This window comes from Haliotis asinina, chromosome 5, assembly GCF_037392515.1.
Source record: "Haliotis asinina isolate JCU_RB_2024 chromosome 5, JCU_Hal_asi_v2, whole genome shotgun sequence".
NCBI lineage: Eukaryota > Metazoa > Mollusca > Gastropoda > Lepetellida > Haliotidae > Haliotis > Haliotis asinina.
The window spans coordinates 23,535,774-23,679,952 of NC_090284.1; the positions used below are offsets into that span (position 1 = coordinate 23,535,774).

General features: G+C 40.6%; 3 protein-coding genes across 3 annotated transcripts; 2 read left to right on the top strand and 1 right to left on the bottom strand.

The window, feature by feature from the left end:
* The first annotated feature begins 16,303 nt into the window (after positions 1–16,303).
* Positions 16,304–19,508, top strand: LOC137283605 (small ribosomal subunit protein mS34-like). Its single transcript, XM_067815197.1, has 2 exons — positions 16,304–16,588; positions 18,333–19,508. Exons 1-2 carry the CDS (start codon positions 16,355–16,357, stop codon positions 18,642–18,644), a joined length of 546 nt encoding a protein of 181 aa, XP_067671298.1. The 5' UTR covers positions 16,304–16,354; the 3' UTR covers positions 18,645–19,508.
* A 22,565-nt stretch (positions 19,509–42,073) lies between these two features.
* Positions 42,074–74,685, top strand: LOC137284684 (uncharacterized). Its single transcript, XM_067816596.1, has 12 exons — positions 42,074–42,289; positions 51,546–51,701; positions 53,849–53,977; positions 57,286–57,424; positions 58,490–58,713; positions 64,246–64,378; positions 66,428–66,445; positions 69,103–69,319; positions 69,684–69,817; positions 70,646–70,804; positions 71,079–71,251; positions 71,998–74,685. The coding sequence occupies exons 1-12, from the start codon at positions 42,173–42,175 to the stop codon at positions 72,172–72,174; spliced, it is 1,776 nt and encodes a 591-aa protein (XP_067672697.1). The 5' UTR covers positions 42,074–42,172; the 3' UTR covers positions 72,175–74,685.
* Positions 74,686–90,320: 15,635 nt separating this feature from the next.
* On the bottom strand, positions 90,321–108,902 carry LOC137283520 (phospholipase B-like 1). Its single transcript, XM_067815068.1, has 10 exons — positions 108,695–108,902; positions 107,271–107,481; positions 105,939–106,164; positions 104,085–104,246; positions 103,006–103,150; positions 101,487–101,687; positions 96,579–96,719; positions 95,285–95,470; positions 94,631–94,737; positions 90,321–93,107 (listed from the first exon to the last, which is right to left on the bottom strand). The coding sequence occupies exons 1-10, from the start codon at positions 108,804–108,806 to the stop codon at positions 92,931–92,933; spliced, it is 1,668 nt and encodes a 555-aa protein (XP_067671169.1). The 5' UTR covers positions 108,807–108,902; the 3' UTR covers positions 90,321–92,930.
* Between the last annotated feature and the right edge of the window lie 35,277 nt (positions 108,903–144,179).

Genomic DNA, 144,179 nt, shown 5'->3' on the forward strand with positions numbered 1-144,179 from the left:
GGCACAAAGTATTGTCCTTGTGAGCGATCTCATGTGAACATTTTCTACAGACTGTGTGTGTTGAACATTTCCCGTTAACTCTTACTTGTAAAACATTTCAATCAAAGACATGGCTCTGTCTTTCTACTTCCAATAAACAGTTTTCTCCAGTTCTATGTGATTTCAATCAAACTGGCGTATATAATGCAGACAGAATATGGTAAACATATGAACCCGTATCCCAATTGTGTGGATCGATGCTAATGGTGTTGATCACTGGATCGTCCGGTCAAAGAAAACATAAACATATTTCATCGCTAATAATGTGATTGTCTCTGTCGTGAATACCGTTTTCACATTTCCTGAACTCATTAACGGGGATTTGTGGAATATGGAGTGACCATTATGAATTTTCAGCGCACCGTGTGTTCAGTTGGCTCCATGTTTACCAGACGAAGATTTCCTTTTGTTCCTGATAAATATTACAGACACCGATAACACTTATCCTTAACCTCGTCTGTCGGTTGTGATTATTGTGAGTGAGAGAGTGACTGAGTTTAGTTTTAGACCACACTCAGCAATAAATATGACGAGCGAACGCTTGGACCACTTGGCTACCCTACCGACCAGTCTGTGAAGAGCGCCATGAAGGCAGGTACTCACATCCCGTATGCTGTAAAAAGTCATTTCCCTTAGAGGATGTGGTGATGTTATTTTCAAACCATTAAACTTTAACATTTAATTCCAATTGAATAATGACATATTGCCAACAAACGTCTGACACACTAAATGATCAACTATCTGTATTTCCGCTCTCTAGCTGATAATGAAGGACAGGCGGGTGATACACTGTCTCAACTACTCCGACCTGTATCTCAATGTCAATTTCAGTCTCCTCAACCTTCCTGTCGCCCTTCCCCCTCCCTATGGATGAGTTGGTTGTGTCCAGCAACATGATCAGCGGTCTTTCAACACATTACCCCTATACGTATCATAAATAAATAAATTTCGTTTCCTGGATCGTTGATTGGACACTCATGAATAATAATTACAATGGCATTTATTATAGGTTATTTACTGCTGCTCATAGTGAAGACAATTTGATTATTGCCCAGGATAACCCAAGCTGTCTCTGTGAGGCGCTAGAAGGTCAAGGGTCACATGATTTTTCCCACCGGGTACCCATTTTCTCCTGGGTCAACGAGGACAATTTAGAACAAAGTTACTTGCCGGAGGTGAGAACACGTGTATCACACGTACTTCTGGGGCAGGAGTCAAACTACAGATGGTGTATTGCAGAGTATAATGCTAAACAACAGACCAAACCAAACCAAACATTAATGTAACCCTATGCGAAGATTCTGGCACAACCCAAGGGACACAACTCTGCACAGCTAATTGCCGTGGCTGAGAGACTGGGTCATCTGTAAGTAAGAGGTCGATATTCTGGACTGACCCAATTACATCTCGTATAAGAATGAGTGGCCATACTGACCGGCGGCACTAAACATTACATCCAGACTGTCAACATCCCCAACGATCTGATTCGGAATGGAATGGAACCCCATACCCAGGTTCACAGACTAACGCTTAGTCTCTGAAGATATATAATTTTGATAGTAACAAACAAGCCCATTTAAATTGAAAAGGGGCCCCAGGGAGATCTCAGATTCGGAGCCTTGCGAAATCTAGACTTGTTTCGTTTATAGTGCCTTAGCACTGCAGATAGAGCTTGGCAGTAAGGCAGATAATGTGATTCAGGAATTGCGAGGCAGACTGCGATAATGACTACACGCTTCTGACCACAGTTATTCATGCTCAGGGTTCAATAGCTTTGCTCCAAGGATGTACTGACTGCCAAGCCCATGGACGAATAGTAATTCTATCCTTCGATGAGGCAAGTCTAGATAAACGGGCAGTACAGTCTGAGGATGACACTTTGTTATTTGTTAATATTTTTAGAAATTATCATTTAAGCTATCATTTTTTACCTTAGAGACTTGCGCAAGTCTCGGGTTCGATGACAGTTGCAGTAGGTAAAATACTTCATTTACGCAGTGTCATGTGTTTAAAACCAATCTCAAAATCCCCCAAGCATGAACCAATTCCTCACGGGCGCCGCCATGAACATCAAAGACCTTTCCAGACGTTACCCAAGTGTAGAGCCCACGATACATAATGAGGAACAATGTCTACTCTTGTCTAAGTATGAGAAGCCACCTTTAGCGCCCTTTTGCCCCAGTCAGACAGGAGGTGAAAGTCCGACTAATGGATATATGTGTCGAGGTCCATGCATTGTTGCTCTGGACGGACGGAACATCAAAGAGATATGTAATATGGTTTTAAGTCGCGAAGACGTGCGTGGAGCGGGCGTAGAAATAGCCTGGGCAGGCCCACACAGAAGCTTTCACTAATCACCCGTGAGAGGAACTGTGTACGTCGGCATCTAATATACATGTCGACTGTACTGCTTTCTGGACTTTGAATTACGCCTGAGAGGTCTGCTAATGATTACCTCTATCAGGTGATTCTGAAAGTGTTGTGGTGCGATGTAAAAAGGCTATCGATCTCCGTGAAGGTTTCTTCCCCTTGGCGTTTGCACTGGATACTGGTTCCCTTTCTGACTTCTTTCTGTGGTTGTAAGATACCACACACCGCATCCTGTCGACTGTCTGATTATATGTTTCTTGGATTTTTCTAACTACATTGTTTCAGCAGCTGGATGAAGACTCCCGGTGGCTTCATCTCGTGCTTATTGATTGTATGCAGTGACGGTATTTATTAAAGGTGTAGGGGTCAAATTCCAAGGTCGAGATAGGCAATGCATTTGTATCTCGAATTCAAGAAAAGCCAAGACAATTTTGTTTTTGTACCGGAGTACAGGTTCGAGATATAGGTACAGTCGAGATAGTACGTGAATGAGTGAGTTTAGTTTTACAGCGCACACCGCAACACATATGTTCTATGGCGGCGGTTTATAAAAACAGTCGAGTCTAGACCAGACAATCCAGTGATCAACATTATCAGCGTTGATCTGCTGGGATACGATGTCTTGAGTCAACCATGTCAGCGAGCCTGAACTGACCTAGACTGACAACTAGTCTCTGAAATGAACATAATTTACTGGAAAAAAGTTCATAGTAAAAAAACAAACAAATAATACAATGAAATGGAGCCCTGAGACTTTCTTCATTTTCAGGAGCTAAGGAAATCTAGTCTTGCCACATTTTCTATACTTGTGTGGGCTTTCTTGGATATATTTGGTTCAGGGTCTGCACGACAGACTAAGCCTGACCATACGATCCCGTTAGCCGCCTCTTGCGAAAAGCATTTGTTACTGAAGATTGATTCTAACCCGGATCCCCGTGCCCCGTGATAGCGGGGTTTGATTGTATACATTTACATAAAAGCCATCCATCCTTTTAGTCGCCTCCTTCGACAAGCATGGGGTGCTGAAGGCCCAGTCTCACCCGACTATTCCTGGTGTTTACTTGTTCTTGAATTCAAATGTAAACCATAACAACATCAGATTTTCCCATTGTATTAACGCAGGTTACATTTACATTTAATATCAATAGTAATAACAGTGAATCATCATAACATATAAGTGTATCGATAATACATGGAAGGCGGGACATATATGTGAATGAACAGATGACAACGGCTCTAGACTCTTTCAGCTCAGACTGGACATGGTTCTGTCACCGAGTTTACCGGTATATTGTGTGCACCAGTTGTTAACCTGTATATTGTGTGCACCAGTAGTTACCCTGTATATTGTATACACCAGCTGTTGAACGATGGACGCGAAACCAAAGCTCAGTGAAGCACCGGATTGTTCTGGACGCCGCAATCTGCAATATTCCAGGTTTGGTGACGGTTTGTAAATCATTAAATCAATCCAGACAATCCAGTGAACATCAGAATACGCCTCGATCTACATAGCTGGGATACGATGGCATGTGTCAATCAAGTCAGTGATCCTGACCACCCAGTCCCGTTAGTTGCCACCCACGACAACCATAGGTGTCTGAAGACCGATCCCAGTCTGGACCATCACGAATACTGAAGTACTAAGATGATATTTATGATATTTTCCCTATTCACCTGTTTGCCTTAACCGTCAATATCAATCACCCCCATATACTACACTACTCCACCTCACACTCCCCACCCCCACTCCCCCTCCAATTCTCCCACAGGCACGTGACATCTGTTGTGGCCTTGGTTAGCATCCAACATTCAAATGCCGTGTGAACTCACGCTGCACATTTGTTGAAAATAAAATTTGGCGTTCTTCTGTTAGACTCAGCTCGAAATACCGATATGATGTGGCAAGTAATATGGAAAAGTGGTCTTAAGTTAACCAAACAAATTGTATTCGTTTTTTCCTTCATTTAATGTCTCTTCGATTGTTTTCGCCACGCACTTTTTCAAATATGCATAGAAACGTCGGTTATGTAATTCAATTGAGGGAGGATTGTTCATCACACACGATCTTTTCTCCTTTACATGGCGTGTTGGAAAACAATTGAATTATCCTGATAGAAAAACTAAAGGAAAATCGAACGAAAACATTTTCCTATTCTAAACAAACAACGTGAACGAAGAGAGGAATAACTATTGTCTTTATTTCACATTTGTATGCAAAAAACATGATTTCAAAGTAAAAAATATCCTACTCGACTAAAACGCCCGTTGGTCGAAAATCGATGATCGCAAGTTTCTCCATGGAATCAGTGGTATATTAGCGTCCTCTTGTAGGACAAACGAACCGCTCTGTACAGGGAAAGCAAGGGGTACACAGTAGGCGAGTGTTGGGACGATTGAGCGAATGCCCGCCGTTGCATTGACAGCTTCCAATTCATCAGACAAGCGGGGAGGGATTCGTTTCGCGTTGTTTTGTCCAAATCAACCTCGTGGGTCTTCCAGAATAGAACAGGGGCGCGTGCCTCTTACATCATCGCCAGTTCCTTATAGTGTTTGATAATGGTTGGAACGTACATGGCTGTTTGTCTTGCTATATATTGAATACCTCTCAATGCCGAAACGTCTCGCCGGTGTATTCATGTGTTGGCAGCTGCCGTGTACGAGTCAGAGAGGTATTTTTCTAACGTTTGGGGCAATTTTGTAGCAATAACACTTGATTATGAATGGGCTCTATGGAATATCTAGGTCAAACCAAAAACACGTATTTCAGTCTGTAGGATTCGATTTTTGTATCTACCACATCAAAGTAGGTCAGTATAGGAATTACAGGGAGAGTGATTGGTATTCAGTTTATGGCGGCGGTCTAATTTTACGTAGACAAGACTAATTGTTGAAGCATTCACGTCACGTCTCGTCACGCTGAAGACCCGGGTTCGATTCCCCACATGGGTACAATGTGTGAAGCCCATTTCCGATGTCCCCAGCCTTGATATTGCTGGACTATTGCTAAAAGTGGCGTAAAACCCAACTCACTCACTCACTGCTTCAGTGCATCAACGACGCCTTCTTGAGGACTATGTGGGCGATCAAATGAGTCGGGTTTAATACCGATTCTACCAGTATTCCAGGTACATCGCGGGCTGAGGTAATTCACAATTGTCCTTGGGTCTAAAGTCAGTCGTCCCACCTGCTCAGAAAACGCGGTGACTGAGTGGGTCCGACGGCTGACTGTGAATTCTACCGAGAGAACGTAATCCCACATATATAATGTGTTAAATTGGACAATGTTCTAATTATTGGCATTGTTTATTCATAAATGTATTTCATAATATTTCATAGGTATTTACTTTTTGTCCACAGTAACGAACCACGTCAGTGTGAGGTTGTAGTCAATGGATAAAGTCCGGTCATTGCGCTGAAGCGCGAGGTTCGATTCCCCACGTTGCTTCAGAATGTGAAGCCCATCTCTGGTGTCCGACGATGTAATACTGCTGAAATATTGCTAAAAACGACGTAAGACTCGCAACAAAATATGTATACTCATCAACATGAAAAAGAGATCTAGAGAAACAGTGCACATTATGCCTCCAGTATGCAAGGAGCACAGTTCGACTTGTTTAGCACATTGGTACACTAATGCTTAATCTCTGAATACAGTGGAAGCTGTCCAAACCGACATCTGTCCAATCCGATACATTGTCTAAACCGGATTATTTGTTTAGTTTCAATAGGTGCCGGTTTAGACAGCTTCCACTGTATCTATGATTTTGATGGCAGCAAACTGTTCATTCTAAACTGAAAAAGAACCCGAGTGAGATAGGAGATTCAGAACCTGAGGAAATCTTGGCTTGCTTCATTTTGGCCCATAGCTTGACTGAAAGGGCTGGACAGAAGGGATTGTTAGACGGTTAGTCTCTGAATGTATATTATTTTGGATGTAACAAATACACCCGTTTGAACCGAAAATGAGCCCCATGGAGATTCAGCAATGTCCGGTCTCCTTGGGGATGCTTTTCAGTTTTTATGGGTTGGTTTGTTACTAGCAAAAGTAAATATATATTCGGAACCTGAGGAAATATAGACTTGCTTCGTGTATGGATTTAACATAGCAGACAAGATTTTGCAGGGGGCAAATGATGTGGTTCAAGGACTGTGAGACAGACTAGTCTAGACAAACTAAGTCCCATATGTTACCAAGTGATCATGATTGAATATCCACCTATAAAAGCGTGATCGTGACTGCCCATCTGTAACAACGTGATCGTGACTGCCCATCTGTAACAACGTGATCGTGACTGCCCATCTGCCTCCACGTGATCGTGACTGAATGCCCATCTGTAACAACGTGATCGTCATTAACTGCCATCTGTAACCACATGATCGTGACTGAATGCCATCTGTAAACAAGTGATCGAGACTGAATGCCCATCTGTAACAACGTGATCGAGATTGACTGCCCATCTGTAACCACATGTACGGGTTATACATACACTTCCAGGCAGACTCATCATTATGACCACATGTCGAGGTGGCGTAACGTTGCTGAAACAAGCAGAGTGGAAATATCCCCCATAAAACCATCACGATCCATGTTTCACAAATAAACACTCCTCCCAGCAAGACGCTCTTCAGGTTTCCAGTGCGATCAGATGTGTTCACCCATGTGTCGAAATCCAGTGTGATTGCCGCGTTGTAATTACTAGCATATGTTGAAAATGTAAACTCCTCATAATTTAATTGCTTAGATATCCGTTCGGCGTAATATCTTGCATGAAATAGTTAATGGGATTTATATAACCTGTGTTTATTGGCTACACTTGCCTACTGCACTTGATGTATGTCTGTATACATGTGGGTAGGTTATTCATTAAAGCATATACATATAGCGTTGTTTTTAACTTGATGGATGACCAGTGAAACCATTTAATATATACACCAGTGGTTAAGGCTTCGTTCGTGACGCCAAAGACCCGGGTTCGATTCTCCACATGGATACCATGTGTGAAGCCCATTGCTGATGTCCCCCGATGTCATATTGCTTTATTTCCAAACCTAACTCACTCACTCACTTCATTATATACAGTAAGACGTGGATTGTTTTATTTTATCGAAGTGTAGTGAGTAAGTGAGTTTAGTTTTATTAAAGGAATATAACGGTGAGGGCCGGACACCAGACATTCTATCCGTGAGGGGAAAAGGGCGACGAGGGAATGCTTTTATCACAAATCTATCTGGCGGCCCCTACCATCTTGGATGATGGGAGAATCTGTCTTACGAGCAAAGCATGTTGTTTGGCCCTCGGCCGAATGGGTCGGCCTGATTTAGACTCCGAATTGTTTTGAAGACGGAGGACAAGATTGATGAGGTTCCCATGAGGCATGGAAGCGTATTGTCCCTCATCTGTATTACAGCACTTGAACAAGAATATACCAAAATCCTTAGTCAAGTGCACAAAGCACTTATATCACATAGGCTAGGCAAAACTCGACGCCTTCAGTTCCAGGACCCATTTGCACAAAACGATCTTAGCGTATATATGCGTAACAACTATCTTAAGCCTATGTTGAAGAATGGGAGTTACAATCATTGTAGCGCTAAGATCGCTTTGTGCAAGTGGGCCCAGGACGTGTTGAAATCTGCCTTGAGACAAACAAACTTACAAACATGCTAAGACGCCATTTTTGAATATGATAAAAATTATCTCCATGGCAACTACAGTTTATCTCCATTGCTACTATAAGTGAATGAATGAGTGTGTTAAGCAATGTTCTTCATAATTTTTGGTGATCAGACACTAGAGAAGTTCACTCATCGTAACCAGGTGGGGAGTCGAACATGGACCATAACCACAAAGCTACCTGATCGCTACGTTCTTGAGAACTGGAGATAATTCCGATCAGCGACCATACCGTTATGTACCAGCGAATGGTCTTTTTGAGGAGTGAGTGAGTTTCATTTTACGCCGCACTCTGCAATAATCCATCTATATGGCTGCGATCTGTAAATAATCGAGTCTGGACCGGACAATCCAGTCATCAGCACCAGGATCATCGATCTGCGCAAATGAGAACCGATGCCATGTCAGCCAAGTCAGTGAGCCTGACCCACCCGATCCCTTTAGTCGCCTCTTTTGGCAAGCATGGGTTGCTGACGGTCTATTCTACCCCGGACCCTTCACTAGTAGTCTCTTTGAGGAAAGGTTATTGAATGCTGTAATTTGGCGTCAAGTGTCTGTGTAGTTAATACGTGGGGTATGTCATAAAAGCTGTAAAATACTACATGTGTTTTCACTGCTAGTGAAACAATCCAACACGTTATCTACAATCGTTATAGTTCCTAAACAAACAACTTTACGGCTTCTAAAACTACCCAATAAGGAAGGGCACTAATGGATCGTGATGCATGTCAGCAATATTTGATAATGCCTCGTCATACGACATCTCTTTCCCCATGATCAAAAGGCATACTTCTATTTGCGCCATTTTCTTGGCACTTGTTAATGGTCCCTTGCAGAAATCCGCCCCCGTGTCGCCTCAGCTTCAAAAGAGACTGCTTTTGACGCCTTCATCCACACAAACCGACGCCATATCACTCCCTTGACTGGGCCCCTGTCCCTCTAAACGAATTAATCCAACATGCGATAATCTTGCTGCGTGAATCAGCAGTACAGCCAGTTTATTACCCTCGACAGCGGTCATCTTACGCCAACCACCTCGTGGCACTGCACGCTGATCGAAAGGCGTCTATTACATCAGGTTAATAGGTTAGTTGGTCAAGATTGGCTGTAGCCTCAGCAATAGGACGACTTTGGGTTGAGCGTCCACAGCGGCCGTCTCGTCACCAATACCGATACGGCAACGCCGACAACGAATGCTGTAATTCAATAGCCTGTCGATGTCAATGGAATATGCTGGATTTAGACTAAAGGGTTTGATTGTATCCAATTGGCTTGTCAGTGGGAGAGGAATTGTTTCCACGAACGACTGTTGAGACGACTGGGAAATGTTTGGCTGTCGACACACTGGAGGATGTGAGACCGTGTCTAGTCTGTCTCACTTTCCCTGGACTACATTAGTTTCCCCTCTGAAAAGCCCCCTCTGCAATGTGAAAAATATATATGAAGCAAGTCTATATTTCCGCGGATTCACTGGTCTCACTGGAGCTCCTTTTCAGTCTAAAATGATTCTGTTTATAGCTATGCAAATCTTATATATTCAGAGACTAGTCTTGGTATTGTCCTGTAGGAAACAATGTGTCCTGTTGGCGGTACGGACAGCGGTCAGTGCGCGAAATAGTCTCTGGCCAGCAAGCCAGTGACTAGTAAATCTCCACAGTCACTTGCCCGACTGGCGAATGAATTTGCAGGGGATCATAGCAGTAGATATGTTACTTTCTCCATCTTATTAAGTTGTAGTACACTTCGAAATCATGCAAGATTATATAGCCTTATAAAAGCGTTCATCATAATAGCAGCTTAACCAGAAAAACCCGTGTCATGCCGAAAATACTTTACTCTCGTCTAATTTTGTAATATTTTGCTTAGCGTCTACATGCAAATTTCGGGCTAGTGAATTATTCTGAATTATTCTGAATTATTCTGAATTATTCTGACCTTTCATGCATAGCTGGCCCGACTGGCTAGCAAGTTTTGGAAGGGTGCTTGGGTGGCCCAACCCTGCAAGGCGCCATAATTCCCTGAACAGAGTTGTGGGTTCGAATCCATGCTTCGTTTCTGGGTTTGTCAGCACTGTGTCCATTCTCGCTCAATGTTCTCCATAGTTAAATCCATTTCTGGGGAGGTAGCGTAGCCTAGACATGAAAACGTTCGTTCGTCACGCCGAAGACCCGGGTTCAATTCCACATTTATTGTTACAATGCGTGAGCCCATTTCTGGAGTCCCCCGCCGAGATATTGTTGGAAAATTGCTAAAAGCGGCTTAAAACCAAACTCGCTCACTTACACTGAAGTGTTTCTGCACAACTATAGCTAAGTTATTACGAAGAGGCAAGTTCAGACCAATAATTATGAAGATAAATATTAAGCATACACGTTTGGGGCATTTCAACACCATACTCCAATCTGCTTCCTGATAACAGACGGCTCACAACGATCTCACATTGCGACGGATTCTCTCTTACTAAAACATGAAATCACACGTCTGTGCTAAGAATTCCTTTATCAGGTCGTGAATTGTCAGCACGTGCAGTCACGTGACGGTATAATTCCAGAGCGCGAGACGCGCCGCCCACCCCCCTCTTTTCACCCCCAGCCCCACCGTCTGAGTTCAGTCTGACTCACCCTTAAATACAGACAAATCTGTGCAATTAGGCCTAACAGCCGTATGGGACTAGTCGAGAATTTAAATTTCATTTCCGTAATTGTATCAAAGTGATTATGACTGTCCACAGTGTCAGTTAGTACATAGGTCCAGAGACAAGCGCAGAGCGATTGGTTAGACATACCAGTGTCTATCAGTGTTAGCCGTTTGTTGGTTTCTTGGTATGGTATTTATCGGTGATCGATTGTGTGTATTTCAGTTTCGTATCTTGCCTGTCATATCTATTCATATAACTGATGGCACGCATTGTGAAATTAGAGATATTGTTCTGATATAAGATACAAGCTTTCAGATTGTTGCATATACATCTGGATATCTACCACGTAAAATGACTTTAATACTTATATTTTACAAACGCTTCATAATTATATTTCTTGTGATTCTTATCAATGTGACATCGCGTTGCTTATTCAAAGCGTCAAAGCGTTTGGCGATTCATTTAGCCATTTATTAATTCAACTGTCATGTAATTATTTATTTACGTATTTATTTACCTCTGTTACGTCTAGGGCTGGGGGCGGGGGGGGGGGGGAGAGGGTGGGGGCTAGGGGCGCAATGACGGCATCATTTTCACGGCAATTTTTCAGCATTTTGTGGCGCAAAAACCAAACTCGAAGAGTCTGGAATAGTCTGCCGCTGAAGCTGGAGAGTTCGACCCTATCCTCTTCATCCTAATTCAGTTTCACAATTGTGTTTAGTAGTTTTACTGAATCATTGGCATAATTCTTGAAACAAACCAACATTTCCTTTATTTAATAACGCATTCTTGCTTCAGACATTCATATCAATGTCACAAAACATAACCGAAAGACATGTTATCTCAGGACCCAAGTCTGCGAGGACTAGTTATGACAATAATAGCGCCGAGACGCTTAACGCTGTCGCTAATTTGAAACTGTGCACATCTTTTCAAGGAGTTGCATTTTAATGTCTGCAAACAACTCTGACATCAAGTCTCGACGGGATTATCGATCTGAGTGGACAAAAGACATTAGCAGGAGCCAGACAATGAACAGCCAGATTGGAACCGTGTCCCTTGGCTCTACAATTATGTTCTGAGATCTCTGATGGAATTTACAGCATCAAAACCCCTCCTCCCCGACCCCTATGGCCTGCCCCCTCCTGAGATCAAAAACAATGGGCAAGGTCGTTGTGGTAGGGCAACCTAACATTGAGTCATCATTTCGTTCAATTTAAGTGATCACTGGACACAGAGATCAAATTCAGTCCATTGTTCTTTCGGTATTCCCTGTCCGCGAATGGAATGTGCGTTAGGCCTTCCTTCAGAGCTCGTCTATTTTTAATTAAATTTTGCAGCTCTGAATAATTCGAATTTTAGCTTTCAGCATTTCAGCTTGGAAAGAGGGGAGAAGAGATTTAATGGATATTGTCGAAGAACAATGGCCGGGCGTGTCATGATTATGATTATGTGTGTATAACTACAGCGATTTTGATGTTTACTACTAAGCGCATCGCGATAATTAAAGATTAAAGAACTCCACATCACTGAATACCCAGACATGCGATAGGTTATTAAAGAGAGAGAGAGAGAGAGAGAGAGAGAGAGAGAGAGAGAGCGAGAGAGAGAGAGAGAGAGAGAGAGAGAGAGAGAGACTCGGAAAAGGCTTCACATTTTTGTCCTGTACTACATCTAATATTTGTATGGCGACAGTACCCAAGTCAGCTGCTGAAAGGTGGTTTGTTTTTCCTTCAATCATTTGACGTGAGTCTCAAACAATACACCGTACATAGATCTCAACTACCAGGCGTCGCACAACTCTTCCCGCCACTAGGCGCGCCGATTTGACGTGGCTTTTCTCATCCCTGTGAGGTATCCATTCACAGATGGGTGTACTGGGACACGTAGTCACAGTACCTTGTTCAAGTTGCTGCGCGATACTGTACCTGCATCTAGGTGTTTGCATGTATTAGGTGGAAATTATTTGGTTATCTACCTACGGATTCGTGGATTCTTTTCAGTGCACAGGGTTGTCTACTGCACCTTGGGTGTTACGACAACATTGAAAGAATCTGCACACAAAGATGACTCCAAGCTTGTTACACCCGGTCACAGGTGGGTTCGATCCCGGCACCTTAGGCTCGCTGTATCACTAGCCTGGCGCCTTAGCCAGCTCGCCCACCAAGACGTTTAACAAGAACAGTGTTAATAACCCTGTGTCTTCTTCATAATGCCTTCAGTAACGGTGATGAGTGCAAACTTCATAGAATGCTCTGGTTATGTTTCCAGGTGTGTCCGAACCACGCCCATGTAGCTGGCACGTGTCACGGTATCCCAGTTATGTAGATTGATGCCCATGTTGTCCACCAGTGGATTATCAACTGCAGTAATTACAGACTGTCGCCAGATAGCGGGAATATTACTTGTTAAACAACAAACAAAAATCTCCAGTTTGTTTCATTTTTAGCTCGAAGCAAACATTGGTGTACCTTCTTTTGCCCGATAGTATCACTGATGGAATCCTATATCACTGTTCACACGTTTTCCAGGATGCGATTGTGCGACATATGAGCTTCGAATGTCACTTTGTTGCCCTTGGGGAAATACAAACATATTTCTCAACACACGAAAACAGGTCAAAATGTCGGGATGCGCAATTTGGTTAATTTTGTCACTTTCTGAGTAAGTGAGTGGAGTGAATGAATGAATTTAGTTTTACGCCGCACTCATCAATATGGCGGCGGTCTGTAAACATGTCAAAACATTGATTACAGAACAGTCTCGTTTCCTGTTTACTTGGTTCTGTCCTATTGTGCAGCTTAATGCGATAACCAGTCCAGTATTCTTTTACTATGTCATTTAACTGGATGCATAAATATTAATCAGTGTGACTTGATAAGTCTACGCAGTTGTATATTGCAACACTAAGCTCCTTCTAATCCTAGTAAATACGTCGTACGGCGTGCTATGTTGTACAGCGAGCTCTGATAAACAGAAACCTGGAAATCGTGGAAATGTCAAAACGAGGCTCTGCCGCTAGAAAAGTTTAGCGGTCTCTGACGGAACTGATATTACATCAACCTCATTGTTCGTTACAGAACTACGCTCAGTAAGCACAAAACAACACATAACAGGTTTAACCAGTGAGCCAGATGCATTGTAAATCGTTTTACGACCTCATCAGACAGTGACAGTCTGCGATTCCATAGTTAAGGTATGCTGCTTCAACCTCGACATATAGTAGAGAATGACGGTGCAATTAAAGTTTAAAATTGAAATTCATTTGTAAATACCATGTTCTTATGAAACAAAGAACTGGAATTCATTTTAACCAGAGTTGTTTGTGGTGTCAATGTACACTTTCACAAGAGAAAATTCGGATCATCTGAAAAGTAGGTCATTTTCTGAATAGGTTAATGAGACTTATGTTTCGGTATGAATCGAGTTTGGACCAGACAATCGACAGCATTGCTATCGATCTGCACAAATGGGAACCGATGACATGTGTCAACCAAGTCAGCGAGCCTGACCACCCGATCCCGTTAGTCGCCTCGTATGACAACATAGTCGCCTTCTGTGGCAAGCATGGGTTGCTGAAGACCTAATCTACCCCGGACGTCCACGGGTTGTGACTTTCGGGGGGTGGCGGGACAATATTTTGATTTGACTTCCTCACTTTTCTGTCCCATGAAGTGACCACGCAATGCACATTTAAGTGACGATTGAAACGGGACAAAACTAATTACAAAGACATCTTGACAGCTCCAAACCATTTACAGCTGGCAGTTTAGGAGACATTGCGCATGTGCAACAAACATTCTTTCGATCGAATACCTGCCTGGTTCCATGGGTATGCTGCGCAGGCGCTTCACTTAAAGTACACACAATAAACCAAGTTTCACACGTTTTATTTGCTGAACGTCCATCGGCCAAATATTACACGACCATTTGATTGACATTTCGACATAACCCTCAATATGGCATGTTAAACTTGCTATGGTCAGTTTTACATGTTGGAATTATGGACTGTTTATTAACCGTTAGGATTCCTGCATTTGTTTGCGTCTTTCTGTCTTCTTGTGTACTGCTGTCAACAAACAATTCGACAGATTATAATTAGGAACAGGTCATAATGTATGGCCATGGACGGGGAGGTATGGGTTATACATTACTCGTGGGGTGGGGGTAGGGGTCCAGGGGATGGGTATTGTGCATTCGCATTATTCGTGCTACTCCATACAACAAACATAAATTACATGTAATCATCGTCACGAACCAGGGTACCCTTACCCCCTATCCCCACTCCCACCCCCAACCCCTATTGCCCTACCATGTCCTGTCCCCCCGTTAATTCCTGACATCAAATGTGCCAGAATTGGCATGATTCTATTCTTCAGTTCAGAGGTTAAAGTTTTACAATAATTTAACCATGTACTTTATTCATAACAGGTTACTGTAACTTGTGTCTAAAACTTTAAGGACAATATAACTTTTGACTTGTTTGAGTGGCGTATTTTAGAAGTTGGAAGTAATAGAATAAGTGTATATGGATGACAACTTCTTTAATACTAGAACACGACGTTTCGATACAGGTTCTTGTATCGTTTTCAAGTGTAAAAAATGTAACTTTTTAATCATGGAAGAATAACATGACATTCTTTGATCTATTAGTTGCATGATCACAACGGGTCCGGGTATTGAGACGGGTCCAACTCATTACCCTCCCGTTGTGGGCATCCCAACCCTAATATACTGTGTGTGGAATACCTTTTTTCATTTGTCTCAACCAGTCATTGCGCCAACAGGAGCAGAACTATCACAGTTCTTTTCTCTAAGTATATCTGAACATTGCTGAAATTTGGGCCGTTAAGATTTAAGCTGATGGCAGCAATTCCGATGAACTGAGATTCCCAGGAGGTAGATAGCGCTTTATCTTGTTGACGTACCCTAGCTTGCACTTTCCTCCAGGGAGCAGTGTTACTTGTAGTCTCACTTAAAACTGTCATGGCCAGGGCTTGCACGTACACAGCCATCTTTACCCAAGTACAACAAATGATCAAAGGTCAAAGACATTGTACCAAAGTATGTAAAACAAAAGCTTAGAAAAGACAAAACACGACGTTTTACTTTCGATCGAAGCTGAATGTAATTTTGTTGGGTTAGTGAACTAAATATAAACAAATACGAACACTATTTTTGTATTTATTTCCTTCCATTTTCAGGTTTTTGTAAAGAGGCTCCATTATTTTAGCACTTTTGTCTTACTTATTTTCATTTTACCTGTTCATAATTCCATTTGCAGACTCACCAGATAAAGTAAACCCTGAAACGTCACTGAAAGAAAAGAAACTAATGTACATATATTTCTGGTGATGCTCTAGTGCTCATCCATTGTATTTTAATGTTATACGTTTGCAATAATGATTTTAGGTAGGAATTGAATGTGTTATGGTCGTCAACGTCTGTCATTTGGGTCTACAAACAGTCGCACAGGCCAAACTGACCTTTCACACAATAGACCGAACAGTGTGAAATACAGCTGTATTTCATGACCACCACTGATATCAGGTGGGTTGTGGTCAAGGGGAGACAACTCTAAGAAAAGTCAATTCCAACATGGCGACGCTGATAAACATGTGCTAAAATGCATGAGAAATACGAAGTTTAATTTTTCTTCCAGAAGACCTACCCGTAGTCTCAAAATGCCTATCAGATATGTTGGCCGGGAAAGCTATTTCCGTGGAAAGACTCTCTTCGAGATTGCATCAAACCTGAAAAATTGTGGCGAGGGCCGAGTTGTGACAAGATTCAAATTCGCGGAACGCTACGAAGAAAAAAGCTATTATCGACTAACCAAAGTTATACCTGACCTCTCTGACAAGGTAACAGCGTTGACAGTTAATTGTCCGTTGTGTCTAATGCTTGATGTTTGTTAGTTGACGAGCACCACTGGAATCTAGCACTCATCAATGGATTGTAATTATTCCTCGGTGTATGCCTTGGCAGGAACACGCCGTTTAGCTTGCTGAACTATACTGAAATGTATTTACGACCTTCAGTTTTGGAAGGAAATGTTCTCTACGACATGTATATGAATAGACAGATATGGGGAATATTATGACTGTGGTCAATACACCTTACATAAGCACGAGGCATATAGCCACCGTGAAGACCCAGGTTTGAATTGGTCTCCAGTAACCGTGGGGGTTGTTAAGATGATTAACTTAATCGGTTTGTCAGACTCTCTGATTTGATTTGACACATGTCATTGTATTTCAGTGGAGATGATCATGCTGTAGATCACTGGATTGTCTGATCCAAACACAGTTATTTACAGACTACGCCATATATCGAGAATAGTGGGGCATTAAACAACAGAGTCAGGGATTGGGAAAGGCAGGGCCATGGGCCATTTTGCACATAAGAATAAAGAATGGCCCATTAAAATGTGGACGTTTACTATTGATACAAGGGTAGTGACCCATTCAAAATTCAGGAAATGGTTAATAATCCTGAAAATGGCCCATTGTCAAGGTTCTCTTTCCCAGTCCCTGAGAGAAACAAACAAATCATTAAAAACATATGAAGAGTAATGAAGTTCTATTTTCGTGGTATAAACATTCCATCCTTAATGATATGAGTGTGGTTGTGCTGACAGCAATGTAATGCTCTCACTCAAGTCACACTACTGCAGTGTACCCAAATGAACTGAAACAGTGATCTTCCACATATTTGCTTCAGTTCATCTGCAGACTGACCTGACTCATTATAGAACTGGGAGAAGGCATTCATCTATGTTACCTTCTCTAAGAATGTATGTGTGAAGCTCATTTCTGGTGTCCCCTGTCTTGATATTCCTGCAACACTGCTCAAAGAGGTGTAAAACCATGCTCACTCACGCACTCAGGATGTGGGGTACACATGACGCAGTTACCTTAGTGACTAAAGTATATATTCCAGGATATATTGATCAGGAATCAAATGTCAGGGTTTGTAAATGCAAATTAGTTTGTAATTGTTTAACACTGCACTCGCCAATATTCAACAGACAGAATTCTAATAAATATATAATCAAGTGTTGACCAGACCAATGTTATTATTAGCAACATGTCCCCAGTACTGACCGTAGGATCCTCTTAAAATTGATAAACTCTGTCATTGCATGCTTAGACTATCAGAGCTGGAATATTGCTGAGTGCATCATTAAACAGCAAATCAAAATGCAGTAGTACAAACTCTAGGGGATTTTCTAACATAGAATCTTCATGGAATAGACTGTAGAAGGGTCTGAACAGTTTATGTGTTTCCTTGTTCAACCTGTAATCGTTAATGATATGGAACATGCCAAGAATGACAGATGAACAGGACCTTCAGTATTTAATCAGCCATCGTTTGGTACCCACTTGGACGTGACATTGTGATTACAACACTGATGTCGTAAACATGATGGTGCATAGAAAATACCACATTCATGTGTGGATCCAGAAGGGTGTTCAGGGGGTTTGAAAGTCACTTGTGACAACATAGAAGATAGTTTGAACCCTCTGAATCCCCACTTTAAAAATTCCTGGGTCTTCCCATGACATTCAACACTAGTGATAATGTTTATTGAATTGCTGTTTGCAGAGTACTCGCAGTGGGAAGGCGTGGGGGATGAAGGTGTTCAGGGGAGAGAACCTAGGTGTACGAGAAATAAATGCTGGTATGAAGGCAGACTGGAGACTTATCCCTAAGGAAGAAGAGAGTGCATATTGCCAGGAACTATCCGAGCCTCGGCCCAGAAATGTAGTGCCCAAATATGCTGATGTTCCTCCATTGCTGGGTCTCCTGGCAAAGCAGGAGATGGCGGCAAGAGGAGACGACACATCACAACCTCTGAAGATGAAGTTGAATATCAAAAAGGATTTCATGAACAGGGCGATACAGGAAGATATATGAGCCTGCTATAGTTGCGTGATGTGTATGTTTACAGGTGTGTGTCAGGTCTAGCTGCAGCAGATTCATGGATGAAAGTATCAGAACTTAACTTACTGTTCACCCAATCAGATCATTTGGAGATGCTTTGTGAGGACAAATTGTTTACAATCAGTTATAACAATGATTTAGTGAATTCAGTGACCACAGGCCAGAAACATATTCACAAAATAGTAGAAGAGAAGTTACAATTGCATTTCATTACCATGTATTTGCAGCAGTATGTTAGAATGATGAAATATGTTGAACAGCAGGAGAAAAACAATTTAAAAAATCTGAAAACTCATTAAAGTAAGCGTTAATGTCAGTCCTGTATTTAAAAAACCTGACAAAAAACCAAAGTTGCATTTCTTTTGCTGTTCAGTATAGTATTATGGTATTGTTCTGAAAGGATTTTGATACGTAAAGGTTGCATACCTGTAATATATAAATTCATGAGTGTATACATATCAAAACAGATTTGTTATTCACTTTACAGGTGAGGACATACAGATATTGTGTTCAAATAACAATGGAATGGAATGCTTTTAGTATTGTCCTTTGGTCCAAGTTGTGTAGGTCATGGCACCAGATCTCAGTCACTGGGTTGTCGAACATTTACTTTCAAAACAAAAGCTTTGAATTTTGTTTAGTATGAAAAAAAACCCCACAGCAGACGTAAAAATGGAATGCATCCTATGTTCTCGAGTGTGATGTACTGAGTTGCCACCCTTAGAGGATTATGTAAACGTCTGATTTCATGGGTACCTGTTTAATCCATGGTTTCATGCTGCTATTCACGGTTTTCACCAAAGAAATAATATAGTATCGATATGCATTACCCATCAACTGGACACATGTTGTTATATTTATAGCCGAAATAGCTCAAAGTAGCTATCATAACATCGTTCACGTCTGAGCTGAGACTTGAATATGAGCAGCAAGTCAAATAACCCTCCAGAGTTCATGGTCAATAGGGATTTGTACATTTACACTTATAATACAATACCTCTGTTAACCTAACACTGAAGGAGTAGCATTGCTGATGACAATAACATGCATATTTGGGATACTCTGTGTATGGCTGCCATTCCTTGTTACATTGTGCTCATTCAATGTTCTATCCTAAAGTATATACTTTTGATAGAAACAAAACAACTGCTTATAATTGAAAAAAGAGCCCCAGTGACGTGGGTAACTCAGAACAGAACCAATACGGTTTTGCTGGGCCAGCACAGCATTCCAATAAAACCCATACTCACAGAACTTGAATAATTTGCGGCTGTTGCATTACAGTCTGTTCTACAGTGCATATCAGTGGATACATTCCCTCAAAATATCAGACTATGCAGATACAGGTTAGAATTGGACACATGAAGGTTCAGGGTAGAATAGGCCTTCAGCAACCCATGCTTGCCATAAAAGTCGACTATGCTTGTCTTAAGAGACAACTAATGGGATCAGGTGGTCAGACTCACCGACTTGGTTGACTCATGTCATTGGTTGCCAATTGCGCAGATTGCTGCTCATGCTGTTGACTACTGGTCTGTTCCAGACTTGATTACTTACAGACCGCCACCATATAGCCGGAATATTGCTGAGTGCGGCATAAAACTAAACTCACTCACAGGTTAAAATTGGTCTTCAGCAACACATGCTTGTCATAAAAGAGGACTAACGGGATCAGGTGGTCAGGGTTGCTGACTTATCTGACACAGGTGATCGTATTCCAGTTGCATAGCTCAATGCTCATGTTGTTGACCACTGGATTGACTGAAGAGACCACTGCTACACAGCAGGAATACAACCGAGTCTGACGTTTTACCAACTAAGAAGCGTTCATAAAATATTGCGTAAGACGCTGAACACAGCCATGAGGAATCCGTGGTGAACAGAAACCAGTCGCACATCAGATATAATACTATGGGCAGGATTTCATGGCAAACCGGGTAGTTATAATAACCTTATAATATTAAACAAATGCCTATGGAAACAATGTGATGCAAAATGGCGACACTGTACCCCGCTGGATTTAACCATAAGTTATTGTTTGAAGCTACCCACAACAATATTCCACGAACATTAGCGGTAAACAATTCAATCTAGTAAGACGTCCCAGTGACTGACACCATGAGCGTCGATCTTGATAATTTTGGATACGATGACTGACTACACAGAGAATTCCGCGAATCTGACCACCTGATCCCGTTAGTCACCCTTTACAAGCATGGATTTGCTGAAGATAAATTCAGAACCGGATCATCATGGGGACTTCAACAAAGAGTTATTTAACCTGCATCACTTCAGGCTTTCCTGGCACGTCTAGTTGTTATCCAAAGTCTGTGCAAAAACGGCATTCTGCCCCACTTGACTAGCTCAGTCACATACATCTAATGCCCCGCCGATTCACTGATAAACCTACAGAACCGTAGTCAATACCTTCAATTACAATGCATCAGATTTTGCTGAATGTCTGTCGACTTACAGTATTTTAGGGATGGAGATCGTGATGTCGCGATCAGTAGTCTTCATCAAACGTTGTCTGGTATTTGTTTGACGTCCCACTCCGCAATATTCCAGCTAGAAGGAGGCGGTGTGTAAATAATCGTGTATGGACCAGACAACCCAGTGATCAACAGCATGATCATCGAGTTGAAAGAAATTTATAGATGATCAACTTCTTTATTTTAACAATTGCGACGTTTCGGTATAAGTTCTTATATCGCTTTCAAGTATATGGGCTAGTTTTCAAAATGAGAGTGAATGAGTGAGTTAATATTTAGCATCACATCGGCAATATTGCAGTCATATCGTGACGAGAACAATTTAATTTATATCACTATTAAAATCAATAAATTTATACAAGAATAGATAACGCGATAACGTGGGAAAACAAGGCATCAAAGAAAGTTGCAATGACATCATAATGATCATAAAATAACAAACTGAGATAAGTGTGATTACCATGACTGTTGACGAGAGGCAGTATGATCATCGATTTACGCAGCTGGGATACGAATGTCGGTCAACCATGTCAACGAGTCTGAGGACCCGATCCCATTAGCATGGGTTGTTGGGTAGCCTAGTGATTGGCGCGGGTTCGATTCCGCACATAACTACAATGTGAAGCCCATTTCTGCTCTCCCCCGCCGTGATGTTGCTGGAATATTGCTAAAAGCGGCATAACAATGAAGTAAATTATTGTAGAAATAACTGTGTGAAAGAGATAAGAAATTGTGCAAGGAGTGTAAGACAGACTGGTATCCCTGTCGGGTGTAGATATTGTTTACCGTGCTCGATGTGGAGGCGTTGTTTAGCGACGTAAACCAGTCAACCTATTCAACACCCCTTTCACTGGACAAAGTGACAATGACGCAGTTGAATCATTTGTGGCTACAGTGTTAAGTGTACGTGAAGTGACAGCTTTGAATGCATTGCGCCCGTTCCAGTACGCCCAAGGGACGAAAGCAGTACCACATTTTTAATCTGTGAAAATGGCACCGACCCAAATGCAATGCTTTTAAGACGCAATTTATAGTATTTAATGTTCTGCCGCCCATGTTATATGTGTAAACCTAAAGTGAGAAGTGAAAGGTTGCACCAGCCACTAAAGACTACGCTGTAGGTGTATCGGCAGTTTAATCATTGTGGAGGTATTGCATGATGATATCGGCATTTTGGCAACAAAACAGCTCTCGATAATGGCGTTCGGTGAAGTCAACAGAATGTACACTGTGGTTGGTAATTTGATTCTCCCTTGGTTGTTTGAAAAGGTATCCATGGTCCTGTTTCACAAAGTGAGCTTTGGTCTTGCTAGCGTAGGTCTGTGTTAGAGCAAGTTTTTTACGACTACAGGAGGGCTGTGTTAGAGGAATGGATTTACGACTACCATAGGTCTGTGTAGGAGCAAGTGATTTACCACCGTTCAAGGTCTGTGTTAGAGCAAAAGGTTTACTACTATCGCAGGTGTGTGTTAGAGCAGGGTTGTAGATCCCTGGCTAGAGCAAGTGATTCACGACTATCGTAGGTCTGTGCTTGAGCAAGTGATTCACGACTATCGTAGGTCTGTGCTAGAGCAAGTGATTTACGACTATCGTAGGTCTGTGCTAGAGCAAGTGATTTACGACTATCGTAGGTCTGTGCTTGAGCAAGTGATTCACGACTATCGTAGGTCTGTGCTAGAGCAAGTGATTTACGACTATCGTAGGTCTGTGCTTGAGCAAGTGATTCACGACTATCGTAGGTCTGTGCTAGAGCAAGTGATTTACGACTATCGTAGGTCTGTGCTAGAGCAAGTGATTTACCACCGTTCAAGGTCTGTGTTAGAGCAAAAGGTTTACTACTATCGCAGGTGTGTGTTAGAGCAGGGTTGTAGATCCCTGGCTAGAGCAAGTGATTTACGACTATCGTAGATCTGTGCTAGAACCCGTGATTTACGACTATCGTAGGTCTGTGCTAGAGCAAGTGATTCACGACTATCGTAGGTCTGTGCTAGAGCAAGTGATTTACGACTATCGTAGATCTGTGCTAGAACCCGTGATATACGACTATCGTAGGTCTGTGCTAGAGCAAGTGATTCACGACTATCGTAGGTCTGTGCTAGAGCAAGTGATTTACGACTATCGTAGGTCTGTGCTTGAGCAAGTGATTCACGACTATCGTAGGTCTGTGCTTGAGCAAGTGATTCACGACTATCGTAGGTCTGTGCTAGAGTAAGTGATTTACGACTATCGTAGGTCTGTGCTAGAGTAAGTGATTTACGACTATCGTAGGTCTGTGCTAGAGCAAGTGATTCACGACTATCGTAGGTCTGTGCTAGAGTAAGTGATTTACGACTATCGTAGGTCTGTGCTAGAGCAAGTGATTCACGACTGTCGTAGGTCTGTGCTAGAGCAAGTGATTTACGACTATCGCAAGTCTGTGTGAAAGCAAGTGATGTACGATTATCACAGGTTTGTTTCAACAAGGTATTTATGACCATCGTAGGTCTGTGTTAGAGGAATAGATTTACAACTATCGTAGTTCTGTGCTAGAGGAAGGGGTTTACGAAAATTTCACGCCTGTGTTCAGAGTATCACACGTCTGTGTTAGGTCAAGGGATTTACCAATATTGCAAGTCTGTGTTAGCGGTTAGTTAGTATAGAACTTTCGACAGCGTTACGATTGCTTTGCAATGATATAGAACTTACGATAGCGTAACGATTTCATTGTGATAACGTAGTGAAGTATCGATCTCTTTAATGATAACGTTTAAAATTTACGATTGCGTTATAGTAACGTATAGGAGTTACGATCGCTTTGGGAACACTTATAGAACTTACGATAGCGTTACGGTTGCATTGTGATATATAACGTATACGAATTACGATCGCTGTCAGTTAACGCATAGAACTTACGACTCGAATGAGGTTTCCTATCGGAAATATTTTTATTTGAACTATACTCTGCATAACTCTCTCTCCGGGACTATTTGTTATTCTACCGAAACCTTTAACAAGTTTTATCTGACTGAGGTCGTTTATCAATGCAGTGCTTAGTTGTGTGTCGACTTCGCAAGTAGGACGGATGTACCGCGGTGTATTCAAGTAGAATACATTTCAGTGTCCACACTGAACAGAAACAAAAATATAGACTGTCAATGAAAAGAATGATTGCATCAGGTGTCTGGTTGAATGGTTAAAACGTCGCAGATCTATACGATAAACCCACATGAAACGTCCCTGCGGGAATCACTGCAAACACATCTCAAGCGACGTGATGATAATGTAAAAATCATCTTGACACTTCAAAATGGCTTTGGTTTATCGCGTTTGTTATATCAGTAAATTATACCTTATGTCAAGATGCTGAAAGGAGTTGAACTCATATCAGTATCAAGTTTGTTTTCGACATTTTCTCTTCAGTTGTTGGTTTCGTACTCGCCAATGTTCCAGCTTTATGGCTGCGCTCTGTTAATAATCGAGATTGAACCAGACAACCCAGTGGTCAATAGCATGAGCATCTGTATGCCCAATTGGGATACGATGGCGTGTCAACCAAGCCGGCGGACCTGACCACCCGATCCCGTTAATCGCCTCTTACTATTCTCTTCAGGACACCCAGTGATTTATATTTCTTGATCTGACACTTTAATCAAGAAATGTTAATCTCTGGCTTCCGAAATGTGTCTGGTGATTGATCTAACGCTTTAATCAAGAAATATTAATCTCTGGCTTCCGTCACTAATCCTCTATTAATTGGTCCCCTCAACGCTCTAATCACCCCCACCCCCCCCCCCCACCCCCACCCCCACCCCCACCCCTGTCTTCACAATAATTACTGGTTATATTAACAACTCAAGTTATATCCTTTGATGTTTTTGTTATCTCATCCCCTCAATTATGTTGTTGTTATCGTTAATCTCCTCCTCAATATCTCATGTACCTGTATATAAACTATTACACCTTGTCCTCCCATATGCTTGAAAACGGTAACAAAATACTACAATAATCCATACCGAAACATCACCATTATGAAAATAAAAAAGTTGATCATCCATAAAAAATTGTTCCTTCACCTTTTCTTTGTTGTATGTATGGGGATGGTATAACAACAACCTTTTTCAGTCTCTGAACTATGAGGACTTAACCTAAACCGTGTTAGATAAGGTGTACATTTGGAAACAGTACCGTGAGTTAGTGTTTCCCAAGGATCGTTAATTCAAAATAACAATGATATAAGTAAATATTTTGGGGCTCTCAGACAACACTATGCCAAACTTGCAGAAAAAACGCATATTAACAAAAACGCTTTAATGTTGTCATGTTTCCTTCAAATCCTGTATCCCATACGGTCAAGCTAACAACTGAAATGTGTCTGGTGATTGTTAACCTAATTATTTCCCCTTATTAACGCAATGTTGGACCAGACGCACTAAAAGCGTCCCGACACTTGTGAATGTGCAGCCATGATCCCCAAGGAAAGGTCAGCGTTAACATCTCTTTCAGCTTTTAAATGTGATTATACTCGATTATTAAGACACGGAACTAGGAGCTTTGGAATACTATAGCACCGCTTTAAGTACATGGTCAATACATATTTAATAAAAGTAAGATCTAGTTACAGAAAGATCTATTATTCCGTTTGTCTTCCAGACGTTCTGAGTTAGATGGAATATTTGTTGATTTTCAATGGAGACAATTCTGGCTGGCGTATGTATATTGAGTATAGGCATTTAACAAGTGCATAATGAAAAACTGCTATGTTTCCTCTGTGCGATGGAGTGAATTCAAAATATTCGGGTTGCTATTTAAATTGCCGCGTGGTGGTTAGAAATCAATCGTTAGAGACCATGGCGATAAGTGGCTCGGGTGACTCATAGTGTGTCAAAGTTGCCCAGTGTACGTGGATAGTTGCTCCTGTTAAGAATAAGAATGAATTAAAGCACAAGGCGATTATTCGTACTGGTTCAGGGACATTGCAACAGATGACATGCATACATCGTACTGGTTCAGTGACATTGCCATAGATGACATGCACATACATTGTACTGGTTCAGGGACATTACGACAGATGACAAGCACATATCCTACAGGTGCAGGGACATTACAACAGATGACATGCACACTATGTACTGGTTCAGGGACATTACAGCAGATGACACGCACGCATCCTACAGGTGCTGGGACATGACAACAGATGACACGCACGCATCCTACAGGTGCAGGGACATGACAACGTGCGACCAGTATACATTGTATTAAAAGTACAAGGACGTTGCAACGACTGATTCAGTAATACCGTGTTAATGCAGAACAGCGTTGAAGACACCTCGCTCATGTCACTTATACTGAAGTAAGGTAATGCATTGTTTATGTAGAACAGCGTTGAAGAGAACCATCACAAGTCACCACATCGACGCGAATGTCAGCATAGTTGCTAAGACGTTTCATCCATAAAGGACACTTTTAGTCCTAACACAAATGGAGAGAATCGCTGTACGATACCCTGTCTCCATGGCATCAAAAGTCGTTAAAAGACTGCCTGCATTCTGGCAAGAAACACACATGACGGTTTGACATATCCCTCACAGTATTGTGCCGTGCTGCTTGAATTTTGATGTTTAACGTAAAAAGCAAATACTGGCCGTCTCAAAATCTTAATAAAATGTGTGTCTGGGGGATATCCATTTTAAACTTCATCACAGTGGATAATGTTACCCAACCGGACAAGTTCGGACCCGTACACGGAGTCACATACTCACGTGTATGCACGTTGTTATCAAGGTTTACCATTCCAAACTGTTCCACAGGAGATATTACTTTTGTAAGATTACACCATTATAGAATGGTAATGAGGTCAATACCTGTCTTATGGGCCCACGAAAAGCAATATATACCAAGGACGAAGTCGACTGTCACGCGACTGCCTCTAGACCAATCAGGTAGCTGGAAGAATATACTTACATAATAAGAAACGATATCTCTCAGGAGATATCTTTGACAGTAGATTTTGTACAATGCCCGGCCAATGCTATGGCATCGTGAATCTGATGACATCTCTGCACTGCAGGTCTGAAGGGCAGTACTGTGTTTAGAGATGTACATGTTTCATTGAAAAGTGATTTTCCATGATACATATAACCACACTTGCGTGTCTTCTGAAAGCAAACATATCAATACTCGTTGATAAAAGAAAAAAATATTCTCGGCAAGCTCGGCTATTGTAACTGTATCAACTAATGATGATATATTTTATATCAACAGGCAATTCGGGCGAGATTCTCTGTATATACATACTCACAGTATTAAAGGAAATATTGTTCTACTTTAACTACGACTATTTCAAGCGTGTTCGAGTTCTACAATGCCTCAGCTTAGGGTATTAGGAACAACCCGATACATCGTCACGTGGGCGTTGTTGAAGTACAATAATAGCATCAGATGAACTTTGCTATTTATTACAAAATCCAAGAGCAGTTATACTCTTTCCTGCAGCTAAAAGATCCCAAAGGAATCCATTATTTTCACCGCATTTCCACTTGACCCATTTGTCTGTACATTTGCAAAAGGTTACATTGAGTATAGCCGTTGAACTCTAAGCATAAAAAATATTTTTCATTGAACCTCATTTCATAGCGTAATATGTTACTTTATATTTCTTTTTTGCTTTTGTTGAACAAAACATGCACATAAATTTTCAAGATTGCCTCGTTATACGGTTGATGGTATTTCACTGACATTATGTCTTCTCGAATCGTCGCCCACGATGTTGGAACTCCCCACTGGACATCTGATCCACGTTAACTCGACGTCAATGTTATGATCCCAGGGAGACGTTGTGGGATCAGCGTTAAACGTTCAGGGGGATCCCCGAATTGACTGAGTATTAATCCTGTGTAAATAATTCATACTTCTAAATGGTGGCATTTACTGTTATAGTGGGGGAGCTGGGAAAGGGAATTCGCAAGAGTATCCAAAACCGCAAGGATGACAAACCTTGCTCATTCCACTATCCAGAGATTTGTTCCGACCGTTGACTTTCAACCCCGACTTGTCAAAATGGGCCATTTTGTTAACAGTGAGTACATTTAAAGGGGAAAATATAAACCTGGGAAAGTTGTTGATTGACATTATCAACACATGGGGTTTTATCGAGAAATAGCAAATAGCCTCCACTGGCACTGAGGCGTCTTAATGGCCGCTGTCGTCTCCGCCAGCTGATCTGACGGAGTCGGATAAACGTCATCTCACAAATGGGACAGCGTTATCATACAGCCTTCTGTCTCCCTTGGGCCAACTACTTTATGGCTTTGCGTGGAACGAGAGTCGAAATCCAAGTTAAAGTTTCCAGGGTTCATGACAGACATGGCAGAAAAAAATGCTACATGATCTCACAAAATCACTGCTATATCAAACTTGGATCCTTGGGGATGGAATTGGGGAACTGACAAACTTTGGTATTTTTAAAGTTTATGTTATTATTGTCGGACGAACTAGGCCAGTTTATGCAAATGCAGGACCGGGCTTGAACGCCACTTCATACAGTATTTAATTATATCATGACGAGTTGTTTCGTGTGGGTGTGCATCCCGAAGTAATTTACATATAGGTCCTTCATCTTTACCTTTTTGTGAAAACAATACGAGCGACGAAACATTCTCCACACCTATAAGAAAGTTCTTATAAAAGTAGAGTCAATTGTTAAATCACTTTATTTTCTAGTGGGGACTCGGGTAGTTACAGACTAGTTGGGGATTGATTTGGACAACATTTATGTCATTGACGCACCGGATTTTGAAAAGCAATACCCATTGCTACCATCTTTTTTTTCAAATTTACCGAAACCTGTAATGTTATAACCTTCATCGAACAACATCTGAACAAGAATCACATGACGTTCTTAGAAATAAAATTAATTATTGGAAAGTCAAAATAATTCATTATGTCGTACAGCTGTGTGGAGAGTATTTGTCACATGCAGGAGGCGGGGATGACAAACCCAGGGTCACAGTCTGGCCCAAAATTGGATTCAAACTTGCGACTTTTGGATCCTTCCATTCGGGGGAGGTAATTCTACACATAGAAATTACGAACTTGAGACCACCTGATCATCCTTCAGTGGGGCAGCCTAGTGGTTAACGCGTTCGCTCGTCACGCAGAAGACTCGGGTTTGATTACCTTGGGTATACAGTGTGTGAAGTGAATTTCTGGCATTGATGGAATATTGCTAAAAGCGCCGTATAGCAAAACCTCACTCACTCCCTTCTGACCAATATATTAAGAAATGCCTGTCGATATCAGCCAAAACTGAAAACTAGGCTTGTATAAGATTCACGTTTCCGGTATCTGTTTAATGCGTTGTTAAAGACTCACACAGTTGCCCGTGCACAATGTATCAGATGACAGTTGACCAGACGGGGCGTCCTCATACAATGAACCGCTATCTTATATTAATTAAAACAACAGCAGACGGTTCGCTATCTTTACAAGCCAGCGATAACGGCTAATTAACAGAGACGTTCAGGTGTATTTGAAAACACGTTAAATGACCTTGACCTAGAGGAGATAAAGACCTTGACCTCGAAGGGGCCATTAACCTGGGTGGTAAAACGGTCCCATAGTAGTCAAGCATCACGCCATTTCTAGTTTATACATGTGGCGAGCATTAATCTCGCCACAGGTTGACTCTAAACGGCCAGAGATATTACGTATGAAAGTCGCAAAGTGTCTGTAGCTGAAAAGTAATATCCAACATGAAAGACCAGGTTGACTGTTACTGGCCAGTAATATCCCATATCAAAGACCCAGGTTGACTGTAACTGGCCAGTAATGTCCCACATCAAAGATCCAGGTTGACTGTAACTGGCCAGAAATATCCCACATGAAAGACCAGGTTGACTGTAACTGGCCAGTAATATCCCTATGAAAGACCAGGTTGACTGTAACTGGCCAGTAATATCCCTATGAAAGACCAGGTTGACTGTAACTGGGCAGTAATATCCCACATGAAAGACCAGGTTGACTGTAACTGGCCAGTAATATCCCACATGAAAGACCCAGGTTGACTGTAACTGGCCAGTAATGTCCCACATCAAAGATCCAGGTTGACTGTAACTGGCCAGAAATATCCCATATGAAAGACCCAGGTTGACTGTAACTGGCCAGTAATATTCCACATGAAAGACCAGGTTGACTGTAACTGGGCAGTTATATCCCACATGAAAGACCAGGTTGACTGTACCTGGCCAGTAATATCCCACATGAAAGACCCAGGTTGACTGTAACTGGCCAGTAATGTCCCACATCAAAGACCCAGGTTGACTGTAACTGGCCAGTAATGTCCCACATCAAAGACCCAGGTTGACTGTAACTGGGCAGTAATATTCCACATGAAAGACCAGGTTGACTGTAACTGGCCAGTAATATCCCACATGAAAGACCCAGGTTGACTGTAACTGGCCAGAAATATCCCACATCAAAGACCCAGGTTGACTGTAACTGGCCAGTAATATCCCACATCAAAGACCCAGGTTGACTGTAACTGGCCAGTAATATCCCAATGAAGGATCCAGGTTGACTGTAACTGGCCAGTAATATCTCACATGACCTAGGTTAAAAGTATTATACATAGTTTGGAATCTGACAAAACAGACTTGTCATTAAAATGTCAAATAGACGCATGTGTGTTTCTCACTTCAGGACACGCCAAGAGAGTGTAGTTTTTGTTTTTACTGGCTTTTTAAAACATGTTACAAGTGTAGCAAGAGTCAAGCCGGAAACAGACGCCAGTGGCATGAATTAATGACAACACCTGTAATGGTGCGAAATAATACTTCAAATCATTTAATTTGACCAAAAATAATCCTCACATGCGCCGTGATTATTTTTCATATACTTTCGACAACCTATTGTTGCTTGCGATCTCTGATCCACTGACCACGTTTAGGATCTGACGAAGACAGTCAACTGACTGATGAACTTATGAGTTGCTCCCACTGAGACTTTTTTATGAGTGAGTGAGTGAGTTTGGTTTTACGCCGCTTTTAGCAGTATTCCATCATTATCAGCGGGGGACACAAGAAATGGGCCTCACACATTGTGTCAATGAGGGGAATCAAACTCTGGTCTTCGTCCTGACGAGCGAACGTTTTACCACTAAGGTACCTCACCGCCCTTTTTTTATGAGAAATAACACGACGATGATCATATTCTGTATCTTACCGATATTACATGACTCAGGAAAGAATATAATAAGTGGCAAGATGACTGATATTAAAATTCAATTTGGTACAGCTGAAAATTCTGTGAGCGAGTGAGTTTAGGCAATAGTTTATCTACTTGGCGGAGGTCTGTAAACAATCTGGACAAGACAAGCCAGTGATCAACAGCATGAGCATCGATGCCAACCAAAGTCAGCGAGCCAGAACACCCGATTCCTTAAAGCCGCCTCTTACTACAAGCATGGGATAGTGAAGATCAGTTGTAACCTGGATCTTCACAGGACAATGTCAAGGAAGATGTCGCAGTAATTGGTTACTACCGTCACCAAAATCACCCAAGACTGTCAAACGAGACAAAATACATCTTCATTTCAAAAACTTATAGAATCGCAGAAATGTTGGAAGATATTTAACACGCCTGTCGCCTTAACCACGTAACCTCAAATCGCATGATTGATGGCGGATCGCGTTTTTCCACAAACTCATTTACTTGAGCGTCAAAACAAAACAAAATAGTCCCGTCAATTCCAAATGTGCATTTACTGAAAACAGGGTTCAAGATAATGTAGGTATGAATAATTGATAACCATCTGTCCATTCCTGAAAATGAAGCATCATTTAAACAACAGATTTACGTCACACGTTTGTTTCAGACTGAGAGAGTGAGTTTAGTTTTACGCTGTACTCAGCAATATTCCAGCTATATGCAAGGGGGCGGTCGGTAAATAATCAAGTCTGAACCAGACAACCCAGTGATCAACAGCATGAGTACCAATTTACGAATTTGGAATACGATGACATGAGTCCACCAAGTCAGCGAGCCTGACAACCCAATCCCTTTACACGCCTCGTACGACAAGCATTGATTACTGAAGATCACCTCTACCGCGGATGTTCACGGGGCTGTTTCAGACTGACTTTAAGTGCTGGCAAATTAACGACTGGCGTGAAAATGATTTTCCAACGGCTCGTGATATCCGGGGTACATTGTCAGTATCTAGTTGCGTTCCAAGTCCAATGGCAACTTCTCATTGGACATGGACTGTGTCATGCGGACGTACAACATCCCACATCGCAATGAAGCACCTACACCCTTGAAAGTGTTTTTCGTTTACTGCTCCATCTCGTAATATGTCACTCAGAGAACAAGCAGATCAAGAATGTGACGTTAAAAGCAGCAACTGCTTCTATTCTGTTAATAACAACTGTCGTATGTTTGTGAAATGGATCACCTTAAACGACCACACAGCTACGAGTAACGTGCATTCCCTGACACAGACATCTAGCATCTAGGTATACACTTGACTCCGTCGAAACACGAAACAATCCGATGTATATTGATCTTTTGGAAAATGAGAATTAGTTTCATTCCTTGCGAAGAAAAACACGGTTCGACGAAATCCAATTAAACGTTGTCAAAATCAGTTTCGCAACACTTCACAGTGTAATAGAACAGAAGCAGCAAATTCCATGGAGACAGCTGATGTGTTAATGGTAGTTATACCGACAGCTTTCATTGTTAATACACAGTTTACTTGACGTTTTTGTATGCTGTTTGACGCCGCACTCCAGTATTGAAGCTATATGTCTGCGGTTTGTATATACACGACTATTCAACCAACTGATCGATATCATGAGCAACATTTACCTCACAGGGGACAACTGCACGCAGTTCACCAAGTCACCAAGCCTCGCCATAGAATATCCTTGTAAGACAAACATAGGTGTCTGGGGTCAGATCTGACCATGCAACACATGGGTAGAGGCCTGTCTTCACGGGTACCGCGTTATCTGAGTGTCGAATCACTCATAAAGTAGCACTTCATAATTGACCGAGCGAAGCAGCGAGAGCAGAGCGCTGGCTACCTCTGTCAAGAAAACGAACGTCAAAAGTGAGTGAGTGAGTGAGTTTAGTTTTACGCCGCATTCAGCAATATTCCAGCTATCTGGCTGCGGTCTGTAAATAATCGAGTCTGGACCAGACAATCCAGTGATCAACGACATGAGCATCGACCTGCGCAAATGGAAACCGATGACATGCATCAACCAAGTCAGCGAGTCTGACCACCCGATCCCGTTAGTCGCCTCTTACGACAAGCATAGTCGCCCTTTATGGCAAGCATAGGTTGCTGAAGGCTTATTGTACCCCGAGACCTTCACGGGTCGAACGTCAAAAGACTACAGAAAAGAAAAGTGAACACTTAATACCGTTGCTATTGAGAAAACGTTGACAAAATACAGTAAATGTATACTGATGCCCAGTAATCTAAGTGAAGGCGATTGCCTAAAAATCATATGTATCTTGCATATCCGCTGGGTATTTACTAAACGGGTTTCATGAGAAGAGTTTGTATGATCTCCATACAGGAAGAGTTAGAGTCGGTTCCATCTCTCTGACCTCCACGTGGGCACTCGCTTTGTTGAACGGAGACCTGAAATTTTCAGAATATAGACTTATCAAACAGAGTATATTAACAAAGTGAGCTGTATCTTATTGTTAATATTTGTCATTTGATTATGCTCATGACGCCTGCTAAACTGCTGTGTTTATGCACACAATATGCACCTTGTTTTTCTACTGCGATTATGAAATGTGTCCGGACTTCCAAGTTTTGGTTTTTCACAGGTCCATGACTGCTGCTCAAGGGTCAAACGGTCGGTTTTACAAAGGTGTGTAATGTTTGTCGTTTTATCATCACATGAAACTATGCGTGTCTGGGTGTTTAAAGAAATCTATCGGCAGTACATTTCTGCGATTCCAGGTCTGAATATGTCACCAATACATAGTGATTGTTAGAAGAGCAGATTGAAGTGGGGATCGAATGCCTGAGCATATCTTGCACCCTGGACAAAGACAAACTAAGTTTCTGAACAGGTTCCGTCATATTGGATTAGCTGGAGTGACTGAGTATGGTTTTAGGAATATTCCTGCAAATATCACGCCGAGGGAGAAGAGAAATGTGAGGAATCGAACCCTGGTCTTTGGCTTAACGAGCGAACGCATGAACCACTGGGCTACCCTACCGCCCCCTTAGCTGGAGAATTGCTGAGTGGGATGTTTAAATTGACTGTTCTGATGGTGAAGAGTTGCACTTATACTTATATTTACTTGCTTGTTTTGTGTTGTTTGTTGTTTAATGCAACTATCAGCAATATTCCATTATTATAGCTGCAAGTAAATAATCGAGTCTTGACCACACTATCCAATGATCAACAGCATGAGCATCGATCTACGCAACTGGGATACGATGACGTGTGTCAACCAAGTCAGAGAGCCTGACCACCCGATCCCAGTAGTCGCCTATTACGATAAGCATGGGCTACTGAAAATCAGTTCTGACCCGCATCTTCACGAGAAATGACCATGAGCACTGACCACTGAACCTGCACGCCACATCACTGTTTTTGTCAAATAGAATTTATTAACTGATGTTCTGGTTCATTACTTCCCTTTTACTGTCATTATTGCTGATGCTGCAGAAACAGTGTCAATCTCCATCCGTCACATTTGAGTGGGAGAGTATGGTTAACATCGCTTTGAGCAATATTCAGTAACCTTACGCCGGGGAACACCTGAAATGGACTTCGTACATTGTTCCCTTAAGAGGAATCGAACCCGGGTCTTCGGCGTGATGAGCGAACACTTTAACGACTAGGCTACCCTACCATCCCGGCCATTTTTTACGAAAGGGATGATGCATAGAGAAACTTTAAACTACTTCGAGGTATCGTATTAAATTATAAAATATATAGAAAACAGAGGTTTAAAATACAGTACAAATTCCGGGAAAATGCTAAATATAATTTTATTCTAAACTTTTAACCCCTACCCCTATATTAACCCGCCGTTATAACGTTACTAAGATTTATAATCGCCTTTAACGTTCAGACTCACAGGCGACAATGCGATTAAGCCCTTCTAGAATACATCTGACATTTAGACACCGAGTTTTCCTCCAAGAAGGGGATGTTGTGTCTATGTTGTACACAGGCATTCATCAAAGTTGCCAATTGTGTTGCTGCCTGTTTTAATAGTGGTATCTTGAATGGCGCTAACTATGGTATTTCCTCTTCATCTTCGTCCAGCTAGTCACCAGAAAAGGTATCAAGCTAGCCCTGGGGTGGAGATCAAAACTGAAAGATGCTATTCTTTATGCCAGTGACTGACGTGAAGCCTATCGGGAACAACTCCAGCGTTTTTTGTGCATCGCTGCAAAGCCCGTTTCAAGTTAACCTGTCGTTAGCATGTCAACTGACACTGTTAAAAAAGCTGATAGAACAACGTTGCCGCTCCTTGTCGTATTGTGAAATATAGAAAACGACCCGAACTGTTTCTAAAAACGCCAAATGGAGCAATGACACGACCGCAGTGTTGACAAGCTGTCTAATAAAACCGATAGGTGAATAGTGGAAATCTAAATTGTATAGATAGCAAGTTTTCCATTTTTCAGTTGAGCATCTTTAGTGGTGACAGTTTTCGCTGCATCTCCCCAAACCGGAAAGTTTTGAAACAATTACAAGTCACGTTGCTTTCAGTGTCCATATAATTTCACTTGTACTGAACATAAAACACGAATGACAAATGCCCTTTGTTTTGTGTAAACGTTTTCTTTTCTACTTAAAGCTAAGCGAGAAACAATAATCGAGTAAAGTTTACAAAATTTTCCGTATTAGACTAAAACGGCAGGTGCCCTTTCAAATAACATGTTCGGCTGGTGATCAAGCACTGTCAACGATATCAAACCTGTCAAAATCACGGTTAAAATTTATCTTCATTAACCCGAAAAAGGCGACTACCGCGATGTCATACTTGGCTGACATCGTATCAAAATTTCGTAGATCGATGCTCATGTTGTTGGTCACTGGATTGTCTGGTCCAGATTGATTATTTACAGACCGTCACCATATAGTTGGAGTAGTAATGAGTGCGGCGTTAGACAACAGCCAGACAAACCAAACCATCGTTTCTTTTTTTTCTGATGCTTCCACAAGAGGGGATGGAAGAGTCTGAGTCACGTGATAAAATTATGTAGGGTGAGAGTGTTGGAACGACCCCACCGTCCCTCCTTCTCTCCTCCCATCCCCTCTCATTAACGTGACGACTACTTCTTGTTTTTCTAGTTGCCATTACGCGGAATGCCGCCCGATGGTAGGCAGAATATGTGTTGGCTATGTGAAGTGCCTACGGATTGCGTTGTTCTGATAGCGGATACGCATCTCCTTCGCACAGTAGTTTGTTTGGTTTTCAGTTTAACGCCTCACCAACTAACATTGCAACTATATATCGCCGGTCCGTAATCACTCGAGTCTGACCAGACAATCCCGTGATCAAATTCCTGAACATCGATCTACGCAACTGGGATACGATGACGTGTGAACCAAGTCAGCGAGTCTGACCACCAGATCCCGTTAGTCGCCCTTTACGACAAGCATAGGTTACTGAAGACCAATTCTCATACGGATCAATCCTCGAACAATACAGCTAAACACTTCTTTTACACTCATTTCGCAAATCATAATACCCCATCGGTGCACCTCTATTTGTTTATGCATCCAGTGGTTTGAATCTATACATCGTGTAAAACTGAAAGGACAGATCATTTAAGTCCTCGTATCTCAAATAGTCTTCAGCAGTGAGACAGTTGTGGTGATAAACACTGACTACACGAAAACCACATGTGTAACTATACCATACTAAACTCAGCAAAAATAGAAACTTGACAATCATAATTTTTCAAATAATGTTTTGAAACTTTTCTTGAAAGAGTTCTTGTCATGTGATTATGGTTAAATGCATTGTCAAGGGCATTACGTCACACATTCATTCTACTGGTCGGGCCTACTTAGCAAGGGGGAGAGCACTGCTCGCTAAAATCACGTCTTCACGTGCGACAAGTCACGTGACCTATTGATACACGTGCAGTTGATCTCACGGTAGCAGAGTAGAGTGTCATCTCAGAAAAAATACGGTTTTATGGTTAATTATTCGTTAATGTGCAATGCCACGACTGTCCCACATTCAGCATGAACATGCCATGGGCATGCTGAATACGTGAACGTCCGTCACTGATGCTGCGAGGGTTTTGGGATGCAGTCGGCAGACCATCCATAATCTCCAGACACGTGTCCATCAAACTGGCACCACAGCTGACCGCCCTCGTCCTGGTCGACCGAATATGACGTCACACGCAGAAGAATAAAAGATTGTCTTACGTCATTTGGGTAATCGGTTTGTCACTGCCACATCCACTGAGAATGTATTGTTTGGAGATCGAGTGGCTGCCCAAACCATTCAAAATCGCCTGCGCTCTGCTCGTCTTCATGCATGGTGACCATATCGTGGACCAATTCTAACCCGTTTCCATCGACATCAACGTCTTCTCTGGGCACGACGGCACCCGAGATGGACCCGGCGAGATTGAAATAGGGTTGTCATTGTCATCCAGGGAAACCTTAATGCGACAGCATACAGGGATCAGGTGCTCGTTCCAGAGCTTTTACCATTCATGGCAGCTCATGGCCCAGGTCTGACTTTCCAACAGGATAACGACAGACCCCATACGGCCAATTTAAGTACGAATTTCCGCAGGAACGCTGGCATCAATATCATTGAGTGGCCGTCAAGATCTCTCGACCTCAACCCCATAGAGGATGTGTGGACCATTTCAACCCGAGAGGACAGTGACTATCATTTTGCACGTGGGTACCAGTCAGAACCTGTTTTCGGCAGTATAGATACTGCAGAATACTGCTGTAGTTACGTAAATACGCCTTCATTCAAAAGTTAGTTTCTGTCCGAGCTAAAATATTCTAAACTAGTTCGTCTACAAGTGGACCATGATTTGTTCAGAGAAATCGTCAGCTGGGGTGTAACTAGTCCACAGTAAACGTTCAACGGTCCCAAATTAGTCTGCAATAAATGTTAAATGTTTCACATTTAGTCTGTAATAGACACCAAATGGATCGCATTTTGTCTGTAATGTGAAATGGTTCACGTTTTCTCTGCAATAACATTAAATGATTCACGTTTAGTCTGTAATGAACATTAAATGGTTCACATTTAGTCTCTAATAAGCGCCAAACGGTTCACATTTAGTCCACAGCAAACGGCAAATAATTCCTAATGAGTCTATAGTAAACGTTAAATGGTTCGTAACTACATGAGAGCAAACCTCAATTTTTTCAAACCTAGTGCACCATGATGAATCGTTCACTGAAACGTCATCCTTTCTGGCAAGCAGACTGAAATCGAACATGAAGTTACGGTTGCAACAAATAACATGTACACATCCTAACAAGCCAATGAATTAGTAAAAACGCAATGAAAATCAATACGATGATCAAATGTTCAAATAGCTATGTCATATCAGGAGATTTGTTTAGGTTTAGAAAACATTTAACGATTTATTTCATGAAATCCAATCTGTTCTTGCTGTGAACCGAAACTCACATGTGATGAACAAGAACGGCGCCCTGTCAAATATGTCAGAATGACACATCACATGACCACAACGTGAATTACATTTGTATTTTGATGTTAAGTGGAACTTCTCATATAAAAGAGGAACTGTGTGAATGTACGCGGTCATATAACTCCTTGGTTTGTCTCATATTTTGTCACTCTCAATGGAACGTAATTGGTTCTCAAACACGCACGAACGTATCACTGTTTACAAGATATCATTCGTCACCTCGTGTTTATTCTGCGATTTAGATAGTCAATCGACCGGAAAAAAGCATCAGTATGATTAAATAGAAAAAACAAATCAAAACACCATCGGTGCCGGCAGCCTCTGTAACCTAGCCGTTTGTCCATTATCAATCTACGTCAGCCACCACTTAAACTTCATAGCGTATCAATCCTGGAAAAGGGATTATTGTGCCATAAATGACACATATTCATAAAAAAGTGTCACTGTAACTGGATCTATACAAGTATGGGGGATGATTTCTGCCATTTTTCATTTTTGCGTCCTGTTGCGAAGACAGTGCAAAGTCGCGATGATGTGACGCGGTTTCGCATCGCGACGCAACGCGAAGATTCGTGCAGTGTCGCGAAGACGTGATGTGAACATCGCAACACATCACAGCGCATCGCAACATGTCCCAACGCGAAGAAACGTGTGATGCGCGAAGATGGTGAAGTGAACTTAGAAACTTCGCACCGCACCGCACCGCACCGCACCGCACCGCAACGCAACGCAACGCAACGCAACGCAACGCACCGCAACCCAACGCAACGCAACGTAACGTAAAAATGCTTGCGATGTAGCGACGATGTGAAGTGATCATCGCATCGCATCGCATCGCATCGCATCGCATCGCATCGCATCGCATCGCATCGCATCTCATCTCATCGCATCGCATCGCATCGCATCGCATCGCATCGCATCGCATCGCATCGCATCGCATCGCATCGCATCGCATCGCATCGCATCGCAACAGATAGCGTTGCGTTGATGTGAAATGACTGAAACAGTTATCACAACAATGAGTCCATACAATCTCCCTCAAGGTAACGTTTATGATCATGTTTCATGTCCATGTCTGTAATGGCGTGATTATTTTACTGTAACTCATATCAACAAACAAACAAACTTCGTTCTTAACATTGTTGCACACTATTATCTTAATAAACTGAATAATGTACATGTCAGCACACACAGTGTGCAAACCTAAATGGCAATTTACACTCAGCAACATATAGTTGGTGTTCAAACATTTCAAAAGTATTTGTTACTACAAAAATGTGAGGTTTGTTGGTTATCACCGCATTCAGCAATTCATCCGATTCGTGACTGCGGTAAATGGATATATGTTCGAGTCTGGACCAGGCATACCAGAGATTGATATTGTAAATAAACAAGCAACAGTGCGTGACCTACTCTGATACGTAGGCCGACGGGGTTCCCTAATACGGGGAGAAAGAGCTGCGATTAGCAGTATACCTGTATCACTACCATGAATCGCACTAGGAAAAGTCAAAATATTTGGTCGAATGTGACATTAAAACCCCGCATTAGGGTGTTCCTGAGTCAGGGGGTCACAAGTCAAGACGACTAGACTGTCAGTGTCCCTCAGATGTCACCATTATACCAAATACTTTGACAAGTGTGGCTTTTTATAAGTGAGTTGAAATGTGTTGATTTGCCTTACTTTATACTTTGAATTTCCAGAAGGCAAAACTGGCAGGCAGATAGATTTAGAGGTCCCACCGTCTGCGAACACCTTGAGGTACTGAACCCTGGTCCATATATTGTAGTACAACTTGCCAATAACACAATTCTCGGATAAATTGCTTGCGTCTCTCTCTCTCTCTCTCTCTCTCTCTCTCTCTCTCTCTCTCTCTCTCTCTCTCTCTCTCTCTCTCTCTCTCTCTCTCTCTCTCTCTCTCTCTCTCTCTCTCTCTCTCTCTCTCTCTCTCTCTCTCTCTCTCTCTCTCTCTCTCTCTCTCTCTTATTTCAGTTAATCCGAACACCAATAGTTTTGACAAAGCTGAACCATTACTGGTTTAGGCGATGTCATGATTCAGCCATCATGTCATGATGTCACTCCAAAGATGTACACTGCCACTTATCAGGGGCAGCTGAAGGCGTAACCTCCCACGAAACCAATATGGCATTTATCAACATGTTCATCATGTCAAGCATACTTGTTGTTCTGTTCTCAGTCGCAACATTATTGGAATAAATCAAGCTTGTCAGCAGTTTTTCAAATTAAATTTCGAACAAAAATTCACACCATTTAAACTATTTGATCATTAAATCACCAGAGAGCGGCATCCTGCCGACTAACGCTCTCCTGTTTGAATCGACAAACATGTGTATAAATTTCATGCACACTAAATATATTTATGGGACATTTTTATATAAATTGTAATAATTGCATGTCTACGGAAGAGCAAGGATGTAATAGATGGACAGGGTTATTGAAAAAAGCAGTATTAATATAATAAATCATAAGAACCATAACTCTAAAATGCCTTGCAAACGAATGTACATCCGATGATCGTCATTATGACAACATTGGTCTTGTTTAAAGACATTCAGTTTCCACTTATATACTTCACCTTGACTGTCTACTACATCGTAGTAAACGATCTCCATGATCTCGAGTGTGACCGACAACAATGGAGTAATATCGTAAGTTCATTATGCAACCTGTAGATGTCTTTTAATAGTTTGGTATTAATTAAATAAAAACATAGCAACACACATAAAGCTCGGGCAAATGAATTCACGTATTTTGATACACATTATTGTTTACGTGCATTTTTGTTCAAATGCTGAGCTGGGACATCTATTATGCATAATGTTATGGATCGAATTGGTATTTAGGCAATGAGTCTAATGTTACCAAAGTTTATTCAACGTCTATCGAGTATGTCAGGGGAAAACAGGATTCAGTTCTCTTTCTCCAAGAACAACAAGTCAGACTGTCTTAACTAACAACCTGCAGAGAACAAATCAGACTGTCTTCCCCAACAACATGTAGAGAACAAGTCAGACACTCTTCCCCAACAACCTGAACAGAATAGGTCGGACTCTAAACACAGCGTCACTCAGGCTGTTATGAAGCCACTCATTACATCAAGGATGGTTTGTAAGAATCGCTTGAACATGCCAGAAGAGCCCGAGATTGGCTGGTTGTGTGAAGCTCTGACCTGACCTGGTTCCCGGAGTAGAGTATTACCCGCTTTCCTCCCTCCGCCTTCATCGTCACGAGGTGAACATCGCACACACAGACGCGAAGGCTCTACTTAAACAGCGTATCGCGCTACAGGGAACTACAGTTTCTCTTCTCGTGCGGGTCTATGAATATGCGGGTAACGGCTACACGATACGGGACGATGGATAGAAGGGTACTCATACTAGTCGCTGCCCTTATTGCTTTGACACACCCGGTCACGCCCATACCCGTGGGGGAAAGGGTAAGCATTGTTCTCCTTCATCTTTACAACGAAGTTATTTGTTGCAATAGTGGATATTTCGTTAATTGTATATTAATGTTCCCTATTACTAATAACATAAGATAGCTACAGCTGCACCTATGAGTACAATAGTATATTGATTAAGACACGTGGCTTTGTTAGAATGTGTGGATGCAGATAAGTTTATGTAGTAAGGTGTTGTTTGTGAAATACCGTATTCATATATTCATCGCTATCTCTACGAATAGCTTTTCCGTATCGAGTAACGTATAGACACATGACTGTTATTCATTACAAGTCTTGTACATGTGTTAAACCAGCAGTGGTGTTGACATGTTCCTCATTCAAGTAATGGCAATTTGATGATGCGTGTCAATACTACAAGATTGGGCTTTCATGAAACAGACACGCAGTACAGGCTCGGAAATAATTACATTTACAGCTGATGACTTTAACAGGACAGGGACTAGTATTTGCGTTATTACGACAGAAAGAGAAACCTTTGCTGAAAAATGTTACCTCACGCAAACTAATCATGGAAAGGACGTCACATAATTTCACAGTTTCTGATTAAAGATCATTTTTCGCATGTGAATGATTGGACATCTGTTATTTCCAAACGAAATCCGCTCCACGTGTTTCTTGATTGGCATCTCCGTACTGTTTAAGGATTAACGTTCTTACGTCAGTCGCTGAATCTGAATCTGCACTGAATCATCAACACACATGCACGCATGTTGTATAGGATTAAAGCTTAATCTCCGAAGCTGCTTCGTTCTTTCTAGCATCATGGCTTCTTGCCACGATGAAGGTCAAGTAATCAAATATTGCTGAACATCCATTTTCCTCGCTCCTTGTGCTAATTACCCGGGAAGGAGCGAGCCTGGTTGTGTTTTACTGCGTCCAAGCTCTGTATACATGTGTGGTGTACACAGACCACTGCAAACCGTCCTCTAAAAAGTTTACACCTTTTTAGTCAGATACTGGTTTACTGGACTGACTGACTCACAATAGTCCAGGTTTAAAATACTTCTTTACATTATTAACTAGTGAGGGAACAGGTCCACTTTGATGGTGGTGTTAATTGTATTTGTGGTACAGTGTTTACACACGTTCAGGTAACAATTCTGTTACCGTAGTTACCGTAATCTTGACCAGTCACGATGGGGTGCGACTGTTTTTGTTTGCCGTGAATACGTACTAATGAATGTAGGTATTAGCTTTGAGATTCTGTAACCTGTGTAGATGTATGTTGAAATGAAATTGATCAATTTATGTAAGGTTACATGCATTTCTAGAGTATCTTGCCGTCCCTATACTATTTTAAGTTGGTTTTTGCACAGTACAAAATGAAGCAAGTTAAACTTTACTCAGATCCAGAAATCTGTCATCTCTCTTTAAAGTTTAAATTGTTTTGGTCTCATTAATCTCAAAGACTAGGTGTTAATCTAGATTTCTCATGAATGATGCCTGTGGTCGGCTAGCTAGCTATTACACACACACACACACACACTCTCTCTCTCTCTCTCTCTCTCTCTCTCTCTCTCTCTCTCTCCATCTATCTATCTATCTATCTATCTATCTATCTCTTTCTCTCTCTCTCACATAAAGCTATATAAAGATATAGTTTCCTCGTATACCTCCAAAATTCGTTAGAGTGCAGCGTTAGACAACGACCAAATCCACCAAGTTCTCGGATGCCAATCAAACAACATATCCTTAGGCAAATCGAATAATCATCAGTATTGTTCGCGGAAACATTGTCACTGTCTACATATCGAGTTATCCTAAGTTCGAGACACCAGAGTGTCGTTACTGAACTGATTTCATTGTCTTTACTATATATCAGTGAAGTGCATTCATCTCGCTTACAGGCTCTTCGTTGATAAACGACATTTTCGCATTCCTTTGTTTAGGATTGAACACATCCCTACGAAGCCTTGTTTTAAATATTACATTTTTTCACTGTCAACTGAAACATACCTCCACATGCCCCACTTTATGCATGGCCTATACGCAAGAGCAGGTGTACCGTTATGTCGTTTAGAGTCTCACACACAATGCATGGAAGGTGAAGAGGTGTGCTTTCTTTGCCCAAGCAAGTGACATTTAACACAGAACGATCCAATACATCGTAGATTTGAAATAACATGCTTAAAGATCGCGTTTGTACGTGCGTTAAAACGTACAGGATGTGTACTGATTGACCGCTGTGACATTGATGACACGCGTTGCATAAGATCAGAGCATCGGATCAGAGCATAACACTACAGAATCCGGTGCTTTTAGCGACCGATTTCAGTCATTAGACACCAGTTTGGGACATAAGTGTTTTTATGATACAATCTGTATGTTACAGTAACATTTTTATGGGATTGACGGGACTATGTTGAAACAATACTAAACCTTTTTAAGAAGGTTTAAGGAACTCGGTTCTCAACTACTGTGGAGGCTGTATAAACCGGCATCTGTCCAATCCGGCAAGTTGTCAACAGCAGGGTAAAATTTCAGTCCTATCCCTGGCTTGTACATTTATCATCACTTCTACTATTCGGCATGCTGTGTAAACCGGATTAATTCTTCAGTTCCTGTGAGTTCTGGTTTAAAAAGTTTCCACTGTAGTAATAACTACCACGTGAGATGTGATACCTCTGAACTTGTGTGTGTGTGTGTGTATGTGTGTGTGTGTCAACAATGGACGTGTGCGTGCGTGCGCGTTCGGAATTGCATTCACTCACCCATGGATTATAAGGTAAAATAAGCTCGTTTTGAATAGATCTCAAAACTAATGGTATTGTATGGTCAAAGTTTCACCCCGACGGAGATGGTTATTGCTCATACTATCGACCACTTGTATAAGTGACGCAACCTAGGTTATTACAGTCGGCCGTTATATAGTTGGAATATTGATGTTTGCAACAACACTTCCTCAAATAGTTCCCACAAACACATTAAGTGCATTTGACGAGGGCATTGTAGCTCAGTGATTTGCTTGGTACTATCTGCAGAATCAACTAGACCTAATTGCCGAAGCATGTGCTTTCCACAGGACGTAATTACCCAAGCCTCGTATTGCCATGAGCGACGCCGTGACACTGATGACGTTGTCGTTCACAGCAGTCGACGTCGTTGCAGTCACCGGAGTAGTGTAGGTGGTTGTTACCATCGGCGTTTCCGTCCAGAGACAGATGTGAAAAGGCGAGGCATTTTGCATCACGTTTGTGACGTCCCGGGACAATGAACCTCCGACAAAGGAGTATTCACTCACTTGTAGGACGTTTAAACATGATGAGTCGTTGTTGATGGCGTCTGAGTCCAGTTAGTCCAGTTACTATTCTGAGTGTGCGATTGTATGCGGCTATCTGTGTGTCTGTCTATGTGTTGATTTACTGTGAATTCTTCGATACAGAGACACAATTTCTCTGTAAAATGGAATCAAACAATTTCTTTTTTCTCTACAAAATCACAATTATTGATATAAAATTATTGAAATATAAAATCATAAAATATGATAAAAAAGGATGGGGGTTGGGGCGCGGTGGTGTAGCCTAGTAGTTAAAGTATTCGCTCGTGACGCCGAAGACCCGGCCTCGATTCTCCACATGGGTACAATGAATGAACATTGATATTACTGGAATATTGCTAAAACGGCGTAAAACTAACCAACTCACTCACATATAGACACATTCAGCATGTCTAAAAGCCCATGGGCTTCTGTTCCTTGGCCGAGAATCAAAATCTGAATAGGTCGGAATGGAACCTGATCGGCAGATCCTGGCAGAAATGTTTGTAAAGTAACACACGCTGTCTTAACCGGCGCTCACTGGGACCGAAGAAATAATCCGGATTAGACAAAGTATTGGATTGTAAAGCTGATAATAAATGCACAAGCCAATTATGGGACTGAGAAGTTATGCCGGTGTTAACAACTTTCCGGATTGGAGAGATGCTGGTTTTGACAGCTTCCACTGTACTGCCGTTTCTTCCACAGCTACTTTGACTATAAGAATAGCAAACAATGTAGAATATGTTAAACAAAAATATCGATTTAATCATTGCAGTCAATGTAATAAATCCCACCGGAAATAACTTCAATCTTTTATCGGTTAACACAAATCCTGCATTAAATACTTTAACTGCTCAATACAAAAGGACATGGTTGTGCACCATTCATTCCGTTGAAAATAGAACTAGAAAATAACAGTTAATTCGAGAGTACACACTGTGGAAATGTGATTTAGTGATTTTTCAATTGCTCGTACATCACATTTATAGCGAAGGAAAAACACACTATATATCATTCGCCGGATACAAACTTTGCCCAATCAATACCATGTTGAAATTAAACCTCTCCTGATTTATCCCAACGATGAACAATATGGCCGAGGGTTATTTCCTCCGAAATTGAATAAAAGCATTTTTTCTTTGATGGTGTCCTGAAAGTTTGATGCCTCAATAGCAGAAGCGACAGGAGTGACAGTTGCGTCCGAGAATCGCTTTCATCAACTTAGTCTTTGTCAAACAGTAATTTGTACGTAATATGATGCAAAGAACTTCAAACGTAGTCATGTCACTGTCCCACAGCGAGTAGTTCCGTGCCGTTTCCACTATGTGGCGAGATGTTGTACTGTGCAGGAAGCAAGAGGCACAATGGTCTAATGCCATGAAATTTGTTTGGCGGGGTTGCGTCGCTTAGGGATGCGAGAAACTTTAGATCGTCGGTTCGAATCCCATCTCACTGTGATTATAATTCTGGATTTGTCAGAACCATGACTGTTAGCTAAGATAATAGCCACCTTCCTCAAACTGAATTAACAGTGAACCAGTGTAGATCCCGGCAAGAACTGGGCTTCAGAAGCCCATACTTGTAAGAGGCGACTGACTGAATCAGGTGGCCAGACTCACTGACATGGCTGGCAAACGTCATCGTATCCCAAGTGCATAGATCGATGCTAATGATGTCGATCACTGGATTGTTTGGTCCAGACTCGATTAATTACATACCCCAGTCATACAGCTGTAATATGACGGTGTTAAACAACCAGCCAACCAAAAATCAAACCAGCGTGAAACCAACCTCACTAATTTCTGCTCTCGGGAACCATTGCCAGCTTTTTCGTTGTCTGGTTATTCACAGATGTTTTGCTTTTGGTCGTTCTTGAAAATGGGTTAAACGTTTTAACTCCTAAAAAGACGACTGATGGACTGGTGGGAATTCATGGTATCTTTTCATTTGAATTATTGGACAGCATTGGACGTCCCCGACAAAAGTTGTTTGATTTTTCATGATTTCTTCACAACGGTAGCTGGACATGGAACGTCATTGTAGGATCTAAAGGTGATTATATATGTACTGACTTAGACCACTCGCCAGCGGTCGTGCAGTTCTTTGTTAATCTGTGGTATTTCAACGCGGTTGTACAGAGGAAGATGCTCCCTCGAGCTGCGATAAACGATTCGCAGAAACACAAGATACCGTTTCTTCACAGTATCACGATCTTTTTGGTTTGCTCGTTGTTTAACTCCACACTCAGCAATATCCCAGCTATATGACGGCGGACTTTACATAATCAAGTCTGGACACCAGGCATTCCAATGATCAACAGCATGAGCATCGATCTACTTAAATGGAATACGATGGCATGTGTCAACCAAGTCAGCAAGCCTGAGCACCCGATCCCGCAAGTCACCTCTTACGACAAGCATGGGTCACTGAAGACCAATTCTAACGGATCTTCCTGGGTGAGTCACGGTGGCCGAACAGTTTAACAATAGCCATGTATATTATACCATTGTCTAGAGTTTGTATGCACGCATAAGGGGTTGTATATTGTATACGTGGGTGTTATCTTCTAATTAATTCCTTGTCCTACTTATCCAGCATGACCTCCGTGTACTTTAGAAATTGGATACCAAGGTCACAATACAGCCTATTCAAAGAGTAGGTCGGGGATAGTAACGTCTCACCACATGTTGGTCGAGTGGGAAAAATACGGAACCACTTACTGTAGGACGATGACACGAATGTGCTTGAGGATCGTAGCCTCCTATCACGTACAAATATTATTTGACCAAGACCAGGTTGATAACAGACTCAAATGTCGCTCACGGTGGGGTAGCCTAGTGGTTAAAGCGTTCGCTCGTCACGCCGAAGACACGGTTCGATTCCCTACATGGACACGATGTGTGAAGCCCATTCCTAATTTCCCCTGATGTGATAGTGCTGGAATTTTGCTAGAGGCGGCGTAAAAGTAAACTTACTCACTAGCGTTTACAGTATCGCGTCTAAGATCACGGTTCGAGTCTCCAATTGAGAATAATATGTGGAGCCCATTCCTGATGTTTCCCGATATGAGAGGGCTGGTTTATTGGTAAAAACCTGGTAGAAATCTCGGACATCCAGTATCTGTAAATCTCGAACGACAAAGCCAGAGAATAGTAAGTCCGTTTTCTAATACCACTGGCAGCATTATATTGCTAACAGCGGCGTAAAACTAAACTCACTCACATGTCACTCCTGTTGTTTCTGCTATTGACGTTGCTAACTTTCAGGTCACTCCGAACTGAGAATATTTTTTTTCAATTTCCTTGGAAACACTTGGCCACGTTGTACATTGCTAGGATAAAAAAAAACAAGAAAGCATTTTAATCTGGTATCGAATGGATAATGTTTGTTTCCCGAGGGCAAGATACAGCATTTTTTCAGTAACTGTAAATGTAGAGGATCATTTGATTGTAGCTGTATTATTTTAGGACGGAATTCCTGCAGGTAGTAAAATCTCTTCACCGAGGGCAAACTCTCTGCCGGAATCTCAACGGAGAGACATGTATATGTATTTGTTACAGGACAACTAAACGTGTCAGACAAGGGACCTGCCATTCTGTCCCTCAGTTCTCAAAGGGACACACGCTGATCACCTATTCTGTGGGAATCCACCGAAGGGAATAGAGATCTATTTTTATTTTTTTTTTTAATCCCTATAGAATACAAACCTGGGAGGTTGTTCCCCACTTGAGCTTCGCCATAACTCAATACCGCGATGACAGAACATATCCAGTGAGTGAGTGAGTTTGGTTTTACGCCGCCTTTAGCAATATCCCAGCAAAATCACGGCGGATCACTCCAGAAATGTGCTTCACACGTTGTACAATGTGGAGAATCGACCCGATTCTTCAACGTGACGAGAGAACGCTTTAACCACTAGGCTACGTCACCACCCCTAAAATTCCGAGGTATGTGCAGAGAATAATTTAATACCAACGATATATAGTGTATTAAAGTATAACGAATTGAGCATCTGTTGGTGTTCCGACCTCCATGAGTGTTAAATGTCACCTAAGCAACATATCAGCCATCTAGTGATAAGTCTTCATAGGCGGCGACAAGAAGATAATAGATATTGAAACATACAACCATAAAACATTAATCATCAAGAGATAATGTTATTTTTGTATTTCTGTTATCACAGAAATCATACGATAGTCCTGGTATTTCAAACAATCGTCAGCATAACAGCCATAATTGAGCAGATTATTGCCTAACTGTGTGAGACTAGAACGGATGAGAGACTCTCAGAGAGCTAGCAATGTGCCAAGTCTCCTCTGTTCGTGGGACCAGTCTCTCCAAGCGTCTGTCCGACTACCCACGTGTTGGAGGTACTGTTATATGGATGGAGAACTAAGGTTACTGGGAGAGTCCCGTTAGCTGTAACACAATAACTCACCACATAGATCACATATCACCAATCACTTTTGAGTGACGTTTCTGGGTCACATGTACATGTTCTTTATCAGGAACGAACGTCATTGGCCAGTGTTGACTATTAGGCCCACATAATTTCATCATGTAACTCAAAGTATGCATTTCTCGTTGTAATGTGGTGTAATAAACTAACGTGCATAAGAAACTTTACCAAATCGAAATGACTGATATGACGAATCGACAAACCTACATTGTGAAAAAGGAAAGTGTATCCTACTAAAATTCACTTTCCTTTTCCACAATGGTGCTTTGTCCTTTTATAATATTATTGATTTCGATTTGGTATCGTTTCTTTTGGCATTTATAATATAATATATGATATGATATGATATGATATAATGCATAGGAAAAATACTGTCAGGACATTATCAGTTCATGTTGAATGTTTCATTGATCACGGTTACTATTGAAGTAAATTGTACTAAATTTTCATTAAAATGTTTTCTGGCTCAGTATTTAACAGTGAAGTCCCGGTAGTTTGGAAAGGCAGTGTAAAACTTTACTCACTCACTCAATGGTTTGGACTTCGTGTGTCCTGAAATCTCGATTTCAGGACAACATGTGCTGACGTTCGATTTCAAAACTCTGACGAAATCGGAGTGGCCAGTGTCAGCGCATGTTAGCCAGTTGACGTCAAACTTCGGATAACCTCAATAGTCCGTACGTATAGAAATCCTGGAGTATGGTACTCTGGTACACCCTCGATATGGGGTCATATGAATTGATAGTTCAACTGTGGATAAAACTGACAAAAGAATTTTAAAATGCAATTTTGATGTAGGATTTATTGATCTGACAAGGCCAGCTTTGTCAAACTATTTAGCACTTAATCTAAATATTTGCCATCAACATATACAGTGGATGTTTTCTCTCGTTTCCTAACAGCGGTTTGATAAATATATCAATAGTACATTTTATACTTTTGTATCCATTACCTGATCAATCTTGGATACAACTAATACGCCGATATTATAATACGCGCATAGCCAGTCGAACATGCTTGAGCGGTATACACGATTAATTGAAAATGATTCCTGATTGTGCCAAACAGACTGACGTTTCGGTACCTCAGAGCGATGTAAGCTGCACTAATGAATGATATCTGAAATAAACCAGGAAGATCTAGATTAAAATTGTCCTTCAGCAGCCCGTAATTGTCGTAAAGGGATACAGACGCGATTGGGTAGTCAAGCTCGATGACGTGATTGGCACGTCTGACGTGATTGATACCTGTTGCTTCGATCGATGTTCATGCCGTTGATCACAGGATTATCTGATCCGGACTTGAACTGTCGACATATAGCTGGATTATCGCTGAGTGCGATCATTAAAAAAATCCAGCACAACAATGAGGTCTGTAATGTATCTGATTTCAGTAACTCGTCTTTGAAATCTTCAACACTGACATGTATGCCACGAGTCCCGGAAGTATTGCAATGTACATGCATACGTGAGTATGAAACAGGCATTCTATATATCTTGTTACTTCCGCAGGAGACGTGCCATACACCTGTAGGTCTGGCTTCCGACGCCCTGGATCCATTGGTGGACTTCGAGCTGGCAGCGTCTGACGGCAACGCTAGCAACGTCAGGTTGAATGGGCCGTCGTCGTGGAAGGTGTACAGTCTCAGTAACGAGCCATTTGTACAGGTAAATCACATCGTGTTTTAAGTGCATTTTCAACTTGTGTCTCATCTACTGTGGAGTTTGTACTCACAGAAACATTATTGACACCGATAGTATCATTTGGAAGCGTATTATTGTCACGCTCTAAAACACATTAACTCTACGAAGACGATACTTTCATCTACGTAAAGATATAGAGAGTGAGTGAGTTTAGTTTTACGCTGCACACAGCAATATTCCAGCTATATGGCGGCGGTCTATAAATAATAGAGTCTGGACCAGACAATCCAGTGATCAACAGCATGAGCATCGATCTGCGCAACTAGGAACCGATGACCTGTGTCTACCAAGTCAGCGAACCTGACCACCCGATCCCGTTAGTGGCCTCTTGCGACAGATATAGGAAATATACTGAGAATACTAAACGATGTCCCTAGTAATATATGTATGAAACTCTTGAATGGCTTGGTATCTAACGAGCGAAAGTTAAGATCAAAATTAAATCTCATAAATCAAGTTACGGGACGAGTGCACTACGCCGACATAATAGGGATCACGTGTATGAATAAATTTCATTTCATTGTCACCATTATTTCACCTGATTTGATTTTTAAAGGTAATAATGGGGTATGAAAAAGGGATCAAATAACTTCACGCAACATGATATTTATTTTACATAAATGATGTTACACCCAGCCGAGAAAAGCACAGTTGAATTCATTTTGTTTTGATCACGTTAGTTCGGTCATTAGTGCAAATAGTTCCGGCAGCACGCGATGTTATTACACAATGTGTAATACCATCTAATTTGTATATTTATGAAACAATGATATCTTCAACGGGTGAGAAATAACAGGAGATATGAGTATCATCTGCGTGGATGAATCTTCTACGAAAATGAAAAAGCTCTTTATAGATTGTGGAGCTGATAGGCTTCAGTATCTCTGCGACATAGTGGATTTTTCACTGGTCTGGGAGGTTGACCGCAGTGTGCTATTTCAAAGGCGAGGTCCGCATGCTTTCCCTGAATTGTGTCAATCACATTGCTGTCAAAACTCGTTACATATATTGGGCTCACGGCGTTATCAAAATGTTGAGACTACGTTAATGTGCCAGTTTTGTTCTAACACTCCGGGGCTAGCTGAAGGTAAACGATCCACTTAGTCGTTAAAGGCTACAATTTCCGTTGTATAGAGTGACTTCGCCTTGGTGTGTCACAAAATTATGATCGTGGCTTTAAACCCTTGCACGCGCCAGCCGTCTTCTGAGTTCGTCTACGTCATGCACGTGCTCGTGGGTTGCACTGAATTGCTGATGAAAGTCTTAAACCTGCATCACATAAGGACTTCCTCGCATATTATGCTTCTGCAGACTCGCGAGGCGCTACTTCCGGTACCACATTTCCGTTGACAATCGTATATTCAAGAACCAGTTCTGCTTCAAAATCTAACCACCTACAAATATGACTTTACAAGACTGGATACCAAGTGTACAAGCTGTTGATAGTCGTAATAGCTGGCTAATGTGCGGGTTTTTAAATCGGAAATATGTTTCCTGCAAGGAATTATCGGTTCCTTAATGTCAGCTTGCAACCGTGAGTCCATTCGAAGAGGTATTGAACGTTGTTTGCTACCGGAAATGCTAAACAACTGAAGCTCTCGCGAAGTGCCGTGACCTATTTTTGGACCTTATAACTGGAATACTGTTAAAGCGGTGATTCACAGTGCTCGCCCACTACTTTGAGAATGGTTTTACTCCCCGTATAGAAATAATCCACCAATATCAAGGCAGGTTGCATCAGAAATGGGCTTCACACTTTGGACTCATGCAGGGAGTCGTACCCCAGTTTTCGGTTTCGAAAGTGAAGCCTTATCTACTAGGCCACCCTACCGCCGAAACTGTCCTCGACTAGAATGACAAACCGAAGTTAACCTGTGTTAAATATTTCATCATTAGCCTGACACGAGGTACTGCACAAATATTTTCTTACATTGACCAAGATCTTTTATGGATAAATCTTCTTTTAATCCTTTGACACTCAATGTTTCGGGGTCATTTCAGACCCTTTCATCAGGTAAACTGATAATGAGATTTATCAGTGATCATGGTCATGTATAACAACTTCTAAATGCCGCTAAAAGACATCATTCTCTTACATTGTTTTTTTTCAGGTGACACTTTCTAAACCAATGTTGATCACAGGCATCCAGACCCAGGGAGACCCGGATGAAGGCGCCTGGGTCGTGCAGTTCCGGGTTGCCTACAGTAGAGATTGTGAAGCATACACCAGCGGGGACTCGGTAAGTTGTAAACAATATATGATACTGTTGTGCTTATTAAAGCGTCCTCGTGTGTCCAAAATGAGTGAGTTTAGCTTTACGTCGCTTTTTGCAATATTTCAGCAATATCAGAAAATGGGCTTCACACATTGTACCCATGTGGGGAATCGAACCCGGGTCTTCGGCGTGACGAGTGACCGCTTTAACCACTAGGCTACCCCACCGCCCCCATGTTGCATTCAAATTAATGAACATTCAAATTCAGTCGGTATTAAATTATCAGAGCTACGTCATTTGGTGGTTGGTTGTTTAACACCGCAGTAATATTCCAGCAATTTGGAGTCAGTAAATAATCGAGTTAGACAATCAAATGATCAACAGCATGAGCATCGAATTGCGTAACTGGGATGCGATGACATGTGTCAACCTGTTCGTCCGGTTAATATGGCAAGCATGGGTTGCTGAAGATCAGGTTGAACCTAGCGTAGTCATGTTCCTTAACTCTATATAGACAGTATCCAGGGTTTGCGAGTTATCATTGTCTAGCCTGACGAGATGACCTTATAATGACATTTGTTCAGTGTACGGTTCCAGAGGGGGGTGCAGGGCTGCGCAATACCCTCACCCCACCCCACCACCACCCCTTTGTCAAACGACTATTGAAACTCGTGTGAAATCTCAATAATGTGCACCCACCACACCCCACCACACCCATCCCCCTTTCTCAAAACGCTGTTTCAGCCCCGAGTGTATATGACGTATTCAGTGACGTCACTGATATTCACAGTGAAACATGATATAATAATGTCTGTCAATTGTAGATAAATATTTCTAGAAAAAGATTAAAACTAGCTAGGGTAGCTTAGAGGTTAAAATGTTCGGAATACAGTTTCAAGCTCGAGGCTACCTTCTTCATACTGTTCGCAGAATATCGTTAAAACAATGTTACGTCGACGACAGTTATCACAGATCGGACCCCGAAGCTTGTGTGTTTTGTTTTGGCTATTCCAAGCCTGGAATTTTTAACACTAGAAGTCGTGTCTCCCTTTCACTCAAATCCAATTTAACCAACAAGAAGAAACCATGACGTCAAACGTCATTATTCAAAATCCAAATTTAGATTTTGACGTTTGTTTCCTGGACATGAGTCTAATTAAATTAATCTCGTTAAAACGAGATGAACAAGGAACTGACTTCACTAATATAGTTTAATTTCATCAGACTTTGAGTACATGAATATAGTTTGAAAAGTTACATATAAACAACGATTTGGGTTTTGTAACTCCGATCGTTTAGATTCTGGTTAATGTTTATTTTTAAAAGTCCATTAGATTCCACGCCAGTCAATTTACTGTTATTTATTGCAAGACACGGGTCTTGTTAAAAGACAATGAACCTGTCTAATCACGATTGATGGTATAGTCTGGGTCTACCAGTCGCATTCTCGCAAACCAATTGATAAAACCATTGCGTCATGGCATGTGGCTCTTACCGTTAACAATTGTTTTATAGAGCAATGCAAGATTTGTTCATTACAGCTACAGCGAAACGCTGTTAGGCAAAAAAGAAAGTTTTCCTCTTTCAGCCCACCCCAAAATAGATTAAGTAGGTCGTTATAATTTTTTTGGGAAGGGGATGGGTAGAGCTAACATATTTATGTTTCTTTCAATGATTGTGAATCTATTGTGAAACGCAACCATTTATTCTCCTGACATAACATACGGGCGATTCCGAGACCGTGATAGGATCTATGGTGCTACTCTACATAAAGAGAGGAAAATGGTAAGTGTCAAGACCTCCAGCTTCGGATTTGAATCTATAGGCAAAGGGGCAGCACGTGGCTTTTCGGGTCTTAGTAGAGAAATCCGAAAGGCTCTGTTTGGAATGTATAACAGGCATTTACAAAAACTAACTAGGAACCAATAATTCGTTAATCAGGTGATAAGAACGGAACTTTGTTCGGAATAACGAGATTTCTCAGCAACGAGGCTGTGATATTGGGCACATTTCAACAAGTATATACGTAAAACCAAACTCTTTGACTGGGCCCCCGAGACGAATCCAAGTTCGTCAGCTATTACCCTATGGCGTCTGAACAAACCAGTCTAAGAAAATGTCAAATAGGCCCTATTGTTAGCCCTGTCTCCTCGAGAAAGCATCACCTAGAACTGCCCAACGGCCATTAATATTAATAACACGACTGCAGCTATAATAACCTTTAACATTTAATATGACTTCTATAAACGCCAGGTCCCCGATATGATTAGATTGGAATTTATAGAAATATGTCACAATGAATACAGCTCAACGTAATACGCTCCATCATGACTCACAGGTGATCTGCCTTCAGTGATTGTGTTTGCTGTTTCCCTCTACCTCTAATGAACCACGGGCGGGGTATATACTAGGCAAAATACACGAGGTTACTTTCATTAAATTTGCCAGACAGAGAAACAGCGTTAATCTGGTGAGGAAATGTCTCTCACCCACCTAGATGAAACTAATGAGGTTTTTCATTGGTTCTGTCGGACGGTGTGCTTCTTTTAACTACCATTTCCAGGCTGTTTATTGGAACTCAGTGTAAGATGGCGTGTTTTTCAATAAACGTATTCGTCATAATATCGAAGAATACTCGAAAATAATCGACTGGTACAGTGCCGTCTAATGTTTGAAGCCAAAGATGGCATATCTGTTATCCACACGACGAACACATTTCTGTTTCATTTACAAATCAAACAATCCTTTTCGTCTTGAGGGAGCATTTAGAAGTTGCTATGATCACTGTCCCTAAGGTCTTGCTGGTAACCAGCATCCCAACATGGCGACAGGTAGATAGCTTGGCGATCATTTCCCTCGCATTAGCCGTCATCTACTTGTATACAATCAAAATTATTTAAACCCTGGTTGTGCAAATATATTGAATGCACTGAATTTGCTTATATATGTCTGTGTGTTGAAGGATAAGCATTTTTAAAATCGCGGGAGTTGTCACTTGAGTTACCGACATCCTCGCGCGATGTTAATGCTTATTCTTCAACACATAGAAATTAATAAGTAAATTCAATGTAATTGCACCATCAAGGCTTAACAGTGTGCTAAATACGTTTGATTGTCTATACCAGGAAGGGGAGTACTCGTCAAGCGATCTACCTGCCGCTTCAGAGGGAAAATTTAAGTGGAATGATAACTTCTCTATTGCAGTAGATGCTTAACGTGCTATGTCTATGTCTTGGAATATTTAGATGTATGTAATACTGGTCATATTTGTTGCAAGTCCAGGACCATGTTGTCACTTTGTATAATACCTTCCGCTATCTGTCTCTTCACAGTCATACTGGGCAAACATCAACAACAGCACAACGCTGACACATTTCTTCCACAACCTAACACTAGCCAAATGCATGAGGATCTTCCCAACCCAGTTTGAAGGCCCTTTCTCAGCCCTCCGACTTGAACTGCTCGGCTGTGGTAAGTCTCAGTAGGATATTATGTCTCAGTACTTTTTCTCGTTTGTTTTTTATTACAAAGCAGCATTCTTGCTGTATGACGGTCTGTGAATAATCATATCATAGTGAATAGTCACAACATCCAATGACCAACATCATCAGTATGGATCTAAGCATTTGAGATACGATGACATGTGTCAACCAAATCAGTCCCTCAGAAATTCTTTTATTTTTTGGTTGTTTTTTTTTCATTTGTGTTTTGATGTATTCCAGCTGGGTGTAGTTGTTTTTCTATCTTTTGTTGTTGTTGTTGTTGTTGATTTCTTGGGGTTTTTTTGTTTTGTTGGGCTTGTTGGTTTTTTTGTTGGTTTATATTGTTTTTGTTTTTGTTGTCTTATTGTTTTCTTTTTGTTTTTTGTTGTTTTTTTTGTCTGTTTTGTTCTTAATTTTGTTTTTGGTGGGTTGGTTTTTTTGTGGGGGGTTGTTTTAATTCTTTGTTTATGGGGGTGGGTGGGGGGGGGGCGTTTTGTTTCTTTGTTAATTTTCTATTGTTTTTGTGTGTGTGTTTTCCCGTGGGTGGGTGTTTTGTTGTTTTCGAGTGTGTGTAGAGGTGGGGACTGGGTGAATATTCACCTACAAGCACAAAATGTTCATACACAGGGGATGGCGATAATTTAATGCTGATATATGTAAAGTAGACATTATAATTATCGACGATGGCAGGAGTCACCAAGTAGTTAATGCTGCTCACTTCGCGCCGATGGTCCAGTGGCCCAGGTTCGATCCTCTTATGACAAGGCCACTCCCTGTTTTGTATACAGCTAAAAGCAGCACAAGACCACACTCACTCGTGCTGTATATACTGAGTGAGTGAGTCTCATTACACCGCTTTCAGCAATATTCCAGCGATATCACGACGGGGACACAAGAAATGAGCTTCACACATTGTTTCCATGTGGGGAATCGAACCCAGGTCATAGGTTCGAGCGGACACTTTAACCACTTGGCTACCCCCTGCTTTCTATTATAGCACTTAATAATTTCATTTTACAGTGCATGATGGAGTATCGTTTCTTACTTTTCACAGACATAGAGGAATGTACAGCTAAGCTGAACGTTTATGCAAGCGAAGTCATACCACCAGAGATTGGGAACCAGCCTGGTATACAAATCAAGCTAACCTCAGAAACAATTTTGACGTCACTGGCCGTGACTTATGAAGCACGTGCTCACGAGGAAGTTCAACTGGATCTGGAGTACAGTCGGTCATGTGTCAACTACACTGCAGTGGTCAACAGCCAGGTCACTCAGGTAGGAAAACTACTAACTTCTGACCTCTCTAAACGGTCATCGCGATGTTACAATGAAACCTGCATGACTGGGCGCCTGCCTATTTGTCTCAATTTCTTGTCGGCGATGATTGGACAAATCTGAACACAGTTTTCATTGGTCCTGCGTATCGCATGAAACTAGCTGTGAAGTTTGATTAATTTTACGAAAATAACATCAGCAGAGTAGCTTGGTTTAGACATGTCATCGGTTCTCAGTTGAGGAGATCCATACAGAGGCTGTTGATCACTGGATTATCTAATCCGGACTCGATTGTTTACAGACTGTCGCCATATAGCTGGAATATTGCTGAGTGCAGCGTAAAACTAAACTCTGTCACTATAATGAAGTACATCACCCTAGAGTGAGTGACTATGGCTTTACGCCGCGTTTTGCAGTATTCCACTAATATTGCTATTGGGAACTCCAAGTAGACAATCGATCCCAGGTCTTAAGCGTGACGAGTGAACACATTTATCTCAAGGTCCCCATCGCCACCATGGCTCTCGGTGATTTTCTGTATCTTCACTATCGTAGTCCGTTTGGCTTAAGAGCGCACTGGTGAATTGCAATCTAACTAAAAACCCTAATAAACATAAAACACTCAATGATCATACCAGCTCTGGGAGGTTTTTGCAGAACTGTTCTGTCGCCATCCTTTTTCACACACCTGGCTTTCCCTTTCTCAGCACTCTTCCCTGGTAAAAAACAGTGAACCGTGTGAATATATTATGATAGTTTGGAAAACAACTTTTTTTTATTTTTAGGACACAAATCCTATGAACAAACTCACAGATTTGGTATGATGTTTTGATTATGATCGGCGTTTCAATGAGTGTTGTATATCTGTTAGTTTTCGTGTTCAGCAGTCCGCCTTTGAGCCAAACGGACTACAGCAACTAACCCGCTGAGAAACAACTACGATCGAAGACTTGCATCTGTTATACATTATATCTGAAAAAAGGCTGTACCTCATTCCATAAAAAGTGTACTTATTTCCTTACCTATTAAATCACACAAACGTTTACATCATTAATTGCCCTTTGGGGTATGATTTATAAATCAGTTTTTTTTCTCCGAATCTGTGAGCATAATGTCAACCCCTTCAGATACAGAGAAATATGGGAAGTCAGCGACACTTCCAATATAATATAATGCTTCCGCTAGGACGTTTTGTCTTCATTTCTTTCCCCCCTCGTTCCCTTAAGATATTACTGGAGGAAAAATATACGTTTTTTTCCCCCGATCTTTGTCCCCGCAGCTTTCAAATTAATATCAATCAATCATGCAATTCTCATGTGGATGAATAATTTAGTTAAGTAAAACACCACATGGAATACTAAGTAATCAGGAATTTCCTCACAAGATGCAAACTGTCTTGTAGGTGACTTGAATTTCAATTCGAAACAGTGTTTTCATATTCAGCAATTCCATTTGCGAGGAGTGAGCTTAGCTTTTTTACGCCGCTTTGAGTGAGTGAGTTTAGTTTTATGCCGCACTCAGCAAAATTCTGTAAATAATCGAGTCTGGACCAGACAGTCCAGTGATCAACAGCATGAACATCAATCTGCGCAGTTGGGAACCGATGACATGTGTCAACCAAGTCAGCGAGCCTGACCACCTAAACCGTTAGTGGCCTCTTACGACAAGCATAGTCTCCTTTTATGGCAAGCATGGGTTACTGTAGGCCTATTCTACCCCGGGTAGACCTTCACGGGTCACGCCGCTTTGAGCTACATTCCAACAATATCACACAAATGGGTGGCTTACACCATAATTATGTGGGGAACTGAACCTTCAAATACTAACCACTGTCGTCTTCGGTTTGACTAGTGAACGCGTTTGACTACTAAGGTACCCCCATAACCTCCGTGACACATGGCTATTTCATAGTCTACAAGGCTTCAACGACCCGTGAAGGTCCTGGGTAGAATTGATCTTCAGTAACCAATGCTTGTCGGAGGCGACTAACGAGATCGGGTGGTCAGGTTCATTGACTTGGTTCACACATGTTTTCGTATGCTAATTACATAAATCGATGCTCATGTTGTTGATCACTCGATTGTCTGGTCCAGACTTATTATTTGCAGACCACCGCCATTTTGCATGATATTGTTGAGTGTGGCATTAACCAGCTAACGAGGCTTCGGCGATGGTGTGTTCATTAATCGGTGATTGTTGTAATAACGGTGGAACGTGTTAATCACAGTCTGTCGCAGAGCCTTCCAATTACCTCCCTTTCCAGCAGGTGCGCGAGTACGCAAACGTCATGTTGCTTGCGGCTTTTCTATAAACACTTCCATGAACGGAAGTAGAGCCAGATGATGTTGTCAATGCCTTTACTCAGCACTTCAGTGAATCAAGTGACTGTTTAATTCGTCCTTGTTTGGCGAAAAAAATCGTTGTTGTGTTCACTGCAATGCCCTTGTTTTTTAGGGTTTTTTTTGTGTTTTTTAACATTCTGGCGCATGTTTCGATAGCACTGACTTTCCAAAATACATGTTATAATAAAACAAGCATTTTATTGCGTTCCATCAGTTTTATAACGACACCCACAAGACTAACGTAACTCTTCAATAATGAAAGGGAGTAGAAATTGAAAAGTGCTTATGGTCAAGGTTCATTTGAAACCGCTATCCACATAGTCGATGTGTTTTTTCGGCTCTTCTTTAGTAAGATCTGCAATGCTGTGTACAGATAATGTACATATGTATTTGGGGCACGCTTTCTTATACACTTATACATCATTACATATAAAAATTCATGATGTCACGAAATCGTAACAGACTCAGCAATATACCAGACATCTATGTAGACACAATCCTCGTTTACCATGTGCAGTGGAAGCTGTCAAAACCGTTATCTGTCCAATCCGACAAGGCGTCAACACCGGCATAAAATCTCAGTCCCGTCTGTGACTTGAACATTTATCATCAACTCTGCTATGCGGCACGTTGTCTAAACTGGATTATTTCTTTAGTCCCGGTGCCGGTTTAGACAGCTTCCACTGTATACATTTTGATCCATTCAGCTATCATAATTAAACTGACGTTAACCTCAGCAGATATTCACCATCTCAGTTTGAGGGTCTTCAGCAAATCATGCTTGTCGTATGTGGCGATTAACGTGATCGGGTGGTCAGGCTCGCGGACTTGGTTGACACATGTCATCGTGTCCAAATTGCGTACATCTAGACTCATGGTATTGATCACTGGATAGTCTTTTCCATGCTTGATTATTTACTGAACGCCTCCATACAACCGGAATATTGCTGAGTACAGTAATAAAAAACAAACCATCAAAACAGCATAGATTTTATTTCCCTTCATGAGTGTAAATTAATTAGACGGAGAATTTGAGAACTATTCAATTGAAATCGTCCTGTAAACTACACTATTGCAGCGATTAGTTTTCTTTATCGTAATGGAATGGAAATTTGTACTCATGGATGATGGAGGATGTCTTGGACATTTACCGTTTTCTAGCTCCGGCGATTTCTTCCGCCAAAGACCCTGAGAGTGTTGGTCGTGCCAGTCTCCCCTAAAGGTTTGCAGGAGCCCGGCACGTGTGGGGGGCACCATCCTCGTGGGTCGGGTGCAGGTGAGCGGGCAACTACCCCCAGTCCGCCGCTCCCTTTGCACGGGCTGAACGTGAGTGAGTGGGGCACGCATGCGCACGGATGCATTTCACCATTACATGCAAGCACGTGCCTTACTACCTCACAAATTTCAAATTTTTCCAAACCCGCACCACACTACAATACCTAACACTAACATTATCATGGTAAACACCTGTGCCGATGACACCCGTGATGATAATTGACCATCTTCAGTGATCCTCGTCACTGAACAATTTTTGGACGTCTTAGAGGGAAGTCGACTCGGATCAGCTGGATGCACATGCAATTTTGTGTTAGTCCTTCCAAACATGTATCAGTTGTATGATCTTTCAAATTTATTTTTATTCTGCCAGTTATATGTTTCTGCCAGTTAACGATCATTATAATTATACAGAAACAATATCTATCTCATGCTATGCATTCTGGTTAAAAACAGACTGACGTTTTTCAAATGGGTCCATCATCCACCGTCAGATGCCCATGGCCGTCCAATGGACATTGGTCGTGTTTGAAGCTGAAACATTGTCACCATATCATTAATAATTTATTGTTGGTACACAATCATCTGAGTCGTCGCTATTCGCTAAGCAGAGTTACGGCCCCTCGACACCCCAGAATCCTGTGAGTCCCAATGCATCCCCGATTATGTTTCTACGTTTGCCAGAGCTTGTGGGTTTCATTAAGGGGTAAACGTATGACACCAGCATCACTGTCAGCTTTCCGAGCTGATCTGACACGTCATGATATAACTGTGACTTAAAATCCAACACACTCACTCACTCTGCACTAAACCACATACCTGTTAAGCAATTTGTGAATCAGCAGGGGGAAACTTGTTGCTTAAAGAACTCAGTAGTTCAACATGTATGGGGATGTTAGTCTGAAGCACAACAAACCCTCGCGTCTTTGTGGGCAATAAATATTTTTTAAAATAATATATATATATATATATATATATATATATATATATATATATATATATATATATATATATATATATATATATATATACACACACATTTGAAATGACCCCCTACTCAAAATGCTTCGCAGTTCAATACATACTGATGCATTGTACTATGAAGTATTTTGAGTCGGAGGTCATTTGTTTTTAATTTTTAATCTTTACAAAGACAGGAGGACCTGAGGTGTGAAGGTGGTACAATGAGCCTCAGCACCCTTTCCCCTTCCCACCCCGACCCTCCACGTTATGAGGAGGATCTGTTACAGTACTAGTCGTGCATGGCACATGGCCAATTGTCACTGCCCAGGAATTCAACATCACTGCACTAACATTATGTTTGACAGGCATGTACAACAGCACCACCTTGTTTACGGATGATGATGTATGTGACGTGGTTTAGCACGTGCATATTGCTTACATTCTCTTGCTTACATTGTCTGATTACACGGATCAGTAGAGCTAATTTGTAATGTTACGTATTTATGCTGGGATGAGTGAGTTAATTGAGTCTGATACCTAATTTAACGATATTACAGTTATGTCGCAGTGTGCCAGCCTAATGTTGTAATAGCAATATGGCTTAAATGAAACTATGCCCCTTTAACGTTAGAGAATAAAGACATGCATTTCCAGGGTGTTTACAAGGTCGATGCACACTTACCACTTGACGTTTAGTGTTTTTATTTGAAACTAATACACTGACAATATTAAGAGGTATTCCCCAATCCCAATTTCCAGACACCCTCCGAGCCATGGCATAACCGTTTTCCTCCGTTACATATCCGTACCTCCCATAACTTTAAAATCTAACATACACACGTGGGGCAGTTCACATGACCATGTTTCTTCGACTTCAATTTATGAAGGGTCTGGTAGGATGTCAAAAACAGCTCCATAGCTGCCATTAATAGCGGGTCTTTTTTCCTTTCAGTTGTACAGAAGCCCGGAGGATGCCCCACGCCAGGTGTCTGTGATAGCCTTCTACACACCTGTCCGGGCGCAATGTGTCAGGGTCACACCTGTCGGTCACACCGTCTTGGAATCAGTCAAACCATACGGATGTGGTAAGAATAGTTTCATTGTTATTTTTGAAACCTTTAAACCAACCGTAGGAAGTATTCAGGACTATAACAGAAACGAACGTCCATGAGATAGATACGTCAGAAGTAAGGTGGCGGCGTTTAATGTATCTCAACAGTAAGCCCGCAATACTATTTCGATCAGTTGGTCGTGATACGGTACACACTTAAGTTACGAAACTATATTTTCCTCCTACCCTCAGTGATAAAGTCGTGATGCAATACATGTCTCAGTATTAAGAAAGCAGTATGATAGCATATATTTTCATCGAAGAAATAAAGGTTGCAATGTATACATATTTCAGTCGTTCAAGGTACGATGCCTAACCCAAACGTTGAAGTTCGGGGTGCTCGTTTTACTCCCTTCCAAGACACTGGAGGTAGAAAATGGAACACTGACATGATATTAGCACCGCAAGTACCGCGTATACCCATTGGTACCGACTCAAGCGTTACACCTTGCTCTTAAAGAACGAATAAACTCAATGTTTTTTACTCCTTTTATCACTGCATATGAAAGACTTCTGGTTAGTCATAAACGGAACACCATTCTTTTTCTTTACACAAGTTGTGGTTCATTAATACCAAGCGCTTAAAAGTTGCTAAAAAGCCGTCTGCTTCTCTCTCGCCCGCAAACGAAACCGCAGACAGGTTACGTAAGTCTGTCGCCAGAGCCTTTGCAGTGACGTCATAGAAGGAACGATTTTCAGTTAGTTGCATAGAAAATGTGTAGGAAGCTCGTCATTTTGCTGATTTTTCGTCGTCACCAAAGACATGCCGAAATATCGGGTTGCCGTCAATTGCTCCTTGGGGTCGGGTGATGGTGTCACTATGTCACTGGACCCCGTAGTTTGTGCTTAAATTGGTTGTTTGTGTGTGCGAAACGAGCGTTGTGGAAGCATGTGGTATACTAAATCGGATGGTTCGCCCCTACCACGCTTCCAGGATAGAAAATGGAGACTGCTTACTACACATTGCTGCTCAAAAGGATTTTGCATGAATATAACGCTTTCTTCCTCAGAAGCGAGGTTGTGGTCGAAGTGGCAATATTATCGTCAGTAATATTATATCGACCCCCACCCCCTCGCTTCCAAAAGTGAAATTATTATGCTATAAGCAATGTCATGTAAATTCCTAATGTCCATCAGTAAAAAACATATTTTACTACCAGTGAAAAGTAATTTTGATTTTGTAAGTCGGTGAAAACAAACTTAGATAGCATTTATCCTCAGACAGGGCGTCGCCATTTTTGAAAATCATGAAGTCACGGGCTAAGTCCGATAGAGTTATTGATATCATGGTTTGTTTTCACCAAGTTAGAAAATCAAAACTACTTTTTACTAGTAGATAAATATGTATTTGAACCATGGCCAAAAGGAGTTTGCATGACACAACCTGTAACATAACATAAGCGAGGTGGAAGTGAAAATACTGCGCGATAAATTTCTTCACTTGCTAGGTTTATACCACCTAACACGGATTACATCCAAGCGACACCAAGTGGTTTTGACAGAATCGTCTATGAAAACAAGGGTTGTAACTCGGAAACTAGGCAAGGCATGAGACAAAACTAAATGATAGTAGATTGTGAGAACATTTAGGTTTCATTTTTCACAACAGTTGTCGCGATTTAAGGTTTGTACAAAGTTGTAAACGAAATATTTTAGCCCCGAAAATGTAGATGAATTCTGCAAAGACCCTCACATCTATACCCACCATTATGTCACGAAGACGCGCCTCTCTGATTGGTTGAAATTTCGTTTGCGTCTGTGAATTGTGCACTGTTGTCAAAAAGGTCGATTTAAGGTAATTAAAGATCGAAATGAGCAGTTTTAATGACGGGGTTACATTTATAATGATGTAGTGAGTGACTCATGCATTTGCACGCCCTAGAGTATATGTGATCTTTAACCTTTTCAAATGGTCCGTAAATTCAAATACCCAGTTCAGTTTATGTTTGAACATATAAATTCTCACAGTCCTGTTTCCTGCATGACGTTTGTATATTAAACATTTAGCTTTTTTACTTTTCAGATGCCACACTAACAGAAGGTGAGCCTGTACTTTTATATCCCCTCTCCTTGACCTCGTAAAAATTAATTCCCAGCGTACCGGAATTCCTGCAGTATCTTGCTATTAAATGAAATACGGTAAATTGGCCTGTGTAGAACGTACGATGTTGTAAATAGGTATGTTACCATAAGCCCGGGATATTTATCTTGATAACACGTGGTTTTGTTCCCGCCGTCATAATCTGAACTAGTGCGCCATTCACCAGAGCACCCTAATACCATATATCTATACATACTTTCGCAGCGGAGGTCAAAACACTGCATTACGCGCGTGCACTGTGTTGGATTCAATTCCTGTTTCCAAACTACAGGAACATCTCAAGAAATGTTTAATTGTAGACATATGGTATAAAGTACTTCAAGGGCAACGCGCCCTTGCTTATTTCAGTCGAGAATAATGGCAGTCGGATGTCTTCGGAGCTGGAGAGATTGACAATGTTCCTCTGAAGGACGTCTTCAGTTAAAAAACCTTTCCCCAAATCTGACAGCCGACATGCCGATTTGTACTGCTGGAGAAAATGTGAACCTTTCAATGGCTCTGAGTTGAAGTAATGACCTTTCGGATTTAATTGTTACGAAGAAGCGCAATCAAAACTGGTTTCCTGTAGCCTTGACGAGTGCGCTAGACTGACAGCATGACGTGCGGTGGCTTTACGAAGGGAATGTTGATGAGAAGCTGTCAGCCGATCATATTACTAATATAGAAACATTAAAGGAATCCCATAAGACCCGGAGCATTCTGTACAGTGCCTGTAATTACATGTTTGTTCTTCCTGTAGTGACTGTTAGGAATACGACCTCTGGAAACCGACAGTTCTGCAAGAGTTTGAATGTTCAGTTTGAGCAACTTTTCAAAACTTTAGCATTGTGCTTCATACATTCAGCCAATTCTGAAACAGTTCGTTGCTTTCTTCTAAATGACTGGTATCTGTAATGAACACGAAGAGATTTAGGATTGTACTGTAAAATACTGACAATACGCGGATACTGATAAACCATGCGGTGCAACTGGAGAAAATGGAGAGTGAAGGCAGGAAGTTAGATACTTTTTGGTCGTGGTATTGCTTAAATATTGAGAAACCACATTAAACAGCATGTTTTACTCATTGAATGTTTCATTTCTTAATGCATACTGGTAGAGCGACCTCGAACCACACTTGTTCATTGTTGTCCACTAGCAGTGGGGTAGCCCAGTGTTTAACGCGTTCGCTCGTCACACCGAAGACACGATGTAAAACTAAGCTCACTCGCTCACTGTTGTCCAATATCATCTATCCCCATTTAAAGTGTATATTCTGAAACTACGCTCCTTTGCTTAATTTGCAATCCATTTAATTTTTAAAAAATCATTCAATGGTATAATTAAAAAAAAATCATTTCCGTGGCACGCGTTCTGGTTCGAAAACACTCTGGAAGAAAGCAATAATTCTTCTTTAAACTGGTTTGCGTTCTTTTGCGAAAAGCAATCAGGAATTCTGTAAATGGAGAAAACGGAAATAGTGAAAGTGAAATAGTCGTACTCAGGTAATATCTGCAAAACAAGCTGTTGACGTTACCACAAGAACATACACAAGGCAAAACCACAGAACGCAGTAAAGTTCACCAGATGAACCAACGATTTTGTTTTGAATAAGATGAAGTTACAGTTTTGCCCTCGTTTAATTACGCTCCCCATGACCGACCACAGAGAGAACGATGACTGTTGTGTCTAGACTCTACTAAACAGCAGACTAGACAATTAGCCAGATGGCTCACCACCGGTTTACATATGTACCGTCGAAACGTCATGTTTCTTCAGAACACACGCTGGCAACATACTCTGTTTACCCTGTGTGTTTACTCCAGAATTATGAGTCACGCTCTGATTCTCTCACTATATTGAACATATATGAGTGGTAAAATATTGTTATATTAAATCAGGTGTATGAATTTTGAATATTGTTTATTCGTGAACGCGACTGCGTTATACATAGGAAAACACAACTCAAGTTTGTATTTGTATACACAAGGCAAATAAAAAAGATGCACGTACAGCATTTTCAGTACGTTCTGGCAGAAGCCCTGTAAAAATGCATGTTTACTCCAAATACCTGATGAGTGCATTGGTACCTACGTGGACTATGACGTCTAGAGTTACGTGTGAGTTCAGTTTTATGCTTCGGCAGCTCAAACAAAGGCCGAATCATTTAAGTGAATTAGATTTTACACTGCTTTTAGCAATATTCCAGCAATATCATGGCGGGGGACACCGGAAATGGACTTCACACCTTCTACCCATGTAAAGAATCAATCCCCGGTTTTCAGCCTTCGATTCCCCACATGTGCAAAATGTGTGAAGCACATTTCTGGTATCCCCCTTTGGCTTGATATTGCTGGAGTATTGCTAAAAGCGACATAAAACTAAACTAACTCTCATTCACCTTGGGGTGACGAGCAAACGCTTGAACCACTAGGCTATCCTAGAGCTGAGTCCCAAAACATCTGATCCCATGTTCCGACAACATCCGACATGTTGGATTCGAACTCATGACCACTGGTTTCAGTTACGCCAAAACGACGGCTGGACTACTGTCATGAACACTGAATGTGAATAGAGTATAAAACCGCAGGTCTGAATGTTGTATATTTCTGTCACAGGAACCTTCGCCGAGTGTGGACGAACGAGGAAGACTTCGGGGATCCGACGGAAGCGTGTGGTCGGCGGTAACCCCGTGACTCCTGGCGACTGGCCTTGGTTGGTGTCCATGCACTTCCTCAAGTGGCACAACTTCACCAACTCTTCGGGCCTTAAGCATCTGTGTGGCGCCAGCCTCATCGGCAGGGAATGGATCCTATCTGCCGCCCACTGTTTTGAGTACGTAGAAACAAACATGAATCTTTCGTCACAGTCACATGCCGCTGACTGTTCAGTTACACCGACTTATGCCGCAATGTCCTTTAAAGAGGCACCCCAGATGGTCTTTACACATTGTAGCAATATGGGGAATCGATCTCGAGTCTTCCGTGTGACGAGTGGACGCTTTAACCACAAGGCTACCCTCATCGCTCAGTTTGTTTTGTCAGCACACACCGGGGGTGTTGCGTCACTGGTTTAAGCCGTTGTAACTTCTTATTAAAAATAATATGTTTCATTTTATGTGTATTTGATTATATTTGTGCAAATAGGTGTCTCGATGAGAAGGCAAACATAGTAAGACATCTCTCTTCTCTCTCTCCAGTCCTCATGTGTTCAGTGGTCTAGATGATCCCGCCAACTGGCGCGTGGCTCTGGGAGAACATGACCAGAGCTCCGCCGACGGCACAGAACAACTGATGGAAGTAGAGAGTATTACGAGGCATCCGAACTTTACAAGTAAGTCACTGGTACACCTTATACCTTAAAACAAGTGTTGATACACACAATATCCTTTATTTGAAGACTTTATCCTACTCATGATCTACCGAAAATTGAAATGATAACAGTTAACAGATTTAAGATGACGAAATCAGTTTCAGAATCACTGTGTATAAAACTACTTACTTACCTTAAACAACAAACAATACAAAACCAAAACTAAACTCCATTGGCAATAACGATGAGTCAGGAGTTTAGTTTATCCCACCAGTGAAGCATAATCACATATCGCAATTGTCTTTTGCAACATCCACTTTGGCAATAGAAAGTGAAAAGTAACGAAGTTATTTAAGAAATGATTCCTCTCCGCGTTGTTAATTCCTTCCTGAAACTAAAAAAAGACAGGTCGTGTGTTTTGGGTTTTTTTATGCAAAGTGCCTATATGAGACCACGGTCAGCAATTCTATATATGTTTTATATTTTGTGTAAGAATTCCATGAGAACACCATTTTGGGTACTCCCCAAAGAGCAGGGTCGAACCTATACATATGTGTGGCGACTCTAGCTTTTATCGCTTCTGCTGTTACACCGCTCTTCACAAAAGTGGGGTGGGGGTGCCTGGAGGCTCGTCACGCTGAAGACCAAGGTTCGATTCCCCATATGGGTACAATGCGTGATGCCCATATCTAGAGCCCCCGCCCTGATATTTCTGAAATATTGCTGAAACCTTACTCTTTTACACACCTTTCACTTTTTTTAAGTTTACATGGGCGCTAACAGATGATTTCTATACAGAGAGCAACGACAACTGAGTATAAGCTAACCTGTCCATTTATGGTATTACAGTTTCTGGCAACGACCCCATCCTGTTCGACATAGCGTTGTTGAAACTGAAGCGACCGGCAGTGCTGTCCGACTACGTCAACTTGGTGTGTCTCGACAGGGTCGGGGACTTCCCCACGGGCTCAAGGTGCATCGTCTCAGGGTGGGGGCAGGACACGACAGGTGAGGAGAGAGGTGCTGATTACCCCTGTAACATTCACGTGTCATTACGAATACTGTGATAATTTAGAGGAGACGACACTCCCACAAATCGATTATTTGGAGCCCACTGAAATTATCCATAACGTCAAACGAAAATAACAGTACGAAGTTCTCCATACACGAGACTACGTTATGTGGAGATCGTTAATATATGTTCGGATATTTGCAGCATATGTTTGCATCATACACACTGTGGAATCTCGGATAAAATTGGTCCCTGTATTCGAAATTTCAGAAACGCCGGGAACAAAACTACCATTTATGACTTTCCTGCCGATAATGGATCCTGATGCATGCCGGGACAAGTATAACGCACTTCCGGAAGATCATATGGCAAGAACGGTCGTCCGGGTGGACGACTCGGTGTTTTGTGCAGCAACCGAGACGGGAGGTCAAGATGCATGCTATGTGAGTGGACTTTTATTAACTGTTTGATTGAATATTGAGCGCAAACACACAATATTTGTACATTCAGACATGTAATACCCGTACAAAAGAACAGATAATCTGAGCAACTTTCGGCTTTTTTTTCGTTAACCCGTGAAGATATGGGTTAGCACTGATCTCCAACAATCCATGCCTGTCGTACAAGACCACAAAATGGAATCGGGTGGTCAGACTCGCATACGTGATGGACACGTCATAGTATCACCATTGCGACGGTCGATGTTCATGCTGTTGATCACTGGGTTGCTGAGTGCGAAATACCAGTCACATGAAACGTATCTTTGGATATTTTGTCCTCTTTGGCATTGGTTACATACAAGTTACAAACTATATTTTATAACAAAACAAGCAAATAAACAAATCGCTTCTGCTACAGGATGTTTTATGAAATTCGACGCTACCTTGCCAGGTAAACTGGAGAAAAATGTACGTTGTATGAAATTGGGCTGTATGTGAAATATTTTCTTAAACATTAAGGTGTTTGGATATCGAATGTAAACAGTATACTCTAAACAGCACTAATTTATAAAAACTCAAAAAATAAACGGCTGTCCGTGAAATAGAAGTCACAGCGTTAAAACGTTAGAATTTTGTCATAAACAATGACCAGTGATTGTTGTGACGACTTCTTGAATATCGGCCTCTGAGAAGGTCTAAACAAAGCCTCATCCTATCACCAGTGTTGACATATTATATTTTCTGTTTAGGGGGATTCGGGGGGACCGTTCATCTGCGAGAAGGATGACCAGTGGTACCAGGTGGGGATAGTGTCCCTTGGCTACATCTGCGGTGACCTTCAGTACCCCGGCGTCTACACCAAGGTGGCCCACTACAAAGACTGGATCGAAGACACCATCGCCAACTACAACTACACCAACAACTGAGGACGACGTCATCACACAGCAGGGAACCCTGCGAAAGATATAGCCATATCTGAAACGAAGCTACCAGAAAGGTGGACAAATGACCTCGACTGAGACGCTGGATGATAGGATTTACCTCATAAACTCCGATGATCTGAAGCTGAATCATGAATCATGAATCATCATCTTGAATCATCTCGCATCAGCTGTAGATGTATATACCATATACATGACGCCTGGCCGACCTCGTTATAACATCGGTAACCCGTAGCCTGGTGTTCAGCCTAATGATGCCCACTGGAAGTTTCATCGTCATTCTTGCTGTGTCACATAGTGCTTTAAATACAAGCAGCTCGCCACGACCGCGCATAATTGCTGTTGTGGTCGTTACCCTAATGAAGAGTTGGGAGGGAGCTAACGTTCCCGGACAACCCGACATACCAGAAGGAAGCCCTGGTGTGATGGGGAGAAGGGCTGGGGGACTGGGGGATTATGAACACAGTATACACAAGGTATATTTCCATTCTAACCTTGGCGTATCATGTAGACCGTGCCAAAGGGAACTGGTATTATCAACCAGGATTGAGAATTACAAGAGCCCGTTACATGGAGATATCTGCATGCTGTTGATGTTGACAACAAGGCTAACACACAGTGCTTTGCTAAAGGATACCGAATACTGGGTACAGATACAGAACTTGAGGACAGTTACGTGTATTTGTGATAATACGTCTTGATGCAGTCTTACTTCATGTATTGCTGTAAGGCGCCGCAATTCGCTTACCAGATTTACCTCCCTTAGCCGCGCCATGATCCTCAGATCGTGCTATGGAATCCTAGCTTTGACCTGATCCTGGTCGCGGGTTCTCAGTATCACCAAAGTAGTGAGCGACACAGCCTCCTTCTGACATTCAACACAACGTTGACATACCGTGATATAACTGAACCGCAGCCATGCTATATCAACGTTACTTCATCATATACACCCAGGTTATATAAGGTATTAGAATGGCATTTAGAAGTGATACACATAAATGCACAACTTTAGTCTTGCCTAGGTTATATAGGCTGGTGCTATTATTGAATCTGGTTTATGTGTTGAGCGCACGACTTAAGATAGTAATTGGTATATGAGAGTTGTCGGTTGAGGTATATGCAGCATGCATATACATGAAGTGTCCAGGATGAGGTTGCATCGTCTTTAAACATATCAAACATGCCTGGTATACACAACTCTGAAAGTTGAAGAACACTCCATTAGTTTTCATTTACAATGGTTAATGGGTCATGTCGAATGAAAGCACCGGGTGTTCTTTAAGTTCCTTAGACCCTAACGGTTGTAGGCTTATGTGGTATCAACCTTGAATTGGATGAATTAAACACACTAGGAACCGTCTTTGCAGTGACCAGATCGCTAAATTATAGACAACATGCAATTCAACAGTTGTTAGACATTTTGAAATCTGATGGTACAAGCCTGCTCCTGTACGTACACATATGTCAAGTGTTCAGCATGTGTCAAGATCTTTGACGTAGACAGTAGAATCAACATTTCCTGTGAATACGAAACTACCGGGCGTGTAAACACTCATACGTCGTTATTTCGTACGTTATGGATTAAGTTTAAAGAATTACGTGTGTAGATGTAAATAATAACTTAATGTAAATGATAAAGTCTAAATTGTGTTATGGGATTTCTTTTCTATAATGTGATGCATAACCTTTAAGTAATGCTGTCGATCGCGTTGAATATGCACCTCTAGGTCGTGTTTCTTTTAAGTTTGTTTAGAGTACTTATGTCTATGTCAATGAAGTAGAAAACTTGGCACGACTTCGTAATCAACCACCATCTGGATGCATAGGGATGTCCCTACCAAAAGTTGAGCTGTATGTATAATGTGTGTTTGGGGTCAAGTGTTGATGGCATCTTAGTGATCTGTTTATGGAGATGAAGGATGCTGAAAATTAGTTTTGACAACTGAGACGTCTGTTGGCAGTATTATTCTTTAACGGTTCGTGAACAAGCGGGATTGGTAATTGATTGTACGTGTGGGAGATGCCTTTCAATTATGACGTCAATGATGACGGAACTAGTAGACACAACACAATCAAGAATGTCGGTCGTGCATAGCGTCAGTATCATATGCTTTGGCAAACCCATTAGGAACATTGGCCGCCATTATGTAGCTGGTTTCTTTACTGGGGAAAGCAAACACTAGAGCCAATCTTTCTCAAAGGATATCGGTTAAAATCGTTTTACGAACAAACATTTTTTTCTTTTTAAGGGTAAATTTTGTTTTGACATTTTAGGAAATTATTTGTTTGTTTATATTCTGTTAAATATGAATTAGTATGTATGCAGAAGGGAGATAAATGCACAAATCATCTTTATGTAACATTTGTTTTATGTAATATTTGTTTTATACTATTTTATATTGATGTTGAAATGTATACATATACATATACATGTACTTCTCTTCATGTTGTAAAAAAGTTATCATTGTGAATAAAATTGTTACATAATTTTCTAAACCTGTCGTTTCCTGCAAGATTTGTGGCTTTTGCTATATATTGTGTTCATACACGTGGACCAAGAGTTCGAAATAGCCATACGCGTTAAGGATGTGTAGAGCTAAACGTTTTTTTGACCGACGGACAGTTTAATATTTGAACAACAATGCCTCTGGACGCGACCTTCAGCGACACCACTGTGAGCTTATTGGTGAGTGAATGGTGACGTTGATATGATGTCAAAGGTTAGCAGCATGTGCGTGAGTGAGTGGGTATGTTTTTATCCATGGCAATAAAAGCAATATCACAGCGTCGAACACCAGAAAGGGGCTTCACACATTGCATCCATGAGGGGAATCGAACCCCGGCCATCGGCGTGACGAGCGAATCCTTTGACCACTAGGCTATCATACAACCCATAGCAGCTTGTGGGAGATAAGGTTTAACGTATGTATCGTTTATTTTCTGTTATATCTCATTATAGAATACAAACAAACAACCCAGACAAAAATTTCAAAAGTGGGGATGGAACTATGGTGGCTGATTTGGCTCAAATCAGCCACCATATGGAACAGTTGGTGTCCCCATCCTGTGTGCTACCCTTTGCCAGGGACCTCCTCCTGGGTGCACTAGTTAGCGCGTCCGCCCGGTGAGCGGAATGTCGCGTGTTCTGTTCCCTGCCGCATTATACCAAAAGACGTTAGAATATGCTACTTGTCCTTCCCTGTCGGCGCTCGGCATTTATAGGAAAAACAAGAACTGGTCTGTTCGGGGTCAGTATAATGTGTCAGAGTAGGGTATTCATGCTTTACTGCGGCATGGCATCTCCTCACCCTGGGTCAGGTAATATTTCTCTTTTTTTCATTCGGATTTCTTACAACTTCTAATTCCAAAACGTTTCACCTCGGTACTTAACACAGAGTTCTGTCAAAACGATGCATGTCATCGAATAAGCAACTCGATGTTCATGCTCTCAGTCACTAGATTCGTATAGTGCGACGTTAAAGAGCGGAGAAACTCTACACACAGACGATTCAAGAAGAGGTTGGAAAGAAACGGTGTTTTGGAAAGAAACTGTGAAGCATCTCTTAAATAATGTTTTTGGTGTAATTAATATGTTCTTGTCAATCTGGCATGACGTTAAACATGTATAAGTTACGTCAGTCGGCATAGAAGACATGTCTACATCAGATAGGTTAACCGAGCCTCCACATAAGTTTAAGCACTTCACGCCTTAAGCGCGCAATGTTTATACAAAATTTAACTTCTTACTCTTTGACCTACATCTGTGATGGATGGTGTACATAGCTGCAGGCGAGAACGGTAGCCATTCTGTTGAGTTGGTTGGTTTGTTGTTTTCGTTGGTATGTCACCGGCCTGTAAATAATCGAGTCTCAAGCAGACAATCCAGTGATCAACAGCTCGAGCATCACTCTTCGCAAATGGGAACCGATGGCATGTGCCAGAGAGTTTGATCACCCGATCCCGATGGTCGCCGTTTAGCACAAGCATGCGCGTTAGTGAAGACCAATTCTAACCCGGATCTTCACGGGTGTCTCTAGTTGAAGTTTTCACCAATCTTACATTCAGCTATTCCGCCATCCTTGGTTATTATGCCAGAGCCCTCTGTTGGTACAGTGGGTATATACGTTGACCAGCTGAGGGACATCAATTTTGACTGTGGGTGGGTATTGGGGTGCGTGTGTTCTGTGCGGAATTATGTTTGGAATAGTTTTGAAAACAATATGCCCCCGCAAAAAAACAACTGAATAAGGTAATGTGAAAAAGTAACATAACTTGGACAATAAATATTATGTTTTTAAAGAACATGTTGTCTACATCCTTTTGTAGACTAACATCTAGTCTCAGAATTTTGTTTGTTTTTTTCAAAAAATGTCAGTTTATAAATTATAATCACAAAATATCATGGAAATGGGCCAAGACAAGAGACCTTCTTCATTTGGCTATACAGACTTCCACATATTCGTGGGCTGCCATGAGCTCTCTTGGATATATACTCTTCAAAAAAGGAGAGGATAATGAACTTTCAATTTGGATAGGAAGTGTAAATGTTAACAAACGTTTCAATAACGGACATCTTATGAACGCACCACCATTTCCCTCAATTACCACAGCTAAACACAACGCATGATATGCACGTGCACAACGCAGTACCTCCATACACGTGCATGGGGTCCCATTCTTGATTTTGACGTTTTTCAAGAAGGTCACGAAATCACTTAGAACACCAATTTGACAATCATCTTGCACCACACATTTGTTAGTGTTTGTTTATAGTCGTTCAAAATGACTATAGTTTCAAAATGAAAATAGTATACATGCAAATTTCATGCCATACACAAATCATCTTTCAAAAGCGACTACATTCCAAATAACTATGGTTGTAAGGAAGTGCAAATGGTTATGTACTCTCAAAACATTCAATAATACCATTATCAACATTGATTGACTCCGATAAATCTCCTAAATATTTTTAATCGCAAATAAAAAAAATGAAGATCCCCTACGATCCCCGAGTATAGTAGTATTTGTTTCAGGGTCTCTATGTTAAACTTATCCTGTAGGGCAACGCTTTAATATATTTGCGTTATGAGTATAAGCAGATGCGTGACCATAGTTAAAGTTACGCAAAGAGTCTTTTTACCATTGAATGATTCAATTCGTTAGTGACGATTCAATTCGTTAACGTTTGGCAATAGTTTACCTTTAACGCCGCACTACGCATATTTCCTGTCAGTGAGCCTTACCACCCGATCCCGTTTGTCGCCTCTTACGACAAGCATGGTAGGCTGAAAGCCAATTTTAACCCTGATAAGCTGTCAAATAATACATTATTGAGTTACATAATATTGTTGCGTAAAATAATGAAGAGCACGATTCGTTTATTTAGTGCCTGTGGTTTTAAAATATACAACAAAACGGAATCATTATCAGATATTCAAGCTAATAAATTTCATATCCAGGCATGCCAAAGGCGCACAACTCTGCACGGCAACGATTGGCACTTAAGATCACTATGATACATGTGACCTTTCTAGAATATGTTGTTGTTGTGGTTGTGGTTGTGGTTGCGGTTGTGGTCGTTCCTGTAATGGTTTTGTTCATTATAATTTTGTTATTGTATGTTCTCATGTTCTCAGATTTAATCAGGCCACTGACGTTATTCGAGTTCTTATTTCATATTTCAATGCTTTCACCTCCGGGAAACCAGATAATGTTTTTACATTATTTGAATGAGGATATTTCGTTCCGCAGTTGCAAACCGATTGGCATCAGGTACGAAGAGACCACAAAGTATTTACAGAATGTGAAAACAGCTAAGTTTGAAATATAACACACCCTTGACCTAGAAACCTTTAGCGCCGGTTGGTCTACGAACATGCGCACCAAAAATTCCAGAAGCTTGCTCTGCTTCCCTGTACAGAGTAAACAAACACGTCTTTTGTTGAAGTCTGTCAGTGACCATACTCCCATTAGACATGTAGGGCGTACAGCAGGAATCATGTTTATACCACGGCCGTTGGGGATCCTTGAATCTCGAGACATGGAACGTTTTGACCGATCTTTTCAGATGCATACGGCCGTTCACAGAGTAAATGTATGCATTCTAAAATAGCAAGTTTTATTTTACAAAATACCCCTTGCCCTCATTAAACATTGACAATTATTAGTTGTGTTTTTTATATGTTTTAAGCAGCTATCGATTTCCTTCATTTACTATATCAATGAATATATTCGATAAAGTACAATAACTATACTTACTTCACTTTTGGAATTAGTGAGTGAGAGAGGTTTTACGCCGCTTTAGCAACATTCCGGCAATATATCACGGGACATTGGAAATAATTCACTTGTGGGAAATCGAACCCGGACCTCCGGCGTGATGAGCAAACGCTTAACCGCTAGACTATTCACTACCATCCATGTACCCATGTGGGGAATCGAACCCGAGCCTTTAGCGGGACGAGCGAACGCTTTAACCACTAGACTATTCTCCACCATCCATGTGCCCATGTGGGGAATCGAACCCGGGCCTTTATCGGGACGAGTGAACGCTTTCACTAGACTATTCCACCATCCATGTACCCATGTGGGGAATCGAACCCGAGCCTTTAGCGGGACGAGCGAACGCTTAACCACTAATTTGTACCACCGCCCTAGGAATTATGTGGAAGTACGTAACAGTAACAAATTAATTGTCAGACTATTCAATAACCCACCTTTACGGCATGGACGTATTTCGAAAGGAACCACAATAATTGAAAACACTGACGTTAAATTAAAACAAAAGATCAATCAGTCGTCGAAGGCACAACATTTCACTGTGCAGAGTTGCGGCCGTTTGCCCGCCTGATATCAGTGACCGTTGGGTTGAATCCTGGTCCGTCTCATGAAGTTTCTAGGTTTGTGAGAACCACACCTCGGCAATGTCATGGAAACTAGCGCGCAAATCAACAGGAAACAGCAAATTCTCCAGAAAATAAGTAGGGGGGACAGTGACGTTTGACCGCCGTATTTGACCACCCAGGTACAGCACTAGACACTGTGACAATTCAATTCAGTCGAATGTCCATGGCGATTCCCTAAAAATGGAGAAAGTGTAAATTCCATTCTTGGTATTCCCACTGTGATCATAGGATGAATTTTCAAAATACGCCGTGATTCATTTTATCATTAAAACGCATATCCGCCCCAGTTGCTACCTTACACCTCCTCAAATTCTCCTTTGGGATAAGATTTTAAGCTTTGTTCCTTTTTCATAGAGATGAACATGCCTATCCATTACATTAATGTTGTAAACACACAATAAGAGGAACGGTAACTACAACAGTAATATGTTTAATAATAATAAAAATATTTAAAATATTTAAAACGTGGATATATATATGCATATATATATGTGTGTGTGTGTGTTTGTGTGTGTTTCAACAAGCCATTAACAGCATGAAGTCTTGACGCAAGCAATGAGTGTTTTAGGGATATTTGTCTGCAATGACCACTGTAGCGAATGAATGCATAACCATCCACAATTCATTTACAAATCACTGCTATTTACATGGTGAAAAGACCTCACCTCGCATAAAAAACATAGATAAACGATGCCGTCACGAACTACGTTTAAAACCAAATTCGCCGTTCCAAACTGTTGCCATCCGCTTCAGGGAATATAACATCAACTGAAATAATGTATGGTGCACTGTTTTAAATAGTATTTGATATGCGACATTCTTCGGGCAGTATTTGATGTGACAGAGCACAATAAGAACGCACCTATAAATCCCCGCTGTCGGTAGTCATCACGTTTATAGCGTGTATTGTATGTGTTGTCTGTCGCTCTACAAGCTTTACAGCGTTAATTTGTAAAATTAGCTTGCATAATTGCTCGCATAACTATAAAACTGCCAACTATTTTGTTGAGAAGCGATTATCTGTAATCAAAGGCTTAATGTTACGGTGTATCTGATCTAGATAATGTCCAACGTCGGTATCGTATTTTACCTTAACGCTCCTGTCGAAGCACTGACGCTGATTAATGCCAAATGCATCATCAATGCATCATCAATGCATCATCAACATATAAGCTGACAAACACAAAATCGGCAGTTAGGTGTTTAGGCGTTCCGTGAGCTGCGGAAGAATCTTGTCAACTGGACTGGGTCTGTGACGGAGTGCCACAGTGACATGGAGTTCGTGACACGGCTGTCCAGTTGTCTGGATATCATGCCGATATAGTAGTTGTGGTATTCTTTTTTCATTTTTGTTGTTGTTGTTTGGTTGTTTTGGGTTTGTTTTTGTTTGTTTGTTGTTGTTGTTGTTTTTGTTTTGTTTTTGTTTTGTTTTTTTGTCGTTTATTTTTTTTAGGGGGTGGTGGTGTTGTTTTCTTGTTTGTGTTTTTTTTTTCGTCCCCTTGTTGTTGTTTGTTGTTGTTCTTGATGTTGTTTATTTCACTGATGTATTCATCTAAGACCTAAGTTTGGGCATTTATTTGAAACCTGACACAACATTGATAAAAAGGTAATTTGCATATTTTCAAAACCAACCACGAATGCTGGATTAACTTCGCACACTGTAGTTAAAGCGTCGCTTCCGCAATACCTAGATGCTTATCATTAAAGTTCGGTTGGAAATATAAAACAAATATGTTTGGGTTTTTTTCGCATTTATATATAGTGAGTGAGTGAGTTTAGTTTTACGCCGCTTTTAGCAATATTCCAGCGATATCACGGCGGGGGACACCAGGAAATGGGCCTAACACATTGTGCCCATGCGGGGAATCAAACCCGGGTCTTCGGCGTGACGAGCGAAAACTTTAACCACTAGGCTACCCTACCGCCCCGCATCTATATATACCATTTAGGTAGTAAATATAAGAACCGAAAGTGTGAACTATCTGTTAAACTAAGTTTGACCTAACTAGTCTCAGTGGGAGGGAGATAGACAAAGGGAAAGAATGAATTTAACGGAGGATATATATTATGTGTGCAGAAATAAACATAACAGACGTTAAAAAAGTAACCTTAAACTGAACATAACATACGATAAAAAAGTAACCTTAAACTGAACATAACAGACGTTAAAAAAGTAACCTTAAACTGAAACTATTAGGATGTAGCGACCACGGAGTTTCGCTATCACTATAAAAGAAAAAGGTAGGAGGGGTCGTCTCAAAAGCAAAACCAGGACGGGTGGTGTCGCAGACTGTTCGGGCTAGGGGTTGGAGATGTCAGCCAAGATAAGGTAACCAGTAGACACATATTCACGAAAACGCATAAAAATCTTTGACATGACCCCTTGTGCCTGTGGACAGCACGTGCATTTAATGCCAAGTGAGTCGACGGTCCGCCGTCATACCTGTCTTGGCGACCTGACTGGCCTCCATTGTTTGATGTGTTGTTTTCAGCAGTAGTTCGTATGTTTTCTAACTTTAGCCCGTTTTCACGTTAAACAATCGTGCTTTTTTTATATAAAATTATCATATTACGCATCCCACTGAACGCCCACTTAGCCGATGTGGTTTTTTTCGACATATGCTATTTACAATTGTGTAAATTTTAGGGATACAGAGTAACAGCTGAAAAAAGGGTAACCAGGTTTTTTTTCTATTTCTGACAGTAGAGTAATAATTAATGTTATTGCTGTGCACAGCCTGTGAAATAAAACATTGATTATCAAGCAGTTTCAGCTGAAATCGCATCGTCAGTGTAATCGCGGTGAGGACGCCTTTCTTATGCGTTAGTCACGTCGAAAACACACACATTGACAAACAAACTGTCGTGTCAAAAAATAATAAAAGAGCACATATTTCGTGACAAATAAACGCGACGCCAATTACGTGCGGCTCGGCGCTGACATGTAACAATAAGCAGGTTATAAGTGGAACAAATGATATGTACAACTATTTGCGAATATTTTCACGCGAGACAATCCGAATGGATTATTTTAATCTCGATAAAAACACACTATCATAGCACCAACACTAGTGACAAAGAAGCCATCCCTTGCCCTGTGGCTGCCTTTCGTGATATACGAGATGATATAAAGAATATTATCGCATCCATAAAAGCATGGATACGTTATATTTAGAGTTCATATCGACAGATCAAGAGTCATTAACCGATATTTCCAATGTTGTTTATGTCGGGTGTTCATTAGACCTAACAGGCCCTGGTATTGCAACACGTGGGTTGGGTTCTGAAAGTAGTTCAATTACATCACGACTTGGCAAGTGTGATTGGGATGTGTGAATGGAGAAATCCAAAAGCTATTGACAAACCAAGAAATACGGTCAATTTGGGTTCCAACACATGGCCAGATGTTTCTGAAACGCCTAGGCGGGGAGCCACTCGTTCATGCATCCATATACTAGTACATGCTGGTACGTCATGCCCACCCCCCATTACAATTACACCTCTCTCTCTCTCTCTCTCTCTCTCTCTCTCTCTCTCTCTCTCTCTCTCTCTCTCTCTCTCTCTCTCTCTCTCTCTCTCTCTCTCCCAATAATCAATAGATCATACACAAGTGGTCAGATATTTTAAAGTCAATAAACTCTCTCTCTCTCTCTCTCTCTTTCTCTCTCTCTCAATAATCAATAGATCATACACAAGTGGTCAGATATTTTAAAGTCAATAAACTCTCTCTCTCTCTCTCTTTCTCTCTCTCTCTCAATAATCAATAGATCATACACAAGTGGTCAGATATTTTAAAGTCAATAAACTCTCTCTCTCTCCCTCTCTCTCTCTCCCTCTCTCTCTCTCTCTCTCTCTCTCTCTCTCTCAACCTTTAGTGGGATATTGTCACAGCATTTTTCAGTGTAAGCTCTTCTTAATCGATAAACTGAATATACAAGAATGGTCGTTGTACTAAGTACACATCTCAAGAAATCCATACATGTTCATGATGCATGCAGACAGTCACTGTCGGCTAAAGGCCGGGAGGCTGATTTGTAAAAACAGTGTTTGGAATTTAGCTTTTCGAAATGTGTGAAATCTTGAATCCATTACATAATATCAAACAAAAAAGTCTGTTAGTAGATGAGTAACATTGATGATAGCGTGTTTAGAAACTGGCAATTTTGATTACAAGAAGACATTTCACCGATACCAGACTCGGAGAAAGATGGGTGTGTTTTTTATTAATTCCATCACCGGGTTGTTTTTGCCTTCCTACAGCTTCACGAAATACGCACAGTAACACCATCCTATCCAAACCGATAACTTTTCACACCATGACGTGCAACATTTGCTGTGCTATCTCAATCAGACACTGCACGAATCTATATCAAAACATTTCAATCATTTACGACACGAAAGAAGCGCAATGACGTAATTGCCTGATTTCGGAAGAAATATTTGATTGAAAATGATAACATATTGACATCTCGGAATTATTTCTGCCCGTGATACGGAAAGACGAGTGGGTTTTTTTTTCTTCCGGATGATAAGATAGACACAAAATGGTCTTAAACAGGATGAGTTTCTTCAGCTGGAATGGTTCGCGTATCAGACTATTCCCTTCTGGGAGAGGGTGTGTTGAGTTGCATACCTGCTTAAATACTTGGGCAGGAAATTTTACCGAAATAAAAGTTTAATGGTTTTATGGTAATGTTTAGGCTGGAATGCCAGAGGTGATATGAACACAAACTGCAAACTGGTTATGCACACGGCGTACGTACAACCAGTCGCTGAAAATAGTGTTATTGGCAATATTCAAGGATGTCAGCTTGCGGAAATATTAGGTAATGGTAACGATGTCAGCTGAAACCCCAAAGCGTATATACTGCAGGTCAAATAACTGTGTTATATGCGGATTTTTGATTGTGGAGAGATCTGTGTCAGTGAACTGAATATTTTTAAAGTCCCTCCGATCCCTAAATAGTAGCCGTTGTCTGATTGGTTAAATCTATTTATCCGTCACGCGTTTCATTGGACGGTCACTGGTCGCTCAAAGGTTACCTGACGCGACCTTCTGCTAGGTTTACTTAGACTGTGCCCGCCGTGATATTGCTGGAAAAGCAGCGTAAAAACAAACTCACTCACTCACCCAATTTTATCTTGAAACGTCAGGAACAACGGAAGGAGATTTTACGACGCTTCGTTTGCTTTGGCCAGGATAATATGAATGTACTGTGCTTTGGTACTTGGGTTTATGGCGACATGGTCTTTTGAAGGCTATTAAAGCTTTATTCGCGCCCAAAACGTCAGATAAATTTAAATAAGAGCGGAGTATATAATGGACATGAGACGATTAACTATTTTGCTTCATAATTTGGTTTATATTTCATAACCGTGAGCAATCGGTATGTCATTTCTGAAAAATGAGTAATTCCATAAAAAGCAAATCAGACAATCAAACAAGTTGGAAAATGTAAGGATGGTTTAAAGTAGATACAAATTTACGCCCATATTATACTTTTGTCATAATAATATATCCAATTCACAATGTAGTCAGAAGGTCTAATATGAAATGGTCCATAAAATATGTATGGGTGAGAAATAATGCTTTGAATTCTTTCTTAAGTGATACACTTCTTAAATTTAGTCTGATATGATTGTGGGTCCAGGGCATTGAGTTAAATAATGTTTCACTCGGGTGTATTTCATTACATTGTGTACATACATGTATTTATCACTGACACTGCTGTAAGCGATAGTCGACAGTGTTTCATGACTTCCAGACGTTTCTGTCGTTGACAAATCGTTCGATTTCAGTTTACAGAAGGGCAGTCTGTGTTTATGTGTCCGCGAGCAATCCCAGCAAGTCACAACTATTGCTAGCTCGAGGTGAATTTTTAACACAAATGGAGTTGAAATTGTTTGGCTGGCGTCTGAATTCCAGTATCGTTACCAATCTGTTTGCTATCGCATATGCATGCAGTTGAACTCGACACGTGTACAGTATCAGATTGATTTATTTCAATGGTACAGCAGTAAAAGGCACGATATTCATGCTTACAAATGAATCACAAGGTTGGTGGTTTTCAATATGTTCACAGTCCCCAAGTCTCTGATGAAGGAGGGGGTCAGTATCGTGTGTGACCACCGCGAGCCAGAATCACTGTTTCACAACGGTGAGGCATGGTTTGTCTGGAAACACCAACGTTGTTGACAACGCCTTGTTGTGTGGCTCCTGTTTTCGGGAGACTAGTAGAATTTTGACGTTGTGCTTTCGACATTTTCACCACGTTCAACAACGTACACTGGCACAATTCGATCTGTCACATGGATTCGATTTCTTAGCCACCATCAGCTGGGGTTAGTGAAAAAAGCACAACTGCACGTGCAGTTCTTGAGATATACTTTTGGGCGGTATTCGAAAGTTAACGTTAAAATGGTACTGGTTCACTTTCACACATTCTAGTAGATCTTATGAATTACCCATTGCTTTATGCTCCTACACTCAGACTACCTTGATATCTTTGCATCCTTAAACACTGTTGCGTCACTAACCTTTTTGAACGGTGTATGTCAAGCTCTATAATTTCACATGCAATGTCACTTCGTGGACCTTTGATACCAGATTCGAGTGTCATTACAGCTGCTATGAAGTGAGTAAGTATACCTTATTATTCATTACCCTACCTTTATAGATTCAAGAATAGTTATCAGTTCAACAGCCGAGAGATGGTCACTTAGTTTCAGCTGAGGTATAAAATTCAGCATGCTTCAGAAGTTAGAACCAGTGTCGAATTGAGTGAGTGAATTGGGTGTTATGCCGTTTCCAACAATATTCCAGCAATATCACGGAGGGGGCGCCAGAAATGGAGTTCACATAGGGAATCGAACCAAGGCCTTCGGTGCGACGAGCGAACACTTTAACCATTAGACTATCCCACCACCTCCGAATCATTTGAGCCATTAGTAAAATGTGTCCTATATATCCTGATATATAGCTTTTATTTTTGTTTTTTATTAGCGAATTATCTCATGTAATTCCAAGTAATGGTAAGCATGGTGTACAGATGTATCCCGACATCCTAGAAATCCTTATGCTCCTTTTTGCTGATGATGTTATTTTACTTTCTGATACAGTTATTGGCCTACAAAAATCAGTCGAATGTATTAGATAAATACACTAAAGAATGGATCTGTAAATTTAGATAAGACGGAAATTATTGCTTTCAGAAAGGGAGGCCCTTTGACTTTTAAAGAGAGATGGTACTTAAATGGATAACGAATTAATTAATGGTTATAGATATCTTGGTATAATGTTTGAGGGAAAAGAGCTTTACTTAATATGATGTCGATTTCGCATAAACTTAGAGTTACTACACCTGCTATATTTTTCAAATTATTTGACACCCAAATACAGCCACTTTTATTGTATGGATCCGAAGTGTGGGGTTACCAAAGATTTGAATGCATAGAAAGAATCCCCTTACTGGCATGTAAAAAGTTTCTTTGTGATGGATTAGCAACTCCAAATAACATGATATATGGAGAATGTGGAAGATACCCACTTTATATAAATTCGCAAATAAAATGTCTAAGATACTGGTTTAGTATCATCCATATGCCAGATCATCGGCTTCCGAAAATAGTCTATAACATGCTTATTCATCAAGACAGCATCGGTAAGGTTACATGGGTTTCGCATGTGAGGACAATGCTATTTTCGCATGGTTACGGATTTGTTTGGCTTACTCAATCTGTTGGCGATCTATACCTATTTCTAAATGATTTTCGTAAAGTAGCAATACATATATGTTCTACGTAGGATGGCAATCCCACTTAGAAAACAGTTCACGTTATCATCTGACAGTGTACAAAACGTTTAAAACTTTATTAGAGTCAGAAAAATATGTATCTGTTTTTAACAAATAGTAACCTAAGAAATATATATATCAAATATAGACTTGGGTAGTCAAAACTAATGATTAATTATGGACGGAACATATCACTTGAAAGAAAGCAAAGAATTTGTCCATTATGTAACTCTGCTATAGAAGACGAAATACATTTTACTTTTGAATGTCCTTATTATGCTGAATTACGAACTACATATATACCAGAGCGCTTCCTATCGATGTAATATTTAGATTATCTCTCTTTGTAAAACATGGACTGGACCTAAGAAATAACTTGTTAAATGGATTGTCACATTTACCTCACTAAGTTCTCCGGATTACCACCAATTGTTAAACGAATGTTATATGTTTTTGTGATTTCCACTGAGTCTACAAATTTCGAACATTGTGCATGTGTAAACTTGTATATGGGCAGATGGCCTTTGATTCAATAAAACTCAGTTGACTTGACTTATGACACTGATTTTGGACCCATGCTTTTGTACATAGTTGATATCAGATCATAAGAAATCTTGGTTTCAGATGCAGCCAAGTATGAGAGTTTCAGTATCTGGAGGTACAAAGGAATCAACTGGATTGCACTCTAAAAGCCATGCCTAGCAACAAGATTCTGAACACTCAAACCAAGAGGCACCTTGGCATGTGAATAGTCCCAAATCACATACTCAACCCAGTCATTACCGATATCGGTAGCTCAATTCTGGTACTTTTAAAATTTCAGAGTTTACGTTGAGATAATATATAACACACGCAACCTCACGACAAATACCGAGAGACATTTCTACGCTTTCACACAGGAGACAGAACTGAGTAGTTCCAAAGGCACCACCCAGATTCACAAAGCCTTTGAGAGAAAGGGTCAAGTTTGGAAATATGACATTTGGCATGTGTAGTCAAGACTGGATAGTATTAATGTTTTATAAAGCAACATCACTGACAATTTATCAGCAAACCAGTCATTAGCAATTCATTTAAATAGATTTATAACGATGGGATCTGTGAGAATACCATGTTAGTCTCTGGACAAAATAAAAACGACGATATATGGTCAGTATTTTAATTACTTTTTATGCTTTGTTATTATCATTGAACAGATTTAGACTTGCTTTGTTACAGAAAGCATAAAAGCGTCCACAGCCTTGAATGCAACAGTCGACAAGTTGTAGAACGCCACATGCCAAGGCCAAAGTGTCCATTAGGTAAGCTTAGAAAAAGTCTGGCAGGTTGTTTAAGCCATGTTGTCGACTCTGAGCTTGAAATATCATGACGTTGAGACCACCGCTATGGCTTCCAGTCCAAATGCGCCAACAGATAGACACTAATAACTCAGCTACAGGGATCGCCGTGTTGATCTAAGACGGTTGATAGTATTCAGACGGTTTTATCATTCGTACAGTTGCTTCCTGCTAGGGTTCAGCTAAGACTGTTACAATACCGACGAACACATTAGGACAGACTCAAATACAAGACATACGTGAACAACTCGAACACAAAGGGATCTAGGGTTGGGAAGGTCCAAGTCTTCAACCCGGGTACCCCACTGCCCTATTAAACTACCCTACTCGGATTCCCGATATGTCAATTCTTGACATCGAATTTGTAAGAAATGGCAATACATTCTTCACCTTGGAGGCTAATTTCTTTCTTTCTTTTTCAGTTTCTTAAACATGTTTTATATTCAAAACAGTTGTCTGTCAATAATGTCTAAATCTTCAAAGGCAATACACAATTTAATCATGAAAGAATAACATATTACATTGTTTAATCTATTAAAAACATGATCATAACGTGTCCCTATATTGAGACTGGTACCAGGGTCCAACTCAATATCCACCCGTCCCAGCCCTAAAGAGATCACTGATGTCAAGCGTTGTAACCCTAGTTCGTTGGACGACTAAATTGCATCGAAACACCCGTTAGTTTGTTATAACGGTGTTCGTAATACACGTAGTTCACTGTTTATTCCTATTATTAAAACTAACCTCGAAATGCCAATACTCGAAGGAACTGCACTCACAACCCAACGGAAATGCATTCAATGTAACTGTATTCCGATACTTCATGTATATAGTCTCTTAAATAGATGTATTATGTTAAATGTAATACAAACAAGCTTGTGTCGAAGTTGACCCGCGTAAATATGATGTACTTGGGTTTTTCTAGGTTCGACCCAACTACAAACTGTTGATTAAAAGGTCAAAGTGCTCAGGGATCACACTTTCACCTCAAGATATCCGTAGGTTCGACACAAACGCTACAAAGAGTGTTCGACACAACAGTATCGGTCACAAAGGTGCTCGACACAACGGTGTTCGACACAAAGGTGTTCAACAGAAAGGTGTTCGACACAACGGTGATCGACTCAAAAGTGCTCAATACAAGGGTGTTCGACACAAAGATGCCGCATTTGTCATATTTCTGATCATTCCTGTTTGTTTATTGTTTATCATTAGGTTGATTAATGCTCTAATTGTTCTCATATTGCAGCCGTATTTGTTGCCATGCTGATGTCGTCGGATGTGATGTACCTTCGTACATTTTGTCATAAAGTTGCCGTGCCTTGCCATGATGTTGCCGTATATATTTTCACACTGTTGTCGTGTGTTGTCATGATGTTGCCGTATTTATTTTCCTATTGTCGCGTGTTGTCATGATGATCTGTCATATTATCATTGCCGTATTTGTCATCACTACAGATCATAAACCTGCGTTCCAATGGCATTAGGTAGATGGTGATTGAATAAAATATTTGACTTCAGGCAAAAGTCTATCCTGACATAACTGAATTAGGTGTGAGTCAGTGAGTTTAGTTTTACGTAGCTTTTAGCAATATTCAGGCAATATCAGGACGGCAAACCACACAAATAGGCCTCAGACATAGTGCCATGGGCTTCACACATTGTACTCACGTTTGGAATCAAACCCGTACCTTCAGCCTGCCGAGCAAACGCCTTAACCACATGGTTACCCAACCGCCCCACTCATCACTGGATTACCCAGAAAGGGATTTGTTTTAATTCTGATTTGAATAATATTCCAGAAACATCCCAGGCAGTCAGCTTATGTGAGAAATATCGGAACTTTACAGCTCATGAGGTTTGTCTGACCCTTCCTGCATCTGTAGAATGCTGACAAACCTGGACACATAATCTAGAAAGACTGGGAACTAGAACTCATGACACTGGTTCCTGACCTTCCAAAGGGAGGTAACCCACCTCAGTTAAATGTGGCAAGTCAGGAGACTGGACATCTATTCACCTAAGTAGGTCATGCTGACACAATTATTTAATAACAATGACAAAATGTTGGAAATAACACAAATAAACAAATATGCATAAGAAAAAATATAAACACTTTTAATTTAGGATAACAGAACCGAATACAGGTACAATAAGACTTGAAATTGAAGACCCACAAAATATAGAATCTTCAGGTCCTGGTTAAACTACCCAGACCATCATTGAAAATACTCAGTTTATTGTGAAAACATTAATTGGTGCATATACTATACAGCAAGGCAAGGCCTCATCAGGTCTGATGAAGAACTCGCACAGGCATTTATTTGAGGCACTATTTGAGGCAATTGTCTTGAAACAGAAATCTGGAAAGCATTTGTATGAAAAGCAAAAATTTGAAAAAGGAAAATGAAGTTCATCGATGTTCAAATCTTACAAAAAGCGCCTTCCTATACATAGAATGTTCATCAAAAGCGAAGAAAAAGATGCCTCCATTTCTTGAACACCCAGTGACAACACTTTAACAAGGGATTACAGGGACAGAGGCTGATGAATTGTGCAACTAGCTTTGTCCTCTTTAGTTTTGTGTGTGTAAAGACATGGAAGTTGTCTACATAAGCTTTTGAAGACATCTAGTTGTATAAAATATAAAATATGCATCAATAAGTAAACTAGCACGTAAACACACTTAAGTCACATAACAACTCTTAAATATGACTACACTGGGTGTTTGCCATCCAAAAGAACATGTACTGAGCATAGCAACTCTGAAAGCTCTAGTAATACAGAAATAAAAACAACATATTCAATTTGCAATATATGCCATTTACTTGAAACAGACTTAGTATGATGCATCTGAAAAAATACACATTTAGTGTTAACATTTATACAATCAACGTGAATAGACACTGTTCATCTATTCGAGAGGTGGAAAGGGGCTTGGTTACAGGGACAGAGGCTGATCATCTATTTGAGAGGTGGAAAGGGGCTTGGTTACAGGGACAGAGGCTGATCATCTATTTGAGAGGTGGTAAGGGGCTTGGTTACAGAAATAGACACTGATCATCTATTTGAGAGGTGGTAAGGGGCTTGGTTACAGAAATAGAGGCTGATCATCTATTTGAGAGGTGGTAAGGGGCTTGGTTACAGGAATAGAGGCTGATCATCTATTTGAGAGGTGGTAAGGGGCTTGGTTACAGAAATAGAGGCTGATCATCTATTTGAGAGGTGGTAAGGGGCTTGGTTACAGGGACAGAGGCTGACAATACACTACCAAAAGTAAATGATCAGTTCCTCAGTGTATCACAGTCGTTATCAGACAAGTACCTCCTGTTTCTTCACGGTGGAATACAACCATCATGAACACAGATACAGGATACTAACACATTTAACAGTTTCTGTCTACTTGTAATATTTGATATACATTTTTTTCTGGGACATATTAATTGATATTTTCCCTCCACAGAGATTTAGAACTCACTTTCTACTTGTAACAAACTATGCCAAGTTTCGTTCAGTAATGATAGCACTAAAGTGATCATAACTCCCTTACTTAAACTCATGCTTACGACTTCAAATCAAATTGTGTGGATTTATATAGGATTCTAAACACAAATCCCCTTGTAATATGGGACATCAATACTTTGTTTACAGTTGGGATTTCTTGAAGATGTTTTCTCCCTCAAATACAGAGGCACTTTTACACTGTATCATGACATTATTTACAGTAATATATAAAAGCCTTTTCTAAAGATTGTTCCTGTTGTCACTGAATGAGTTAGTTTAATTTTCATCAGTTTTAGCAATATTCCAGCAATATCACGGTGGGCTTCAAACTGGAGGGAGGAGTGCTGAGAAAGGGACAGCCAGGTGTGATAGAGAGGATGGAGACAGCACAGCATAGGTTAATGAATACACAACTTTCTCGGCACTTGTGCACATATTTCTCCACCAACTTGCTGTCCCTTCTTTGCACTCCTCCCTCAAAACAAACAGTGAACTCTGACAATATTTTAATGATAGTTTGATACCTTTTTTATTTTATTCTTAGTACAAACATTCTTAAAAAAACTGGGGATAGTGTTTTGACTATGATCAGCATTCCACTGAGTATTTTATGTTTATTAGTTTTTGATTTAGATTGCAATTCATCGGTTTGCTTTTGAGCCAAACAAACTATTGTGACGCTCAGTTAGTGAAGCTCAGTGTCCACCAGTACAGTATCTATTTACACAAATCTGTGACAACATCAACATCAATATTCCTGGTAGGCAGGAGTATTTCTGAATTCTGAAATCCTTTTGCCAACAAAGTGTACTATGAACAATATCAATGACAAGAGGGTCATCTGAAATTGTGTACCAAACATTACCACCTGTCACATGTTGAATCTGAACTGGTAAATTATTCAAAATGACAAACAAGATTCCCTATTGACAAACAACCAATATAAAGAACATGATTTGTTGATGCTCATAATAATTATGTTTTACAGTAGAGGTTATATGTTCAACTCCCAATATCACTCAGTGGAATGTTATACAGCTAAAGATGAATGTTCTCCAAACATTCCAGGGCCCACTTGCACAAAGAAATCTACCACTGCCTTAAGCCTATGATGAAGAATGGGAGTTACAATCATAGTAGCACTAAGATCCCTACATGCAAGTCAGCCCTGATCAGTAATCTCAGTCAGGCAACTAAGGCTATGGTTTCTCAAGAGAAGGCTTTGTACGCACAAACTTGAAGTCATACACTGGCGGAAGGCCCACATGAGACACGTTGAATTTCGGTGTCCATTGGAAGGGCGGAAGATTGGTTCCAAGGGTCGGTCCGTTTATCACATCGGCAGTCAGGTTCAAGGCCATGTTAAAGTCTGCCACCTGGAATTCAAGAATGCAGTGACTAGAGGTGACTTTTGATGGGGAATCTACTCTTGTGATAGCGATAGTCTATTGTGACCAACTAATGCAATACTATTTGAAACTGTCTCATTTGAAGTCATTTCCCAAATGAAAGTACAGGTTTATGAAATATATAATAACAAGCAGAAATAATTTCAGTCTCTTTCAACAAGAAACTTGACATCCAGATTATGTAAACAGTCAAAACAAACTCACTGAAACAGCAAGTCTGCACCCAAACAATAAAAAAATGTGAATTACTACACTATCGATAGTCGCACATACCATTGATGCATCAACAGTTTTTCATTTCTACCACTGACTGATTGTTATCTCTTTCAACAAGAAACTTGACATCCAGATTATGTAAACAGTCAAAACAAACTCACTGAAACAGCAAGTCTGCACCCAAACAATAAAAAAATGTGAATTACTACACTATCGATAGTCGCACATACCATTGATGCATCAACGCTTTTTCATTTCTACCACTGACTGATTGTTATTGGAAACAAACAATTGCTCCACAACAGTTTCAGTCTCAATAGTTACCGAGGGAGGATATCCAATTACATCTAGCCATCAGAAGACAAATCCCCAGGCACCAAAACATTTAACAGAACAAATCATCTTATTGCTGCACATGTTCCTACAAGTGTGGCCTATCTATCTTAAGAGAGTATGCCTATCTGCCTATCCATAAACCCATGAAGATCCAGCTTAGAACTGATCTTCAGTAACTCATATGTGTTGTAAGAGGTGATTGGGTGGTCAGACTCACTGACACATGTCATCATATCCTAATTGCTCAGACTGATGTTCATGCTGTTGATCACTGGATAGTCTGGTCCAGGTTCTTTTACATACAGTCTGCTGCTCTAAGATTTGATATAACTGCATTGCTTATCACTTTGAAGTTGACAGATGATAACTGGGGTGAAGTTTTGATAGTGAATCCTTATATGAGTAAGGGAAACAACTTTACAGAGATCTTAGCGATCTGAATCACTTGCATTTATCTGTATATGAGAAAAACATCTTAGAGATGGCCACATTTATTTGTTCAACCATGTTGTCAGACATCACTCAGAGAAATATTTGTTGGTGTTTACATCTCTCTGAACACTCTCTTCACGCTCTGCAATATTCCTGATAAACCAGGGTGGCCATGCACACAATCAGCCAATCACAGAGCCTGAACACCTAATCCACTTACATGCCTCAAAAAACTGCCTTAGCATAAGACAGACCACTTCTCACCTAGAATCTCCTAGATACACACTGACCATAAAATTCACAAAGACTTCAGCGAGTGAGTGAGTGAGTTTAGTTTTAGTAATATTCCAGCAATATCATGGTGGGGGAAACTAGAAATGGGCTACACACAATGTACACAAGTGGGGAATTGAACCCAGGTCTTTGCTACCCACCATGCACCATCCTCACAAAGACTTAAACAATCAGACAGAGCTACATGGTTAATGCTTTGTCGCTGTACAAACCTTTGTGTCGTAGCATCCATCAGGCGCAGGTGCTTCAGCATCCAGGTCGCCACGGCAACATATGGTATTGCAAGGCAAGTCTTCTGAGTAAGGGTCATGCTCGTAATCTGGCATAAATGGGAACATATATAAAATGCAAACATGAAGTTCAATTACTGAACACATCAAACATCAAACATCTGAGAATTCAGAGAGTTCTTGTTCACAAATTACCTTGCGATTGTCATATTGAATGGCTCAACAACTTTCTGAAATTATGTCGTTTGGATCTGAAATTAAATCCCTTTTCTGCAAGAAGAACAACAAAAACATCCACACTCACGCACACATGTGTGCACACACCCCTATGCATTTGACAAGATCTGTGCACATTGGTTTATGATAATCAGTCAGACACCATGAACGGATCTCATATTACACTTTAGATATTTTCAATATTGGAAAGGTGTGTGGAAGTTTTTAGGCATGAATGTCATAGAGATAAGAATATCTTTATAATTTTCCATTACATAAAAATACTGGGAGATAGCTTAACTGTTTTAAAGAAGCTGAGAATCAAAAGCACACTTTCCTGTTTGAAAACATATTCTTTCTCTTGACATAACAAAAATGACAAGAACATGTGAGAAAATATAGTTGTACGCTTCAGCTTACCATTGTATCTCATAATGCGCTTCATGGAAGTCAAGTCAACTACCTTCCCCTCATCACGCCGGAATATCTTCGCCCTTGGCGCCAGCTGGTAAGAAAAGTCAGAGCCATGCTGTGCCACAAAATCAGGGTAGCCACTAAGTTTGTAGATTTCTTCATAGAATGGTACATTGTAGGATGGCCAGTAACCTGCAACATCAATATCTACTCACATCTGGGATATTACAGGACAGCCATTTGGACAACCAGATCAGAGATCTTTTGTGTATGTTAAGGTCTGGGCGTTAGAATGTTTGCCCTTGGCATAAAAATTTAGGAGTCATCATGACTCAATGGTGTTATGAGAGGGAGTCATGGACATGTTTCAACTGGGACATGGGATCAACTCCAGTTCGGAACTTTCATCAACACATCTACTGTGATTGTTTAATCATCAACACATCTACTGTGATTGTTTAATAATGACAAAAACAAAGTAAGACAGGTCAAGTATTTAATCAAGCAAACACTAAATTAACCCTTTAAGTAGTTCTACACAACAGCAAATTAAGTTTGGATTACCCGAACTAAGAGCCCAGTAGCTTTGTGTCAGCAATGATGCAAGTTTTTAGATTCACTACGTATTTGAGATAATATGGGTCTCAAATACACAGGTTTTCTGCATCTGGGCATAGTCTGGAATTACGGTCACCAAAGACCACTTTGTGCAACAGCATCCTGTAATCTGTAACATCCGAACATGTATTCATAGAACTGGCAGTGGGTTAAAGGCAGTGGGGTAGTCTAGTGGTTAAAGCATTTGCTCTTCCTTACCAAAGTCCAGGTTTGATTTATTGCATGGGTATAATGGGTGAAGCCTACTTCTGGAGTCGTCAACCATGATATTGCTGAACTGCTGGTATGAACAGAGTTAAACTCACTCACTCACTACACACAGAACAGGATCACTATGCAATACAGCCTGTAACCTAAGAAGTGAGTGAGTGAGTGAGTGAGTGAGTGAGTGAGTGAGTGAGCATGACTTTATCCTGATTTTAGCAATATTTCAGAAATATGGGGTGGCACCAGAAATGGGCCTCACACGTTGTAGTCATGTAGGGATTTGAACACGGATCTTCAGCATGACAAGTGAACACTTTAACCACTACACTTCCCTACCACCCATATATACGACAAAGGACAGCCAGGAGCATGGGATGCAGTGCCCGAGATATTTTTATCAAGTGAAAGCAAATTTTTTGTAATTTGACAGACAAGGATAACAGCATGACCATCCTATTCCAAAGACTTGAGTTACCTGTCCTGAGAATCGCTGTCTGGTCACCTGACTTGACCAGTGTGGGTATCTGCTCCACTACCCACAATGCATCATCCAAGATGGTGGATCCCAGCTGTATTTTCTTCAGGTCCACGACCATATACTGGTTGTTGTATGTTCCTGAAGCATTAAAGCATCATACTAGCTGAGTTTGTCAGTGTCTCCTTTGTACAAGATTGGTTTATTTTCTAGCTTGTGTTTGGCAGCTTGACTCCTGAGAGATTCTAGGACTTCAGTCCTGACACACAATGACGCACACCACTGGCACATCATTTTGTTAAAAATTGGCTCTGTACACCCAGCAGTGAATGGGTACCCGGTGGGATGTCATTATGACTGTTAACCTTCTACCGCCTTAGGGACAGCTTGAGTTAAACAGGGTTATGATGACCATTATACACATTACATGCGCACAAAGCATGCCAGTGTAACATGGATTTCAGTGCCATAATAGCACCCTAATTATTATGCATACACATATCCTTTTAATAATTGTTAGAAAAGTACAAACATAAAACACAGTCAACTGACATGGACAGTGTGTGAAATAGCCCCTAGCCCACAAGCCTGCGACAAGTGAAAATGCAATCATGCCAGGAAATCTCCTAATCACAGGCCCAAATTGCTGGTGAATTTTCATGAGGTCATTTTGTAAATATTTCACTCTCCCTGACTTCATAAGTTATAACACACTTTTTAATCATGTAAGATTCTGGCTTGATAAAAATTATCATCATATTAGAGTCTTACAGATGAAAACTGTGTCTATATTCAAATTTTGGACCAGTGAACTATTTTGTGGGTTAGCAACTTTCAGGCATAGGTAGCCCAAATGGCTGGCAAAATTTGGAAACCATTTCGCGCACTGGATATACAAAACACAAATACCAATAACAAATCGTTTTGCAAATTATTTGCATTCATCATGAATGTTGTACTTAAATGTTCAATCTTTCCCTCAGGCTAACAAGAAGTCTCTGAAACAAACATATTTCACAGATAAAAATGTTCAAAGTTTAAAAAAATAAATTATAATGAAAAGGGGCCCTGAGACCCATTTGCTAGACTTGCGTGGGCTTTCTTTGATATATTTGCTTCAGGGTCCGAATGACAGACTACTTTTCCCATATAAAAGCTGTGTCCACTGTCAAGAGGAAAGGTGCCTACAGAGCAAGGATAAAAACTGCTGACAATGTGGATTCTGACCCTAAATAGACCACAACTTTGCCTTCTTCACACAGGCGATCATATTAGAAAGTGACAAACCTCAGGAAACACTCATAAAATATAACTGACATGCCTGCCAGCAGTCAGATGACCACAGATTGAGCACATTCTTCCACTGGATGCTAAATGTTGTATCATAGACCTTTTTTAACATTGCTTCTTACAGCTTACTAAAAACTGACACTTCTGCAGTTCTAAATATTGCATTCAAGACATTACTATAGACTGCATCCTAAACTGTCCTAAACACTGCATCATTCACATGTCAAAATGTTGCATCCAAGGGTTAATTCAACATTGCATCCTAGACCTTTATATAAACTGCATCCTTTACAGTTCCAAATGTTGAATGACAGACCTAACTAAACATTCCATCTTTTACAATTCAACATCTTGCATCCTAGACCTGACTAAACATAACACTCCTTACAGAACATAATACTGCATCCTACACCTTACTAAGCATTGTATCTAAACGTTGCATCCTAAACCGAACTGAACATAACACTCCTTACAGTACAAAATACTGCATAATACACCTTACTAACCATTGCATCCTGTTGCATCCTGGACCTAATTCAACATTACATCCTAGACCTTAATATACATTGCATCCTTTACAGTTGTAAATGTTGAATCATAGACCAATTTACCATTCTAATTATTGCATCACAGACCTGACTAAACATTACATCCAGTACAGTTCAACATCTTGCATCCTAGACCATACTAAACATAACACCCCCTACAGTACATAATACTGCATTCTAGACTTTACTAAATATCATATTTACAGTACTAAATACTGAAACCTTCACCATACTAAACATTGCATCTCTGCTACAAATCTAAATGTTGCATCCCAGACCTGACTAAACACTGTTCCATTACAGTTCTAAATGTTGCATCCTAGACCTTACTAAACATTGCAGCCAGTGCAGTTCCAAATGTTGTATCCTAGACCTGACTAAACATGACACCACTTACAGTACATAATACTGCATCCTACACCTTACTTAACTTTGCATTCTTTACAGTACTAAATATTGAATCACAGACTTTACTAAACATCTTATCCTTTACAGTACTAAATACCACAACCTAGACCATACTAAACATTGCATCTTCTGCAATTCTAAATGTTACATCCCAGACCTGAAAAAACACTGCATCCTTTACAGTTCTAACTGTTGTATCCAAGGCCTTGCTAAACATTTCATCCTTTAAAGTACTAAACACTGTCTCATAGACCTTAAAAACATTGTAAGGTCTTTTAAAGTACCAAATACTGCATCCTTGATCTTACTAAACACTGCATCCTACACTTTGCTCACATTGCATCCTTTACACTTCTAAATGTTGCATCCTAAGCCTTACTAAATATTGCATCCTCTACAGTAATACATGCTGCCTTTTTTTTTGAATGAAGTAAGCACAATTCCCTGACATCAAGCAACATGTTACATGTATCCAAGATCACTGGTAGGGAACCTAATTATCCAAGAGTGGAGTCTTTGTGATTTTCGCGATCGAATCTTATGATATGTCTAAGTCTTTGATAAATAATTGGTTTATTGTGACAAATGATCCCATAAAATACTGTAAAAGTAATACAAAGTTTTCTAGTGAGGGTTTACCCTCTTTCATCATGAAGCTTGAGCTGTTTTACCTGCAAAAAAATTTGTACGCATCAATTTCCATAAATTTGTCAAATGTCACAAAATCTTTGTAATTATAAAATTGATGTAACGGAAAATTCATTCACTGTCACAGATAATTCCCCATCCCAAAATATAGCTGACAGGGTATGATTCATCCAATCCAGTCAATGAATCAGATTTGGACCTAATGTTAGTAAATTTTAAATCAACTCTCCTGTAATACTGATTTTCTAGGTTTACAGGCCAATTCTTACCTCACCCTTCCCTTGCTGATACTAAAATCACAAAGAATCTGTGACATAGTGTAAAGTTTCTGTAGCAAAAGTCACAAAGACTCTGTGACATAGCGCAAAGTTTCTGTAGCAAAAGTCACAAAGAATCTGTGACATATCGCAAAGTTTCTGTAGCAAAAGTCATAAAGAATCTGTGACATAGCGCAAAGTTTCTGTAGCAAAAGTCGCAAAGACTCCACTCTCACAGTAACCAAGTTCCCTACCAGAGAATCCCTCTTTGGATGTCACAGACTCTCAAACATTAATGTCTTCACGACTGCACAACGAATGACATCATTGTCTGCCTGGAAGCAAGACAGCTGCTTCAAATAAAGCATGTGTTCCCCTGTGAGGCAAAACATCTGATTCACTGAATGTTGCACTCTAATTATTTATGGTTCAGCAGCAACATACTGATGATGCAGTAGGGCATTTTATGTCTTTTTCCTGCTTTCCTACAAATTTTTATGGCAAATCAGTTAGCTTTGGAATGCCCGTGATACACCATCCCATCAGAAAAACATGTTATGTAAGTGAGAAGACTATCAACATATGATTGATTGCTTGATTGGTTGACTGATTGATTTTTAATGCAATACTAATGCTATGTGGTGGTGACCTGTAAATAATCAAGTATGGACCAGACAGTCCACTGATCAACATCAAGAGCTATATCATGAAATGTAAATCATGTGTGTCTGAGAAACAGACCCACCAATCCCGTTAGTTGCCCCTAAAGACAAGCATGGGTTGCTGAAGACCAGTCCTATATAATAATTTTGGAGCAGAGAGGTAACTTATGAGCAGGGTGTTTTGTTACAGGAAGATTATTTTTCAGTCGCAGGTACAGACAAAAGTCACAAAAATTGTTTTCAAGTCTTTTCAGGCACATAAATTCCTTTATTCTGATATTATTGGACAATAAAGCAGCAACCTGCTGAAGACTGAAATCCCCGTTCCACTTAAAATAATACTATCAGTTCCTTTATCATGGTCCTTGTGGTACAGAGATCCAAAAATGCAATATGCTCACGAGAACTGCATCATGTCATACAAAAAACTGGTGAGAATGTTTGCAGTCTTAGTTCTCACTACCACAAGGTATAACTCTGGTCATTCTCTTCCCACAGTGGTTCCTCTTGTCATATCTTCCTACGTAACCTCTGTTCTAATACGGCCCTTCCATGGTGCAAGTGTTCAAGAATCGCGATTGGAGGCATTCAGATTTAGTTGTGCAATCTGAGGCGTTGTTTCAAGAGTGATCATTGCAAGATCTTGGTAATTTCCAAATGCATCGGAAAATCTTGCCACTACCAGTTTTTGTTTCTACAAACACATCATTGCGATTGATCCCTACACTCCCTTTTGCCGGTATCTGATTTTCAGTTAAATGTGAAATACCGAATCCTTCCTTCGCACGTTGATGAACCAACTCCATGGGGGCTGCCATATTGGAGCTAAGTCTATTTAACGTGTGTTCTGATTGGATATATAGTAACAAGGGAGATAATTCCTGTTGTGATTTTTTGCCGCAAGGGGATTTCTCGATGAACGGGAAATATGGCCGTATTTGAACAGAGGTTACATAGGAAGATATGATAGGAGTAACCACTGTGGGAAGAGAATGACCAGAGTTATACCTTGTGGTAGTGAGAACTAAGACTGCAAACATTCTCACCACAGTTGTAACTTGTGGTACAGAGATCTGAGAGTGCAAATATTCTCACCAGAGTTGTAACTTGAGAGTGCAGCAGCCCATTCCTTGCCAGAGTTGGCCATCATGTTGGCGACCCGGACTCGCTGCCAGGCCAGGAGTGAGTTGGGTTTGACAGCAGAGAAGAGAGTCTTGTTGAAGACATTATTGGTTGTTTGCAGCATCACCATCTGGCTTCCAAGAAGGTAAAAGTCATCCAAGGACTCCAAGAAGCCTGTAACAGGAATGTATTTCAGTAAGGGATTACAGGATCTAAAAAATACTGCAACAGGAACATGATTCAGTCAGGTATTCAAGGAACTCCAAACACCTTCAACAGAAACATGTTTCAGTCAGACATTCAAGGAACTCCAAAACACCTTCAACAGGACCATGTTTCAGTCAGACATTCAAGGAGCTCCAAAACACCTTCAACAGGAATATGTTTCAATCAGACATTCAAGGAGCTCCAAAACACCTTCAACAGGAATATGTTTCAGTCAGACATTCAAGGAGCTCCAGAACACCTTCAACAGAAACATGTTTCAGTCAGATGTTCAAGGAGCTCCAAAACACCTTCAGCAGGAACATGTTTCAGTCAGACATTCAAGGAGTTCCACAACACCTTCAACAGAAACATGTTTCAGTCAGACATTCAAGGAGCTCCAAAACACCTTCAACAGGAATATGTTTCAGTCAGACATTCAAGGAGCTCCAAAACACCTTCAACAGGAACATGTTTCAGTCAGACATTCAAGGAGCTCCAGAACACCTTCAACAGAAACATGTTTCAGTCAGATGTTCAAGGAGCTCCAAAACACCTTCAGCAGGAACATGTTTCAGTCAGACATTCAAGGAGTTCCACAACACCTTCAACAGAAACATGTTTCAGTCAGACATTCAAGGAACTCCAAAACACCTGCAACAGAAACATGTTTCAGTCAGACATTCAAGGAGTTCCACAACACCTGCAACAGAAACATGTTTCAGTCAGATATTCATGGAACTCCAAAACACCTGCAACAGAAACATGTTTCAGTCAGATATTCAAGGAGCTCCATAACACCTTCAACAGAAACATGTTTCAGTCAGATATTCATGGAACTCCAAAACACCTGCAACAGAAACATGTTTCAGTCAGACATTCAAAGAGTTCCACAACACCTGCAACAGAAACATGTTTCAGTCAGATATTCATGGAACTCCAAAACACTTGCAACAGAAACATGTTTCAGTCAGATATTCAAGGAGCTCCACAACACCTTCAACAGAAACATGTTAGACATTCCAGGAATTCTGCACCAGCAGCAGTTTGTTTGTTTGAGACTGCAGGAACATGTCACGGTTAGGAACACAAAACAATCGTCAACAAGAACATGTCAAGGAATCCCAGAACAGGAACATACCATCATCCAGATCTCCAAGAACACCATCCTACAGCATATCATTCTTCGAGGACTAAAATGTCATCAAAACAACAAAAAGTAACATCTCACAAGCCAGAAACTGATAAACCCCTGCCACATAAACAATACATTGATCATGATGCTCACCTGGGTAGCTGGAGAAGGATATTCTCTTGGCAGATGTCTCAGGATCTGCTACATTGAAGTCATAGTGTTTGTAGATCCGTAGCATGGCAGCATACACAAACCAACTGGAGTGGGACATGAACAGATTTTCATATGCTCCTAGAACCTGAGGAAAGACAGAATGTGAGACCTACAATCTGTGTCACAATCACTAAAACACTGCTGAGGGTGGTTATTAACAAAAAAACAATCAAATCCCCTGCATGGAGTCACTGTATTCTCTTGAATGGTCACTGCTGAGTCTAGACACTATTCTATTCAATATTTCAAAGAGACTTGAGATGTTTTGTCAATTAATTCACTGTTTGTGTACAGAACTTTTGGTTCGCTGACATTGTTTATTTTTCATCTAAAGGCACTCTTCACCACCAGGTTGATCTGTATGCTAAGTTTCATAAAGAAATCTTGAAATATTTTGGAGTTCAGCTCTAGAACTCAGCAAGACCCTAATTTTCAGTTTAAGTGCCACTTGTCAACATGAAAAATAAATTAATCATCAGCAAAGAAAATCCTAAATCATCAGATGGCACCACTTCACTATCAGTCTGATCAGATCAAGACATTATTCAACAGATTACAACCTCTGTTCCATAAAACAGATCTTCAAAATGATTTTGATTTGCTTCATTGTTGTTTAGCATGCAATATGTGGTAGCAATCTGTAAATAATCAAGTCTGGACCAGACAATCCAGTGTTCAATAGACTTACCCTTGATCTACGAAAATGGTGTCAAACAAGTCAGCGAGCCTGACCATATCCCAGGTCTGCAGTCGCCTCTTACGACAAGCATGGGTTGCTGAAGACCAATCCTAACAGGATCTTCACAGGTTCATTCAAAATGAACACACATACATCACATGCCACATTGTCTTATTTACTTTCTCATTTTAGCCAGAAATACATAGGCGATGCTTCTAAAAAAAGAAAACACCTATACACTTAGTAAATACTGACTGAAAAGATACTAACACACATTTAAAAAAATGAAACAGTTGTAAACTTCATCAAACCAGAAAAGGAGGAAAATATATATATAAACCTTAACGAGGGCTGAGCAGTGGCCATTTTGTCGGATATATCTGAATGCCTCTGTTTTGGACATCTTTGTCCAGTCTGGGATTTCATCTGGAATGAGAGCATTCCTCAGGTCCAGCAGGTCACCAACTCCATTAAGCACTTGGAAGGCAAATACGTCCAGGGCCTGCAGATATAAACAGTACAGTTTCTAATAATAACAACAACAATCAAATACAACCATTTGCCACTAACACGGCTATGTCCCAAGCTGTAAAAGAAGAATGAAACATATAGTATTTCCTAGTTTCTAGCTTTAAGTCACATAGAAAATTACTTTATTTTTTTAATGACAACATATGCTTCAGAGGCTAAAACAGGGTGCAAAATTTTATTAAATATAAACTCTTAACAAGAGTTTGAAAAGTAGCAAGTGTTGTGGTGACCTTGAAAATGAGTTAAAGTTCACCCAAAATGACTAGTGTGTGAGAAATCCCCAATGATGGCTGCCACCAAATTTGAATATATTGGGAACAACAGTGCAAGAGATATCGCGTGAAAAAGTGTTTGAAGGCTTCAAAGTGTCGTGTGACCTTGAAAATGAGTTCAAGCTCACCCATAACGACTAGTGTCTGCCCAATGCCCCAATGTAGTCAGTCAGTCAAACAGCTCCTCAGATATCATATTAACAAAAGTCTAAGAATCTAATTGTTCTTAAGACTCAATAAAGAGAATTAAACAGAGGTCCAGAGTTAGCACTGTGCCCATTGTATTTTTGGGCAGTGGGTATGATGAACGTTGAGTGGGTATTTCATTTTCCATTACCTACTGCTTTCAAATATGTGGGTATTTCAGTGATTTTACTCACAAGTATTTGTCATTGAAAACATGTTCTAAACAGGAGACCTGTGAAGGTCCCGGGGTAGAACAGCCATTTAGTAACCCATGCTTGCCATAAAAGGCGACTATGCTTGTCATAAGAGGTGACTCATGGGATCGGGTGGTCAGGCTTGCTGACTTGGTTGACACATGCCATTGGTTCCCAGTTGCACAGATCACTGCTCCTGCTGTTGATCACTGGATTGTCTGTTCCAGATTCCATTATTTACAGACCAGATATAGCTGGGAAAAGGCTGAGAGTGGCATAGAACTAACATCACTCACTCTAAACAGGTATGCAGTGCCTTACGTCAGATCTATCAAAACCAGCCTTAACATAATGGAAATTATTTCATAAAAAATCATATTTTATCCAAGTACACTGTTTATTTGGACCTGTGATCATTAAAAACTGGCAAATATGATGACTGGCACTAACTAGTACCCTTAAGATATAATTTACCAGCAGACCTCTGACTGATGTGTGTCAAAACACAAAGGCATTACACTCTGAAACTACAAACTGCATTTTGTGATGCTTCCTTGAATTGAACACAAGATGCTATTTAGTGTACTTTCTTGTCATGGATACTGGACTCACAACATGAAAAATTGAAAACGATGTTCCAAGGCCGATTAACAAAATCTTAAACTAAACTTGAATTTGGGAATGGGTGAGTTTTGGAAATCACTATTCAACAAAAAACATAAGTTTATATCTGATACATATGCAAACTCAGAGAAAACAACATTGAACAGTTTAGGAGTTGAGCTCAGAAGTGACCACAGGAAGGAGGGAAGATAAGACAAAATCGATTACTACTTTATAGACTGGTTCGTTTGCTATTGATGGTAGGGGACACCAGAAATGGGCTTCACACTTTACCCATGTGGGGAATCAAACCCAAATTTTCAACGAGTGATTAGGCTTTAGCCACTAGACTACACCACTACCCTACATATCTTAAGACTGGTGAAAGAACTGACAGACAGGATGTACCTTATCTGGACTAGCAGTCTGATTGTATCCTGCCACCAAGCCATCGAACTGGGCCATTACATAGCCCACATGTCTCCACAGCGCATCCGATGGATTCTTCTCTATCATCCGTCTCATCCAAGCATCCTGTTGTGTCATAAACTTGCGGGCCTTCACTTCATACTCACTGGACTTCTTGTTACCAAAGAATGTTGCGTGCATGTTCTGATAATGCTCATAGATTTGACTGAAAAGAAACCATGTAACACTTCAGCACTGTGCTGATGCCTTGTCATGATATGAAAGGGAGAAGGCATGATGGTCCAGTATCAAAGTACCACTCTGGGAATGACACACACTCACAGCCATGGACATCAGCTATCGTCACACCACTAGACAAGTGAGTGAGCAAGTTTGGTTTTTGCAATATTCCAGCAATATCACAACAGGGGACGCCTGAAATGGTTTCCACACATTGTACCCATAAAGGGAATCAAACCTGAGTCTCCTGCGTGAGGAGTGAATGCTTCAACCATGAGGCCATCCATCCTCCCTATTGTTATTTAAATTATGGACATTGTTACATCAAAGGAGACTGTGGTGTCAAGTATCAAAATGTCTCTAGGGCAATAACAAACAAATACAAATTTGTAAACTAAACTGATTTTAAAATATCATAAATATTTAACTTCATATCACATTCATATAAAAACGATAATCCATAAATTCAATTAGATATATACCACTTAAAAAATGTAGGGGATAGTCCATTTTGCGAGCATACCTCCTGTCAATGCTAATGCATGTGAGAAAAGTAATTTGCATCCATACAGATGAAACATATCCATAGGAATGGAATAAATTGTCATATTTTCTCTTAATTTCTTTCCTCCCTGGCTTCATCATTTGCATTTTATCAGTCTTGTAAATCCAATATATCCTGCATTTTTTCAGAATCGTATATATCTTTAGTTTTAAATTTGGAAAGGACCCAGTATTAGGACGTTGGAATTTGTCTGTAAGCTTGCTTGTCACCATCCCCACTAGCCATAAATTATGAACAGTCCCTAAAGCTGGTTGACTGTTTGACCATCAGTCAACTTACTCTGCAACCCGTGATGAAGGTCTGGGGTACAATAGGCCTTCAGTAACACATGCTTGCCATAACAGGTGACTGTGCGTGTAAGAGGCAACTACTAGGACTGGGTGGTCAGGCTCGCTGACATGGTTGACATGTCATCAGTTCCCAGTTGCAAAGACTGATGCTCATGCTGTTGGTCACGATTATTTACAGACCACCACTATATAGGTGGAATATTGCATAAAACCATACTCACTCACAAACTCACTTACTCTGCTGTAAACATGCCCTCCAACATCCCTGATGCGAACATGATGTCGTCATTGGAAGCAGGTGCCCCCCTCCCTGCCACAATCTCCAGCACCCCCCAGCCAGTCTCCAGTAGGGCATTGTTATACTGGCCATAGGCTGTTGCCTGTTTACGATCATCAACACTTATGCATCTTCTTTGCTTGCAGCTTATATTCCCACTGCGAAGATTATCTGAAAGTAAATGAGACTATGATATCCTTATGCTATATTATATTCTATAAATGAATACCCAGGAGAAGATCCAGGTTAGAATTGATCTTCAGTAACCCAAGCCTGTCGTAAGAGATGACTAATGGGATCGGGGGGTCAGACTTGTGCCCTTAGTAGCCACATGTGAACCTGTCACAATTGAATAGATTAATGCTCGTGCACTTGATCAGTTGATCGTTTGGTCCAGATTTGAATAGTTATAGTGTGCCACCACATAGATGGATTTTGTGATGCCGATGTAGCTGAGAGGTGTGTCATGACCATTCTAACTCATTCCCATTCATATGTGGGATATTCAAGAGTGCTGTTACCATGGTTACTCTGTTGATATGTACATAATAGTCATAATGAGGTTACTGTTAAGCTGCCTGGCAATTGTATGAGGCAACAATCATGATGGCAACATTACTGGCCCATCTCTTTAAAATTTCTGTATTCCAAACATTAACCTTCTAATTTGGCATCAGGCAACTTGTCCACACACTCAAAGCATAGGCAGCCAACCCTGATATATTTATAAGTATGACCTATATATGTGAGATATGAGTCTTATATCTTATATAAATATAGGTCATACTTAAAAATATGTCAGGTACCTATGATCCAAAGTGGTTAATTCAGAAATCAATGGTGAACTTGTCACTCTTTGCGGTGCATCAACAAAACATGTTCTGACCTTATGATAAACTTAATCCCAAACAAATACAACAGTATATTTTCATTCTACCTCAATGTCACTGAGGCTCCCTGTATGGTTCCAGTGTGGATCGTAGACATGCAGTCTCCCATAATAGCAGAGAAAAAATATATAAACTACCAAAAAACATATGATTCAGTTCCTCTTTCTAAATTTAAGAATGCGGACAGCTAACCTTATATTTTGTAAGGAGCTGACCCCTTTACTCGTAGCTGAAGTTGAGCTCGTAAGGTCAATGGATGAGATGCAGAAACGCATGTCTTCTGATCACTGCACACTGCACAGATATGTGACAATGATTTTTGCTTTCAAGCAAGCATTTTTCACCTCCAAAGCGGAAAAACAGTTTCCACATCGATGAAACAATTAAAGTGTCATTCATTAGTTTTAAACATCAACATGAACAATGTGACAAGTGTTTTTAACACAAATCGGAAGTGTGATCGAAAACTGAACAGTTCTTAATAATGGGTTTACCTGTCTTCTGTCCGCTTACAGTTATCACTTTCAGGGTCAACATAAAAACAAGAAGCTTCATGACGAATGTGTCTCTCAACATGATTCGTGGTCGTAACTTGACTTGACCCATGTAGGCGTGATCAACTGCGATAAACAACAACCGTATGCCTAGCACGTTACTTACACTTCGCCGAAATCATATGACTGTCACGTGACAGATGTATGCCCAGTAGCTAGGATCGCATGTGACTACGATCTGCTCCTAATGAGTGAGTTTAGCTTGACGCCGCACTCAGCAATCTTAATTCCAGCTTTATGGCGGTGCTCCTGAATTATACTGGCCAAATGAAAATGACATAAGCATGCAGTAGACACTCGGTGATTTAGTCAGAGATCATATAATACGATGTCTATTTTATAAATACGGTTTCTGTTTTAAACGTTTTTCCACTTTGTATCGAAAACATAATCATATTGTAACATAAAAGATACATATATCCACATAAAATTATTTAAGTATGGATCATTTTCACATAAAATATTATTTTGTGCTACATGTTTGAATTCATTTTAGCAGGATAACAATTGCAGAATACAAGCGTAAGGTACTGGTATTTTAAGATTTCCGGGGTAATGTTTTGCACCTATGGACCAAATTTTCTGGGCTGTTATCGTGCCCAGGGACATTCTAAAAGACAGGTACTGTATATAGTCTCCCTTGTTCTAGATTATCCCTGCTTCCATTATATATTCCATATTCGACTGCATCTGATGAAATTTAATTCTTCGTTGGCAGATAATCAAAAAACAAAATGAGTTACTTTCAAGAAAATATCATCTGGAATGAAATGTTACACATTTAAGAGAAAACACATTTCAACACAATTCTTGATTTATTCCAACGTGTGGACGTTTGTGGTCAAGAGGATGGCGACAATAAATTTGATGTTGTTCATGATGGTCACGTCAGTTGTGAATATACATAATTCTTGTTTTGTTTTTTGTTTGTTTTTTGGGGGGTTTGTTTGTTTGGGGTTGGGGGTGGGGGGTGGGGGTGTTTTGGTGGGTTTTTTTTGTTTTTCTCTGTTTGTTTGGGTTTTGTTGTTGTTTTTTTTTTTTTTTTTTGTCTTTTTAATCACATTTCAATTATTTCGAGAAACGTGGGTTGCTGAAAACCAGTTCTAACCCGGATCTTCACGGGTCTCTAAGAATTATGTAAGAACTGGTAAACAGAGTGTACCTTTTCTGGAATGTCTATGTCTTTTCCCCTTTTTCCTACATTTTTTTTTTCAAACAAATTAGATTTGGAATGCCAAACATTCACAGTAGGTAGAATACACACAGTGTCTATTACGAAATTGAAATAACTATCAACATTTAAATCATTCAATATTCCAGCTATATGGCCTGTAAATATTCGAGTATAAGCCAGACAATATAGTGACCAACAGCATGAGCATCGATCTAGGCAAGCGGGATACGATGACACGTGTCAACCAAGTCAGCGAGCCTGACAACCTGATCCCGTTAGTCGCCTCTTACGACAAACGTGGGTTGCTGAAGACCAGTTCTTACCGATTGGTCTCCTGATTAGTGTACAGTCAAACTGACGGTAGTTACTGTGATATCTATGAAAACCATGACGGCAGTAAATCTCGACGTCAGCGGCGGTTAAATTATAAAGAAACACCATTGATTCTCAAATTACACGGCTTGTCCTTAACGTCTCATGTCTCCTATGTGAGTCAACGATAACTATTAAACCAGAGTCACTTGATAGCGTTTTATTATAGAAGCTTTAAATTAATAATCGTTTCTTTTACAGAATCGATTCTAGTCGGTCGTTGTATCTGCGTTACCACATAGTCGTGCCTACACGGAAGATATATAAGCCGTTTAATGTTTCATGTACCGAGAGTGAGGAGAGTGACGAGTGTGACCAATCAGCAGCCGATGTGTGTTGATACCCATTGATACTAGGTATCACAATAATCTCTATATCATAATAATGTAATATAAGCAGTATAGCATTCCGATAATTCGATAAGCCTAACACATTATGCCGACTTCACCGTGTTCTTGCCGGACGATTAGATCAGAATCAACTTAATGTGATAGTTCTAACACTCGATAATTGAACCGACTGACTTCGACTGTGCCTAAAGAACACACTTGTCGTGGAGCGATCATTCAGGTAAGTACAGCGGTTATGAACGTTCATGTGATTGTTTTGTTATTGGTTATATGTTTGCTCGTGTTGAGTCATCACGGGTTTCCACCTTTTGTCATATTACGATGCGGTGGTTACAATTAGGCGCTAGTTGATTGCAGCAAAATACATGACATGTACTACGTGAATATTTCATAACCTCATCCTTGACTGTTATCTCAGACTCGAAGACACAGCTACAGTTGAAGCTCACGGCCTGGCATTACAGATGTGTCTTTCGTCATCTTTGAAAGACCTCCCCCACCCCCACTCGCTCTCTGTCTCTCACTCTCTCTCTCACACACACACACACACTCTCTCTCTCTCTCTCTCTCTCTCTCTCTCTCATACACACACACACACACACACACACACACACACACATACACACGCACGCATGCACGCACAGATCCGCCCACAGTTTAATATGACACTTGACAACTGGGCAACATTCATGTGTGTCGTGGCAACAAATCAGGGTACATTACATCTGTTATAAATATGTATGGCAAACCATGTAAATACAGTTCTTCACATTTCTCATCATTTCTGAAAACCCTGTTTGGCTGTCATATGCACGTGTCTATTGCTATCGCCACTGACCCATAATGTAATGTAACATTTGCAAGTACTCTCCATGGTGATACCATGACAAGCATCAACAAAGTCAGCCCTGACCACCCGATCCCGTTAGTCGTCTCTAACGCCAAGCATGAGTTCTAACGCAGGTCGACGTATTTTTAGAGTGAGTGAGTGAGTTTAGTTTTACGCCGCACTCAGCGATATTCCAGCTATATGGCGGCGGTTTGTAAATAATCGAGACTGGACCAGACAATCCAGTGATCAACATGAGCATCGATCTGCGCAATTGGGAACCGATGACATGTCCCAACGAAGTCAGCAAGCCTGACCACCCGATCCCGTTAGGGTAATCTTAATAAAAAGTTACGGTCTTTGCTCAAAGCTACCTTTGGTCAAACTTACGCTGAAAGGGTACTTTTGCCCATTTTAATAAGATCTGATAAATAACCTCTACGGGAGAATTTCGTTTGCGCGGCACTGGATCAGCCTACAGCTAAATACCTTAGACAGTTAAATATCTTTTACATGGAATAAATTCGAGTGCAAATACATCGGTGGTTTGAAAAGTAAACACTGTTAAGTGTTGTCTGAAATTTAGTTATGCGTTAAATTTCACCGATCTTAATCATACACCAAACACTTGATCACTGGATTGTCTGGTCCAGACTTGATTATGTGATGACAACACTCATATAAGCTGGAACATTGCCAAGTGTGGCGTTTAACAACAAACCAACCAACCACGTTCAAACTACGTGAAATGTCAATTACAGTCACACTAAGGTCGAGTCGGACCAACCTTAGGTTTTCGGCTTGACTTAGCCAATATCAGTGTAAGGTAGATTCGTGGAACAAGATGTACACATATATATCTAAGGTTAAAACTTAAGGAGGTAATCTTAGGCTGTTCTGTGCAACGGTACCTAGTTTTCAGCGTTGACTACCCTTGTCTCGTTTGCTGTGTTTACCATTAGCTCGTGACCTGACTATCTACTCGTACATCTCTCATTTTCTGCTGCAAAAAGTATAGTCCAATATTGATTCAGATGTAGAGTAGGCTGATAAATGATTCATTATCTAATGCTATTCTTAGTTGTTTCTTGGCAGTTAGACTTAGAGTCTGAATTTTTATATGAAACGTTTCATTTTCATTCTCTCGAACATCTATGACACACCCATATCAACGCTTGAACTAGACATCATTTACGTAAGCGAGGTGAGTCTTCGTCATCCAGTGTTCTGTTCTGCGATGCGATTTTAGCCTTAAAGCTCCTGCATGGCTCGTTTCCATTATGCGTTTAGGGTTTTCACCGTGTCTTGCGCTTTAGGGCGGGTGAAGTCTGTTTCGTTGGATTATCAAGATTTGTTATTTTCTGGCCTTGAAGTTTTCTTTTAGAATGTTGATATTGACCGTCCAAAGTTGTGGCTATGGGATGGTTTCGTGGAACATGCCCCAGGTTGTACACGTGTTAATGTCCGACTCTGAAAAAACTCGCGAAGCCGTACGACTATGTTGACGTGTGGTACTTACGACTGTCTCAGATCTAAGAGAGCTTCGAAAATCTTCGTAAACTCGCGAAGATCCGGGTTAGAACGGATCTTCAGTAACCTGTACCTGTCGTTAGAAGCGACCTGGTTGACACATGTCATCGCCAGTTCCGCATATCGATGCTCATGCTATTGATCACTGGATTATATGGACCAGATGCAATTATTTACAGTCTGCGGGGTAATACTAAAGTCACTATCTGACTGTCTTTGGAAGTTTTGCGCTATTCGTGTGTCATCGCCATGATATATTTACGTACCTGCTACACGTATACGTATATACTGTTTTAGGCCAAATATAATGTTACGAGGTTCTTTTAAAGACATTGGTTACGGATTTTTTAAATCTACTTGATCACTTTCATCAGGATCTTGAAAGTCCTTTGTGTTCCATATTTATGCCGCAATGCCTGAAGATTTCTACAACTACATAATACGTGAAGGGATATTTTAATTTAAACGTTCGTAAGCTAAAGAGATTATACGCTGCCAAGACGGCACGTTTCTTTCTTTCGCTCGATGTATTGTATTAAGTTAGTTAGTAATTATAATTGTTGTTGTGACTAAATTAACCCCAACTTTGAAAACATGTGCAGATAATGCTTAAAAGGGCATCATGTTATTGTCATGCGGATTCGTATTGTGATATCGACTCCCTGGGGAAAATACTGAAAGAACATCTGTTTGGACTCCCCTTGCTTAGCTGACATGATCATGTCCTTGCAGTGCTCAAATTCGGCACTTATTTGGCAGTGCTTTCATGTCTACACCGAAACCCGGAAACAAAGATTTCCGGGTGAGATCCGCTAAGAGCAAGCACGTCCGCACGTACGAACGCGCCAACGCACACATACCCACGCACACGTACCCACGTAAGCCCCATGTGGCTTCACGAGACACATGCGTTGATATTTCGTGTATTCATTTGTTTGTATTGTCGTGAAATCCATTGGACAACCACATGAATATGATATCTTGAATCTAGCTTTTGACATGTAATTACATATGTATTATTTTAGACTGTTAAAACGGCAGGATCTGGGTTATATAGTAACCTGCTCTATAACGCCAGGTTTAAGTTGACGGACCATGACTTTTCATATATTTCTGGCCCGTGAAGATCCAGGGTGGAGTAGGTCTTCAGCAACCCATGCTTGCCACAAAAGGCGATTATGCTTGTCGTAAGAGGCGACTAAGCGGACCAGGTGGTTAGGTTCGATGCTCCTGCTGTTGATCACTGGAATGTCTGGTCCAGACTCGATTATTTACAGATCGCCGCAATAATGCTGCTGAGTGCGGCGTAAAACTAAACTCACCCACTCTTCTATTTCTTATGTTCATCCTGTGGAAAAAGGAATGGACATTTATGCTTTATTCAAGTGAGATATGACATGGTACCAAACTATTTCAAACTAGAGAAAAATCATATTTACCATTACCCGATCATTCGCCTAGTCACCTACAAGCTCATGAATTCTTTAGGGACACATGCCTGAATGTTATTTTGTAGACAATATACATAATTTATTTCGAGCATTTGAATATGGTAGAAATTGCGCCAATGTCCTCGAAATGTACAAAGTATGCTCTAAATTATAGATGCGAACCATATTGATATTCCGTTCCATGTATTATATATAGAACCTCGCGCCAGTGTCGAAGTGCAGAGAAACATGAACGTCCATATCGATACTGTGAACGTCCATGAATTTCATACAGTTCGTCTTTTTGAGAGAACGATTTACGTGTCTCGGAAAAGCTTAAATATTGCTGCTCGAGAAGCATACAGGGACAGTCATTCTGCACTAGCTGCATGTGGTGTGTGTGATGTTTGTTTGTGTAGTGATGGTCAAAGCTGTTCAATCATTGATGTGGCCAGTGTAGGGTCAGGGGACTAGTCAGCGCCGTGGGTAGGTGGAATAGCCTGGTGATTAAAACCTCCGCTCGTCACGCCGAAAACCTGGGTTCGATTCCGGTATGGGTACAATGTGTGATGCCCGTTTCTGGTGATCCCCGTCGTGATTTTGCTGGAATATTTCATACTCACTCTGACACCGTGCAAAGCATGCAGGTCAGGAACAAACTTGCCATTCTCATTTAGAAGTTACGTCGTATGCAATATTAGGGATCGGGTGGTCAGCCTCGCTGACTTGGTTGACACATGTCATCGGCTCCCAATTGCTCAGATCGATGCTCATGTTGTTGATCACTGGATTGTCTGACCCAGACTCGATTATCTACAGACCGCCGCCATATAGCTGGAATATTGCTGAGTGTGGCGTAAAACTAAACTCACTCACTCACAAACCTATGATCAACATAGGCCAAGGATACTACATACCATCGGCCTATGAAGGATTCATCAAAGTATAGACTGTCTACTATATCTATCACCCTATCTAGTTGTTGGGGCTTTTTTGGGGGTTTTTTCTTGTTTTTTTTTTTCTTCTTTTTTTTCTTTTCTATTTTTTTTTTTACTTTTTTTTTTTTTTTTTTTTGGGGGGGGTGGGGTGGGTGGGCTTCGTCACCAGTCCAATTTGTTGTTCTTAGTCCTCAAATGGCCTCTCCCAATTTTGTACCAGTTGTTTGTCAATCACATACTGCTGTTAATCTGTTGAGTTTACCAAGGCGTGTGTATATGCTTCTCATCAATAATTTGTAGCCACTTTTAGCTCGATTACGATCGACACGCTCCTGAATGCATTAAACAAGAAGTTGGCATCCATAAAGAAGTAGGTTTCATGTTTGACTCACCAGCTTCTAGAATGTCGATCAAACAATCACTCGCATAACTGTCGGAAACACATTTTGTCATATCTGCAACAATGTTGTGAGATTTTTGCGACCACAAGCTGGCACACAATACTATCTATTTCATGGAGGTCTCGCTATTTATTTCTGTAGTTCTTAACAAATACGGACAAAAGGCAGTATAAGCACTAGCGATCTGGATATGACGAAATATGAGAATGGTTTTAAGAACATTACAAGGGTTGAAACATTTGCCGAACCACTGAAAGCTTAACTTCCAATACACATCTCTGATACCCTCATCAGTTACATCCTCTTCGAATTGCCATTCCTTGTTTCGTCTAAGCACCATCAAAATGGTTATACCTTACTTTCACCAAGATATTCTTAAGGTTGCATTCGTTCTCTCAAAAATGCCACATTGAATTTTTGGTAGCTATTGTCAGGTCGATATTTAACCTTTTGCCATCGTTCAATATTTATTAGAATGGGGTCTTTGACACGTACATTTTGTTCCAAATATCAATGGTTTACAAGATATACTTAAGACTGTAAGGAGTAGGGTTGCAGTGAAAAGGTCATTCTTATACGTGTTTATCAAACTAGTCTACGTGCGGGATGATCTCACGAAGGGAAGAGAATTCAGTAAATTATCAATTTATCAGAGGGAGACTGTGCAGGCTGAGGTTGCCCTTGTTTCAGTGATTAGCATGCATGTATGTATGTAACTTGTAGTGGTACACAAAAGAAGAGGCGCGAAGAGGCGAGGCGAGGCGATGTTAGTTTTGAGTGAGTTTAGTTTTACGCCATACACAGCAATATTCCAGCTATATGGCGGTGGTCTGTAAATAATCGACTGTGGATCAGACAATTCTGTGATTAACAGAATGAGTATACATCTTCGCATTTGGGATACGATTAAGGTGGACAGAACGTGTGCTATAATGTATTAAGAGACTGTTCAACAAGCGACATGACATTTTTGGAGTCGATCGCCCTGATATTTCAGGAATATTACTAAAGGTGGCGTAAAAGTTTCAGTTACCACTGGGAACGCTGGCATATACAATAGGGCATTGTCCTATATCGTTCGCTTACACGTACGTATACTTTTACATATTAAATGATGAGTAAGTGAAGTTTTACGCCGCCTTTAGCAATATTCTAATAATATCACGGCAGGGGAAAGCAACCATGGGATTCAACGTTGTACAAATGTTTGGAATCGAATCCGGGTCTTCAGTGTGCATGCTGTAACCTCTAGACTATCCTTCGCCTCTCTAGATTAAAAGAGTTACATTGCACTGACATAATGTATTTTGTATTTTCAGTCTGATGATAGTGCCTTATTGTCGACTGAGGAGGCACACTGTATGTGTGATGTTTCTGATGTCCTGCATGATGGTGTCCTACGTTCTCCAACAGTTCATTCAGCACCAGTATCAGCAAGACGAGGACGAGATCTTTTTCGAAGAGCCCTTTACCGTTCGTTCAACAACTCCACCAACAACATCCCACTTGTCCTCCATCCATCAACCTATATCGATTAATCCTAAAGCATGGCTTCTGAACTGGACGCGTGTAAATGACATAACTTTCGGCAAGGATGAGAAGTATTTCCATCTGACAGAACCAATCAATCCTACTAAAATTGCATTTATCTTGAACGAAGAACGTATGTGTGAGCAAACATTGCCTTACCTTTTAGTCGTGGTGCCATCGTTGCCTGGTAACCGTGAAACACGTGCCTTGATCCGAAGAACGTGGGGAAGTGTCTCCCGGACGCAAAAATGGCCAATCAGAATTGTGAACGCAGAGGTCAAGGTCGTTTTTCTGTTAGGAAGACATTCAACCGAAAAGGAATATTTGGACGTACAGCAAGAATCTCAAGAACACGAGGATATTGTGATGGGTGATTTTGTGGACAGTTATCGAAATCTCAGTAGGAAAGTTCTCGCTTCCCTTGCATGGATGCGTGAATTTTGTCCCGGGATTCGTTATATTTTAAAATGCGACGAGGATACGTTTGTTAACATCCCGCTCCTGGTCGACTTCTTGTTGATTTACGAGCCATTGTTTAACTACACCGTCATCGGTTACGTTTACGGAAAGTCCCGAGTACTGAGGGCTGGCAGATGGAGGGTTGACACTAAGGTGTACCCAATGAACGATTACCCAATCTACGTTTCGGGGAACGCGTACGTTATATCCCGTGACCTTGCCATACGGATACTGCAGGCGTCTTGGCGCTTGCCGTATATTTCGGTGGAGGATGCTTATATCACGGGCATACTCACAAGAGCAGCAGGAGGACAACATATTCATTCCAAGTTGTTTACCCGTTTAATGGACCAGAGACCTAACCCTTGTGATTTTCTTCAAGACGAGAAGTTAGCCAATACGGGGGCATCCAACGTCTATACTAAGGCCATATGGTCAGCATTTTCTGAAAACAAGTGTTGAATGTGAACATGAGTGAGTGAGTCGTCGAGTTTGGGCCAGACAATCCAGTGATCAACAGCATGATCATCAATCTCCACAAATGGGATACGATGACATGTGTCAGACAAGTCAGTGAGCCTGACCACCTGATCCCTTTAGTCGCATCTTACGACAAGCATTGGTTAATGAAGATCAGTTCTACACCGGATCTTCACGAGTGCAGGTTATCCACTAATACTACCTGTGACCTTTCTTTACACTTCGTGTATATTTGTTATACTAACGGAGTTCCGATATAGGTAGATACAAAGCCGAAGTTAACTTTGAAAACGCGAGTAGTATAAGACATTTCCATGCATGCATTTAGGAATTTTTGACGTCACTTGTTATGGATGGAGAAGACTAAACTTAGACTAAACTTAGACTAAACTTAGACTAAACTCGTATATACAGAGCATGTTGGTGTAGTAATACGAAAATGTGACAATTTTTAAATTGCGAGACATTTCGTTATGTATTTCATCAAAACGGCTTTGAATGTGTGAATGTCTGCCTCCTTGGCAACCTGTTGAATTGTGTCCATTATCCATTATTCAACGTGTAGACATGGCCTGAGCGAAGCGGACAACGGTGGGGTTGATGCTGCAACTCGATACAGGGAACGGCGGCCCTTAAGTGTTTCAAAGAGCCGGTGACCGTGATTTGGAATCCAAAATCCATCCCATTTTGATCTTGGTTCATCATACCAGTCATTTCCAATACCATTTTGGGACGTTTCCGTAACTTCAGCAGAAGCGTAATGACAAAACTTAAGGAAAAACGGTGTTAAACTTCTACACAAGCAACTCACTTATTAAGATTTAACCGTATTCTATATACTTCGTCAATGATAATTCTCCGCTAACCATATTCCCAGAAACGTCTTAATATTAATAAGAACGAAGTGATCATCACATATGAAAACAAAATGAAACGGAAAATGAAAACATCTGACGCTAGCAGTAAGACTTAATGCACAAGTCATAGATCTGAACTTAGAATTTTGGTCTACATTTCCATTAAGAAGTTTTTAAAATGACTTTTGTGTAAATATCCTGACCTCATTATCCTGTATGATAATCACGGAGGCAAGTAATTTTAAACACCTGCAAATCTGGCCCCAGGGTGTAATTTTCAAATGGGTATGCACTTGATTTCATAAAATTTAAGTTTATAATCCTACGGTTCGCTGGTGTCAATATACGCGTGTCATTTCTCATCCATTTTCAGATGACTTGATTGTTTTTTTCGCTTAAGTACCAGCGCGCACTTCAACGCATCTAGAACGTGCTCAAGGCGCAAGTCAAAACATTGATTACAGAACAGTCTCGTTTTCTGTTTACTTGGTTCTGTCCTATACAGAAAACTTTGGCGGTCTGCCTGGAACTGACATTATATCAGTCTCATTGTGCCATACAGAACTACGCAAACCTAACAAACACATAACCGGTGAAACCAGTGAACCAGATGCATTTTGAATCATTTTACGACCTCACCAAACAGGGAAAGTGTGAAGGTATGGTGCCTAAACCCCGACATAAAATATGGAAATACGGTGCTATTAAAGTTGAAAATTACAATTCATTTCTAAACACCATTTTCTTTCGATACGAGGAATTGGAATTCAGTGTAACCAAAGTTGTTTGTGATGGCTATTTTCACTTTCAAACGAGAAAATTTGGATCGGCTCTAAAGTAGGTCATTGTCTGAATGGGTTAATGACACTAATGTTTCGGAATGTGGTGTTTTATTATCTCTCGATCACTGGATGTCAGTCCTAGCGGCACATCGCATTATTAATCTCAACTCCCCTGGGATTATACGACTCGGCAGAGTTATTTTGGCTGTCCCATCTTTCCTCCTTCCCAAACTTCTTATAAAGTAAAGACCACATTTGTAGGTCATCGATAAACATACAATGCACCCATTTAAGGACATAAAGTACTATTTGAAGTTAAACGGCGTTTTGCAAACATTTACATGCTCACCGAATGGCCCCATACTGATCTAGGATCTGAGCTTTATTTGTCTTGAAACTGTCATGAGTAAACATGTATGGTCGATTATTTACAGGCCACCGTCATATAGGTGATGCATTGCTGGGTGCGGCTGTACAAAACAAACAAATAAACAAACAAACTGAGCTTCAGTGTTGGAGTTTATGCAACAACACGACAATTCCTTGGATTGCAAAACGACATACCGAACAGAAGGCAAAATACGGCGGGCGGTTCTACTTATACCGCATAGCGTGACCTTCCACTCAAATCACGCCACAATTCATATCAATTGTCACATCGATTTGATTATGTGCACATACGGATGTCAGGTTTTGAACAAGGAAGCAGTACCATTTGGTTTTTAAATCATTTTCACTGTAGATGCGTTGCTCTCAAATTTCCAAAACATGTTGCCACCGACAATCATAGGAAAGCGTGCACGTTCTGTTGGTATATAAAAGGTCTACAAATTTCATAAATGGTTTTGAAATTTTAGAATAGAATCGGGAGTGGAAAGATAATAGAGGTATGGGCCTAACTACTGATGATGATGATGATGATGATGATGATGATCTGTCGTTTCGCTGTTCCAAAACAGAACAGAAACATGTGCGTGCATGTATGGTACTCTGCTGGATAGAACATGATGTTATTAATGTACATTCATGTAGCAGTTTAAACAATATTAAGTATGTGATGGTATGTTCGGAACATTCCACTTTTAGGCGAAAGTTACTGTTCAGGAAAACTTACTCTGCTGTCATGCTTTCTTGAGAAACGAACGAAGCGTCGTAAAATATCTTCATTGTTGTGCGTTTGTCATTTCAGTTCATTGATTTTTCAAATTTTTATGTTATATTTTGTATTGTATTTTGTAAAGAAACGACTTTCTCATTTGCATAGGCAATATATCTTTTCTTATTTGAACAATCGAAAAACGGCCTCTGTTTTGATATGAGCAACAAAAACAGTGCAATCTGTTACACTAATAGCTAAGATTGGATGATGGCTTAATACAGCCCGTACTTATATCACATTCTTGTCATAAGATCTTAATGCTTTAAGAAAACCCCACCTATTACAGGATGCAGGCGGTTTTTGTTAACCAAGCTTTGTGGGGGCATGGATGATATTCTCCGATGGTGAGTGAGTGAGGTTAGTTTTTCGACCTTTGTTGCAATATTCCAGCAAGATCACTGCGAGGGATACCAGAAATGGACCTCACACGTTGTACCCACGTGGGGAGCCTGTATCTTCGTCGTGCCCCAGGCCCAGCTGTAAGCATATCCTGACACGGTAAAGGGTGCAGACCTCAATGGGAAATTGCAGCAACTTACACCTTGGGTGCAGGGTGAAGAAGAGAGCCGTTTAATCAGTCGATAGAACTTATGAACTATTGAATAATTTCAAGTACATTGCTAAGGTTCCGTTGAGAGGATTGTACAAACAATGGTATTATGAAATAACGGCAACAACATCATTTCCATGGCTGAAGAAAGCAGTGACAAGTGTACGATTCCGATTGTATAATTATGTGAAAATTGTGTAACTATCACACAGTGAAAAAGAAAGAGTGTGCGTATCCTCCCTGCTGTCATGAAGACATGCAAAGGCATGTCAATTGTTCGCTTGTATGCTTGAGTGAGTGAGCGTTTCGCCGCTTTTAGCAATACCTGATTCCTGGTCGTGACCTGCATGTTTTGCATGGTGAGAGAGTGAGTATGCAGTATTCCAGCAATATCACGGCGGGGAACACCAGAAATGACCTTCACCAATTGTACCCATGTGGGTTATCGAACCTGGGTCGCTTTAAACCACTAGGCCACCACCCCCACCCCCGCCGCCCCTTTCGCACGCTTGAAACAAACACAAGCTTGTACCTCACACCCAAAAGGGGTACGGATACGGAGAAAACGGACCTCGGTGAAAACGGACCCCTCCAAATATCGAGAAAACGGCCAACACACAGGAGAGTACGGCTTCCAAAACGAGAGAAAACGGCCTTCGTGCCTAGAGAAAACGACCAACATAGTTGCATCAAAGGAGATTATGTGAATATCTATATGCTAAATAATAGCGATTAACTTCGCTGAGCAAAAACCTTTACAAATTGATTGTTTTGGGGTTTTTTTTGTTTTATGTTCTTTTTTATTTTTGCTTTCCATAGCGGTTTAACCTTTGAAGATTTATTGGTTCTTTCGATAGTCACAAGGAAGAAACCAATATTATTGACTGTTTATTTTACAGGTAAGATTAGTTCATTATAGGGAAGAAGGATAATAGTGTAATGTTTTATATTGACGAGCGATTTAGCAGTACTAATTGCAACTTTAGTTCTTGTTTAGTTTAAATTTCTAATTTTAAATTTATATCTGCGATAAGCTAGTTGTTTCACTGTCCTTCGGTGACCGGTGTTTATGATCTACTTTTAATTATCGAGAAAAATTGAGATATCCAGTCACCCCGCTACTCCCAGTGTGATGACGGACGTGAGAGAGAGAAAACTTGCACCGCCATTGCGTTTTATCAAGAAGTAACTGACCCTTGACCCTCATTAGCCAGACAGCACCCATTTATATCGCCTTAAGAAAGAATTGAAATATTGTTATTTGATAGATGTGGTTCTTATTTCTTCTTGACATTTCTTTAGTACACGTATCATTATATCTATTAGCAATAACAATAAATTGTGTACAAAACATGACATTCTGTATATTTTGCATTGTTGAGAAAGAGTGTTCAAGTGAAAAGTACTAAATATATAATGCATAAATACAACTTCTAGATATACAATATAAAAATTTGCAATGGTCATGGCATCACTGTTGCTGTCTTCTTATCATGATATTGATTTAGAGGTGAATAAAAGTAAGATAAAATACATTCACATAGAATGGCCGTTTTCTCAAGCAGTGGTGACCGTTTTCTCGAATGTTATTTTGGCCGTTTTCGATGGGGTCTGTCTTCACTATAACCCAAACAAAACAGAGAATTGCATCGGACATCAATGTCTGCTCAATGATGTGTCTGAAATTTATTTATTTATTTGTTTGTTCGTTTGTTTGTTTGTTTGTTTGTTTGTTTGTTTGTTTGTTTGTTTGTTTGTTTGTTTGTTTGTTTGTCCGAGGTCTACACAGAGCCAACGACGCTGGGTTGGAATAAGACTTACATCGAGTCTCTGAATGAACACGTCTTACAGGAGATACGGTTTTGTACATTATGTTCATCTGATATACATAAAGAACTTAGTTAAGCACCCCTGACATGTCACGAGTGAATGAGCTCATATCTTAACCCTTACGAGCATAAATGGGACATGATTGCTCGTCGTGTGCAACAAAGGCATCGTCTTATGCAGAACCTGGTCCAGCTGGAAGCTGCTTTACACGAGGAATGAAGTAGACTACCCCGTCAGAGGATCAGGAGGTTGACTGGGGGTATGAGGAGGAGAATGCTGGCTGTCATACAGTCACATGGAGGTTACACTCGGTATTGACCTTGAATCGTGTAAAGATTTTGAATGTTCGCATTCACCAAAAAATACAACATTAAACATTCCCGGGCCATACATAATAAGGCATGGTTTTGTAGGTGCGTGCACGCGAGTATGTGTTTGTGTGCGTGTTTAGATGATAAATTACCATCTTAAACCCAACATGGATTTCAACCAGTTTCTCCTTGTTTTATGAGTCAAAGGACCATGTACGTAGTCACTGCGAGAAGTTTTATGTAAGTGTTGACAACTTATCATTGCAAAAATACAGGGGTGCTTAATTAACTCTTTTGTGTATATCATGAAAAAGAGACTCTCTTCATTTTCGGAGTCTGAAACTGTGATAATATAGACTAGCAGGGGCCGCAGTGGGTAAACACGTATGTGTTTTAGGGTGAGTATGATAGACTAGCCTTGACCCCACCATGTTGCCGACAGGAGCAGAAAGGTTCATCGTATTGCCAAAAATCCTCGATGGCAAAATTGACGTCATCAGCACTGACATACCGATTTTGCCAGTCTGATTTCTGTTTAAGAATATGAGGAGTTAGAAATCTGACTGTGTTAAATGTGGTGAATATGAAACATCTGCAGTGAGTTCGTGAATTCAGTCCTCTATGTCATGTGACAACATAGTTTACCCTTTATCGTCTTAATCTTAAGCAGTCGACTGAGGAGAGAGGCATAGGGTTGTCCTTTGTTTTAGATGTTAGACATTAGACGTTAGACGTGAGACGGATCCACTATGTACCATAGCGGAAATAAACTTGCAATGCGGAAACGACGTAGATGTACTAAGGCTTAGGTCGCATTGTATAAAGGTGCAAGGTGCAAGAGGGAATCTGAAGATGTACAATCAGTAAGTGGTCTCTCTCATTCTATCTCCATATCTCTCACTCTGTCTCTCACAAACACGTACTGTCTCCATATCTCTCTCACCCTCTATTTAGATCACTCTTTCTCTCCCTATCTCTCACTCTCTCTCATTTTATCTCCCAGTCTCTCTATATCATTTTCTCTCTCATTCTGTAGATCACACTCATACTCTCATTCTCTCCCCCTGTCTATCACTTTCACTACAGATCACTCTATCTCCCTATTTCTCTCGTGATTTCTATCTCCCTATCTCTCTCACTCACCCTCTCACTCTCGATCACTCGCTGTCACCCCATGTCTCACTGTCGCTCTCTCCCATTCTCTCTACCTATCTCTCTCGATCGTTCTTTCTTCCACTCACTCTCCCTCCCTCCTCCCATCTCTCTCCATATCTCACTCTCTCACTCTGAGGCAATAAAGGCGACTTGAAACCCTATTACACCAACACACCATTCTGTCTTTCTCTGCCACTAAGGCTCTATGTATAACGCAAGCTCCCAGATCGACCACTGTGCTGCCCATTTGGGATCGCCTGCCTGGCTGTGTGCTAGGCGAGTGAGAGAATGTTTCCCAGGGGTAGTTTCTACATCAACACAGTCATCCATTGTCTGCTCAGCGTCGGTAACCGTCGCTCCAACACAGGACGTAATTACTGTAGATCAGACAAATTGTGAAATATTGGATCAGGAAATCAGAATGGGAGCACCTAATTTCAGTACCTGCCTCTCCGGAAAAGGGGCTTGTTGAACGACATATGTTCACACTGAAAATAGTTTGATAATAATATAGTTGTGTGAACGTATACATACACAATACATATGCAAATGACATTATTCTATGGAACGTGGAATGACACATAAAGGAAATTACGAGGCAACTGTTTTGAACATAGAATGAAATACCAATGACATTACGAGGCAACTCTTTGGAACGTAGAATGAAACACCAAGGACATCACAAGGCAACTCTTTGGAACGTCAAATGGCATACCAAGGACATTACGAGGCAACTCTCTGGAACGTCGAATCACATACCAAGGACATTACGAGTCAACACTTCAGAACGTCGATTGACATACAAAATAAATACATTACAAGGCAACTCTCTGGAACACTGAAAGACATACAAAGGACATTATTCTTTGGAATCTCGAATGTCATGCAAAGGAGGTTACAAGGCAACCCCTTTAAACGTCGAATGACGCACAAAGGACTTTACAGGCGACGACGACGATGACGACGATGATGATGATGATGATGATGATGATGTATCTAAAGAAATGGTTTAATGGTTTCAGATTCGTTCTCAGTTCCATCCTACATACCAAGATTAGGCTATTTCACATGTAATATGGGTCCCTAATACAGAACAGGCGTTATAAGTATATTTCTTGTACGACACGTAACGGACACGCACGCGTATGCACGTGCACAATCCTAAAATATATAGATTGCGTAAGCATCACAAAACATCAATATTGCCCCTACAACAAGTTAAAGTCTTAAGTTTGCTTTATAAATTTGTTTAAAGAAAAAAGAATACAGAAAATGTGCATTATATGGGTGTTTAGAAATAATTACGCGCTCTTAAGTCTAGTACAGACGTGCTAAGCGACCTGACGAGGCGGCAATGATGTTCAAGTGTACAGGGTTCTAAAATAATTGGCTCTTAGATTTCATTATGCTTTTTTCTGTGTCAAACATTACTTCAAGGCTACTACAAATACACAAAATCAGCATCAAGCTTGAGTGCTGTGTAAACGTTTTTAAGATCATGTTTTTACTTGACAAAAACAAGAATATGATCGAACTAGCGAACTGACGTAATAGAATTTCAGAGAAAGCATATGTAAAGTCGATTGAACCAGGACGAGGTTTCGGCAGAACAGAATTTCCATGTCATATTTCGTGTTTGGGTGGGCATCATCAGCTGATCGCAGGGTAGTTTGTTTGTTTGTTTGTTTGTTTCTGTTGATTGATTGGTTCGTTGGCTGCATGCATGGTTTGGTGGCTGAGTTAGTTGACCAGTTCGTTGGTTGGTTGGCGTTGGTTCGTTCGGTGGTCGGTTGGTTAGTTCTTTGGTTGGTTGCTTGCATGCTTGCTTGGTCGGTTGGTTTAAGGCCATATTCGCCAATACCCTATGTATATCTGACTATATCAGTATATCTGACTATAATAGTAATTGACTATATCAGTGATTGATATAATGAGCACGAGTTGTAATAAGTAATACCCGTGCAACACATTTGGTAGAACCCTTTTATGGTGTGTATAGTTATGAACGGTCCACACTCTTGTTGGAAAAGTGTCTGTCTGTAAAAAGCCCAACACACCAAACAAACAACGATATTAGGATTTTCCACCAGGAACCAAAGATCCACTTATCTCAAACCAACAAAGTTAATTATGTAGGTGAATCTGTATTTGATAGTCCTAACTGTACAAAGCTTATTATGTTATCTGTTTATAAATATTGCACCAAATGACAAACGTTTTAACCAAACACACCGCGCAATCCAAGTCGCGTTAACGCTTAACATTAGCTGTAATCACGTGACGCGCATTGGGACCGCACCAACTGAAACTTCTCGCGTCTGTTTCTCGGCGGTCATGTCTGGTGGTTGTTTTCGTGTCCGACTTCTCGCTTTCAATCTGTAACAAGCTGACGGCATCGCATTAAGCAAAACAGCAACTCTAGTACCCGCCATTAAACACAAATATCAAACATCATATGAAATAGTTATATTCCAATCAAAAAGCATCCCCGTGGATTGTCCCAGCATGCGAGATCTCAATTTGGCTATAACCGAAAATTCCATTTCTTGAAACCCATGAGGGGATTCCTATATCAATTACAAGCAAGTTTGGCTTCTGATATGAACAGATGGGAGGGAGCGTCGTATAGAATTAGCCTCGTTGGTGCTTCAGTCGAGCCGAGGGTAGGCGATAGAAGACGAGGGTCGAGCCCGTGGGTCCCTTGGGACTCGACGGCCGGGCAGTGTGGGAGACAGCGCGGAAAATGAATTCTGAAATTTATATTAATGCTGCGCTCTTGTCATCTAGAGACATAACGGCTTCATCAAATAAGATGTTATCATGAAGTAAGGCAATTTGTTCCACGCTGAGAATTTCAATTACATGGGTTAATGTGAAGAGGGTACGCACGTGTGATAGTTAAACAACCTAAAGACAACTCCTTAGACAAGTCACAGAGAAAATAGCAAATCATTAATCACATGTTTCAAAGGCATGTGGCAAGTTTGACAACTTTAAATGACTTAAAGCTCTGAATTGCGATAATAACACGCTTTATGCATGTTTCTTTAGGCTTAATCGACATATATTGGTCATTTAGATAAGAATCTATTCATTATGTTATTTTATATTATTTCATCTTACTGAATGCGTTTATGCTCTGTATACGGTTTTTCATAATAAGCAGTTTATTAATAGAGACGTGGGTCGTTATATGGCAGCACAGATTTTATCAATGCACGTTTTCTCAGAAGCTCTACCCTTGGTATTTATTGTGCTTGACCCATTTGTATTTTTTACTCAACAATAGAAATCTGCCGCGGCAACGAGCGGTGCGGGAGTTGTCGTACGCTGCTCATTCTAGTACCTCCTGCTCTCCCTAGAGGGCGCTAACTGAGCGCGAAACGAAACTAACTGGAAAATGAATTCCAAAATTTATATCTTCCCCTTTCCTGTCATCGTATGACTCTATGGGCGAATGTTATCGCGATCGGGAGCGGTTTGTTCCACTATGTGCATTTCAATTATAATTCCTAATTGTTTATGAATCATCGGAAGGAATTGATTGTATTAGAGTAATGAACGGAACTATTACGTAGTCCGTATAAAACCCGTGTTCCGTATGAATATATGGCTTTGATCAAATCAAAATCCGGAATTTATGGTAACAAAAACCAATCAAGAGGGCAGTCTGAATTGGGAAAGTAAGACATGTCAATTTTGACGTCAAGAATACGTGTTATTTTTCACAAAGAATCTTGTATCAAGGACGAGTGAAGTCTTGCTGTGAATGGAAAAAGTGATTGACCGACATTGATTTCGTGCCACATCCTCATTAACTGTTCAGAGTAATATTAAATAAAATTGATTTTAAGTCAGGAGTGAATAAGTTGGAACTTTGAGCAGTTTTCGAACAACAGCATGGGGTGCCAGTTTAATGCTGAGGGTCGGCGTAGGATGTAGTGCAACTTTGGTTAAACCCATATGATGAAGACAACGAAAGTGGATTTGGGGGAGTTTTGGGCGATGAGTACTTCGGCGAATAATTATAACCTATCCTTTCATGCTTTCGTGGATTAGTACTGTTGTTAGTCGTCTCTGGTTATGTACACCATGTGTGTAATATTAGTGTACCATGTAAGTGTGTAATATGATTTAATATTACTCACCCTTTGAAGATACTGCAGTGTAATATTTTCACTTCAGTATTACACTAGTGTAATACCGCTTGACGTATGACGTCAAAATGGTCCAAAGTTGTGACGTCACAATGCTAATGTTGATGTCGCGATTTTACTAGACCTTGCTTGACTTGAAAGCTGAGAGTCCTCACACTGTAGGCAATTTAGCCGCAGTTTCTGTCAATTTATGTTGGCGAGTAATAAACAGAATACTAAACTCGCTTCCGTGAAATACCATTTTCATTACACTCGTTAAAGATTTAGTATCAAACTCGTTTTCGCTCGTTTGATACCAAATCATTAACTCGTTTAATAAAAATGGTATTACGCGGAAGGTCGTTTAGTATCCTCTACTTAATCATCCCAAACTGTGTTCCGCAGAAGATATCACTTCTGTGAGATCAGACGATATCTCCTAGGAGATATCGCTTTGACAGTAGATTTTGCACAGTGCTCTCAAAAAATGCTATGACGTCATGAACTTGATGACGTCACAATGTTATGACGCGGCTGCACTGAAAATCTAATGCCACTGCTGTGTTCAGATGTGTACACATTGAAAACTAATGAAAAATCATTTTGGATGATAAATAGAATGTCACCCTCGTGTCTACTGATATCAATTATATCAACACTCGTTGATAAAGGGAAAGAGTTGTTACTTTATCAAGTCGTGTTGACATATTTGATATCAGTAGACACTTGGGTGAGATTCTCTGTGTGTACCATGAGTGTACTATGTGTAAAGATCGAACATCGATTTTGAATGAAACGATGCAGAATTCGTTTAACATGGCCGACAGTTAGAAACCATGTGCAAACGGTTGACTGTTGAATCTCGAGTGCGAATGGTGGGCGAGTTTAATTTCGAGGGGAGAGCGTGATGCATTTTGATCGAGTTTAGAGGGGAGAGTGTGACGAAAGGCGGTCGAGTTTAGTTGGAAGAGCGTGATGCATTTTGCTCGATTTTACAGGGAAAGCGTGACGAATGGTGCTAGAGTTTAGAGAGGTGAGCGTGACGAATGGTGGCCGGGAATGACGAACAGTGAACGAGGCTTCTTGCAAGAGAGAGTCTAGTGGTGACGAATGGGGCACGAGGTATCCATCGAGGTAGGAAGGAAGACCAGGAGTGACGAGTGGTGGACCAGTTTTCGTGCATGAGATAGGCCAGTGGTGACGAATGGGACACGAGATAACAAATGTTTAGGGGGCAAATGGTGAATGGCAAATGGTGAATGGCACATGGTGAATGGCGGACGCAATTGTTACAGATTACCGACGGAACAAAAGTGAGTTGTGGCGAATTGTGTGATGAGTGGGGGGAAAGGTGACGGGGTTTCTTGGGGGCGGTGTATCTCACAGGTTACGGAGAGGGGCGTGTAGGGACGCGAATTGTGATCATGATTCTTACATATTATGGAGAGGGGGGAGTAATGTCGGATGCGGCACTTTTACGGGATACGGGTCAGGAGCGAGTGGATGCGAAGGCAGACGACTTTTCCACTTGTTACGGAGATGGGCGAATGAAGCCGAAGACGAAAGTAGGTGGACAGGCGTTTGCTTAAATTTAGTGGGGACTGGGGAGAGTAGTGACGAACTGATTTTTTGCACTTAACGGAGAGGAGCAAGTCGCGATACAGAGGTGATGAGTTGTCTTGGGTGTTACGGACATGGAGTGTGGTGACGAACTAGAGACGAGGCAAATGGTGAAGAAAGTCGACCGAGTGTTCGTACACCATGTGTTGGTGAATGGACGGGTCCTCTTAAAGTACGGACATAGCTCCACTATCTGCATCATATATCCGGCTTATCGAGTACTTGGATTTCATAGTTGTGTTTTAGCATTCAAATTAAGTTTAGTCTTTTGTTTAATCAATTGGACATTTTTTTACCAAAAGAAAACATTTTTTACACCGTGCAGCTTAAAAATGTTCATGTCCTTCCTAATTTCCCAGACTCGTGTGTTGCTTCAGAGTCGCCAAGCGATGCATGGCAAGGTTACAAGGTCTGCGAACAAATCAATAAGGTTATGTATTCTATGTTGCCTGTCTGGATCTGTGTAACAATCTGTAACAACATGACAGTCATCTTTTAGGAATTTGGCGTTTTATCCAGTTTGGCCACCCGTAATTAGGAACAAAGGATGTTGGTGGTGGAAATTCCTCACTCGCTGCATTTCCTACCTTCCACGCAGGTCCTCATTCAAATACCCATTAATCAGTCCACTCTCTTACTCACACCCTCGCCTATCCACTTACACTAACACGAACTGGGTAGTGTAAGGTATAATACTAAGTTAAAGTTTACCTAGGCCGAGTTCACGAGTGAGTGAGTTCGCGTTATATTGGGCGGTGCTGTAATAGTGTAACCAATAATGCTGAGCCTAAACTTATTAAGACGGTGTCCTCCTCTTTGTGAGACACATTAATTAATGGTTCAATGCACATAGGTGGTGCATCCTCATCCCTACTATGAAAGTGGGAAGAGAACCAACGGGGTAGTTCATGAATGAGTTACCAGTTTTCGTTAAAGAGCACTTATTGTTTTTCACTAAAGAACATGGACAGATACAGAAGTAATGAAATAGATTATCAAAGATATGGAGCAGTCAGGTTTACATCGATACTTGCTGAAGACTTGTCAAAAATGGTGATCGAAAAGAGCAGTCAAATAGCTGTCATATAATGCATTTATGCTAATTATAGTTAAAACAGTTATTGTTACCTTTCTCTTAGGGTGAATTAGTCTAACAACTGGGAGGCTCACAACTGGGAGTTCTGACAACTGGGAGTTCTGACAATTGGGAGTAGACCACTTAAAACTGTCACGAACTCGAACCATCAGCCATTCTAGCTGCCCGCCCATCTGTTCACTCGATCACTCTCTAATACATAGACTTATCAATCAACTCTGCAAATCACTCACTCACCAACTCATCTACTCACGGGCTTTATTCGCTTCTGATGACGTCGTTGCAGCAGTACCCTTTGTATCTCAATATGACGTTACAGTCAACGTACACAACGACCCGAGGCCAACAGATGAAGTGTCTGCCGACGGATATGTCCATTGTTCGTCATTATACTCACTGGATAATGCCAGACATCATAAACATTATCCATTTCTCAAAGTAAAACACTTTTTTACAATGTTCATCCGTGTAATTGGATTCCGAGTAAATCGTCAGGCTCTTGTTTTGATTTATTTTTGCATCATTTTTCTCCAAATGAAAGAAATATGATGAGGTTAGAGCAATCATTTCTTTCAACATCGGCCCACATTCAATAAAGAATAAAAACTCCACTCACTGCGGACCAATCTCTAGAGACGGCCCGCGCAGGCAAAAGAAAATTACTTGAAAAGCAAATCTGAAATGAACACTAGAGCTGCGACCCCTGATCAGCAACCTCCGACCCCCTCGTATCGAAGCATCCATCAATCGGTCACACGCCACGAGTTTCAATTATGACCGATAATCGTTGTCAAGTGATATTCCGACAAATCGGGCGAAAATGAAAAAACTATTGAGTGTGTCCTAAAGCGCATCCAACGTGTTATTAATGAGCCTAATCCACGCTGGGAGAAACAGACAGACAGACGAGGAGACGCCATTCAGCGTAACTCGAGCGTACATTTTCCTTTCTTTCGTATTTTCACGGCGGAAGGTCCGGAGTTGCTGTTGCTACAAGGTTACACATGTGCGTGCCACTTCGGCAGCTACAAATACAGGCTTGCTAGATAAGCAGTGCTGATTGGGAAGATTCTGTTTCCAAAAATTACTCATATGGAAAATATTAGTCTAAATTACATTTCCTTTGTCTGTTTTTCAAACGTAATTATTATAGATTTTGCCCTTTCAGTTCAAATTTGTATGTAAAAGGTAATTACCTCAGTTCTGGAAAGAAAAAAAATATTTAAACTTCCACCTTTGGTCATGTGTAACTTCGAATGTATATCGCTGAACTAAGAGCAAAATGCATTAGCCACCGAAAAGACATCCCGATAGATAGATAGATAGATAGATAGATAGATAGATAGATAGATAGATAGATAGATAGATAGATAGATAGATAGATAGATAGATAGATAGATTCCAAAAGGATCCAACAACAGTTCTTAATTTCTGGGCTATAGCAATCTAAACTCGTAGATAGATAGATTCAAAAAGGATCCAACAACAGATCTTAATTTCTGGGCTATAGCAGTCTAAACTCGTAGACAGATAGATTCAAAAAGGATCCAACAACAGTTCTTAATTTCTGGGCTATGGCAATCTAAACTCGTAGATAGATAGTTTCCAAAAGGATCCAACAACAGATCTAAATTTCTGGGCTATAGCAATCTAAACTCGTCCAAAAAATCTCCATAGGGCACATTTCTTCCATTTGCATTGTCCCCTCAAACTGAGAGAACTTGTCACTCATTTTGTTCATACCCGAATTCATGGCCATCATTTCTGTTAAAATACCTTTCATGTACGATGTAATTTCATGATCGTGTTGTTCAGAATTACTGTCTGAAGATTTGCGGACCTCTGAATTTTTCGTGACTTTTTTTGCCTACGCATTCGTTTTCTCAGACGTATCTGAAGTCTTCTTAATATATTTACTGGACTTAGCTTTTGTTGGGTTTTGTTGTTGTTTTTCTATTTATTTATTTATTTTTTTATTTTATTTTATTTTTTTTGAATCGCCAGTAGGTGATATTTGTTCAGTTTGTCAGGAGTCACCATCTGGGCGAACATCGTGGCATCGGTCAGTTCGCTGATTCGAACCGAAAACTGGCAGTCACAGTCTAAAACGTATAGAGAACCCATGGGGACTATTATAAGAACCAAACACTTCCAAATAATATCAGAAGTTCGGGACAAACACATGTAATTTACCCATCTACGTAATTCACTGCTACCTCGCATAAAGCGCCATTTGTACTGATCTCGCGCATGCGCACTTGCAATCTCGTGTGATCCCGTTAGCACTTCAGAATCCCCTCCAGGATCCAGGAGCCCGCTTCACAAAGCATTCGTAAGCCTAAAATCTCGAAACTTTTATCTTAGCATACGTACTCTCTACGTGACGGAGGTACGATAGACCAGAGACCATATTATATGGTCTCTGGATAGACTAAGACTTGCGGGGTTCTTTCTAGGATATATTTGCTTCAGGGTTTGTATGGCCTACTAAATGTATGCTGCAGCACTCATGTAGTGCTTTTCTTTCATGACAGCCGTTGACAGGACAACTTGATCATGCTTGAAGAAAAATACATTTCTAAAGAGCACATTATATTTGTAATTATTATTACCGCCGTCGGCATTGTATTCATAAAATATAAGATTTTGTCCGATTAGGGTTTTTCGAAGGACTCATCATTTTTAATACGTGGAAACATTCATTTCGGCTAACTTATGAAATTTGAACTCGTTTTGAACATGTGCTGATTTGATAAAGGAATATTTGTCTGTATATTAAAAATATTTCATTAACCCCCCATGAGTGAGTATGGTTTTACGCCTCTTTTAGCAATATTCCAGCAATATCGCGGCAGGGGGTACCAGAAATGGGCTTAACACGTTGTACGAATGTTGGAACTCGAACCCGGGTCTCCATCGTGACGAGCGTACGCTGAAGCCACTGGGCTACTACACCGTCCTAACGCCCATGAAACCACCACACTATATTCATCAGGAATGATTTCGCAGTTTGGTTTCATAACAGCCATTTTTGTAATTTACATATGTCTTGGCACATATTTAGTTCAGTTTAGTTACGCCTACCTCTAGGCTTGATAATATTCACCTGGTACACCAAAGAGAAACGTCCTTTCAGTTAAATTTTACAGTAGCCAATTCGCAAGGAAAATACTGCAGCGGTGTCACTACAATCAATTCCTCTGCGCTTGTTGTAAAAGTGTTTCAACAATGAATGTACGTTATTTTGGTACTGATCTCGAATTCTGCGTAGTGCAGGCTAGTTCGGGGTAGTACTGGTTAGTTCGGAGTAGTACAGGCTAGTTCGGAGTAGTACTGGTTAGTTCGGGAGAGTACTGGTTAATTCTAGTTAGGCTAGTTCATCCAAAGGATGGTTCATTATGTACTGGTTAGTTTCGTGCAGTACAGGTTAGTTTCAGAGGTCTTTAGGCAGTTCCGCGTAGTACTTTTCAACGAATGCGGAATTCCGCTCAACACCACCCTAGTTCTGCATAATTCTGTGGAATTATCTTTAGTTACGCGTAACTGCGTTACTTCTGAGTAACATCACCAAGGTTTGTTCATCTACCTAGAATTTAAAGCAGCTCAGCGCTGGTTCTGAGCCAAAGCTCAATTGCTGATTTGTTGAAGATGTTTTGCATTGGAGATGTGGTGAATCATTTCTGCTACAAGGTATAAATCACACCAGCCTAACTAAATCAACACTGCTTACACTGCCTTAAATACCTTTTTTCCATATTTTGTGTACAATTCATGCATGTGCATGTAGACGTGCATATAGATGCACAAAGAATTAGGATTATACACGGTTGTCGCAAAGCATATGTAGAAACGACCAAAAGGCATGCAAACTTGTTTGTTTACAGTTTGAGAATGTTGTTAATTTTGTTGTTTGGTATCTACATATTGCTTGTTGTAAAGTTATGAAATTTTCTTGTTCTTGGGTTGATTATCTTAATAGTACATCCGTAAAGCATAGATATTGTTATTTATAATAAGTTATTCAAAGGGTAATTATTCATAGTAATTATTCAATTATTCCTTTAATCCAAATACTACATCCTCTTCAATGAAATCTATGTTTCTTCAGTATATTAGGAAGCCACTTTGAAAGTTGTCCCCGTATGATTTTCGCATACTGACAGGTATATAAAACATGTACAATGGTTTCAACTGGATCATTACATAGAGAACATTCAACGTATCCCATTTTAAATAACAAGTTATCTGTACTAAGTATAATACGAATGCTTTTAAACTGAAACCATCTTAATTCAGTATTTTATCTACATCGTTTTGTCATAAGATAGATATTCTTCTATTCTGTATCCGTGCATTCCCTCTGTATATGATCTCCCCATTTTAAAAGTGTTTTGAAGTCGGGTATACTTTAAATATATAATTAACTCAACCTACTGGTAGAAACAGTATGTCGTGAAGCATTTTAAGTGTTCCCTGTACAATAATAATGGAGAGTATAGAATAGACATTGAACTGATTTGTTTGAGTCAGCCAGGATAGGTAATACCTTATCATGCATCATGGCTAACCTTCTGGCCTTATGTCAGACGTCACTACGGTAATAATGTAACGGTAAATCCACGCGATTGATTTGATGATAGACAGATTTATGAGACGACCTTACAAATGAATATGGCATAAATTGTTGTTTTTCTACCATTGAGTCTATTAATCAGCTGGACGGACATTCGTCGAGGACTTTGCTCAGGTCAAGTGTTTCTGCCAAGGGCTAAACTAGCGATAGCATCGCCCCTGTGTCTAGCCTGGCTGATATGTAGACAAGGGATCGCGTTCCCCCTCCTTTTCCCCTCACCCCCTCCCGTTTGTCAGATCTTACGGTTCAACTGACTTGTCATTTTCTTCAGGAAAGTAACTCCTGTCGTTAAACCACTTGATGCCAGTCATGATATGGGTTGAATGTAAATTTGGGATCTTGACGTGGTAATCACGGAATCAACATTTCTTTCACTATATAGGCAAATGTTAATTTTTTTTCATTGGATTCTGATGTGACTAATCTGAACATTAAAGAGAGTTGTAGTATCAGTATCTCCGCCCGATGAGATGACGCCATTAAAAGAAACAATTAGGCTGCAGGCGTTGAGTCTGTTTGAGATCGCATCATGCTTTATTACCGATAACTCCTGATCTAAGTCAGGATCTCAGGCGCCAGCCTATTGCAGGAATAACTTGTACTTTTATCCCTATAGTCCCGTATCCATCTGGCCTAGAGGTCAGAACCTAGAGAGGATCACCAAAGCTATGCACAGGGAGAAAAAGAGAGAAAGAGAGAGAGAGAGAGAGAGAGAGAGAGAGAGAGAGAGATGGGGGCAGTGGAGACAGAAAGACGGAGTGAGATAGTTAGATATAGATATATAACAAGTAGTTTCCGAAATAATAACGCAACACAGATCTTCTCACCGAAATAATATCACAACACAGATCTTCCCCTAAGATCAGGAGAAGATCTGTGTTGTGGTAATATTTCGGAAACTGCTTGTTATATATAGAGAGAGAAAGAGGGGGGGGGGAGAGGCAAGAATGAGAGAAGAGAGAGGGGTAGATAGATTGCGGATAGATAGGTGTGGTGTGTTAAGCGTAATATTGTCGAATATGTGTCTTTTTTAGTCGTGTCTGTGTCTCTGTATGTGCGCGTGTGTGTACGTTCGTTATTTTCACGTTTAAATTAATCTGCACATATGTGATGTATCGTTGCTATATATCCAATACATCCAATAATCAACAATTATGAATATACGTATGTATGATATACATAATAGTTACCAGTTAGATTGCAGGTATATAGATGTGTGTTGTTAAGCATAATATATCTAATATATGAGTGTTTGTCTGTGTGTCTGTGTGTTCGTCATTATTACGTTTAATTTAATCTATACAGATGTGATGTATCGATGCTATAACATGGACATAAAGACATACCAAAGATGCCTCCGCCAGTAGGATTTATACGCGAACATGACAAGTTGTCAGTCACATTGAGACCAACATATTATTTGTTTCTCTCCCGATGACCTTCTTGTCGGCTGTCAAAGGCCGATCATAAATACAATCATTAGCCCACAAATCATACAACAGCCCTGGCAGTAATGCTTGGGACCCGAAGGCACTCGTATTCATAGAACATAATACACAAGGTAGGCAGAATACTGCATTGAGTGCGAACTTTTCGAGAATGGACTATACGACTATATATGGTCTGTTTATCATTGTTCCCTTTATATTACCCAGGAGTGTTATTTTGTAAATGCGGAAAGATTATTGTATATTTCCGGAACAATTATTTTGTTTAAGCATTTTCAAATACAGTATATTTTTTCCATTTTGACGACGTACTTTTATTTATTTTAAAGAAACTTATTACAAATTCAACGAAGTTGATAATATATCCTTTTCAAAAATGGGAGATAATTAATACTTGCAGTTTTTGATGTGTTCAATGACGATTTGGGGTAGCCCAGAGGTGAAAGCGTTCGCTCGTCACGCCGCAGACCTGTGTTCGATTCCTCACATGGGTACAATGTATGAAGTGTGTCCCCCACCGTGATATTGCTGGAACATTGCCAAAAGCAGCCTAAAACCATACTCATCAATCACTTACGAATGAAATATGCATCACGAGCATGTTGACAAAGGCAAATATCGTCTCTCATAAAATGGGCAATGCTTCCGGGGTATTGATCACAACAGAATGGTGATATTCTGCCCTGTGTGATCGAGAATGGCTACATGTTCAGATGGAAAGAACAATCAGTGATAATGAATTCAATCTATTAAAGCTGCTGTTGAAATTCAAAACGATGTAATTCACATACATCCTGCCAAATGATAATTGTTGAGACAAGATAGTGCCAATGTACAAGTATCCATATACAGCGATACTATGTCTGGCGTAATTTGTCACCCTGTTATAGACATGGCTGGTAAAATTATTGTCCTCCTGAGAGGGTACGTAAGTCCCAAAACATCTGAAGTAAATTTAAACTTGCCGGGATTTTTAGACGTAGTATTCTTGCTATTTTAATTTTGGCTAGCATTTCTTACACTCGTCAGCGGTGTAAATCCAACCAGGGTCCATGCAGGTAGCAAAGGTACAGTAAGTCTTCATGGTCCGTAGTATTGTGATCTTCCTTCAGTTGTCTACAGTTTATTTATTGTATTGTCAAAACATTGAGATTGGTTTTAACTTTCCACGCTAGTTTTGATATCCTAGTTGTTTTACTGTCCTTCATCAACAGGTTTTATAATGCACATACGTTCAATTTCAGTGTTCAATGTTCTCGTCACGATATGGCTGAAATATTGCCGATGTGGTGTTAAATATTAACTCACTCACTCACATGGCTGTGTTGTTTAAAAATGTACACGAATTTCTGTCAATTAATTTCCATTAATAATTGAACAAATGCAACCAATCAGCACATATGCATTGCCTCACTTACAAACTTCAGAGAGCCATCGATCAGTTTTAAGCTTAAAGTTGAGCAGATATTTTTTTACTTCAAAATGTCAACCGTTTTAAAACTGAGCTACGCTGCAAAACGGGAGACTGGTCATCGCTGATTTTTAGTACCGTTACTTATAGACTTTGGGCTTGGAATTAGGCAAACATGTCGTTGCACATTGTCAACACCACGGCAGCAATTCAAACTGGTCTTCACTGACATACAAGACCACAGTCTTACTTACACATATACATCATATTAGGTAGTAAACAGAACCTCACACTCACCAAAGTGCCCTTACATTTTATACATCATAGCTAGTCCACGGCACCATACACTAACCAAAGAGTCGTTACATTTTATACATCATAGCTAGTCCACGGCACCACACACTAACCAAAGTATCCTTACATTTTATACATCATAGCTAGTCCACGGCACCATACACTAACCAAAGAGTCATTACATTTTATACATCATAGCTAGTCCACGACAACATACACTCACCAAAGAGTCATTACGTTTTATACATCATAGCTAGTCCACGGCACCATACACTAACCAAAGAGTCATTACATTTTATACATCATAGCTAGTCCACGGCACCATACACTAACCAAAGAGTCATTACATTTTATACATCATAGCTAGTCCACGGCACCATACACTAACCAAAGAGTCGTTACATTTTATACATCATAGCTAGTCCACGGCACCACACACTAACCAAAGTATCCTTACATTTTATACATCATAGCTAGTCCACGGCACCATACACTAACCAAAGAGTCATTACATTTTATACATCATAGCTAGTCCACGACAACATACACTCACCAAAGAGTCATTACGTTTTATACATCATAGCTAGTCCACGGCACCACACACTAACCAAAGAGTCATTACATTTTATACATCATAGCTAGTCCACGGCACCATACACTAACCAAAGAGTCATTACATTTTATACATCATAGCTAGTCCACGACAACATACACTAACCAAAGAGTCATTACATTTTATACCCCATAGCTAGTCCACGGCACCATACACTCACCAAAGAGTCATTACATTTTATACATCATAGCTAGTCCACGGCACCATACACTCACCAAAGAGTCATTACATTTTATACATCATAGCTAGTCCACGGCACCATACACTAACCAAAGAGTCATTACATTTTATACATCATAGCTAGTCCACGGCACCATACACTCACCAAAGAGTCATTACGTTTTATACATCATAGCTAGTCCACGGCACCATACACTAACCAAAGAGTCATTACATTTTATACATCATAGCTAGTCCACGGCACCATACACTCACCAAAGAGTCATTACATTTTCTGTATCATAGCTAGTCCACGGCACCATACACTAACCAAAGAGTCATTACATTTTCTGTTTCATAGCTAGTCCACGACACCATACACTAACCAAAGAGTCATTACATTTTATACATCATAGCTAGTCCACGGCACCATACACTAACCAAAGAGTCATTACGTTTTATACATCATAGCTAGTCCACGGCACCATACACTCACCAAAGAGTCATTACATTTTATACATCATAGCTAGTCCACGGCACCATACACTCACCAAAGAGTCATTACATTTTATACATCATAGCTAGTCCACGGCAACGTACACTAACCGAAGAGTCATTGCATTTTCTATATCATAGATAGTCATAGCATAGGTCAGGTTGTTGTCATGTCAGAATTGTTTAGCGTTGTGGTTAATGCATCAAAATTGTTCAACACTATGATTGTAAGTGGCGAATTAAGTAAAATAACGTAAGTTACAATTTATTTACAAAAGAACGACAGTGTGTTACTCAATGTCCAGGTTGGAGATACTGCCAATCAGAAAAGATGAAAAAGTAACTCCTCCACAAGTCATTCTTGAGGTTTGTAATAGTGGGACCATCAGCCTTGTCCTGCTGCAATATCCCTTAAATGAGCATGATATTGTTTATCAACCATTTCACCCAATGCTAAGATTTGAATCTGTCCCATGTAATAATTATGCTTTTCTTTCCCATTTCGATGCTACGCTTATTTTTTCAAAGCGGAAATTAATGTAAATTGGCATTAGATAGCTTAAATTTGAAATTCCCACATCTCGTTTGCATAACCCTGTACCGATATGGAGGCTTGCTGGTATGATAATGGCATGAGTTAACTTACACCGACCTCCAAACCCCTCCACAGGACAGCCCTGAATAGACAGCTATGAATACGTCTAGAATACGTCTAGACAGTTTATTTAATTACAGCATTACAGGGACTGAGACCTTTTGCAAGACGAAATAATAGACGACATATGTACAGAGCTGATTTTGAAACAGCATCGAATACAAGTTCTCCCAATGGCGTCCAAATGGAGATGCTGACCGTGGAATTGAGCAAATCGGTAACACAGCAAATTGAAGGACTTAAATAAAGTCGTTAAAAGCATGTGGCATCGTTGGGTCTCGTCGTGTTGGCTGCAATTGGGGGACGCAAGAATCCCCTCAGAGACGATAGGATCAACGAGGACTCTAGATCTACTTTAGGGGGCTAGACGCCGTTTAAATATGCAAATTGTTTATTCCACTTTGAACATTTAGTACAAGTTGAGCTATGTACTATGGTAATGTAAGGGCACGAAATCAAAACGGAACAATATGGGCTCCGGTGTTATAATGGGTATATAACACATATTGAAAATAATTCTACATTAAATGTTATTGGTATCTATATGGCGGGTACGTTTGATTAAAGATGTGATATGTAGATTCTCATGTTTGATGTTGAAGATACTTCATCAGACGTTCCCCATTAAAACAACCAGAAAAATTATAACCAGAAACCTCGGTTGACAGGATTACAATGCTCGAATTAATAAGATCGTATTGTGTCGATACCATATAAGTCCAGCACCGTTGTGGCGAATTCTGATAACTCGATATCTCGGTAGTCTCGATGTAACGTCTCTGTTCCTACAAAGTCATTCATAATTTATCATTATTCCATGGATGGCTCGATATTTCGGATGTTTCGATGTAATATCATACTTAGAATCCAAATAGGGTTTGGTGAAAATGTATGTATAAATAAATATACATGAAACCTACATTTTGTTTTCTTTCATAGTGATGTGTAATGATATGCCGTGGTCGGATGTCTCGAAGTTCGGATAACTGGATATTTATTTTTCTTAGATTTTTGAGTGTGCTCTACTATATTCAGTCCCAACGTGCTCAAAGAAAATGTGGCACTACTTCTAATGTTGAGCCCATCAGAAAAAAAAATATTATTAAAGCAAAGATAAAGTGCAATGATTGGATTGTGCAAGTATGTTAACTTCTTTTATGCATTTTGTCAAGAAAACTATGTACAGTTAAGTGGATGTTCGAGACAAATCATGTGTGTAACTGGGTTATGAATCACCTTTGAGGCCTCAAGATTAGTTTCGGAGTTAAGCTGGCGCATTCACGAATATAGCACAAGACATGTAGATTATATCACCGGAGACTGTATATTATCTATAACCACAGTAACTCAGAATACGACGGGCATCTCTCCCTCTCACTCTCTCTCTATCTAACTCTCCCTCCTGTCTCTCTCCTCTCTCTCTCTCTCTCTCTCTCTCTCTCTCTCTCTCTCTCTCTCTCTCTTTCTTTTCTTTTAATGGAGGAGTTGAATAGTATCTTCAATGTGAAGTACACCCGTAAAAAGGTTAACAGTTACTCTGGTCTTTGCAGACATTCAAAATTCCACGAGCATTTTGGAAATATCTACACTTGATACGAATTTCAACAATTAATATACTTCAGTCTTTTCGTGAAATTTCTCTTAATAACGTAATCTACAAAAGCTTATCACAATTTCACCATCGCCCATTGTTACGAACATTTAAAACTACTGTTGCAGCGTCTGTTGCAGTTCAGCTTGGCTTTGAAGCATTTACACCTGTTCGTTTGACTCTTGCTGTGCCCAGAGCAGCCACACCTCACAAACCCTGTCCCCAACATAAGATGAATTGAAATGAAATTTCTGACTGAAGTAGATTGATAGTTGTTACACAAAATGACGGGAAATGGCTGAGCTTCTCAGTCATTTCATGAAACGACCGAGAACGCCCAGTCATTTCACGAACTGACTGATTTAACAGTCTGACTGTAACACACATATGTGAACAGTGCCCGTGCGTTCATGAACTAAAGGGTCTCAAACAATGGGTGTTTACCTTTATGATATCTAAATATTTTTCATGACTCTAACATAACGTTATTGGTTAAATTAACAAGCTTCGCGAAATATCTTTGACGAAATATCGATAAACATATAAAACAACACAAATGGCATTCATGTCAATGAAGAAATCCTTCGCTTCGTTGGCTATTTAATGACGGTACTAACTCAGAGAAACATAACGTCAGATTTTCAGTTAGAAATATGACAGACGATTTGTATTTTGAGGAAAAAGGGATAAAATTACAAACTCAATCATCAAGCTAATATTTAAATCTAAGAAACTAAATCCTTTCAAATTAAGTACTCTGCAGTAAATCGAGATGTGTATTATCTATATTCATGGCTTTGCCGACCTGTCCGACCTTTCGATCAAACACAGTCTTATTTCATTCATTCTAAACGGTTATTTCTTATTAGAAAACGCTTAAATGACGCTTGTGGCTAAGGCAGCAATAGTGTGATGGTAATGTGTGAGATTCACTCTGACATGTGCACTCTCCTGGCACAGAGGAACAGATCTCAGCGAGAACAGCGTAATCTCGCGGTGACTGCAAGCCGTGCGAGACTTACCCTCCTGTAATGGCGGCCATGGCAGGAAGCCAATCCCACACTTTCAATAAAGCACCGATTGGCCTCGTATTACATATGTCATGTTTCAGGGCTCGCTTCCCCGAAAACACCGAAA

Excerpts from the sequence above, each read along its gene's own strand:
- LOC137283605 (XM_067815197.1), top strand. The coding sequence starts at position 16,355 with ATGAGAAATACGAAGTTTAATTTTTCTTCCAGAAGACCTACCCGTAGT. Across the intron at positions 16,589-18,332 it reads TACCTGACCTCTCTGACAAG|AGTACTCGCAGTGGGAAGGC; the intron begins GTAACAGCGTTG and ends TGCTGTTTGCAG.
- LOC137284684 (XM_067816596.1), top strand. The coding sequence starts at position 42,173 with ATGAATATGCGGGTAACGGCTACACGATACGGGACGATGGATAGAAGG. Across the intron at positions 51,702-53,848 it reads GTAACGAGCCATTTGTACAG|GTGACACTTTCTAAACCAAT; the intron begins GTAAATCACATC and ends GTTTTTTTTCAG. Across the intron at positions 58,714-64,245 it reads TCAACAGCCAGGTCACTCAG|TTGTACAGAAGCCCGGAGGA; the intron begins GTAGGAAAACTA and ends TTTTCCTTTCAG.
- LOC137283520 (XM_067815068.1), bottom strand. The coding sequence starts at position 108,806 with ATGGGTCAAGTCAAGTTACGACCACGAATCATGTTGAGAGACACATTC. Across the intron at positions 106,165-107,270 it reads GAGGGCATGTTTACAGCAGA|TCAAATCTATGAGCATTATC; the intron begins GTAAGTGAGTTT and ends GTTTCTTTTCAG. Across the intron at positions 93,108-94,630 it reads ATGGATGCTACGACACAAAG|GTGGCAGACTTTAACATGGC; the intron begins GTTTGTACAGCG and ends CTTGAATTCCAG.